General features: G+C 42.9%; 1 protein-coding gene and 1 pseudogene across 2 annotated transcripts; one reads left to right on the top strand and one right to left on the bottom strand.

Annotated features, from left to right (window-relative positions):
• Positions 1 to 75,934: 75,934 nt before the first annotated feature.
• Positions 75,935 to 131,152, top strand: FSTL1 (follistatin like 1). Of its 2 annotated transcripts, none has more exons than XM_069472679.1 (11): positions 75,935 to 76,030; positions 76,199 to 76,255; positions 109,299 to 109,403; positions 110,656 to 110,785; positions 111,644 to 111,676; positions 112,962 to 113,092; positions 117,825 to 117,943; positions 120,599 to 120,711; positions 121,030 to 121,140; positions 123,418 to 123,494; positions 126,397 to 131,152. In XM_069472679.1, exons 1-11 carry the CDS (start codon positions 76,028 to 76,030, stop codon positions 126,439 to 126,441), a joined length of 924 nt encoding a protein of 307 aa, XP_069328780.1. In that variant the 5' UTR covers positions 75,935 to 76,027; the 3' UTR covers positions 126,442 to 131,152. The 2 variants fall into 2 exon arrangements, with proteins under 2 accessions (XP_069328780.1, XP_069328781.1); XM_069472680.1 differs by having other exon boundaries at positions 75,956 to 76,030; positions 76,199 to 76,259; positions 109,303 to 109,403; positions 126,397 to 129,073.
• On the bottom strand, positions 118,741 to 120,349 carry LOC138387732 (epithelial cell adhesion molecule pseudogene; annotated as a pseudogene).
• Positions 131,153 to 144,179: the final 13,027 nt, after the last annotated feature.

Raw genomic sequence — 144,179 nt, 5'->3', positions numbered from 1 at the left:
GAGGCTTAGTCCAGGACCGCCTGGTCTCCATCCTGGGGGACCCACTAGCATCTCGCAGAACTCAGTCTTAACAGGCTGTCCTGGATTATTTCTATGTGTTCCTCTGCATCTAGAAATGGCTTTTCTCAAGCTCACCCAGTAGCTCTTTGTGTGTTATCTTGATGTCATCCTGTTGTCTCTGCATCTGTGTCTCTTTCTTGTTGTTCCCTGTACCATCCTAGGCCCACTTGTAAATGTTAATGAAAATATATGGAGTTGAACTCACCCATAGGCTGAGCTCTGAACATTTTAAGATCTGGCAAAAGCTAATACTTTGAATAAAATGTAAAGTATGCTGTACAGCAAAAGTGGCTAATTCTGCCATCACTTGGCTTTGTAGTCTCATCTTTCATGTATATTCCCCCCTTCTCTGTCCTCCGGGTGGGCTGACCTTGTCACCCTGCTAGCTGGCTGCCTGCTGCCCACTTCCCCAAATTACTGACCTCCCATGGGCATCACCCTCCCTGACCGGCAGGGCAAGGTCTTCCAGGTCTTCAGAGAAGACACTTACTCCAGAATGGTTGTCCTTCTAGTGACATAGGTTTTTGTTTGTTTGTTTGTTTGTTTGTTTTTGTTTTCTAAGTAAGGTACCCATAACTTCCAGAACATACTGGAACTCTTTGGATAGGGGGTTGAGAGACTCCAGATAGAAAATGGAGAGACTCAGCCTCACGCTCAGCCTGGAACCTCTTGTCCTCCAGGATTCAGGTGCTCTCGTGGGTCTGACCCATTCTGCCACAGTATGAGAATTCGTTGTGATTTTCTCCTGGAGATCTCTTCACTGTCTTTTTCTCCAAATTGGCTATTGTCTATTACACAGTCTCTATAAATCTCAACCTGTGGGAGGACAAGTTTAAATCCTCTGTGTGGGCATTTGGGCCCTGGGGAATCAAGAATTGTGGCTGAGCATGTGTTTTAAGGTACCAGAAGATTCCATGACAGTTAAGAGGCACCCCAGCAATTGACAGAAGGCAGCTTTGCCTGGAGCCCACAGAGGGCTCTGGGGCAGTGCTGTTTAACAAGAGCTTGTCTTAGTTCCAGTCCCAAATGCCGCCACTGTGGTGGTGGCGATGATGTATTCTCCTAATTTATACGTTTCATGGTCCCTGCCTCCAAATCTATCATGTTCCCATTATTTTTCAGATCCTAGTCATGTGTGTCCCTGAGAGGAAGAGACTAACATTAGATCTGGTAGGACATGATACTCTCCAATCCTGGCCCCTTAACTTTGTCCTGGAGCCAAGGAAGGTAGCAGTGGTATGATCTGATCCCACCTGTCCCTGCCCTGCTCAATGCTTGGTAGCTGTTACTTCCTAGTTCCAGAACCTAATTGGACCAAGTTTAAGACCAAGGTCGGTAGTAGGGGACAGACAGGCAATGCAATGTAATCCAACATTTAAAAACACTTACCACTTGCTTGCCCTCGCCAGGCCCTGGCCATACAGAAAAGCTGGAAAAGACACATGCCCTGTCCTCCAGGGAGTAAATGCTTCTATTGGACTGACCCATTGTGTCTCTGAACAGGAATAAAAATGAAACTGCTGCAGAAAAACCCGGTACTGCAAAGTGCTAACATCATCAGGCAGGCTGCCTCTGCAGTGCAATCCATAATCTCTGTGACTTCCAGAACCCAAAAAAAAAAAAAAAAAAAGATGGTTAAATTACTTTCTAAATTAAGCTTTGCATTACTTTGGAAACTAACAAAGCATTCCTTCCCACACACTGTTCCCAAATTAAATATTTTGTGCTTGTACAGCTGCTCAAATGTTGGTGCATTGAAGATGGAAAAGTTTCGTAGGTAGGGCAGAGAGCGGGGTGCCTAGAAAGGAGAGGGGAGTGCTGGAGGGAGAGGGCAGCTGTGGTCGGGCAGCAGAGATTATAGAACAGTTGGAAAAGATTGCGATCAAGCAAGTGAGTGTGTAAAATGTTTCTAAAATTATTAGGTCTGGGTAAATGCAGGTTAAGGAGTCCTGTTATGGTCAAGTATTTAAAAGCATACTTTCAAGTGGAAACCTTGGTGAGTGGCTATTCCCCGCCTCTAATCAGTAGGAGCCAGAGGAAATAAACATGAACTGCCAGGGGGATGTCTCAAGGCCAGTGCGAAGCCTACTTTTCAAGATTTGACAGTGACACTAGAATGGGTCACAGAGAATGGCTGGGTACTTTCCTCTGGGGGCCTTTATTGAAAGAACAGAAACTTCATGTTCTGAAATGCTGCAGGTGACATCCAGCATAGAGACAGAGGCATGCCCTGGATGAGCTAACATCCCAGGTTCTCTTCTAGATTAGAAAGTCAAAGAACTCATACAGCATTAGAGGCCCTTCGCGGCAACTGGAGAGAAATGGACAGACGAAAGACCCACGGTCCTCACTTGCCCACCTCCCACCCACATGCCAGGGACTCCCATCAAGCTGCCTCTGCATCTTTTGTTTCATGAGCTTGTGCCTAGAAGTTTGCCTTGCAAAGAAGTGAGTCATCTTGGCAAATGGTTTTGTAAGAAAGCCCTTGCTCGCAGAATTCTGTGTGCAATGTTTGGATTGGCGACTAGTACTCTCACTTTTCCACACAAGCTGTCCCCAGCTTATCTCTGGGTCTCTTCCAGAGGTCATCAATTATTTGGTGGTGATGTAACTTGAAACCCGGTCCCTTTGGAAACCATTTTCACAAGGATTGGCTGCGTGGTAAAGAACGGAAATGGTCGCTGGAACAGAGTCAGGTGAGGAGGTAGATAAATTCAAGTTTAGCCAGATACTATTTTCCATGAGACTGAGGGAACAAGGGGCCCTGCCTGCAGCAGACAGGGCCCTCGGGGCTCACAGAGGCAGAGCCTGTCCTGGTCGCTGTGGCCGTCTGCCCCCTGCAGCTCCAGGGCACAGCCCTGAGGAGGCTGTTTCCTGGTCCTGGCTCTGCCCCAGGTTAGCTGTTTGTTCCTGGGCTACGTCTGAGTCTCAATTTCATTGTCTGCAAGAGGAAAATATTGAAGTAGACATCTCTCGAATAAGTTTTCCAACCAAAAAAAAAAAAAAAGAAGAAAAGAAAAGAAGTAGACATCTCTAAAGTTCCTAGAAGCCCTATATTTTGTCATCCTTTATGGCCTTGTGTTTTGGTTTTAAATTATTGATACCTTTTACCTGATGGTGCTTCATGTTTTATAGAATACTTTCACATACTTATCTCATTTCATCCTCACAACCACCCAACAAGATAAGCAGGACTAAAATTATTCCCCCCATTTTGAAGATTAAAAACCTAAAGGCAGGCATGGTGGCTCACACCTGTAATCCCAGCACTTTCAGAGGCCAAGATGGGAGTATTGCTTGACATCAGGAGATTGAAACTAGCCTGGGCAACATAGTGAGACCCCATCTCTCCAAAAGTCTTTTAAAAAATTAGTTGGGTGTGTGTGACATCACACCTGGCTACTCGGGAGGCTGAGGCAGGAAGATCACCTGAGCCCAGGAGTTTGAGGCTGCAGTGAGCTGTATTCATGCCACTGCACTCCAGCCTGGGCAACAGAGTGAGACCCTGTCTCAAAACAAACAAACAAACAAAAAAAACCCCTGCAGATCAGGGAGATTAAGCAATTTGTTATCACACAGACAGTACGTGGAAGAAGTCTAGGGCTCCAGCCCTCAGGTCTTCCAACTTGAGCTCAGTTCTGCATCCTCTTCAAGAAAGGGGGGTCCATTGTGCCTTTAAAATCAGATAATTATGGATCCTCTGTCCAGAAAAAATACACTTGGGGTTTTCAGATTCCTTAAGCTCAAAATAGACCCCTAGGTAAAATACCCCTACCCTCTGCAGCCCTTATGAACTCTTGCAAGTCCGTATAGGCCTTGCTTCTCTGATCAGACTACAAGGTCCTTGGAGGTTCAGGCCATGTGTTTTCTCTTCTCTCTCACTCCCCTCCAGCAAGTGGCACAGAGCCAAGTGCCTAGCAGGGGCTGTTGCATTGCCAGGGAGAGAGAAAGCAAAGTAGGAATGTGCAAAGAGTAAGGGGGACAGGTATCCATTTCCACGTTTGGCCATTTGATCTATGAGAACTGCTGTCCTTGTACATGTTCTGCCCTAGGGGGACATCTGCCTGCCATGCTATTCCCTGACTCCTAGAACACAGCAGTTTCCCATGGCAGCAGCAGCAGCAGCAGCAACATCCTCCTCCTCAGCATGCTTTTCCAGGCACAAGATGGGCTCACAGACACAAAGAGACATGAGGCCATGGCCTCACAGACCTCACATCCTAGGAGTCTGATGTACGTAAAGAAGGCAGACCTGCCACCTTGGCTGGGGGAGTAGAGGAGAATTAGTGGGAGGGCTGCTATGGGTGTAAGCTGAGAGGGAGAGTCATGCTGGAGCACCTGAGGAGGGCTGCCAAGGACACTGGGGTGACCAGAAGGAAAGGACGCCTTCTGGCACTGGGAGGGGGGTGGGCCCGGGGAATGCACCAATACAGCCAAGCCCAAGGCCTGGATGGGTTCTCTGTCCACTTGTATACACTTGGCACCAAGCCTCAGTGCAATCTTGCTTCATCTCCCTTAACCTCTCCCGTCGTTAACAACTGTGACTTTAGTTCAGAACTGCTGGGAGGAAACACTCAGAGATCAGGACAATTGACCAAGTAAACAGTTACGGTTCCAGTTTAAGTCCTTTGCCCCCTTATTACCCTGCTTTCTCTCCATTATTCTACATGCCAAGTCCTCACTTTCCCAGCTGTAGTAGAGAAGGAAAAGGATCCCAAGACTATGGCAAGCAGGGCCACTTCCCATAAAATGAGACCATCCCATACCCTAGGGGCTGACTCAATTGAACTCCACTGGCCAGAGAACTTACTGGATTTCACAAATCAGAAGAATATGAATTCCAGCAAAAGGAGGTCTGTGTCTCCTCCCATGTATATACATCGATGACTCCACTATGAAAAGAATCCTAGGATGATAGAATATTAGAGGCAGCAGGGACCCTAGAGATTATGTATCAATCCAACACCCTCATTGACATATGAGGGAACTGAAGATTAAGATGATGACATAAGTGTCTAAGGCCACCCAGGAAGTTAGTGCAAAAATCTGGACTAGAACCCAGAAGTCTTGACCCAATACCACACCAGTTCTTCTCCTATCCTAGTGGACTCTGACCCTTTTAGATGGCAAAGGTTTCCTCCCAGGCACAAATCTGAGCAGTCAAGGAAAGAAGGTCTGGATTTGCAAAACTTCCTTGTGGAAGCAGCTGCTTTCTACGAGACCTCTGTGTTATGTGTTATAGCCAGCCCTGGGGACTCTGTCCCTGCCTCCCTGTATCTGGCTAAATTGCTGGGTTGTTTTGTGTTGTTTTGTTTTGTCTTTGAGACTGGACTGCAGTGGCATCACCATAGCTCACAGCAACCTCAAACTCCTGGCTCAAGTGATCCTCCTGCCTTAGCCCTCCAGGTAGCTAGGACTATTGGCACATGCCACCATGCTAATTTAAAAACAAATTTTTTTGTACAGATAGGGTTTCATTATGTTGCCCAGGCTGGTCTTGAACTCCTGGTTTCAAGTGATCTTCCCACTTTTGTCTCTCAAAGTGCTAGGATTACAGGTGTGAGCCACCATGCCTGCCAATTGCTGTTCTAGGAACCTTTCTGCTGCCAAGTCTGCCCCCTCTGGCCAAAAACAGCACCGGACCTCATCCTAGTGTATCTCCACCAATCAGACAGTACTGGTGCCTCCAAGGTGGAAGTGGAGCATCTTTTACAGACAAGTCATAAATATTCTACAAGCAAATATTAATAACAAAGGTTCTAACTCTTCTATCCTCCCTTTAGCTCACCACTTCCTAAAGCATCCAGCAAACTTACATTCAACCTATGAATCAAATCAAGTCAATAAATAGATATTTAGTGAGCTCCTATTGGAAAGTACCAGGTGCTGAACTCTATACAAAGATAAGCCTGAGTCCCTGCCTTCAAAGAATTCACAGGCAAATTGGGGGAGATGAGGCAAAATTACATAAGAAATTAATATATAAGATGGTGATACAAAAAGTTCCATGGTACAACAAATGACTATTTGCAAAATTATTGGAATAGATTGCTGTAAATTGAACCATCTAGGGAAGTTTATGGAAGAAGAATTTAGAGGAGTAGAGAGAAGGGAAGAACATTTCAGAAATTGGTAACTGTGAGAAAAAGTTCAAAGACAGAAAAATGCAAATGTGTTGAGGGTAGTGAGTAATAATAATCATAATAATAGATGGGTGGTACATCATGCTTCAGGCACTGTTCTCAGCACTCAACACTTATTAATTCCCTTGATTCTCAACTCGAATTATTATTATACTATTATTATCACCCCATTTTTACAATTGAGGAAACTGAGGCATAGGAAGGTTTAAGTAACTTACCTGAGGACACAGCTCACAAGTGACTGAACTAGGATTGGATCCCAGAGGCTACACATTCAGCCCCTGTTTTATACAGCTCTCCTCACTTTATCTAGCGGAGTTGGTTTGTTGGAAATGGATGTTGGGGCAAATCACAGAGGATCTTGAATACTATGTAAACAAACTTGTACTTGACTTGTGGGCAATAGGGAAACATTAAGGGTTTCTGAGCAGGGAAGCAGATCTGGATTAAGCTGAGATACACACAAGAAGAAAATCCAAAGGACACATTTACATAGAAAACAGCCTAGAGAAATATATTAGCACATATATTTAGATGCCCTTCCTTTTCATAGAGTGCCTTGTCCAGAGCAACTTCCCGTGACCTCCCAGATCTTAAACTACCAGGGGATCAAATCCTTGGTCTGTGGCAGTGAAGAACGGTGGCCTCAAATCTACCCAGATATGAGACCTCAGGAGAGAGTGGGAAAGAGTGGAGGGCCAGGAGACGTCAGAGAGCAGGTGAAAGGCCAGCAAAATGACTGGGGGCCTCAGGTGTGTATCTCAGTAATGTCTTAAGCGTGATTGATTCAAAGCTTCTGGGGAAAAAGCTGTCTCCTTGATTGTTCTGTAATTGCAGACAATTTCTTCTTTAGTTCCTTCCTTCTTTTTATATGCTAAAATGGAAAATATTTTTCAGGCAGAGAATGCTTCTCTTTCCCTTTCTTTCTTTTTTTTGTAAGGCTCAATTTTGCTAATACAGTCAATTAAGGACTATAAAGCTGAACTTGTTCTTCTCATGACCATCTACTACAATGAACATGGGACAGATGAAGTAATAGGATCTCTGAAAGAGTTGTAATTGAGATAAGAGCATTTTGTTGTTGTTTTTCAGGGACTGTCTGCACAAAGGAGCCTGCTCAATCCAACTGAGTAAAAACATTAAGTAATTTGAATCCTGAGCAGAGATTAGATAGTTGTCTTGGATATGGCTTTGGGATCAGAATCACAGGAGATGAGGCATCATCCTGTTCAGATGGTCTTCAGGGAATATCAGGTTTATGTAAGTGTTGTTCAGCTTCTGAGTCACAAAGCACAGAATGTGGGGCTGAACTCAGCCTGGGCGCTCAGCAAAATTATGTACTTACCCTTGTAAATTGTGGTATTCAGTATAAGCATTGCCTCAATTTATGGCCACACCTTCATGACCCCACTTTTGGAAAGGGACTCCAAATCTGAGTTCTAAGCAGCTATTTTGTGTCCACCCAGAGGAAACCAACAGATAATTGGTGTAAGGGCGGAGTGAGGGATGGTTGCTAACAGCATTCAACTCTTGTTTTCTTGAACATGTATTTTTGTTTGAATAATGAGTTGATTAGTCTGTGTTAAAATGAGGGCAAAAGATACTCTAATGTAAGAAAATCAAATGGTGTATAGACATCCCCTCTTCAGTCACATGCTTAGCACTGATTAATTAGGGGGTTGGTCTCTTCTGCCTGTGCTTTTTTCTCAGCTGCTACTACTTGAGAAGACTTAAGTTCATGCTTGACATTGAGTCATTTCTGGGGCACACTGGAGCTGTGCGTAAGGAGTTTGGAAATAAGTCACATTTCCAAACTGAAGTTCTAGGAACAAAGCCAATGTTTCCACACTCCTGTGATGACCCCTAATGCTTCCCTTCCAGCCAGATCTGGGGTTTGAGGCACCAAGAACAAACCTGGGTATCCATGTGGTCCCCCCCAGAGCCTCAGTCCTTTCTATATTGGCCCAAGTCCCAGAGGTGAACTGTTATCCTGGTTTCCCCTCCTCAGTTCTGACTTATTGTCCCCCTTGTACTTCTTCTTTTCCTTCTAGACCTCATATTTGACCCAACTCTCATCTGGCCTTGTATCTTCTTACTGCTAGCCAGGGTTTTCTGTTATGCCTGGCCGTGGAATGATTGTGCAGTAGGACAGGACACATTTACCTCATGGACCCTCAGATTGCTTCCTGCTCACTAAATTCAGTGTCTCTCAACAGCAATGCTACCACCCCCTAGGGGATGTATGAGACACTTGAAGGGGCATTTTTGGTTGGCACAATGATTGGGAGTGGCACTGGTGGCATTTGCTGAGAGGGAACCAAAGATGCTGTCCAATCATGTGCAGCACGGGCACTGCAGCCGAGAAATGTTGTGTGTCCTGTGTAACCTTCATAAGCCACACTGAACATCTGTATGAAAAACCTGTTTGTCAGAACTGCATCTCATTTTACTCAGAAACACAAGTTACTTTTGCAAATTTTTAATGTACACTGAATTTTCTATAAATGCTCTCTAAGCATTTTTAAAGCAAGAGGATATTATTCTTTGTTTGGTTAAGAACTTTACTGATAGTAGTTACAATTTCAGAAAAGCACTTCACTGACAAAAACACAGTGTCATTTGAGTTGCCAGCACACCTGTCTCCATCTACATTTGTCTCTGTCATATTCACTGTGATCTTGAAGGATCTGCTTCATTATGCCTTCTAATTCGTCATCCCCAAGCATTAGCATACTCCAACACATATTGTTTTATTACAAATTATTTCTTTTTATCAGTATTTTTTTCATTTTTATAGTTTGAACATGATACTGACTTTTTAAAAATATATGAATAGGAAATGGTATTGTGAATTTCTTCTCAGAATAGTGAAGGAGACATAACAAAACATTCATTTAAAAATAGGCCACTGTGTCCGATAGGGTTGTGAGTCATTGACCTAAGCAGATACTGTGGTACTGTTACTGACAGTTCAGCACTTGTCCCTGAGGCCACATCAGAAGAATGAGGACAAGTGGTTTGAGGAGAAGGAAAGAGAAGTTTTTTAATTTGCTGGCAAATGAGGAGGTTGGTAGACTCCTGTCTCAAAGTACCAACATCCTCCTTCTACACAGAAGTCCAGAGGTTTTAAAGGTTCTGATCAATCCATCTTTGGCTAAAACAATCTCATTACCTCCGCCTGGATTAATCCCATCTTCAGCTAAGATGATCTCATGACCTCCGTGCAGACAACTCCCTTGAGCCATCTCCTGTGCACAGAGAACAAAAGACATTCCCCTGCCTGTCCTGACCACTGGCCTGAGACAGGGATGCAGGTCCTAGTTCTCCAAAAGGAGTGGGGGATGTTTTAAAGAGACATAAAACATTTTTGCCATTTTCTTCAAGTCATTTCTTCTGTTACATATTCCCCCCTCCCCACCAGTCAATATTACCCTTCCATATCTATGGGAGGAAGAGTTCCATGGTAGGCAGGTCTGTGCAAACCTACCCCCAAAGTCTGAAGAAGCTGAGAAGTCAAAGAAAGAGGCTGACATATCCAGTTTCTCAGAAAGAAACATTTAATAGGGACTTACGAACAGAAGCCATGTCTGAAGTGGCAGTAAGATGAGACAAACTGGTGGGTTCCTGTCCGTTACCCCCTGGAGCCAGGGCTCATATACCATAAGGAAGAAACATGTAGGACAATTGAAGTCAACCTTCCAGGGAAAGGCAAGAATGCTACATGAATCTATCTGAGGACAGAATTTATGGTAACAATAGATAAAATAGAAATCTACAGGCATTCCTGGAACAGGAATTAATCCAATGTTAACATAGCAGATTAGCATCCAAGATGGAGTTGCTTTAGCCTCCACACTCCACCCCCCAATCTGCCTCTTACAATCTCATGTGCCCTCTTCTTCCAGAATGGTCCCTGAGCCTTTAGGGGAAGGATGCTTGATATTATATAACTTTAGCAGCAGTGCACTGGCAATGGGAGACATATCAGGCCCAGGTGGAATTCCAAATGAGGGGGATGCACAAGCTTTGTTGAATCATCTCTAGTCTTTGGAATACCATGATTTTGGTTTTCTCAGAAGAAGTAAAACAATGAGAGATACATAATATTAGAAATATGATGTACACAAGGATTACCATCAGAAGAGAATTTGTATACCACCACCACAACAACAAAAGAACCTATTCCATTAGTGAGCCAACTAAACATATCACAAAGAAAGTTAAAAACCTGTTTTTTCTTTAGAGACTTGTTGAAGCAGGAAATAATTCAGGATCTAATCGAATTATAAGCAAATAATAAAAACTCAAAAGCAATGGTTAGGGCTAGAATCTAATAATGAGGTACTATAGTTTTGTTCTGAAAAATAATTTCTATCACTCCAGTTTCCCCATATCTAACAAGGATAAATCAAGTCATGAACAATTTATTTGCAAAACAAATTTTACTCTCATTATAATTGGCCTGATTATTTGCATAAAATGCAGCAAGAATAGTTATTGGCCATATGGGCTCCTTTTAAGTTGGCTTTGCTGAAACTTTCATAAGGAATTTTGGATTTGACTTTTGTAAAGCCTTGAGCCCAGAAGCCAGGCCAAGGATTCACCATCAGACTATGCTTGTAACATCAGTATGAATTGGGTGAATGCCCTTCTTCTCCAGATTCTAGAATATCTTGAGGTTCCTGGACCTGTCAGAAAGTGACATTCTTTACTTATCACAGGTAAGGAACCTTATAAAGAAACCATAGACAAGGTACCAGGTCAGTCTTTCCAAGGGGCTTTTTATTGGCTCTGTATGTCAATCTCAATTTCTCTAAGCAATCTGGTCATATCAGAAAATACGTCATTCTAATCAAAGCCTTGGTAAAATAACTAGTGTCTCTTATGTGTCCTATTACAAAAGAAAACATATTCTTATTGAATTTATGCAAATAACTATATTGCTATAAAATAAGGATACTCATGAATAGTTTCCAAATTTTGGAGAAATCAAGTAGAGAGAAAGGTAAATTTTGCTCATAAAATTATAACTTTACCCAATTTCTCTAAGCTATAAATAGCTGAAAAGAAAAAGGTTTTCTTGACTCTTCTGCAGAATAGGAGCCTTCCAAACTGGGTGCTGTTCATTCGCTGTGGAACTGCCATCCACAAACCAAGCTGCAATTTGTTGGTCAGGTAGGAGCTGTTTGTCTGGCATTGTAGAATCCAGCAGCTCCTCACACAGTTCCAGAGTTAGTCCTAGGGGAAAAAGAGGCTCCCTGCTTGTGAGTATCTCCTCCTTGCACTTCCCAGGTAGCCTGATCCTATGTAAACCATATCTCTTTTATTATGGAATGCACTGTTATCGCCATTAGAGTGTTTCTCTGAGATCACCCAAAACAGCATGCTTATTTCAGGAGTCAAGGTTATTTTATATCCTTCAGTCATAGAGGTAGCTTCAGTTAACGTCCTATTAGCAAGGCAATGAATGCCTCTCAAGTAGAAATTCTCTACTCCAAAGTCCCAGTAGTCATCACTGAGAGGTGCTCATAGGCTTTTGTCGTCAACCCCAGTAACATTATACATAGGGCTATCAAGTGGAGAATTTGTCCCTACAGAGACTACAGCTTCTACTCTACACTGTGGGAGTCAGCCATTTTACTGGTTTTCCTTTGGCATGTCCAACTAATATTTCTCAAAGGGTGTATTTACATGCTTTCTGGTTAAGGTACTAGGTAGGGAAAACATCCTCCAGTTAGACACAGTGTCCATACCATAAAACTTTTAGGTAAAGGGGACACAACTACTTTACATAAAGCCTATTTCAACATTTCAACTTTCATACTCATATCAATCTGTATATTTTTATATTCTAGTTCCAGGAACTTCTCTTCTCCACCCCTAGACCATTTTACCCTCTTGTGAAAAAGCATTTGAGTTTCCAGCAGGGAGAGGTAAAACCAGTTCCACATGGCTTGCATATGGAGCACGTCAGCTGCTACAACTGGGGTGCTCCATTTGGCATTTATAGGGGGAATTGGGTAGTCTCAGGGCAAACAAACCTTGCAGTGGCTTTTATCCAGTCCACCAGGCTCACTGTTCCCTCAGGAATAAGCTCTTGCATGTCTGTGGAAGTGCACCCCAAGGGCCATCCAGACTATAACACTAGGCCAGCTAGAGGGAAGCCATTTTGCTTCCAGTATGCTTTTGGCTTGCTCTGTCTTAAAAGTTTAGAAGTAACTGCTGCTTGTTTATACATCTGCTGGGCACAAGATTAGAACACGACCTTGAGGAAAAACAGATCAAGAGTCCTGAATAGGCTAATCACTGATAAGAAGATGCACCAGATGACCTATTGTTTGCAGATAACCATCAAGCAAGTCATGATGACTTGCATAAAGCTTGCTTTCTGCCACCAACAAAGGCAATGACATGGTCTTTGATACAATAGTCCCCCATCTCCTCAAGCTGCCAGCACTTGAATAGACTACCTTTCCTTCACCAACACTGGCCTCTCGTATTCGGTTCTCGATGGTGGTGGCGGACAGCTGAACCTGTGTTCAGCAACATCTGGATCATGTTACAGCCATCTGCAATTGTTCAGTAGTGAGCTGTGGATCCCGCATCCACCCAAACATTCTTCCACTCTGCAGCACTTAAAATCAAAGATACTGCCCCTAAATGAGTTACACTCATAATCCATTTTAGTCAAATAGAAAATGGAACAATTTACAAAATGAAGCAATTGCTTCGCATTATACCCTCTGGTTTCAATAGTTACTTGATTTTGCCCTCCCCCCACATTGATTACCTTGTTGGTGACCAAAGGTCGTAGAGGTACTTTCTGTTGCTCTGGCATACGTTTCCCCTTTGTGGGTGGCTTTGAAGCTACTGGGCTGAGCTCAGAAAGATCCACATCTGAGCTTAGTCCAGCCTCAAACCAGACCCAACATTCTCTCACTGTCATTTTAGCTATTGTAGAAAACAATAATCAACAGACTGAATATTTTACTTTTCTCTTATTGATTTGCATTTTCTTATGTATGTAGTTCCATCTCTAAATTCCACTGGTAACTTACCTCTAGTGACTCAGCACAGCATGGCTGCAGCTTCATGCCAGGGGTGACCACATGGCCACCCAGGAATCAAAGATTCCTCACATTCTTTATAATCTTTTTCACCAAAACACAATTTACTCTCTTTATACACTCTATATAGAATTGTTTCTCTTCGAACCTTATGAAGAAAGACTTAAGGAACAGAAAAAGAAAAAAAAAAAGGAATTGTTTCTCTTATGTTTAGTAGTTTTAATTACATATATAAATTATAATGTTAATTCTTAATAATTATTTTTAGTGAAAAATATAGCATTACCTAATTTAGCATAATATGACTGTAATATTTTAAATTACTGAAAAGAATTTTGAAACTATGACATAGGTACCCTTCCTAATGTCTTCCCCAGTCATGCTGGGTCCCAACAGCCATGTGACACCCAAGGATGGCTATGAAATGCAGGGCCCCCATCTGGGTCCTGAATTTACTTAGCAAGTGTGGAGCTCAGGACAGAGGACAAAGCTGTGAAGATAGAGTCTGACCCTTCTCAGCATAGCCAGGAGGCACAGTGGGCTGGGGAGAATTTCACATATGTCCCCAGGTCTTACCATGGCCATTTGTTTAGAGCCTAGAACCTAATGGCTCTAAGATATAAGCTCACAGACAAATCAAAAATTTATCACAAATATCACAGAAGCAATAGTTTTATGACGCTAAAACATCTAGCAAAGATAGCCTAAATTGTCTGACCAGCAGACCCAAGTGAAAATGTCTGAGTTATATTTAATTCAATTCTGAAGACATTCGATTTTATTTTACCAACAAATTTAAAACTAGTTTTGTTTTGTTTTTTACCAAAGATACTAAAGTCACATGAACTAAAAGGCCTTTGAGTTAGTTTCAATTTTCTGATAAAACATTTGATGTAACCACTTACTTCACAGAAAAAGTATTTGAAGGGCTAAAAAATCCCCAGATCTGGTGAAAGACAAACATACAGACTAAAGAAGCTCAGCAAACATCAATAGGATAAACACAAAGAAATTCATCATGCCCAGACACATTCTAATTGAATATATAAATCAATGACCAAAAAAAAAAAAAAAAAACCACTTGAAGGTGACCACAAGAAAATGACACATTATGTATAGGCAAGCAACAATTCAAATGACAACAGAATTCTCATCAAAAACTATGGAATATAGAAGGAAGTGAAACAACATTTTTATAGTTCAGAAAGGAAAAAGATTGTGTCAAACCACAATTTTATATCCAGCAAAAATATCTTTCACGGATATCTAGAACAGAACAAGAATGAAAATACAACATATCAAAATTTGTGGATACAATAAAAGCATTGCTTAGAGAGAGATCTATATCATTAAATGCTTATATTATCTAAGAAGAAAGGTCTTAAATTAATCACCTAAACTTCCATCTTGCAAAACTAAAAAAAGGTGAGCAAAATAAACCCAAAACTAGTACAAGGAAGCAAAAAATAAAGATAAGAGCAAAATCAATGAAGTTGAAAACAGAAAACAAATAGAAAAAAATCAATGAAATCAAAAGCTCAAGAAAACTGATAAATCTTTAGCCAGATGACAGAAGAGGAAGAGAAAGGAAGGAAGGAAGGAAGGAAGGTAGATTACCAATATCAGAAATGAAAAGACAGGCTATGACTACAGACCTTGCAGACATTAAAAGGATAATAAAGGAACACTCAAACAAAAACTCTATATACAAAAATTCAACAACTTAGATAAAATGAACTAATTTCTCAAAAATCACAAACCTCAAAACTCATTCAAGATGAAATAGATAACCTGGATAGTACTACAACTACTAAAGACATTCATAGTTCAAACCTTCAAAAAAGAAAGGCCCAAGCCCAGATGGTTTCACTGGTGAATTTGCCTAATGTTTAAGAAGAAAAAACATCACTTCTATACAGTTTCTTCCAAAAAATATAAGATGAGACAACACTTTCCCAACTTACTTTATGATTTTGTATCCTGATACAAAAATCAGACCAAGATAGTACTAAAAAGAAAACTTGAGACCAATATAGCTCAGAAACAAAAATCATAAGATGTTAGAAAATTGAATTCAGCAATATACAAAAAGAATAATGCACTACAATCAAGGAAGTTTATCCTGGTAATGCAATGTTTGTTCAATATTTGAAAATCATTTGATATAATCCACCATATTAATATCAAAAGACAGCATTAAGAAAATGAAAAGGTAAACCAACCATAAACAGAAAGAAAACATTTGTAACACAAAACATATATCTGACAAGAAAAACACTTGTATTCAGAATATATAAAGAACTCTCAAGACTTGACAAAGTTAAATCGGATGAAAGATTTGACCAGACATTTTACCAAAGAAGATATTTTACCATGGCCCACAAGCACAAGAAAATATGCCCTAAATCCTTAGTCATTAGGGAAGTGCAAATTATAACTATGATTTACCCACTAGAGAAGCTAAAATTAAAAAGACTAACAATACTCAGCCTTGGTGAATGTGGAGCAACTGGAATCCTCATATATTGTCAGCAAGGATGCAAAATGGTACAGCTACTTTGCAAATCAGTTTGGCAGTTTTTTAAAAAGCTAAACATACACTTACCATATGGGCTACCAATTCCACTCCCAGATATTTACCAAAGAAAAATGAAAACATATCTATACAAAACTTCTATACAAATATTTGTGGCATAAGCATTCATTATAGTCAAAAATGTTAATGCAAATATTGATCATCTATTGAAGGATAATCTACATATGTTAATATTTAATAGTTATAGTAAATCAAAGTAGACATTGAGGTAAGTATTGCTGGAGATTAAAAGGGGCATTTCATAATGATAGAAAGATATTTAAAATATTACCTGTTTGTATCTTCCTTTCTTGGCTTAACTACTATTAATATAATTATCTTAACAATAGGATAACTACCTCCAGGTAAGATGATGATTTCAAAATGCCTTGTCATTCAAATACAAAAATATGATGAAACCAATTTTTAAAAAAATTATTACCCATCCCTGCATGACATTAGACTTTTAACAGTTACACCTTTGAAAATGTTAGGACTATTATATTTGCTGATCATCAAAGCTTTTAATTGTGCCTATAAAATTAACGAGTAAAAACATTCCTTGTGTCTATCCTGCTTAATAGTCTGCTTCTATTTCTTCCTCATCCTTCTGAAATCATGGGTAACGAATTCACTCAGAAAACACGAGCTCAGTAGCACTGCCAAAATAAACCAGTTTCGTTAGTTTAATGAAATAGTCCAGGGGCGAAACCTTCATCAGCTACTATGCGTCTTGAGAGGAGTTCATTATTGTAGCTTCATGTTCAACTATTTGTTTTTCTGGACCCACAACTAGCTTCTGATACATCTTTAAATAGAAAGTAATGAAAATGTAAAACTATAGAATTTCATATAAATGTCAGGTTCTGTTATTATTTTTTGCCGAGCTCTGAATGTCATCATTCAGAAACCACATAGGGCTCAGTGAGATGCTTTTACTCATAAAAACCCTTTTGTTTCTCTCAGTGAGCAGGAGCTCGAAGTAGAGACATTCACTAAACACTGAACCAAGTGTTAATTCAGGTAGAACACTGTGAAAGGTAAGCGGAAAGTGTCCATTGTTCAGCAACTTCATTGGAATCAGAACTAATAACAGCCACAACAAAATGGAGGAGCAGTCCTTGCTAAGCTTTGGTGTCTTGCAAGCTGGGCAAGCTAAAATGTACTGTAGCCGTGTGGCACACTGAACTGGGTGATTTGAGGAGATGTGGGCAGGGTGTAGGGCCTCAGAGGACAGGCTGATAGGAGCCCAGACTTCTGGTGGATGGAGCAGGAGGGGCCAGAGAGGGAGCATTAACACCCTGGCCTCACCCTCCCCACCCCCTTCTCAGCTCCTGCCAAGTCTCCATTGGTCAAACACAACTGGAAACCAGAAGGCAAGTTGGGCCAGCTTCTGTGGGCACAGAGAAAGATGTAGAAGGGTATAGAGGGGATCTGGGGTGGATAGAGGCATTATCTATCACAAGACACTGCTGCAACTGTTTAGGACAGAAACCACCATCTGAGTTTAAATCCCAGTTCTGCCGTAAACTGTGTGCTGTGTGACTTTGTGGAAGCCACTTAACTTCTCTGAGCCACGGTGTCCTGTTCTATTAAAAAGGAGGGGAATGATATCTATCTCACAGAGTTATTGTGAGGATAAGGTTAATATATATAACATTTAGCCCAGTGCCTGGCACACAGTAAGTGCTAGGTAAACCATAAGTTACCTTCCCTCCTCCGTAAAACTTCCTCCCTGCCTACCTCTTTTAAACCAAGCCTAGATATCTACTTTCTTTTTTAATGTTAGCATGCATTAGAAAAATCCTCTTATTCCTGCAAGCCCTGGGGAAGTGTCAGGATCATTCCAATGTCAGATGTATCACGGTAATAATTGCCTTGAGTCAAGATATTATTTAAGCAGAAAACATTTTTTATTCTTCAGAAATGCTGCACACACTTCAGGGACTAATTTGGCCCTTAGCAGATAATTCAGCATAAATTACCACCTATTTACCAGAAGCAGCAGTTTATTTCCTAGGACCTCTAGACATTTGACACCAGCTGCAGCCTCTCTGTTTCCTTCAGGTAATGGGATACCCGGAATGCAGAACACTTTCACCGCCTCGCCATTTGGAGAAGCTCAGATTTGCCATAAGCCAATTGCTTATTCCCAGGATTAGAGTATTTTTTTTTTATTATGAAACCGCACACCAATTTGCAATGTCATTTCCAAGTTCTGATGGAAAGTCTATCTCATATTCCTGTAATCATCTAATGTGTTTATCCATCATCCCCTAGACTGGAATATTTTCTGTTATTCCATGTGCCCACAGTAATTCCCAACAATGATGGCTGCCCTGCACCTCCAAAGGAATCTGGACCCCACCCAGGCTGCAGGTTTCCCTGGGGTGCTCCGATGGCAATGGGAAAAATTGAGGGTATTAAAGGCTCACAAAATTATAATAATGCTTAAATATGTATCCACTTTCCACTACTGAGTAACTTTACAGTCATTATGTTGACTGAGGTAAGGTCGGGATAACTACCTCCTTGCTCTTCACGGAGGAGTAAACGGACTCCATGAAATGTTCAGGAGCTTGCCCAAGGCCTCCCAACGATTTGGGTTGGCACAGTCTTAGAATATAGGTCTTCCAATTATTCTAAAGTGCTTATCGAGGGATGACAAAGTAAATTTACTAAATTGACATCCTAGAGTCACCTACTGACTGCCTGCTGTCTGTGAAAGAAGAAAACAAAGACTACCAGAGCTTTAACATCAAAAAACAAAGCAGAGTTTAGAGTTTATTTCTTTGCCTGACAAGAAAACACTCATCAGTTAAAAAAAACAAAATTCACTGACTAGTTTGTTGAGGGGGGAAAAGTCAGAATTTTGTAAATGCTTCATCATTGGAGGGGATTCAAGGTGGTTACGCTAAATAAGCATTGAATGGAGAAGACAGACCAAGGCCATAAATTTTACACGACTGGTTAAAAAAACAAGTTCAGTTGCTCATTGGAGGAGAGTCTTCAGTTAGGCCCAGTGAGGGTCTCAGGGAGGGGGACGGTCGCTAAAAGTTGACATTTCTTTGTCAGCTTCATCGGCTTACAATAATAGTTAATCACAGCATTGAGTTTTACATCACAAACTTGCAAACTTCTCAAACTTTTGTCAGAATCCCCTGGAGAGCTGCTAAAACACAGATTGCTGAGCCCAATGCCAGAGTTTCTGATTCAGCAGGACTAGCGTAAAGCCTCAGAACTGCTTTTCTAACAAGTTCCCCAGTGATGCTCTCCAGCTGGTCCAGGGTCCATGCTTCGAAAACCACTATTTTAGACACATGATGCTCTAAGTAGAGAGTTTTAATTTTATACCTTTTTGTTACGAACCTCTTCTTTAGGATCTAACTACTAGAAGACTCTCTCACACCCAGGAAGGACAGAGGTCTCTCTGGATAATAACCTTTGTCTTCTCATAGAAAATCTGCCTTTTTTTGCAAAAGTAGTTCTCAGAGCAGGAAACTATTTTTATGGGGGTTGGGGAAGGCATAAAGAAATTGCTAATGGAATCTAAAGTCAACACAACTTCATACCCTTTATCCGTTCATTTCTCTTCCTTGGGAGGAATCAGTACTGAATTACTTGACTTGCCTTTTTAAAAATAGCATCACATCCATTGATTTAATCTTATCACATTGAGAGTTTGCTTTTATTGCCTTACCTTCTCAGGTCAATAACCACATTTTTCCATGTTCACAACTTTCTCCCACCTTATTTCTGGTCAGCTCACAATCTGCTTTATTTCTACTATGACTCAGCCTTACAGTTCTCCAAGCTTACAATTCTCCTTATAAGAATCCAAGTGTTCTTCACTTATACCTTCTTTGCTCTTCTTTTGAGCTCTGTCCCTCACTGCCTCATACTAGCTACTTGTGTACTTGTGGGATCTTCCAGTGGATTGGTGTCTGTTGGGTGAAGGCGCTTGCTATGAAGCTTTCTTTTCCTCACATCACCAGTCCAGGTCCTGCTAATAATAGGTGCTCAGTAAATACTGATTTTGCTCTGTTGGCAGTTTTGAATCAGATACAGCTCAGCTGATTAAAAAAAAATTTTTAATTCACATAAGTAAAATTCATATTTTTTGACATATAGTTCTGAATCATGACAAACACATGGAGTGATGTAACCACATCCACAATTAAGATTTGGAACATTCCATTAATCTGAACAACTCCTTCATACATGCTTCTCCTTTGTAGTCAAAAACTGCCCTTTCTCTGAGTTCCTATCCAACTGCTGATCAATTCTTTGTCCCTGTAGTTTAGCCTTTCCCTAAATGTCATAGAATGGGAATTATGCAGTATGTAGCCTTTGGCTTGTTTCACTTAGAAAAATGCATTTCAGAGTCATTTGCTTTGGTGCATGTATAAAAGTTCATTCTTTATTGCTGAGTAGTATTCCACTGGGTGGATATACCACAGTTTGTTTATTCATTCACCAGTCAAAAGACATTTGAGTTGTTTCCAGTTTGGGGCAATTATGAAAAAAGCTGTTGTAAATATTCACATGCAGGTTTCTGTGTGAACATAAATTTTTATTTCTCTTGGATAAATACCTGAGAGTGGGATTGCTGGGTGATATGATAAGTGCCTGTTTAACTTTATAAGAAACTGACAAGGTGTTGTAAGACTACAATATGGCCATACCATTTGGTATTCTCATTAGCAATATATGAGTTCCAGTGAGTCCACATCATCCTCATCAGTTTGTTTTGTTTGTTTTGTTTTAGTCATTCTAATAGGTGCATAGTGTTATCTCATTGTAGTTGTAATTTGCATTTTCCTGATAAATAATTATGTTGAGCATCTTTCCGTATATTTATTTGCCATCTATATATTATTTTCTTTGAGAAAGTATCTGTTTAAAACTTTTGCTCATTTTTTTATTGACTTGTTTGTTTTCTTCCTGTTGAGTTTTGAGAGTTCTTTATATATTTTGGATAAAAGACCTTTGTCATTTATGTGATGTGCAAATATTTTCTCCCAATCTTATCTTTCATTCTCTTAATAATTTCTATGCAAAATAAAACTTTAAATTTTGATCAAGTCCCATTTATCAATTTTTTTTTTCTTTTAGAGATCATGCTTTTGCTGTTCTTAGAACTCTTTGCTTAACTCAAGCTCACAAAGATTTTCTTCTGTTTTCTTCTAAAAGTTTTATTGTTTTAGATTTTATATTTAGGTCCATGACCCATTTGGAGTTAGTTTTTTTATTTTATTTCAGCATATTATGGGGGTACAAAAGTTTAGGTTACGTATACTGCCGTTGCGGGGGGGGGGGGGCCCGCCCCCGCCCAGTCAGAGCTTCAAGTATGTCCATCCCCCAGATAGTGCACATCGCACTCATTATGTATGTATATACCCATCCTGTCTCCCCCATCTGCCCGACACCTGATTAATGTTATTCCTATATGTGCTCTTAGGTGTTGATCTGTGGAAGTAATTTGATGGTGAGTACATGTGGTGCTTGTTTTTCCATTCTTGGAATACTTCACTTAGCAGAATGGGTTCCAGCTCTTTCCGGGAAAATACAAGAGGTGCTATATCACCATTGTTTCTTATAGCTGAGTAGTACTCAATGGTATACGTATACCACATTTTATTAATCCACTCATGTATTGATGGGCACTTGGATTGTTTCCACATCTTTGCAATTGTGAATTGTGCTGCTATAAACATTCAGGTGCAGATATCTTTGTTATAGAATGTCTTTTGTTCTTTTGGGTAGATTCCTAGTAATGGGATTGCTGGATCAAATGGTAGGTCTACTTGTATCTGTTTAAGGTATCTCCATCTTGCTTTCCACAGAAGTTGCACTAGTTTGCAGTCCCACCAGCAGTGTATGAGTGTTCCTATCTCTCGGCATTCACGCCAACATTTGTTATTTTGGGACTTTTTGATAAAAGCCATTCTCACTGGAGATAAGTGATATCTCATTGTAGTTTTGATTTGCATTTCCCTGATGATTAGAGATGTTGAGCATTTTTTCATATGTTTATTGGCCATTGTTCTGTCTTCTTTTGAAAAATTTCTGTTCATGTCCTTTGCCCACTTTTTGATAGGGTTGTTTGATTTTTTCTTGCTGATTTTACTGAGTTCTAAATAGATTCTAGTTATCAGCCTTTTATCGGATGTGTAGCATGCAAAAATTTTTTCCCATTCTGTAGGCTGTCTGCTCTTGTGACAGTTTCTTTGGCTGTGCAGAAGCTTTTTAATTTGATCAGGTCCCATTTATTTTTGTTGTTGCTGTGATTGCCTTTGGGGTCTTCTTCATAAATTCTTTGCCTAGGCCAATGTCCATAAGAGTCTTTCCCACATTTTCTTCTAGAATTCTAATAGTTTCACACCTAAGGTTTAAGTCTGTTATCCACCGTGATTTGATTTTTGTGAGAGGTGAAAGGTGTGGGTCCTGTTTCAGTCTTTTACATGTGGCTATTCAGTTTTCCCAGCACCATTTATTGAATAAGTTTTCTTTTCCCCAGTGTATGTTTTTGTCTGCTTTGAGTTAGTTTTTATATAAAGTTTAGGGTATAGTTTGAAGTTCATTTTTATGCATATGGACATCCAATTGTGCCTGTACCATTCATTGAAAAGACTGTCCTTTCTCTTTTGAATTGCATTTGCACTTTTGTACAAACACAATTGGCCATATTTGTGTGGGTCTATTTCTGGATTCTCATTCTGTCCCACTAATCTATGTGCTTATCTTTTTGTCAATACCACACAGTCTTGATTATTGTAGCTTTTTAGTAAGCCTTGAAACCAAGTAATATGACTCTTCCAAACTTGCTATTCTTTATCAAAATTGTTTTGACTTTCTTACCACTGAGTTTTAAAAAGAAAAAACTAATAAAAAATTATTTTGACAATTCTAGTCCCTTTAATTTTCTGCATAAATTATAGAATCTGCTTGTGAATACCTACAAAAAACTCTACCCTCAGGTGATTATTGTACTATTTACTGTGTCTAGCTCATTGTCCTTAAACTTCAGTGTGCTAAGAATTTTTAAAATGTATATTCCTGGGCCAGACTATGAATATTCTGATTGACTACTTCCGCCAGGGGCCCTTGGTGTTTCCATTTTTAACACTGTCCATAAGGTGATCAGATGTAGGTGGTCATGGAGTATGATTTGAGAAACATGACCCTCACTTCCCTGGAACCTAGATAATGCTCCACAGACTTTAACAAATCTAATAAATACTATTATACATCCACAAATTTGGTAAAACAACATGGCATTGGGTTCACCATTAATTCTAAAAGCTGGCAACATACATCATACAATATTATGGCCAATCACTGTTGTCCAGCCTGTGCTGAAACACAAACCACACCCTCACAGATGTCTAACTGCCCCACTTTAAGTGACAACAAAAATTATGTGAATTTCCAAGTCCCATGAGTAGCTCTGTGATATTTATTCCATGGACCAATTCCATGCACAGTTTTTTAAACTAAGGGCAGAATTCTTAAACCATTCCCAAACAAGGAAAAATTAGATTGGAGAGATTCACAAAGTAAGTGATAGAGTTACAGAGGAAAACATTAATCAAATGAATAGGTTCTCTAGAGAAAAATCAGGTTAATGGCCATAAATATTAACTTTGTTTTACATTGAAATGTAGATTAACCAACTTGCTCAGGGAATTGGACATTCTTCTTAATTTAATTTTCTCAGTAATGGGAGAAGGAAAGTTAACTAGAAAAACACTTCCAGTAGAAAATCTTTCTAAAATGGATTAGTCTACTTTCCATCTTAATTTACTACGAAGGATTCATTGCTCTGCTTGTTTCCTAAAGGTAGAAAATCACAATTTATAAAAGATCAAAGTGAATTTAAGAGGCTTCTCACAGGTCCCTAAACCAAGAGGCTCACAGAATAGTCTTGGCAAACTGGTGGGAAGAAATCAATTAACCATTGTAGATTGCTGCTGGGCAGGTGATCTCCCTTCCAGGTGTTAATTGCTTTGGTTTTAGGCTAAGACAGCTTAGAAAGGGGGCGGAGAGAGTAAGAATTTAGGGGGAGACCAACCTTCAGACTTAAAAGAGCCTTCTCAGAAGCCCCAGAATCAGCAATGAAGTAAATCAGGCTCCGAGTTAAGAGGTCTTGCACATGCCAACGTTGGCTCCCAGTGAGAGAAACAAGGAGGAGATTCCACTCAGACAAAGACCTTTCTTTAGCTTAAATTTTATCAAGTAACTGCCTATTCTTAAATCTTGCTGTAAGATTTCTTGAGGCGCCATAGGGAGGCTTGATGAATCTTTTAACGGTCAGTGTAGTCTAGAGGTTCCTAGGTGGACCTAGAGCCAGGCTGCTTTGACCTACACACTGGTTGCACTGCCTGCTGCTGTATAACCTTGGGAAAGTCACTGCATGTCTCTATTCCTCAGTTTTACCATCTACACAATGAAGGAAATAGCAGCACCTTTCTCATAGAGTAAAAATCAAATGAATGAATGTGTAATTATAAGATGCTCAAAACAGTCCCTGAATAGTAATTACTACTGAAGTGTTAGCCATTAGAAATAATAACATTATTTCTTTATGAAGGAGGATTTAAGAAAGTATACTCTCTGAGGAGGATGTTGTAGGACTTGGAGGGTGGGTGCTGTTTCTCTTTTTGCCTGTGTTTTAAACCAAATATTTATTGTGTATAGGCAAGGTGGTCACCCTCTTAGAAGAGAGAATGCTAAGGTTTGATGAGCACCCCTGTGGGAAATGTGCCGTTCTTAAGGTTGACCAAAGAGAACATCCTGGTGAGATTCACCTTATCTTTAGGGTCCGCCCCTTTAATACTGAGCACCTCCTTTTTTTTCCTTATTTCAGCATATTGTGGGGGTACAAAAGTTTAGGTTACGTATATTGCCCTTGCCCCCCCGCCACGCCCCGAGTCAGAGCTTCAAACGTGTCCATTCCCTAGACAGTGCGCAACGCGCTCATTATGTATATATGCACCCATCCACTCCCCCACCCACATCTGCCCGACACTTGATCAATGTTATTCCTAAATGTGCTCTTAGGTGATGATCAGTGAAACCAATTTCATGGTGAGTACATGTGGTGCTTATTTTTCCATTCTTGGGATACTAAGCAGCACAATTCACAATTGCAAAGATGTGGAAACAATCCAAGTGCCCATCAATACATGAGTGGATTAATAAAATGTGGTATATGTATACCATGGAGTACTACTCAGCTATAAGAAACAATGGTGATATAGCACCTCTTGTATTTTCCTGGAAAGAGTTGGAACCCATTCTACTAAGTGAGCACCTCCTTTTTAAAAGCTCTGATCAGAGCATAGACAAATGGTCCTTCCCTGAAAACTATAGCACAGCCTCTATGAGGCTGGGTTGTTCAGAGAAGGCTGAACTACAAACTGGGGGAATAACAAATGGGAAAATAAACTCAGAGAATGCCACTAATGAAGCCAATCTAAGCATAAGCATGGTTTGTTCTCCAGGCATTTCAATCTGTCTTATTCCCTTGGACCTGTTGTAAATGAGGTCTTGCCTAGGTCCCTTACTCAGGGAATGAAATGTTTAACCCCATGCAACCTGCAGTCTGCTCACGGACAGAGAGGCCCCTGAGCACCTAACCGAGGACAAGCTCCGTCCCCCCTGGCCTCCTAAGGCCCTCCCTCTCAATGAAGCCTACCATGCCTGATGCCCTTCCACTTCTTTGGAAATGAATAGCTGCCTTCAGCTATCTCAGAATCCAACACAATATCCCCTAACTTCATGTGGCAGCAGAGTTATTTCCTTTCAATCTCTCTGGGGCTGCAATTTACCATTTGAAAGCAAGAGGATCCCCAGATAGTCGTAAAGAAATTATACTGGAAAGAAACCAGAAATACAAAAGATTCTTTTGTATGTCCTTATTTATGAGAAAAAGAAAAAAAAAACATTAAAAAAAATTCTATGGAAGCGGAGATGATTCCAAATAATTCTCAAGAGGTTGAGAAGTGGAAGGAGCGCCTACTGGAACCAGAGTGCCCACGGGCTTCCCCGTGGAGGGAGCTCCAGGAACACAGCAGCGGCAGCAGCACGTCCTGCTCCACTGGGCACTGAGAAGCACATGTTCTCGAAGCATCCCAGAAAGACTGCTTCACTGTAGGATGAAATAAATGCTTTATTTTACAGACAAGGGCTTCCTTCCTCCACCTCAAACTAGACTGCTAGGCCCCCTGATAAGTCACCTTGTAAGCCATGGTCAAGCAAAGATATGGGATGTGCCATGAAAGGGGATGAAATTTAGTCCCCTAGTGGCATTGAGTCAGAGCTGGCCTGCCTGAGCAACGTGTGGTGGCAGAGAGGTGCCCCGCCCAGGTCTCCCTTCTTGACAGAGCTTGCCGCTCAGCTGCAAAGATCCAGTTTAGCTGACAGCCTGAAGCTGCAATGTCAAGGCCATGCTCTTCCCAGGCAGCCTCTCAGTCTGGCGCTAAGCATGGCGGAGACAATTTCTACACAGTGCAGGACTCCTCTAACAGACCATCTTTAACCGAGACTTCCCCGCTGGGTTGACCAAGGCTGTGAGATCGGCACTGCGTGCGGTCTGATGAGCTCCCCTCCCAATGCTACTTTCTCTCCCCTTTCTTTTCACAGGTGTCAGATCTGCATCATGGTCTAAAGCTTTCTCTACTCTGTCCTGCTTCCTTCCCTTTATCTTTCTTGGGTGTCATCCACACCCCCCACTCCAACCCTCCATAAACCTCTCGCACTCCCAGCTGTGTCTCAGCGTCTGCTTCCTGGAGGACTCAGCTGACATAGCTGATAGAGACAATGGTTCAAGAAAGCCAGTGATTAGGTGAGATGCTGGGCCTGGCTCACTGACTGCCAGCCTAGCAGTGAGGACCTCACTCTGGAGGGTACTGTGAGTGGTGGGGGATGTGGCTCATCCCACTAACCTTCCTCTTCTAATGTCCCCCTGTGGAACCGTAGAGGAGCTGCTCCCTGACCGTGTAGAGAGAAGGAGCCCCACATGGCACACGGGAGGACTGTGGTAGCCACCAAGGTCTACCACTTAGATCTCTCTTCAGAGAAAGGACTTGGCACTTGGCTGTCAGGAGTGTCTGCCTCAACTTTCAAGCCCAGGCCATGCTTTTCCCAGGCAGCCCCCAGTCAATGACTGAGCACAGCAGGGGTGCTAGGGCCTGGCCATTTCTGCTCCTTGTAGGACACCTCTAACAAGATATCTCTGCTCCAAATCTCTTCATTGGTTTGGCCAAGACTTTGTTAGATCTGCAGCATGCTCTGAAGTTGTCCCTGCCCAATTCTGCTTCCTCCTCACTTTCCTCTCACCGGTGTCTGATCCACATCACAGTCTGAAATCTTCCCCTGCTCTAGCTTGCCTACTCCTCCTTTATCTTTTTTTTTTTTTTTTTTTTTTTTGAGACAGGATCTTGCTCTGTCACCAGGCTGGAGCGCAGTGGCATCATCATAACTCACTGCAACCTCAAACTTCTAGGCTCAAGCAATCCTCTTGCCTCAGCCTCCCGAGTAGCTGGAACTACAGGCTTGCACCACCACACCTGGCTAAGTTTTCTATTTTTAGTAGTAACGGGGTCTCTCTCTTGCTCAGGCTGGTCATAAAGTCCTGAGCTCAAGCAATCTTCCTGCCTTGGCCTCCCAGAGTGCTAGCATTACAGGTGTGAGCCACCGCATCCAATGCCCTCCTCCTTTATCTTGACTCTTCTTGACTTGGTCCCATCATACTCCCAAACTAATGCACAGAGCTCATTGGCCCCCGAGGACTCCTCCAAGAATGTGAGCCCACTGGGCCCTTCCTGGGGAAGCAGTGCCTGAATCCTCACTTTGAGAGACACTCAGACAGAGGGCCCGAGATGCTGGTTAGAGAGGGTTAGGCCTTACTGCACCAGCACTATCTTGGCTCTTCTGGTTGAAAGTTGTGCCTTTGGAGGATTAAGAAGATTGCTGGTCAGCATAGGTGTCCATCAACAGAGAACTGGATAAAGAAAATGTGGAATACTCTTCATCCATAAAAAAGAATGAAATTATGTCTTTTGCAGCAACATGGAAGGAACTGGAGGCCATTATCTTAAGTGAAACAACTCAGACACAGACAGACAAATACCACATGTTCTCACTTATAAGAGGGAGCTAAATAATCTGTACACATGGAAGCAGAGTGTGGGACGATGGACAAGGGAGACTCAGAGGGGTGTCCCGTTGGGGGAGTGGATGGCGGGAGGCTGCTTGGTGGGTACAGTGTGTGCTGCTCCAGTGATGGATGCACTGAAGGCCCTGACTTCACCGCAGTGCAATATATGAATGTAGCAAAATTGCACTTGTACCCCATGAATATGTACAAACAAACAACAAATGGGGGAAAAAAAGATTATTGAAAGTGAAAAGCTGTCTCAGAACATAGTGTCAATACTTTTTCTTCTCAACTCTGACTTTCAATACCAAAATAACAGTGTCCTGGCAAAGCAAGGAATGCATGTTAGGAAGATTAGGAAAAATGTTTTGGGGATAAAGCTTCCTAGTCAAAGGGCTTTGCCTGAAGTTTGGAGGGAAAGGGAAAAAAAATTCTGAATCACATAAATAGAAGTTACCATGAATGACACAGAAAGAAGATTCACAGAGGAAGATAGAGAAGCTCAGTAATTCTGAGAAAATAGCAGAGAATCAGATTGAGAATAATACTTAAGGCTTAATTATTCAGATTTCCATGCATAAGATAATACAGTATAACTGAAACTTTAAAACAAGCAGATTGTCCCAAGTTGGGTTTCCCAGGAAGCAAACCCTGCTATGGAGATTGGCATGTAGGGAGTTTACTGGGGAGTGGTTTGGGAATTAATACCTGTGGGAGGGAAGAGAAGAAGCAGAAATGAGCAGAGGGAGAAGTAGAGCTCCAAAGCAGTCTCAACGGACTGCCTTAGCCAACCCTGCTGAGGAGGTCTGAGGATGAGATGACCCTCAGAGCTGTCCTGAATTGGGCATGGGGGCCCTTCACCCCAACATCAATTAGTTAACGGATGCAGGCTACCCTGGAAGGGGCATGGCCACAGGGAGTGGGGCAGTCCCCAAAGGGGGTGACAGGTAAAGACCAGCTTCAGTGGCACTCCCAGTAGTGGAAATAATAAATCCTTTATTCCTGAAGGGGAACAAGTGTTGCATGATAGCATCCATACTCATAAATAGGATTACCTGGGTGTTACTGAGACTTGGGGAAACGGAACTGGTTTAAGCAATGGAATGGTATATGTTTTTCAATACAAACAGATCTGATAGCTGGGTGTGGAGGCTCATGCCTGTAATCCTAGCGCTCTGGGAGGTAGAAGCAGGAGGATTGCTTGAGGTCAGGAGTTTGAGACCAGCCTGGGCAAGAGCAAGACCCCATCTCTGCTAAAAAAAGAAAAATTATCTGGGCATCGTGGTATGCACCTGTAGTCCCACCTACTCAAGAGGCGGAGGAGGGAGGATCTCTTGAGCCCAGGAGTCTGAGGTTGCAGTGAACTATGATGACACCACTGCACTCTACCGGAGTGAGAGTCTGATTAAAGAAAAACAAAAAACAAGGCAAAAAAAAAAAAAAAAAAAAAAAAAACCACCCAGATCTGATAAACATGGATATCACCATGTGTCAAATCTGCAAATATGTGGACCCCCCCCCAAGTACGGCATGCAGTAGTATATAGAAGAAAATTAAATGAGAGGCAGAGAATATTATTATGTGTGGGAGCATGCTAACATGCCAGGCTAAATGGAAGAGTTGGAGGATGCTTTCCTAAATCAAATGATAAAAGTGTCACAGAGGTAAGATGTAATATTGATGGGTTACTTGAACTATTTAGACACCTGTTCTAAATCTCTATAACAATCTTAGAATCTAATACATTCTTGACTTGCCTTCCTGATAATTTCATCTTTCAAAGGGTACAAGAAAGAATGACAGGAACTGCTACTCTACACCCAATTCTGACCAGCAAGGAAGAATTTGCTGGTGACATTTATATGATAGAAATCTTTATTTCAACAAACATGTGAAATAAAATGCAGTCCTTGCCTTCCTGAAGACCGATGAAAGGGATCATGTCATCCCAGATTCTGTAATTAATACGGAAAAAAAAAGAACCTCTGGTCATAGTAGACAGGTACTTGAGGCTTTAGGAAAACAAACTTTGAAAAGTTCACAGAAATAGAATTATAACTCCAAGACCAGAGGCAATAGAAAGGAGTACATTTTATAAATTGTGAAACTGTGAAAAATTGAACTTTGTACTATAATATTACCTGCAGAAACCAATATGACTCAACAGGGGGTTCTCTGATGAGTCTGTATTTTGAAATGATGTGCAAAAAATGATAGAAAGGACACAAACTAAGGTAAGAAGATGATCCAACTCCTGTAAGAAAATGACAAAAGGAAAACTCTGAAATGAGTAGAGTAATGCTAAATGAGAATGAGCCCAGAAAGGGCTTTAAAAACACACCCCGTTTGAAGCAGGCAGATGGAGGAAAGGCTAAGCTGTCTGCTGAGGGAAGATCCTGTTAAATGATAACAGAGAAAAGGCAGAGCCACTCAATGGGTTCTTTCTTCTCCAGCAAGGAACATGATCTCCAAACTGAGAAGAGCAGGACAGATATCAGAGAGTAAATTGAAGCACAACCTAAATGAGGAGGAGAGAGTCAGAGAAAACCTGGTGTACAGGCTTTGCAGACTGAATGAAAGATTACAGGTCTCAGAACTACTGTCTCTCATCTCAGGGACATAGGAAATGGACTGGATGCCAGAAATCTAAGTGAGGAAAAATATCGATTTTCTAAAAGGAGAAAAAATGAATTAGGGAAGCTATAGAGTGAGCTTAGCATTACTTTCTGCGATATTCTAGAATGCGTATTACATAAGCATTTGTAAGCTAATCATTAAGACAGGCTAAACTACCTTCATATTATTTTTTGGTAGAGCAACAAGATAGATAGAATATAGGAATACTAGGCATAATGAATCTTTTTGTCAGCACAACGCTTTGCAGAGATGCTTGTAATATTCATTTGAACAAGATGGAGGGATATTGCCTAGTTTGGGGACTGGTTAGGGGAATCGTTGCTGGTCAAACAATTGCGTTCTAATGTTTGTTAGTAGATTCGTGTCCATCACAGAGGAAGGTCCATAAGGCTGCTTATAGCTCTACACATGGTTCCTATTTTATTCAACACTTTTTTTTAAGATCTATATGAAGACAATATAAGGTATAATAGAATATTGTAAGAATAAGTAATTAATGGAAAAGGCTATATAAGATACTCAAACTCAATAGTAATTGGAGAAATTCAGATTAGTAAAAATTATAGCAATTAATACTAATCAATGTTACTGAAAGTGTGAGAAATACTCTCCCCATATGCATTGGTGGGAATATAGTAATATATTGATACAGCCTCTTTGGAAGACAATTTTCACATTCGTTATCAAGATTTCAAATGCATATACCTTGCAAGCATCAATCTACTTCCAGGTGTCCAGCCTAGAAGAATTCCTACACGTGTGCCCAATGAGTCATGTACAATATATCATTCCAACTTTTTTTAGAAATAAAACTAAAAACAATCTTAATGTCTATAAACAGGAGAAAAGTTAAATAATACACATCTCTACAATGGAACCCTGTGGATCAGATAAGATAAATAATATATGTAAATGCTGACATGGAAAGAGCTCTAAAATAGTTCATGAAGTGAAAAAGGCAAGTTTCAGAAAAAAAAAAATACAAAATGATATCCTACAAAATGAACTATTTCCAGAAGTGAAGAAATGGTGGAAAAGGGTCATGAAGAATATGCTCCCAGTTGAGTTGGTGAAACCTTTGGAGAAGAATGTGAGTTTGCAGGAAGGGCCAAAGGGGATGTTCATTATCTACAGTGTTTGGTTTTATGCAATGTTAACATACTTAACATGTTGCCTGTAAATTTAAAAATAAATGAAAAGATTCTCTTTAAAAAATATAATATTTTCAAGAAAGACTGGCACCAACGCACCAGTCTGAAGACATGTATCCTTGTCCCTGCTCTGCACTTGCTAATAAGTCACCTCAGTGCCCTGAGCTTCAGTGGCCCCACCTGTAAAAAGGGGAGTAATCACTGCCCTGAGAATTTGATGAAAAATGAGATAATATGTATGACAATGTTTCACAAACTTCACAGTGCACTGAACTTCCTTACTATTGAGAAATATCCAAGTTGAAGTTTCAGGTGACCAAAGTTGGGATAGAAAGCTAATAATAAATTGAATGATACAACCAGGGTCCAAATTATTTAAATAAATTGTAACAATGGTCCTCAAACAACCATAGAATAGTGATGAATATGAAGTTGTACTTGTAAGTTCAAACAATGAATTGCACAAGGGCAGGATATAAGAAATCTAGCATTATAATCATTATTGTGAAACAGTTTTAGAAGCCAATTATGATGTTGATGCTAAAAATAGAACACAATTTCAAGCCATATGAAGAGGTTTGGGAAGAGAAGTGTGCTCACAATTCCCACTGGGTCATCCACCAAGAGTCACTGGTCCAAGCTGCTTGACCAGTTAGAAACACTGAAATATGTATCATACAGAAACATGCCAGACTTCTCCAAACTTCTCTCCATTAAGGCCAATTTAGCACTTAATATGGTTTAAATAATTTTCCCTGTTGTTTCTTATATTGTAAGGTGCTTGAAGGTAGGCATCATGTATCATATTTTTTCATTCCCTATAAAACTTGGAAGAGAGCTAGGCACATAAAAGGTATTTAGCAGATATTAAACATAATAAGACAATTTTTTAAGGCTGATGGCAATGCAGTTCTCATCCATCATTCCGAAGATCACTGATTATATATATATGAGTCCAAGAGCTATAGGGGAGTTGAACCTATACTGCCAGTTGATTTTTTTTACTGTTACCCCATTATGACTTTGTTTTCTTCAGATGTTCTTTTCTTTAAAGCAGCATGCAGTAAAATTTCAATTGATTCATTACTGTATTATATTAGTAAAAGTTTCATGTGCAGAGGATTTTATGCTATAGGTGGCAGAAATGGCTAAGACATCTGTTAGGATGTGAGAGGATATTATCCATCAATCAAAAGCAACTAGGAAAAACAGCTATTTAAGCAAGGAAGCCTTTTATAGAGTTTTCTGAGAATTCAGATACATACAATTTTCCTTTGTGTTAAATAAAAAAATCCACTTATGGTACTGAGTTTAGCCCTCTCTGAGGTGTGTTATTGAGAAAGCAATATGTGCATTAGAATATGTGCAAAGTTGAGAGCAGTATCTATTATTTTGTGTTGTTTCTGTGAGTTCTTTGTCCTTGACAGCTATCTGTGGTTTGCCCCAGAACGAGTCAGAGCACTTTTTTAAATGAAGATATATGTGCTCTAGTCTCCCCTGGTCTGAAATGAAGCCCCAACTTCGTGATTTTTTTAGAGCTTTTTATGATATGCATGGCCAGGACTGAAAAAAATTGGCTAGAGCTACAGAAAATAAATTTTAAAACTTTAAGGATGAATTTCTCCTACTGTTTTTTTTTTTTTTTTTGTTGAGACAGAGTCTCACTTTGTTGCCCAGGCTAGAGTGAGTGCCGTGGCGTCAGCTTAGCTCACAGCAACCTCAGACTCCTCGGCTTAAGCGATCCTACTGCCTCAGCCTCCCGAGTAGCTGGGACTACAGGCATGCGCCACTATGCCCGGCTAATTTTTTCTATATAGATTTTTAGTTGTCCATATAATGTCTTTCTATTTTTAGTAGAGACGGGGTCTCGCTCAGGCTGGTCTCGAACTCCTGACCTTGAGCAATCCACCCGCCTCGGCCTCCCAGAGTGCTAGGATTACAGGCGTGAGCCACCGCGCCCGGCCTCTCCTACTGTTATATTTAAAATATTGTCTTTGTCTAATTCAATTAACCAGTGATTTGCGTTTGAGAAGAAAACAAAAGGAAATATATTACAGCGCTTTGGTGAAAGGAGAAAATGAGAGCCGAGCATGTGTCATAGTGGAGACGGATGTATTACTCAAGATCCTGGCGGGGAACTGCAAGATCCCATGCAGATGGGACAATGGAGAGAGTTTAAAAGAAACTATTTACCAGAGAGGTGAGGGGTAGGGGAAACCACAGGGATGGGTGAGTGTCCCAGGTTCCCTAGTGGGAACCACTAGGCCTGCAGGGCAGGGGGAGGAGGAGTGTCCAGAATCCCAGGAGAGGACCACCAAACAGGGGCGGTCAGGAGGGAAACAACCTGCAAGCCAGCCAAGAGGAAATTGGGGACGAAGTGCCCAAACCTCACCCTTCTGCTACCTTCCCAACTGCCAGCCTCTCGCCCTGGCAAAACCCTGCTAGAGGCAGAGAGCAAGAAAGCTGGTTGATTCAGTCCATACAGGTCAGCCTCCGGGGCACGTGCAGGATACAGAAGGGTGGAAAGTGGATTCAGAGGGGTAAATGGACAATATCGAGCACAACGGACAATCTTACTCCACATGCAAGCCCATGGGCACCTCTACTCCTTTGCTTGTTTGCCAATTTTAATTTATTAAATGTAGTAAACACTGGCAAACTTGCTAGTTGCCTGGTTCCTGAACATTGTTGCTATGTTTGGAGAAGTTTCCACATTAAAAACCTTGTTTTTCCCAGATAGAAGACAGAAAGCTTGCTTCAGCAGCCCTTCGTCTGCAGCTAGCTTGTTAGCATGTGAAGCAGAGTCCACTGACGAGATAGATCCAAGCACAGCAGAGTCTTGATTGAAGAAGGAAGCTCTGCACAGAATCCACTATGCTGCTGAGGATGGCGAGAGAGCTGACGGGCTCAGCAGGGCTAACAACTGGAGCGCCCATGACTGAAGCAGCACCTACACGCGGCAGAGGGTGCTATTCACAGCAGAAATGGCGGTGACACTGGTGGCAGCTGTGGCTTCAGTAAAGCCGAGCTCCTGTAAGCATCTAGTTCACTATGGCATTTGGTGGTCTGTGTTTGCAGCAAGTGTTTTTTCTCAGCAGGCTAGTTCTAAAGTTTTAGGCTGTTTCTGGAAGCTTATCCTCAGGTCTGGCCCTCTGGTCTTCTCAAGTAGTTTGCGAGCTACACAAAATCCTTGTATTAACTTTTCTGACTAATCAGCCAGAATCAGCTTTTGATACTTATAACCTGAAATACACAGAACTTCTGGTTTTGTATCTGCTCTTACTTCTGATTCTCTTATATTTATCTAAATTAGACACTTAATAGGGTTTTGCCATGTGACAGATGGACTAATGAGCATACTGGCTAACTCAGCTTTCTGTCTGGAGTAAGAAATGCTGGTGTTCACGTATTTGTATTTAAAAAACACACAGCAGATTGAAATTGAGACTTACAGAAACCTGGGTGTAATTTGTTTTCCACTTTGTAAATAATTAAGCACCACAGTAGAAATCACTTATCAGGCTCCAAGTTCTGTCACTTCTGATATATGCTATGGACAACTTAGTTGGAAAAGTACAAATGTATGAGAACCCAATTATTCAAGCTCTAGCTTTGCTATCAGTATAGTATGTAGCCTTGAGCAAGACCTTTAATTCCTCTAAGCCTCCTCTTCCAGATTCAGAAATGAGGGGAATAATATACGATCTTTGATGTTCCTTTGAGCTCTAAAATCCTGTGATTACATATCTTTTTAAAAATCTTTAGAGAATATACTTAGTTTTTTCTGGATTTAAGTCTTGAGGGACCACATAATTTGCAAATCAATTTAGACAATTCTTTTCTAGTGAGAACAGCTTGACCCTTAGCAGGGAAAACCATGCCCTATTATTTTTATAGTCAGCAAATCATCCTAATTTTGCTAAATACAAAATTATCATTCAGTTTTGGGATTTTTTGGTCCTGTTTTGCTTTTTTTTTTGAGACAGGGTCTCACTCTGTTGCCCAGGTTGGAGTACAGTAGCATGATCACAGCTTCCTGCAGCCTCGAACTCCTGGGCTCAAGTGATTCTCCTGCCTCAGCCTCCTGATTACCTGGGACTACAGGCATATGACACCATGGCTAGATAATTGTTCTTATTTTTTGTAGAGACAGGGTCTTGCTAAACTCCTGGCTTCCAAGCGATCCTCCCACCTTGGCCTCCCAAAGTTCTGGAATTACCGGTGTGAGCCACTGTGCCCAGGCATTCAGTTTTTAAGCATGACAACCCATGGCCTTTGTACTAATTTATGGTCATTTGTCTGTCACAGAAAAGTGAAAGCATGACAAGGTAGATTTTTAAAAACAGTTGCTGAGCTTTTAATAAGATAACACTGGAGGTTCACACTTTGGCATTGCTGTTCTTCCCCAAACACATAGCAAAGATGGATAAACTATAAAAAGGAAAACAAAAATGACATTGTAGAGTTCAAGAAAAAAGAAATGACTATCTCCATGAATGAGAACAAGCAACCGAATACAAAAGAGTGTGAGTTGGGTCAAAGCTACAACCTGCTGATCTCCAGTCCACAGTCAGGCGGTAGCAGCTGGGTGACTGGGAATCTACTCAACCGGAGACAGGGACCTGAATTCAAATCATTGCTCTTAGCCAAAGGCTGACCAAGCTTTGACCAAGGGAATCTGTGGGCCCAGGAAGGTGAAAGGACACAGATATAGCCTTAAAACCAGGAAAAGATCCAAGATCCAAGCCATATGTTGGCTTGGTGACTGGACCTGAGCTATCTGTGACATCACCATAACCAAGAGCCCTGAGCTGTCTTTATAGCACTTGGGTTTGAAATGGAATTCCAAGAGGCCAGGTTAAAAAAAGTCACAAAACCAATAGATTTGGAGAAGTACAAATAGGGAGCAGGGGGGAAGGAGAGATAAAAAGTAGATTGAAAACAAACAACAAAAAACCTTCAAAATAAGCCTGCAAATCAAAATTTCAACATCCATGAAATCTAATCCTAAAAGAAGTTAGTAAAATATGAAATCAGAGCATGAATTAACTCAGAAGGAAATGAATTTTAAAGAACAGGTGACAAATTGGTTAAAATAAGAAAGCTCAAATAGATAAATAAGAGAATAATAGTTATGAAAAGAACTAGCCTTTATGGAACAAAAATAGACATAAATGAAGCGAGAACAGATAAATATGCAAAATAGCCAAATAGAACTCTGGGAAATGTAGCCCTTGATATTTTAAAAATATTTAATAGATGGAATGAACTCAAGATCCCTGGAGGAAGTTCTGGTGACTGGGAAGATCACAAGGAGTTCACACCAAATTCAATGCAGAAAGACCTTTTGCAGAAAGTTCAAATATATGCACATGATATATGGTTACATGCACATGATATGAGTCCAGAAAACAAGAATGAAAAGAATGTCAGGGAAGCAAAATAAGATCCTTAACATAAAAGCAATGGCTAAGCATTCTCCAAAGCAAAAGACATAAATCCTCAAATTGAAAATTCACTCTTGATACCAAAAGAATAAATAAAAATAAATCCCGACCTAGGAACACTGTAATGAGACTTAGAATATAAAGAATAAAAGGAAATCTTAAATGTGCCAAGAAGAAAACACAGATTATCAAAGAGAATAACACTGTTAGACTTTTCAGCAACACTAAATGCTACATAACAGCAGCGAAAGCAGTCTTCAAAGTGCTGAAGGAACAAAACCCTCAATTTAGACTGTTATATTGAGCTAAACCCCAATTTAAGTGACAGAGAAAACAAAAAATATTTTCAGACACACAAGACTAAGACTATTTATAATGCATAGACCTCTGTTGAAAGATCCAACCATGGCTTTGCCAATCGTGCCTCCTCCCTGACCCTTTGTCACCAGTTCTCCTGACTGCTCCTACCTCATTCTCCTCCCTGTCTGTGCCCTGCTTTGCTGCCCTTACCTTGCTCACGTTTTTAACCCTTTCTCTCTCATCTCTACTCTTCCTCACTTCACTGGTCCCCCACTGACTGAGTGCTCCTTATCCCCATCGTGTGTGCACCACGCAACTACATTCTCCTGCACGTCACCACCTCGGCCAGCCAGCCACACCTCTGTGACCTAGAGTTTCTGCTACCTGCATCCCTATAGCGTGCAACCTGGGCAACCCCGGAGTGGAAGCGTGCAGAAATGCTGCCCCATTATCTTTCATGCAGTCGGGTTTGTGTAGGAGGTGGGGGAGAAGTAAGAAATATGAGTGCCTGGGAGAAAAGGAGGAGCTCCAGGTCATGGGCAGAGAATTGTGACAGGAGAAAATGCTGAGAATTCCAGTTATTGCCATAATGATTCACGATCTTAAAATGTCTCCCTTTCCCCTACGTGCGCGTGTGTGTGTGTGTGTGTGTGTGTGTTTGTGCTCTCATGAAAAAGAGAGAGAGAGAGAGAGAGAGAGATGAGATCACTGGGATTTTGTAGTTTTTAAAATGTGGTTTCCCTCAACACGTGTCTCAAATCAGGAGCCGCTAGTACGATGACACTGTTTCCTGACACTCTTGGATAATAGGGTTTATTGGAATTTCCCATCTAACCAAGAGTCATTCTCATTTGTGCGGTGAAATTGCAGGGGCAGGGCTCCTCCCGCACAAGAGTGTACTGACCTGAGGCCCGATCCTTCCCCACAGCACAGTCCTGCAGGTAGAAGCCTCTGTTCCCCATATCGGTCAAGGAGCCTGATCTGCGCTCTGCAAGCAGGAGCACCCTGGCTTAGCTCCTGTGTCATCTTTTCAGTTTCTGGGTTCTCTGTGTTCCTTTGAGGATGGTTTGTCCACGGAGATTTTTGCATTAATAAACAGTTGTTTCATTGCAGGCCTTGTGGACTCTTGACCAATTTAACAGCCTATTAACACCACCTAACAACTTTTAAAGAGACTTCGCAGAAACCAAATTAAGGCCATTTCTGATGACTTTGACACAATCAAATTTAATTTTCCCCAAGTACTGCCTGAGTAGAAAGCAGAACACTTCCAAATGTGATAGGAAGTGATAAGTATTTTTTTAAAAAATGATGACAAATATAAAAATTAGACACATCTCTGGAAAGCCAAGTAACTTGCAAGTTCTAGGCAAAAATAAGGCATTAAAATATGCACCATCCCTCAGCAGATGTGCAAATGAAGTGCCTTTTTATGACATTTGTTGCTCTTTCTTTGATTACAAAGAAAATATTAAAAAGGGCAGAGAAGAAAAATAAGTCAAGTTTTTTGGTGCTGCCCCAGAGATGGTTACTCTTAACTTTTAGAGTCTGCTTTTTTATAGTCTGCTTTTTTTCTCTGAATATATATATATATAATAATTGGCTTAATATATTATAAAATTTTCGTATGAACTTTAACATTACTATAGCACAACATTGTTTTATGACTCCATAGTATTCCATTGTGTAAATGTATCGTAATTTGTTTAACCAGTCCTCTGCTTTCTGGCTACTTGATTGTTTCCAATTTTTCACTATGATAAATAATGTTGCAAAAAACTCCCTTCTACAAAAATCTTTTTTGCACATCTTGGATTATCTTTTAAAGTGACTTCCAAAACATTTCTTTTTTCATCCTGAAGGCTGGAGTAACTACCGCGAGGGCTCACTTGTAAGTGCCAGTTTTCCTGCAGCACAGGCTCTCCCAGGACTGCTGGCTTTCTGGTGCCAGTTACTGGAAGGTTTGATGTCATTATGTTGCTGAGATGGCTGCATCATTCTTAATGGACAGGCTCATGATTAGTAAACTCTTCATTTCCTTTTTGAAACTCTAGAATTATTTTTGCCATTCCATTCAAACCAATTAAAAAAAAAAAAAACAGACCCTGAAATGACTTTCATGTCAACTTTTTGATGCAGCTGAAATTAATTTTGATGTGTTTAATTTGAGATTGAGACCTGTTCTCCGAGAATTGTTATTTTTGGAGTTTTAGTAGCTGTTCCCATACCTTCCCAATGCCAATTCATTAAGTTTATCAGATCCGGAGTGTATGTTTTAATTAACCCCATGGTTGGCCAAGTAGGGTTCTACAATACTTAACTGAAATTTTGGAGAAACTTGATGGGCATCTTAATACACAGTTCACTCCTATTTAACACGAGTCAGAAAAAAAAAAAAAGATATCTTTGGCTCACAAAACCGCCGTCCTTACATTAACAGTCTCTCTTAAATCCCAGCAGGCAGAAAATGAAGTCACTTTGGACCAAAGCCTAAGAACACAATGACTTCAGACCACAAAATCTTCAGTTAGGGAGGGGTTCCTAATAGTCATTCTAACAGAAGTGGAATTTAAACTCTCCTGGACAATAGTGAAACTGCTCACCCCCCAAAAAGGGGGAGGGTGGGCGGCAGGGTAGAACAGAGTTTTCTCCTATTTATCTGTTTTCTTTCATTGTTTTTCATTAAATGGTGTTTTTTTGATAGTATAATATCTGAGTGCATAATTTTGAGACACAATAGCTCTTATAATTTCATCACCACTAAAAAAGAGTAGAGAAAGTGCAGGCTTGTCCCAGCTGACCTAATTACTGCTAAAGTAAACCTGATTGATTAAAATAAAATCTTTTTTTTTTCTGAATATAAATAACAATGTTCTGAGTGTCTTGGGTTTCCAGAGTACAACAGCTAAAAATTAAGTTTATGGCCCATGGCAAAAGCAACATATCTTAAGCTATATCAGATTTTCTGGCTGAAAACAAATAACTGGGGGAAATAGGCATAATGAAAGCATAGAATTTCCAAGCCAGTTACTAATATTTTTAGCAGTCCTGACTCTGGAAGAATTATAATCAGTTTTTAATAAAGGCCAATTCAAAAGCAGCAGTATAGAACTTGATATTCCTGGCACTTTTCATAATCATGGCTTGTTTTCTTATAAACCTGTATCATTCAATTTATAAAAATCGGATAATACTGCATGGTTCATTAAATAGCTCGCTTGAGTTCAGAATAACAGGATGTCAGGGACAGAAAGAGGAGCCTTCAGAAAGACTGGGAGAGGAGCCTGGAGGAGAAACAGAGGCTGTGCTGAGGGCTTGGGGCACAATTGTAACCACACCCTCCTCTCCCACACTTGAGCCAAAGCAATATTTGGTGAGCACAGAGTGACTGCAAGGATAAAAGCTCCCCTATTCTCTCTCTTTATGATAAAAGGAAAAAGTTATGTGACCTTCCATCATCCATTTGTAGCTCCAGGTGAATTAGAGCTGGGAGACCAGGGGAAATGCCTGGGGCTGACATGCCTGGGTGTTGCTGTGACCACAGGGAGGAAGAGCAGAATCAGGCCCTCAGAAGATGAGTCTGGGCTTATTGCCAAGATGGGCCAGGCCAGAAGGATGGGGGTGGGCTTTGCCCTGGGGAATATGAGCATGTAAGTCACCAGATGACAGGGCCCTGTTTCCTGACTGGGCACAGAGGAGATAGGAACCACTGGGAAGGCTGTATGGGATTTTAGATAACAACAATAATAAACAACACATGCTAGTGTTTACAAAGCACTTTAATCTTCTTTCTCTCATCTCTATTCCATGGACTCCCTCATGTTCCTAATCATGAGTAAGCTCAAGAGGAATGATGCCTGAAATAGTGTGCCATTCCCAAGTTGCCTGGGAAAGATGCAGTAAAGGGTTTTAAATAAAATCGGATTCTGAAGGCATAGCTAGCACACGACAGTGGGTAGCACTGTGGACTTTGCTGCACTAGAGGGCTCACTCAAGAGGCTCTAGAGGGGTATGCAGAGAGATAGAATGTCCCTCTGCTTATGGAGAAGAGAAATTTGAGGGATGCTGTGAGGCTTTGCAGAATCACCTATGTGCAGGCAAGTCACACCCAGGGTGTGGTAAACAGCCCCCAGAGGGGCTGGGAAGACTCTTCAGCCTACAAGCCCTTATTGCTCTCTCGGGTGGACACATGACATTTCCAGAGGAAGAGAACACTATTCATCCATTTTCTAATCTAGTAAGGCTGGTGTTCCCCAATGCATGAGTCAACGGCCAAGACTGAACTCTCTTCCACGCTTCAGATTGCTAGTGCGTAATTCAGCCCTGCAAAAGAGAGTTCCACATTGATATGGTAACCTTTATGAAGTTTACAAACAACCTGTAAATTTCAATATCTAGTCTTGCCTTCACTATCATAGCTTTTGCTTGTTTGCTTGAGATAAGGTCTCACTCAGTCACCCTGGCTAGTGTACAATGGTGTCATCATAGCTCATTGCAACATCAAACTCTTGGGCTCAAGTGATTCTCCTGCCTCAGCCTCCTGAGGAGCTGGAACTACAGGCACATGCCACCCTGCCCAGCTAACTTTTCTAGTTTTTTTGTAGAGACGGAGTCTCACTCTTGCTCAGGCTGATCCTGAACTCCTGGCCTCAAGCAATTCTCCTGCCTTGGCCTCCCAAAGTGCTAGAATTACAGGTGTGAGCCACTATGCCCAGCAAGCTCTTTGTATTGCTAACACAAATCTACTCCATCTATGGGAAGCATTAACTCTGAAAGAACCATTGCAGCCAAAGCCAATAACTTTTCCTTCAAAGTTAACATTTGCAGCAGGGCTCCAGCATTTGCTAGAGCCAGCTTTGGCCTTTGCTGATTATGATAGTCTGTGATCCTGAAGGCGTGAACCATGGATGCAGCAGCACCAGCAGTGGGTCCAGCAGTCTGAGCCATCTCAAGCACTAATCCATTCATGGAGGCACAGGAGAATCCCTAGCTTTGGGGAATGAGGAAGACATTCAATGGAGGTGCCTCATGCTTCTCTCTGCTCAAGCATAAGTCAGTCCACGTTCAGCCCCGTAGCCATGGGGGTCAGTGAGGAAGTTCCTGGGGCTGCTAGAGTGAGTCAGGTATTCCCCAGGCCTTGCGGTTAGGCCTGCAAGTTAGTCGGTTGAATGCTAACTTGAGGTTTGCTGGTGAGGGACCAACAACTGTTGGGGACCCTATAAAGGCAAGTGGGTGGCAAGCAGAGCATCAGATGGCTCCCTCTCGGGGCCTGCTAAGCAGCTAAGTCACAGAACAGAACTTCTCTGGAGCTTTTCACTGTTTAGTCTGCCACTTTGGACATCCATGAGCTTTGGTAAAGGGAAGACTCAGTGAAGGTGATGCAGCAGGACAGAAGTAGCAAGAGAGGAGAAATAAAGGTAAAGAGAAAGTTGGAGAATGAACAATTTAAGAGAATGCAGGAAAGAGCAGGAGGGAGGGTTGAGAAAGAGCAGTTACTGAAGCTGCACCCCATCTGTGGCCCTCGGTGTCTGATACACACTATTTGCACCCCACTTTTTTTTTTTTAGAGATAGGGTCTCGGTATGTTGCTTGGGCTGGAGTGCAGTGGCTGTTCATGGGTATGGTCATAATGGATTATAGCTTCAAATTTCTGGGCTCAAGCAATCTTCCTGCCTCAGCCTCCCAAGTAGCTGGGTTTATAAGCCTGCACCACCCCACTGAGTTTGCACCCTACTTTTGACAAAACCTCTTAACAGATTTTGTGTTAACAGGAGGTGTTCTTATTTGCATTTTATAGATGGAGACATGAAGAGTAGGGACTGAAGTATCCTTGCCCAAGAACACACAGTGAAGCAGGCAGAGATTTTCCCAGCCCCGCATTTGTCCTCTGGTCTTTTCAGACTAAAATGTCTTATTATTTAAGCCGAGATCAGGTTATTTTCTTTGACACCTCTCCCTCATTTGATTCCAAGACACAATTTGCCATTACCATTCTATACACTTTTTTTTTCTCTCTGAGACACAATCTTGTTCCATTGTCCTGGCTTGAGTGCAGTGACATCATCATAGTTCACTGCAACCTCAAACTCCTGTACTCAAGCCATCCTCCTGCCTCAGCCTCTTGAGTAGCTGGGAGTACAGGTACACACAACTACTCCTCGTTGATTTTTTGCCATTTTTAGTAGAGACAGGGTCTCACTCTTGCTCAGGCTGGTCTCAAACTCCTGACCCCAAGCAATTTTCCATCCTCTACCTCCCAGAGTGCTAGGATTACAGGTGTGAGCCACCGCACCTGGCCCTCTACACACTTCTTAACAAGAGAGGATGATATCGTTGTTTTTACAAAATTGTACTGAAGCATCAGAAGAACAAAAATCAATTATAGAATGTAAGAGATGAAAGCCACTTTTGAGTTCACTGACCTCAATATCCTCATTTTCTAGATTACAAACCTGAGTGCAATCTAGAGAGGCGAAAAGGTTTACCCAAAATCACATGGCTGTGCAGGGAAAGCTGGAACTGCAACATAGATATCTTGATTGCTAGACAGCTATCTATCCAAGAGGCTTAGTAGACATAGGTTTGTTTCTTTTTTTGTATATACACCCAATCTAAAGTATTTAGCATTCCCAGAGCATTCCAAATGGGTGAGCAATAGCAAAAAATTCAGTGTGATCCAAAGCACTGATTTCTGGTGTTTTCTTCAAGGGTGTTTTTGGCTTTCAATATGTTAACCATAAGGAATATTGAATTTAGCAAAGTACGTTGAAGTTTTCTATGCAACATGTTAAGAACAGCTGAAACCAATTAAATGCTAATCAATTTTACTCTGATGCAGAGTGGAAAAAATGTTTCAGAGGTCTCTCCACCCTGAGATGTTCTTGGCGATTGGTCTCTGTGCTGTGGGCCCCCTCCCATCAGGGTTAGTCATGTACCCTCAGGAAGAGGAGACCTGGCCAACTTCCTTCATATCTGAGAGGAGAGCAGAACCCAGCCCAGCTTCTTCCCTTGAAATAAAAGTTCACCCTTCCAAAAGCACAGGCAACAAAAGCAAAAATAGACAAATGGGATTGGGAGAAAATATTTGCAAACCACACATCTTATAAGGGGCTAATGTCAAAATATATAGGGAACTCAAATAACTCAATAGCAAGAAAACAAATAACCTGATTTAAAAATGGGCAAAAGTCTGAACAGACATTTCTCAAAAGAACAGATATGAATGGCCAACAGATATATTTAAAAAGTCAAACATCTTTAATCATCAGGGAAGTGAAAATTAAAACTCCAATGAGATATTATCACATACCTGTTAAAATGGCTATTATCAAAAAAACAATAATAACAAGTGTTAGCAAGGCTGTGAAGAAAACAGAACTCCTGTGCACTGTTGGTGGGAATGTAAATTAGTATTAATACAAGCATTTTGGAAAACAATGTGGAGCTTCCTCAAAAAAATAAAAATGGAAGAACTATACAATCCTGTAATCCCCCTTCTGGGTTTATATCCAAAGGAATTGAAATTAGCACGTCAAAGAGATATCTGCACTTCTGTATAATGTAATATCTGTTTTGCTTAAGCATTTGAATCACTATTAGTGCTTTGAAATCAATTTTAAAATGCACAAGTTAAAAATACAAAAGAAAGAGCAACGAACCAAACCTAACAATTTTTATACCAAGACTGCACATAGATTTCAGTTCTGTGTTTATTGTAAATTGATCAAAACATACAGAAAAGTGACTAAAACTGTTTGCATCTTTATATGTATTCTTCCATGTAATAAAGTTTATATTCATTAACATAAATAAAGAAAAAGAATATAAAATGGAAGACTTAGACCCTAACATATTAATAATTACATTAAATACAAATGGACTAAATTCATCAATTAAAAGACAGAGATTGACAGATTGGTTTTAAAAATATGATCCAACTATATGCTTTCTACAAGAAGCTCACTTCAAATATAATGATATAGGCAGGTTGAAAGTAAAAGGGTGGGCCAGTCATGGTGGCTCAAACCTGTAATCCTAGCACTTTGGAAGGCTGAGGTAAGAGAATCACTTTAGCCCAGAAGTTTGAGACCAGCCTGAACAACACAGTGAGACCCTGTCTCTACAAAAAAAAAAAAAAAACTTTTAATTAGCTGGGCTGGGCATGGTGGCACACACCTGTAGTCCCAGCTACTTGGGAGGCTGAGGTGGGAGGATCACTTGAGCCCAGGAGTTCAAGGCTGCAGTGAGCTGTGATCTGGCCACCACACTCCAGCCTTGGTGGCAGAGCAAGACCCTGTCTCTCAAAAAGAAAAAAAGAAAAAAAAGAAAAGGATGGGAAAAGATGCATCATGCAAACAATCAAAGGAAAGCAGAATTTGTTATTAACAACAAATGAAGTAGACTTCAGAGCAAAGAAAATAACCAGAGACAAAGAGGGACATTACAAAACAAAGAAAGAATTAATCTACCAAGAAGATATAACAATCCTAAATGTGCTTCCACCAAACAACAGAGCTGCAAAATATGTGAAGCAAAAATTGATAAAACTGAATGGAAAAATAGAGAATCCCTGAAGGAAGGGCAGATTTGCATCTGTTCAGAGCATTGGAAGATTGGAGCCCAGAGAACATGACAGAAATGGAACACAGCAAAGAGGCTTTACTCTGCACCGACAGGCTGCACTGGGCTCAGTGAGAAACAGCATCTGCTAAGTAAGATGGGGCCTGAGGATTCTGGCAGAGTGTGGTATGCAGCATGATGTCAGAAGGCATATCACTGAAGTTTTTTGTTTTTTTAACTTAATAATTATTTTAAAGTGTATTACAGGAAAAAATACACTGGGTGCCATAGGTAGAAACATGGTTACACAAACCATATAAACTAACAGACTCTGTCATGAATGTTTCAGACTTTCATGTACTAAATATTTCAACACAACTTCTTAGAGGTAGGGGTAGTAAGTATGACTGCTCCCATCACCTCTCCCATGGTGGTCTAGGTGGGTTATCATTCCCACTTTAAGACTGCATCCAAATGGGAGTGGACTCTCAAGGTCCCCAACTGTGTCACATCACCAAGCTGTATCACTCTGAATCAAGGAAACATCCAGGTTTAGTGGCAACATCAGTCACTCAATCGGCCAATCTTGAACCTGGATCAAGGAGTTCTTCCCATGTTTAAATCATGTAGCTATTTTTTGGTGTGCATTTAAAAAACAAACTATATTTACTACTTGATTTTCATTTTTTTAATTTTAACTTTTAAAAGTATAACTTTTTTGTTTTCATGATTTTTATGGAAGCAGTACACTGAATAAGCAGGACTGTGACACAATCAAAATCCAACTTTATATTTTGTTTCTTGTGTCCCCTTTAAACTTTATCCAACGGGGAAAGTTTTTTTCTCCACCACCGGATAATAACTCTGCAACCCCAGTGTCTTTTTTTGCTAACTCCTAGGTAAAAGATAGTCTTACAGACTTTGATAGGCAAACTCAGTCTTAATTTGGTATTTTGAATGTCAAGTCCCAGATATTAGTCAATCCTTCAATTTCCTCCCTCTTCCTAGGCAAGGCCTCTACTTGATGCCTGCCTGTTTTCCAGAAAAGGAGTGTGGTTGGCTTCTGCTGTCTCCACTCACTTCCTCCTTCACTTGTTAGCTGCAGTACTATTTCTTTCCAGGGCTAGAAAAGGGGAGGTTGGAGGGAGGAGAGGTAAAGGCATAAGGACAGTACTTGCTGGCTAGCAGCTGAGAGCTTTCAGGGCCAAGCAGGTGGTCAGACCTGACTCCTTGCCTGGGCACTTTCATGAAGATTTCTATCATTCTCTGGTACAGGGCACTTAACTCAAGCATTTCTTGTCCAAGTGGTCACTAATGACTTCTTTCACATCCCCTAAAAAGCCAGCATTCTCCTTTGGCTTCTTCTTGCTAGAATTCCTCCAGGCCATTAACACAGCCCCTTCTACCCTTTCTTAGGTGGGGGTCAGGCACCATTGCTCTATATCCCCTAAATGCAGAGAATACCTTTGATAGTTCTCCATGTGATCCCAAGGAAGCTTCTTGAACTAGGTTTGAGGAGAAGGTAGCACCCCCTCCCTGGGGTCTCTGGCACAGCCCTAGGTCCCTCCTAAGAGATCTCCTACAAATCCTCCTCTCTCTCCACACTCCGACTAATTTTAAATAGCTTTGATTTGGCTAAGGGGTCCAAAAATTATGGAACCACTTCTTCACAATTTCCTTTGTAAACTTGCACACGAGGAGTTTGTCTCACACTGACTTTGGTAATATGCCTATTGTATTGGAGCCTCTGTCAATCCACATTCTAACATCCTGCTATATTTATTTATTTGGTTACTTTCTATTTAAGGAAAGTGATATTTGTTTTCCATTCACAGTAGAGAGAGTTTATTTTTTAAATTAATATACTTAATTATAGAGTGAGTTGATTTAAAGAAAAATATTAAGCAATAAAATACAGGAGAGACATAGGACTAAAAACACAGAGATGGTATATGAGTAATAGTCATCATAAATTGTAAATCAAAGGTATTTTATAAAGATTAATGTGGTAGAAGCAAGAAGACTACATCAAAGGGAGGAGAAACCATAGTTTTAAGTTATAGTTTTATGAATCCTAAAGACACACACAAATATGCAATCATGAAGATTTAGATAGTATAGGTGACATTTGGAACTAGAATGTCTTCCGAGAGTTAAATTACAATACACACTGCAATGGAACATTATTTCATTCATTGTCATATTCCCCAACTTTTAAGGCAACTGACCTATCCCTCCCAAATGAATATAAAATAAAAGCAGTACATTCAAAGGAGCTTCATTTCCCAGCCATAGTTGATTATTCCAGGGTGGGGAATGGACTCAAGTTTGGCCCATTCGACTCCTTCATTAGGAAATTAGAATCATGTCCAAGAGATTAAAACTCAATTTGACTGCACCCATTCAGGGAAAAATTCACTATTGATATGCTGGCACATTATATTTCTGAACATGTAGGATTGGACAGTCCTCGTCTCAGAGCCTGTTTTGTGTTACCCAAACTGATAGAAACTAATAAACAAAAAAGCAGAATTCTGGTTTTTATATTTACAATGAAAAATATAATGAGCTAACACAGTAGATACTTTGGTGTAGAGATCAGCATATGTTGTCATTGTAAATTAATCTACGTAAACTCCCAAATTATCAGAAATTTCCTTGCAATCAGAACTTTGTGTCTGGATGCCTTTCGTTTGTTTGACCCACTCATTGGTTTTACCTTTCTTTACCCTTCCATTGACAGCTAACCCACTTTTTAATTAGAACTTTGTTTTTTAAATATCCCAATTGTGGTAAGCTGAGTAATGCCCCTCCGCCAAAAAAATATATCTACATCCGAATCCCTGGAACCTGTGAATGTTACTGTTTGGCAAAAGGGCATCTTTGCAGGCATGATTACATGAAAGATCTTGAGATGGATGAGGAGAGTCCCCTGGATTATTCACGTGGTCCTAAATGCAGTCACAAGTGTCCTAAGAGAGGGGGAGAGGGAAGTTTGATACACAGACAGAAGATAAGAAAGCAACACGACACAAAGGCAGAGATGAGAGTGAGCAAAGGAATGACAGCAGCCAGAGGCTGTAGGAGGCGAGGTACGGATTCCCTCCTAGGGCCTCTGGAAGGAGTGTGGCCTCTAGTGAGCATGGCCCTGCTGACACCCTGATTTGGGCCCGGTGATACTGATTTCAGACTTCTGGCCTCCAGAATTGTGAGAAAATAAATTTCCATTGTTTCAGCCACCGAGTTTGTGGCAATTTTCTGCAGCGGCTGTGGGAATCTAGTATACAAATACTCTTAGCTTCCATTTGAGAGCCACTCTTTTTCTTAGAGATGACTTTACATGCCTGAATCCTGGTTCACCATGTCTGTTAAGTAACAGATACACAAGTAACTGAAACTGACTTGAGCTGCCATTAGCAAAACGGGGAATTTGTAAATAGGGTGGGGGGGGGGGAGTGGTGGAGGTCAGAGCCTGAGGGCAGGGATGCAGCTGGACGCCAAGAATAGATGGATCCAGGCAACCAGGAAGTCTGCTTTCGCGAGCTCTCTTCTCTGTTCCTTTCGGAGCATCTCTCTGCTTCATGGCTCTCTTGCTGCCGCCGGGCTTTCTCTGTTACTCAGCCTGTATAGCAGATAATGGCCTCTACCCACAGCTCACAGGTGTAAATTGTGTTTCCTCAGCTGTTAAATGAAGAAGTTGGATAATGTGCTCTGCAAGCTCCCTCTGGCTCTGAAATTTGATGGAATTGCATCAGGAGTCCTGAGTAGCTGCTGACGTGAGGGATCTTGAAGAGCGGAGAGCAGACCACGGCAGGTGTGAGGAAGCAGAACCGCCACGGCAGAGGTGCCACAGACCTGTGAGCAGGGATCCTGGGCTTGGACAAGCTGGAGAAGAGCTGTTGTTGACACCTGGCATGAAGAAGGGGCCACCGTGACTCTGCACCTTTGGGCTGCTCCCACCACTGATCCCCTGATGGCCGACAGAAACTCCAGCTTTGTTGTTGCCTACCTCTTTTTTTTTTTTTTTTTTTGTTGAGACAGAGTCTCACTTTGTTACCCAGGCTAGAGTGAGTGCCGTGGCGTCAGCTTAGCTCACAGCAACCTCAGACTCCTCGGCTTAAGCGATCCTACTGCCTCAGCCTCCCGAGTAGCTGGGACTACAGGCATGCACCACTATGCCCGGCTAATTTTTTTCTATATAGATTTTTAGTTGTCCATATAATTTCTTTCTATTTTTAGTAGAGACGGGGTCTCGCTCTTGCTCAGGCTGGTCTCGAACTCCTGACCTCAAGCGATCCACCCGCCTCGGCCTCCCAGAGAGCTAGGATTACAGGCGTGAGCCACCGCGCCCGGCCTTGTTGCCTACCTCTTTAGCATCAATAATGTGCTCATTCCTTCCCCTGTCTGGGTAAGAAGAAACTTCTTTTTTTAATGAAAATGAGCTATACTGCCCACTCCACATATCTGTTCCCTCAGAGTATCTCCTTGAAGTCAGTTCAGTTGAGCCCTCAAACCACAGTGTGACTAATACTCCTGTGCCCATGCAGAGTTCAAGAAATTCAGCTCCACCACCTGCCAAGACACAAAAGCTCACTCTAGGCCTCTTAGCATCTTACTGACCCTGATCCCTGGGTTTGGAGCTGGAAGGAAGCCTGAGGACCTTCTTGCTGAGGCTAGAGTGGGCTTCAATGGTGCGGATATCTGTGTCTCCACACCCAGTCTCAAGCTGGCTCTGGCTCCTGATGAAACAAAGTAGCCGAGTTCCTTACATGGATTCGGCCATGCACATCCTACTGTGACCTTGTCCGATCCAGCCAGACAAGACTACTTCCAGTCCACGGTTTCCCTCTCCCCTCCAAGCCTCTAAACTGGCCCTGGCCTGGAATTCCCATCCCCACCCCTCCCACCATCCATATACTTCACCTGGATAGCTTCCATCTGCTTATAAGACACCCACTTTGGGACACTTTCCCTGGCCCCAAGGCACTTAGGGTGCCCCTATGTGTGCCCACACCACCCCCTGCTCATCATTAAGCTTACCACCCGGGCTGGCAGTCAGCTATTTAACTCCTTTGTTAAATAGCTGACCACCAACCAAGAATTCCAGACTTTTCCACCTACATCTCCTGTGCTTACTTAGCACAGAGCCTGGAACATGGAGAAGCCTCTAAGTGTTAAATGATGAGAGGGTCAAGTGCTCATTTACCCACTTTCGACACCTTACCATAGAGACCACTCCACTGGCACCTTCCATGTTTCCTGCCTTCATGTTACGATGATATTTCATCATGAGGCATAGTGAAAAACAAAATGCTTAGTACTTTAAGCAAAAAATAGGCAATATTTTCTTAGATGAGCTGGCTTCCTCATACACAATAACCTAAACAAGGATTTTCCAAGCATGGCAGATGTTCTGGGAGATACAGGGATATGGGGAGGGAAACCAACCCTTCCTGCATCCCAACTTGGACTCTGAAGGGAGGATCTCTAAATATTCTCCCAGCAAGGTTATGGGATAACATATATTCATCCCAAGTTCCTCTTGTGGCCTTATTTCTCTTGCTCCTATAGACTGGAAAGCAGAGCAGATTCATTTTGAGACTTCAGCTGATATGCTGCATTCTGGTGATTAAATCTATTGTGAGAAAAATCACTCATTGGCCTGCCTGGAGCTACTGTTGTGTGCTTAGCTTAACATGTATTTTCCAATCACAAAAGAGAAGGGTTAATGTGTGGAGCCCCAGAAGGAGACCTGTGTCATCAACTTCCTCATAAACACCCCACTCCCAGGCAGACTTGCCCTCTCTGAAGGATCTCAGCTACTCTCCAGGGCCCTAAGAGCTTAGAGGAGCTATGGGGCACCTCAGGGAGGGGCTCCTACTCAAGAAGGAGGCATTCTTCTCGTATGGAATAAGGCCAGAGAAAGAGTCCCAGTTTTATAGGACTGAAAGTTTAATTTTTTTTTTTAATAGAGCTAAAGTCTTGCTCTGTTGCCCAGGCTAGAACACAGTGGTCTGATCATAGCTCACTGCAGCCTCAAACTCCTGGGCTCAAGGGATCCTTGCCTCAGCCCCCTGAGTAGCTAAGACTACAGGTGCATGCCAAAGCACCTGGCTAATGACTTTTTCTTTTTCACTGAGCAGCATAGAGGTAATTACTGCTTCTGCAAAAGTCACATTGCTACTTCCAACACCCAAGTGAGTGTCTGGGTTGGAGAAAGAGGATGAAGGGAAGGTGAGGTGGTGAGGCAATGAGGTGTCTGATGTGCACGCATTCACTGTGGCTCTGCCAGTGCTTCTCATTCCTCAAGGCCAGTAGTGACCTTGTCCCCAGGGAATATCTGACAAAGTCTGGAGTCACTTTTGGTTGACACAACTTGGGGAATGCTACTGGCATCTAGTGAGCTGAGTTCAGGCTATTTAAAAGGCTTCAAAGGGAGAATCTAACTCAAGCTTGGGGGTTAGGGAAGGCTTCCTGAAAGAAGTATCTCTAAGATATGACATAAAATGCCAGTGAAAGTTAAATCAGATGAAGGCTATTGTAGCTCATGGCTTTCTGGGCACTTTCTCTTTTTTCCTTGATATTGACTTCAGTCCAGCACAAATATGAATTCCCCAAATTTTTCTGGATGCCATGATTTAGATAAGTAGCCTCACCCTAGTCCTGGCCTCCAATATTCCCAGCTTTCTTCTCTTCCCCATTTCCCTGCCCTGCTGCTGAGGTCACCACTGCCTTGTGGTTGGACCCCTCTACGCACAACCCAGTCGAGCCCTCATCCTTACTCCACCAGTTGTTTCCCACCGGCATCATTCCCTGCAAGAAAGTAGCCACCTCAAAGTGCCAAAGGACTGTCATTCCAGAAACAAGTTAGAGTTCAATTCATTTATTGGTCTGTCCCTTGCCTGTTCACCTTCAACAGCACTGGTTCGCAAACGTGGCTTCACATGGGAATAACATGAAGTTTTAAAAATTACTCATATCTCCAGAGATTCTGACTGAATTTGTATGGGTGTAACCTGGGCAGCAAGATTTTAAAAAAATATTCCCAGGTGATTCTAATACACAGCAAACTTTGAGGACCACAGAGCCCTGTCCAAGCATGCTGGGCCCTCAACACAGAAGCAGTGAGCTGATGCTCTCTGGCTCACACAAGCACCCAACACTGTCCTCCCTAACATGCCAGGTGCCTGCCTTGCCCATCTGCTCCCACTAGCCCTGCCTTGCTCCAGGCAGAATTGTCCATTCATTACTCTTAACTTGGAACAACATTATTAGTTCTTCTCAACTCAGGGTCTGTTCAGTGTCCTCAATCACCTTCCCATCCACTCCATTCCACCCAAATGCATCCTTACTTCTGCTCACCCCACAACAAAGGACTGTTTATCAGCTTATCTTGTTCTTCTGTGTATTAGTTTATTGCTTTTGTAGCAAATAACCACAAACTTTTTGGCTTAAAACAACACACAAATTTATTCTTGTACAGTTCTCTTACAGAAGGTCAGAAATCTAAAATGTGTTCCACTGGGCTGTAATCAAGGGGTTGGCAAGGCTGTGCTCCTTCTAGAGACTCTAGGGAGGAGCCATTCCCTGGCCTTTTTCAACTTTTAGACACTGCCTGCATTCCTTGGCTTGTGGCCCCTTGCTTCATCTTCAAAACCAACAGCATAGCATCTTCTACTCTCTCTTTCTTTCTGACTTTGGCTTTCATTGTCACATCTCCTCCTCTAATTCTGACAGTTCTGCTTCCTTCTTCTGAGGACCCTTGGGCCAACCTGGATAATCCAGAATAATCTCCTCCCACTCAAAATCCTTAACTTAGTCATATCTGCAAAACCTCTTTTGCCATGCAAGGTAATATATTCACAGGTTTTGGAAATTAGTATTTTGACATCTTTATTATTGGGGGGACATTATTCTACTTATCCCACCCTGTAAAAGCAGCTGTCAGCTTTGTAATCTGTCAGACTAGAGGTTCTGAGATCTTTAGAAGAAGAGGACATTGTAATGTGGGACTTTTGGGACCTTAGTTTCCAATAAAATGAGAAGGTTGGATTAGGCCAACATGGTAGGTGATGATGGTGGTGATAGTGATGATTTTGTGCCCCTCACCCCAGGGATATTTGACAATGTCTGGGGACACATGTGATTGTCACAAGTGGTGGTGGTGGTAGGAGGTGCTACCGGCATCTAGTGGGTAGAGGCAGGGGATGCTGTTGAGCATCTTGCAATACATGGGACAGCTCCCACCACAAAGTATTGATAGTGCCAAGGTTGAGAAACACTGGATTAGCCCATTCCCACTCAAAGTGTGGTCCGCTGACCAGCAGCCTTAGTTTAGCATGACCTAGAAGAATTTTAGAAATGCAGAATCTTGGGCTCCCGCCCAGAGCTATTAAATTAGAAAATGCATTTTAGCAAGATCCCCAGGCAATTCGTATATACGTATTAAAGTTTAAAAAGCAATGGACCAGACCAGTGATTCTCAATCTAGGCTGCACATTAGATTCACCTGGGATGCTTTAAAAAAGACACTAATGCTTGAGTCCTACCATAGACCAATTAAATCAGAACCTCTGGATGTTGGAACCAGGCATCCATATTTGTTAAAAGGACTCCAGAGGATTCTACCATGCAGCCAGCATAAGGAACCTCTGCCCTGTGATCACATGTGGTTGGTGGACAGACATATCAGCATCATCTGGGAACTTTTTAAAAGTGCAGACCAATCTCATGCCCTACCCCAGACTTCTTGAATCAGAATCTGCATTTAACAAGATTCCCAGGTGATTCCTTTCCACATTGAAGTTTGAGAAACACTGCTGCTGGCAGTTTCCTTCCTGCTCTAAAAATCCCATTTATTTTCAAACTGTAATACAGTTTTTGCTGAGGCCATTCACTGTATCCTTACATGAAGGAACTATTCAAAATTGTGTTTAAACAATGCTCTTCTGTTCCCAAATACTACATATTGCATGACTATATTTCACGGTGCTGTTCGTAGGTAAACCATTACACTAAGCAACTTGCAGCTTGTCAGCTTCCAGGAACAAGGCTTCCCAAACAAAGTAATGTGTGGAAAAGCACTCTCCCCTGAGAGGCAGGGGTGCGGTTAGCAGAGAGAAACTTGGCCCGAGACTTGCTTGGGAAACTGGGGTCTCTAACAGAGACACACCCAGGTCGTGCCAAAGAGAGGGGAGAAGTGAGTTGCAGAACAAAGGCAGGGGGGAGGACTGAGCAGGAAGCAGTTGCCCTGGGGGGGGCGGGCAGAGGGAAGAGGCAATCAGGATCTAGAGGCTTAGAAGGGAGGCCGTTCTGAGCTGTGGCTGAGGCTGAGGCTGCCTGTCAGTGCTGAGGACGGCTACACCACTGGAGTGAGAATGAAAGATTGCAGAGCGGGGAGTGGACGTCTGGGTTCCAAGTGATCAGTGCAGCCCTTGGCAGCAAGTCTCAAGGTGAGTTATGAGCAAACAAACCTCATCTTTCCATCTAAACACAGTGAAAAAATAGAGTGAGCAGGGCAAGAGAAGAAGCAAACTATTCTACCTTCTGGAAAATAAAAAGAGAGAGGAAGAAGATTTTTTTAAATATCTAATTTAATCTTTGAGGTAGGAATTATTACTATATCTATTTTATATAGAAGACACAAAATGCTGCTAATGTAATCTCAACTATTGATATAGAGGATAAAAATCGAGGCTTTAAGAGATTAAACTATTGCCCAAGGATACAGACCTAGATGTAAGTTGACAGATTGAAACAAGTTTTCTCTCATTTCTGTTCAACCCCCATTATGGGTTGAATTGTGCCCTGCTCCCCCCACCCCCCGTATTTGTATGTTGAAATCCTAACCTCCAGTGCCTCAGAACGTGACCTTATTTGGAGATCGGATCTTTACAGAGGTAATCAAGTTGAAATGAGGTCTTTAGGGTGAGCAGTAATCCAATATGACTGGTGTCCTTATGAAAAGAGGGAATTTGAATTTTTTTTTTCTTTTGGTAGAGACAGGATCTCACTGTGTTACCCAGGTTGATCTTGAATTCCCAGACTCAAACAATCCTCCTGTCTTGGCCTCCCAAAGTGCTGGGATTACAGGTGTGAGCCACCACACCGGCAAAAGGGGAAATTTAGAGACAGACAGGTATAAAGGAAAGACAATGTGAAGAGACAAGGGGAGAAGACAGCCACTTACAAGGCAGAGATAGAGGCCTGAAACAGATCCTCCCTCACAGCCCTCAGAAGGAACCTGCTCCGGAACTGTGAGGCAGTATATTTCTACTGTTTAAGCCACCAATTCATGATACTTTGTTATAGCAGTGCTAGCAAACTCAGGGGCTCTATGACAAGGGTTTAGTCAAGAAAACAAAGGCCATACCAGTTATTTTTTTCAGAAAAAATTTAAATTTAGAAATTGGTCAAACAGGTGTTGGAGGACTATCCAGGTAAAGAGGAAGGACTAAGGTAACCCACAACTGCAGGAAGCAGCTGCTCTCCAGGGGTCGGGGAGCAGAGGGAAGAGGCAGGGTGATCAGGATCTAGAAGCTTAGAAGGGAGGCCCAGGCCGGGGCTGCCTGTCAGTGCTGGTGACTCTGAGCTCAGAGGCATCCACTAGGCTGGAGCTCAGGCCTCTGAGAAGAGGGACCAGCTGGCTGGCGCTGGTGTTTCCAAGGGGACACTATGAGGTTAGCTCAGAAGTGTGGGAGAAATGGACACCAAAACCAGTTATCATCACCAGGCTGGAGAACCTTTCCTAGGCCACATGGACAGGATCAGAAAGCAAAACAGTCCCAACATTCGCCCGCAGCCTTCCAGTCCCCTCCTCATCCCCTACTGTGAGAGAGTCGCAGGGAGCCAGCTGGCCTCGGAGAAGCATGGTTTGGTGGCATCTCCCTCACTGTAAAGGCCTCAGTGGTCTTCCTTTAAGAGGACCCTGCTGGGCATCCCTTCCTTGACCCCCTGCCAGTTGCCCTACAATTGGAGAAAACTTACTTGCACCATCTGGTAAAGCACCGCTTTTTAAAATTTCCTAAAATACCTTTGTCATCACACTCCTCCTCCCCTCAGAATCCTTGAGTAACTCACAGCTGTCTCCATGTCCCTGTTTCCTCTCAACCTTGGCCAGGTCCTCAGTCCTGAGCAGCAGCAGTGTTTTCGCCGGTCCCTGTTGAATGCTCTTTCTCATTCTCCATGCTGGCGGCTCCACACACACTCCTTAATCCCTTTCTCCAGCCTGTCCCCCTCAATCTCAGCAGTTGAGATCATTTTTCCCAAAGAAAATAGGCTTTCAGACAGGAGCTCCTCAGCTTCTCCCGCTTCTTCCTCTGAAGTTACCTATCGTGATGCTAACTTTCCTCCTTCCTGCCTGTCCCAGAGGAAGAGCTTGCAGTCCTCCTGTCCCAGGCGCAGCCCTCACCTGTGTGTGCCTCAAGCCTGGTCCCTCCCGCCTCCTCCCAGGCCTTGCCTTCTTATCTCTATTTTTAAGCTAACCCTCTCCAGGAGCTACTTCCTCCCCACCTATAAATATACCCACACCTTCCCTCATCCTAAAAAAGGCTTCCGCACATCCAGCTCCCTTTTCATACTCTCATCCACACACAGCTTCACCCCCTCACTTTCCGGCTACTCCTCCACCATGCCGTCTGGCATCTGTCACTGTCACTCAGGGTCACTCAGCACTGACCAAATGGCCAAATTCATCATGCACTTCTCTTACCCAACCTCTTGGTAGATTTTATGATTTTTTTCTTTGTTTAAGAGTAGTAATACACATTCATTATTCATTATAGACATCTTGGAAAATACAGAAAAGAAAACAATATAATAAAAAAAAATCATTGTGTGGGGCTCTGAAGCCACGAGGCATCTATGAGAAAACTGGGGTCCTTGGAGTGAAAAACTGAAAAAGGACAATAGAAATTGAAAACAGTTCAAAGGACACAAAATGTTGACACTGTATTCTAAACTATTGACCATCTTTGGAGAATAGTTCTGGATAAGCCAACATTCAGAATACCTAACGCTTATCCCTCTAACCACCAAGATATTTGACTCTCATCACATAAAGCTAAAAATCTATTTTAAAAATAATATACTTCCCTGTCTTCTTTAAAAGAGGATATCAAACAAAATTTAACCTTTTACTCATGGCTTAAGGTTATAATATAGTGTAGTAGACATAATAACAGAACTGTATGTGTCACCTACCTACTTTGTGCCAGGCCTGCACTAGGTATTTTACATATGTCACCTGAATGTAACCTCATGTAATTTGCACAGCTCATCTGCATTTTGTAAACAAGTAAACTGAGGCTCAGAGAAGTTAGGACATTTACAAACTGCAGCCCATCTAATGCAAGGCGTAGATATGAACCTGAAGGTTTATGTTCTTTCTACTATACCAAGCTGCTTGCCCAGGAGCAAGGGTGCTGGGTTCCATTTTGTGTCTTCCTAGAGACCTTGGAAAAACAACTGGACTGCTCTGTGACTAAATTACAAAGCCTCAGGTAGGCTTTTACAGCAGATAACAAAGAAGTCAGTTCTTAACACCTGGGTTTCAAAATAGTCTTTGTGTTAGTGTGCTAGGGCTGCCATGACAAAGTATCACAGACTGGGTGGCTTAAATAATAGAAATCTACTTTCTCACTGTTCTGGAGGCTGAAAGTCCAAAAGCAAGGGTGTTGGCAGATTTAATTTCTTCTGAAGCCTCTCTCTTTGGCTTGCAGATGGCCTTTTTTCTGTGGACACACATTCCTGGTGTCTTTTTGTGTGTCCAAATTTCCTCTACAAATAGGACAGAAGTTAAATTGCGTTAGAGTCCTCTAATGGCCTCGTTTTAACTTAATCACCTCTTTAAAGGCCCTATCTCCAAATATAGTCACATTCTAAGGTACTGGGGGCTAGGGCAGTATGAGTTTGGGGGACACAATTCAATTACAGTCTACACCAAAAAAGGGGGCAATTTGAGATCCAAAAGCTTAGCTCTTAATTATCGAAAGCTAATGCCCAAAAATACTCGGGGTATAAAGTCATGTCATACTATTATGATTATGTCATATTATTAAATTACAAATCCCATATTTCATAATCAGATTCCTTTGCATTCTCACTGAGACTTAGGACACTATGATTAATTACAGTACTAGAGACAGGAACAAATGAGAAATTTGAGACACATTATATTTACACTAAAGTCCCATGACAACACTGATTTTTTAAATGTTTGCACCTGATTTTTGTTGTACTTCTGACTCCTCTGTTGCTCTCATGCTTTCATCAGTTTTTCTTACTGTTTGCAATATACAACCAGTTCCTTCTCCCACTTACCAACCCCACTCTAGCCCAGAAACTTGATAACTGAGGTGTTCAATATGTAAATAAAAATAAATAGGCTTTATTTGAAGGTTTAAGGGGCTTGCCTGTGAAAGAACGCTTTGCTGTATAGCTTCTGTGAAACCTGTTTTCGTGACATGGAGACTTTTCTTGCTACGTCCCATCCCCAGCTGCATTTGGATTGTTGAAGTTGCTTCATCCAATCCAAGTTTCAGGGGGAGGAGATGTTACCATCTCACGGAATCCTGGCAAGCGAAAATCTCTTACATCCCCATAGAGAAAAACCTTGACATTGGCAAAGGAAACTCTAGGACCTATTTTGAATCCTCAAATTCATGAATACCACATTGGCACGTAAAGTGGTATAACATAATCCTATGTGTTCTCCCCTCTCTTCACCCCCTACACCCCTACACTTCTTTGTATCACTCGTTCAGTCTGCATTTGACCCAGACCTGAGAGTAGGTTTGCTACAACAAAAAGCAGATTACAAAGAAGCCAGCTTTTTGCTTTTGGGTTTCAAAATGGACTTTGTAAGCAAAAAGGGGTTTGAGATCTGTCAATGGAAAAGAAGCCAAACTCCGTAAAATAATTTAAACAGGTTTTATTCTGAGCCAAATTTGAGGACAATGGCCCAGGGCCACACCCAAGAACCCTTGAACAAGTGGACTTGCTGTGCTTTGGTTACAGTTTGGTTTCATACACTTCAGGGAGACAGGAATTACATGTAATGTCATAAATCAATACCTGGAAGGAGTACTTTGGCTTGGCCTGAAAAGGTGGAACATCTCAAAGCGGGGGCTTACAGGTTATAGGTGAGTGTGAAGACTCTTTGATTTATGATTGGTTAAATACATGAAGCTTTGTCTAAAGGCTTGGAATGGGTCTCATCTCTTCCTCCTCCAGTCTTGTCCTGTCGGGTCTCCTCTTCCTCGTCTGGTCTGGTCTCCTATTCCAGTCTCCTCTGGTCTCTTCTTCCTTGTCCACTCTCTTCTGGTCTGACTTCTTCTTCATCTGTCTTCTTCCTCATCCGCTCTGGTCTCCTCTGGTCTCCTCTTCCTCGTCTGGTCTCGTCTGCTCTGGTCTCTTCTTCATCTGGCCTCTTCCTCATCAGGTCTGGTCTCCTCTTCCAGTCTCCTCTGGTCTTCTCTTCCTCATCTGGTCTCTTCTCGTCTCCTCTTCCTCCCCTGCTCCCCCTTTCCTTAGGGTCTTGCTCTGTTGCCCCAGCTAGAAATGCAGTGGTGTCACTATAGCTCCATAGCTCACTGCAACTTCACACTCCTGGGGTCAAGCAATCCTCCAGCCTCAGCTTCCTGAGTAGCTGGGACTATAGGCCTGTGCCATGATGCCCGGCTAATTATTTTTAGTAGGGATGGGGTCTCACTCTTACTCAGGCTGCCCTAGAACTCCTCATCTCAAGCAATCCCCCTGCCTTAGCTTCCCAAAGTGCTAGGATTACAGGCACAAGTCACCTTGCCCGGCTGAATTTCCTTTTTAAATAAAGGAAAGTTTGCCACTGTTGAGCCTTTAAAAAAATAAATAAATAAAGGCTTGGAATGTTTTAAGTTAAGATAAGGACGTCTGTTAATCAGAGACAAGCCACCAAACGGTATACCCAGACTCAAGTGCTATGTATGGAGGACCTGCAGGTTTGTCTTGCATAGCCTTAGGCCTCTTAAATAAGTTACAATGCATATCATTTCCAAGAAGGGAGGGGGCATGATGAGGCATGTCTGATCTCCCTTTTCATGGCTAGCAGCTCAGTTTCAGGGTATCCCCTTGGCCAAGAGGGGGTCCATTCAGTCAGTTGGTGGGAGGGCCTTAAGATTTTACTTTAGTTCACAGATCCAAAAACTTGGCTTTTAGACATCAAAAGTTAATTCCCAAAAAGACTCAGGGCATGAAATCATGCCATACTATATATTATTAAATTATGAATCCCACATTTCTGATCCGGTCCCCCATTCCCAGCAGCACGGGAGGGAAGGAAGAGAAAGTCACATTGGTGCCCTTCTCCCTGCAAGCTAAGTCCAAGGAGGAAGGTGGGTAGAAGAACTTTCAGAATCTGTTGGGGAAATCTGAGCCCAGAGATAGGTGAGACTCCATGCCTATGGATAATTGAATGGCCTGGACAGGTGTGGGCAGAGAGGCCAGAGGCTGCCTCAGAGAGTCCCTGTGTGCCTAGGCAGCCGGTCAGGAACCTCAGAGCAGATGGGCCAAGAGAAGCCACACATGGAGGGCAAGGACTGGGGCCAGGGGTGGGGGGATGAGTCGAGGCAGGGAGTGGGGTAAGGGAATGGCCCAGGGTTATAGCCCATCCTCCCCCAGGGGAAAAGAGGGGAAGCGCTGAACCCAGTGAGCAAACCCAGATTCTGCTACCGCATAGAAGGAAGGCTGTAGATAGGACTTAAGTTTAGTTAATGTTATTTTTTTCTGCACACTTGAGTTTATGGCCTGAGGAATATATTTCTACTACACATATGATTTACCCCTTCCAAAGCTGTAAAGTGCAATCGAGAGTGATTCTTTCAGCTAACGCCTGTACCCCATGAGCCATAGAAGCTAGCAGTCTCCAAGGCACACACTTCACCAACTCAGGGGGAGAGTCCCATGGGTGCCTCAGTGCACCCTTTACCACAGACCTGCCCGGGGTCTAATCAGAGCCCATTTGTTCACAGGGACCAGAGCCACTCAAGCTATCTTAAGCAAATTTTGAAAAGAATTTATTGGAAGGATGCCAGGGTGTCCGGTAGAACTCAGAGGCAGAAAGATGATCTAGGCCTCGCACCAGAACCAGGCCTCTGGAGCCAGAACTAAGAGATCAAGAATCAAGTCTACACTGTCCCTTTCCCAGGGATCCCAGGCTCTCTCCCCTCACTTGTTTCTGCCTTTTGTTTCTCTGTCTCTCTCTGAAGTCCTTGGGCTTCCCCTTCTGTGTGTACCTGGCCCCTGCTACCCAAGACTGACATGCAGTTTCTCAGCTCAATGCTCAGGAGAGATGACTAGAGGCTCTGCAGTGAATTTCTAACTTGAGGATTTTTTAAAGAAAATCTTTTTAAAGGGGCATTTTATTTCCCATTAAAAATTTTTTCCAACTTTTAAAATTTTAAACCAAAGAAAAGTTGAAAGAATGGTACAATGAACACTTGTACACCCTTTAGTTAGATTTACCAATTGTTGGCACTCCAGGATGTTTGTGCTCTCTCTCTCTCTGTATAATATATACAGACATATACACTTTTTTCCCTGAACCATTTGAAAGTAAATTGCAGACATCATGAGATGTTATCGCCAATTTCTTCTTCCTGTATCTCTTGAAAACAAGAACAATCCAGGAGAGAACATTGGATTGACTCAAACACCACATTGGCGCTCCCTGGGTCAGCTGTCTCAGCCCCTGGTCCACTCAGCTGTGGTGAAGGGTCACAAGGCACAGTCTCAGCTCTGAGTTCATCTCTCTGAGTGGGGACAGTTCTCAGAGAAGCATGTGGTTGCTGGGCACATATTCAAGATGATTCTACCGTATCCTGACTACTTTTTGTCCATTTTAGATTAAGGTTTTAGATAAAATACACCATGTCATGGATCCTTGAGGTTGTCTATGAATAGCTGAAACTGCAAAACCTAAATCCACAAGTGCGAAAAGTCTGCATTTTACAAACAGCCCAAATCTATCCCTGCTAAATGACCATAAAATTTTCTATTGTTGATCACTTTCACTGATGGAATTCTGATCTTGGGAAGTTCAGGAATAAAATAATCCTATGGAAGATTCAGAACCTATGAATGAATAGAATAGACAGCTAATAGTAATTGAGTGCTTACTCTGTGCTGGCACTATGCTAAGTATTTTACATACATTATCCAATTCTATCTCACAAAAACCTTGTGTGATATTATTATGTACATTTTATAAAAGAAGAAACTAAGGAGCAAAGAGCTTCAGTAACTGGCACAAGCAGCTAGCAAGTGGCAGGTCTCTGTTACTCCATAAGCTATATTCTTAACCGCTACCTCACATTCAAAAGCATAACCATACTCTGAGTGCTTAAGGAAGCTACTCATCTTCCCTTGACCCTGCAGGGAAAAAAAACTTGAGCTCATTTTTAATAACAAGGAATGGACGTGGCTCCAATACTATACCAGATATTTTCAAACAACCCTTATCACTTTTACTGCAGGAAGCTCACTAGGGAACAATCATCACAGAATAAGTATTCTTGAGCCAGTTAGCACTATCTCTGAACAGCCCCCAAATAGTCCAAGTTTAACTGAAAGGACACATGCCAGATAAAGAAAGGTTATCCTTTCCTTAAGAAGGTTATGGTGTTGGAATGAAACCATTCTGCTTACATTCCTTCCTCAGCCAACAACGTGTTAGTGGCAGTCTCTGTAAGTGCTTAGTTGGAAGGCAGGCGGTGTGTTCCCACACACCAACTGCATGTCGTGAGGGTCCTTCCACAACAGTATCCTGGGCTAAGCAGGATCCGTCAGATACACTTTTAATTGCCTTCAAAATGTTGACTCTTGAGAGCCATCTAACCCACAAATTGATAAATACACTACACTCCTGCCTCAGAGCCTGACTTGGAGGCAAGAGTCGAATATTGGCTCTCGGCGATCCCCTCAGGATGCTTAACTCACTATTTGAGTCCAGTTTGGGGCTTCTGGGGCTCAGATCCTCAGAGGGGATTCTCAACTTTATAGCCCCTGCTCTAAAGGGTGAAGAGGAACTTTTGTTCCAGCTCCAGACCATCCTTAGTTCATCCTTTTTGTGATTTTATGTGACAAGGATGACAAAGCTGTGTGGTAGAAGAGCATCACTCTCTTTCCTGACATATACCTCAAAGGAGAGAAAGGAAATAGTCCAAACATATTGAGTTTTTCCCAATAACTCCTTATGATTCAACAACATAGATAATTTTTAAAGCTTTTCTTAAGCCTCTTATGTTTTCTATTTTTGAGAGGCTGGAATGTGTTCCAAAACTTCCTTTTTTGCAGTGTAAGGGACCACTTTCTGTTATTGACCTCAACCAAACTCTTTCAAGTTTCCTTGGATGCCCTCTAGTACAGCTATACCCATTTGGTTGCGGAATCCCTTTGTAAAGGGGTGTATCTACCCCAATGTTACTAGGCTCTTTCAGGCTACTTGGAAAAGACACACCCATATTGGTGAAGAAAGTGTGTTCCTGGCAGGGAAACATGAGAATGTGAGCCAGGAGGCATCGTCTCTGTCTTAACCATAGACTTCCAAGATTGAGGAACACAATGGGCTTCACAAATAACAATAACTGAACCATGTTCTCACTCAGTTTGAGTTCTAGTCACCCACTTTCACTTTCTCAATCTGGTATTTACTCTTCCAAAGACAGTGAACTGAACCAGTTTGTCACCATCCCTTATTGGTGGAGCTCCGCTTATTGGTCAGACTGTGTGACTCTTGGTCCCCATCATGTCCAGCCTACACTTATTAGACTTTGACTCCAGGAGAAATCCCTTGTTCCATCATTTATGGCTAGGATAGCAAGATAAGCACATGGCATATGAGGACCATTCAGAAGAAAGCTGGGGGCAAGAAAGAAATTTGAAGCTTCATAGTCCATCTTCTAATTCATATTTAGTAAGTTCTATTTTATAACTTCAGAATTTCCTTAATGTAGGCAATGCTATGGCCACTGGCAAATTGTGGAGAGGAGACTAAAAAATTGAAAAGTTGCATTGTCACTGTGTACAGAAAAGAGTTAACATAGCAGGCCTGAGATTGCTGTGCATAGCAAGCCCTGATTGCAAGGTTGGTCCGTGGCTAGGAACCTGGGATTTAAGGAGGGCTCCCACCATCCCCAGAACTGTTTGTACAAACACAATAGTTTATGTCAAATTCTTACTTTCCTTCAAGGAGTCTGGAATTCTGGTACATGGTAAACAGAAAGTGCCTATGTGATCAGCTCCTCAAAAAAGCCTTGGGCACTGACTCTGATGAACTTCCCTGGTAGACATCACTTCACATGTGTTGCCCCAATTTGTTGCTGGAGAAATTAAGTGCATCCTGTGTGACTCCACCATAAAGGACTCTTGGAAACTTGCACCTGGTTTCCTCTGGTCTTTGCCCCACATGCCTTTTCCCCTTGCTGATTTTGCTTTGTACACTTTCACTATAGCAAATCAGAGCCACGAGCACAAGTATATGCTGAGTCCTGTGAGTCCTCGTAGTGAACCATTGAACCTGGGCATGGTTCACACACAGCCAATCGGATCCATAGATGTTCATAGATTAGAGGAGCACATTAAAAAAATAAACTGTAAGTCTCTCCCCTGCAGAGATGTTACATCGCCCTCTCATACATTCATCACAGCTACACATTCATTACAGCTATTTAAGTCGGTAGCTTGAAAGAGTCAGCTTTCTTTGGATGTAGCCACAGGCAGCTAAAAATTTAATGAGGGCAAAGAGGAACCTCAAGGAGGCAGAGCCAGCAGAGGAGGTGCCATCTGATAGGCTCACTCTGCATGGTTATTCAGTCCTTAGTGGCAGCGTTTGTATTTACCACAGAAAGCCAGTAAAAAGGAGCATTTCCTGCCACATTTGCACATTGTTAATGAGCCAAATTCTTCTACTGCATGACCTTTTTGTGCAGGTCAGTTCCTTTGAGCAGCTGCATTTATTCTCTTCCATTTTTAGGTTTTGCTGGTGCATTAAAAATAATACCTAAGGGTCTGAAAGAAGCCCTGTCATTGCTCAAAAGTGCCCGATTAACTCCCAAGGAGTAGCTCAGACCCTGAGAGAATCTCAGTCAGTGAGGTTTTGTGATAAATGTCAGTGATTATGCTGATAATAGAGTAGTCACCAAAGCTAGGCAAGGGAAGGCATTTTCTTTTCAGTGGGAGGAGAAGAAAAGCATGAACTACTTTCTGTAAAGCCCATGGCTGGTACATTAGCATCTTGCTGCTTCTTCCAAGAGTGGGAATGAGAGAGAAGAAGAGAGAAAGAAGGTATTGGAGGGAAAGAGACTAAAAGGAGAGAAAGAGAGGGAAATGAAGTGTTCAGGGAACGAGGCAAAGGCTGTCTCCAGCTTTGGGCCTTTCGCCATGAAAAACCCTATTCCCAGGGGTCCTCTCAGGAGAGCTCAACCCTACCCATAGCCTGAAGCTGCCAGTGATACTTCATGGTGCCACTGAGGCCACCCTCTCCTCTGGCCTAGACCAGTCTGGCTCTGACTGGAACTTATAGGAGGGTGTGCCCAAACAAGCAGCTTTTCCAGTGTCCACATGAATTCTAAAGGTAGTTGTTTACTCCACTGTCTGGACCTAGAGTCAGGAATATCCAATGTCTCAGGAACAAGTCTGTTGTTCTTCTGTCCACAATTCTACATGTCTTCATAGTGTCCCGAGCTGGGAAAGAGCCCAGGGATCTGGCCTACTGCCTTTCACTGGGTAGTGGTTGTTTTAGACTCCCCAGTGTCCCTTCTTTAGACAAACCTCCTCCATACCATGTGGTTTGTGAAGCTATCAGTAACAGTGTGTAGCCTGCTATAGGGATGGTGTCACTGTGTCTGTAGCGAGGGATTCCAGGTCTCCTAGGGACGAAAGTGAGTGCCTTGCCTTTATGCTGCCTTGAGCAATCTCCCCACGTGAGAAGAAGAACAAGGATGAGCCCCAGACCCCCATCTTGGTGCTGCCCTACCTTAATCCTGTCCCGAGTGACTGCTATACCTGGGGGAAGAGGGAACACCCTACCGATCTCCCAATCAGAACTTAGCATGCCAACTGCAAAAGAATGCAGAGAACTCTCTAGCTCATGGGCCAAGTGGAATAAGTACAATAGAGTCTGGAAGGTGACTTAGGACAACCTAGGGCTAATTATCATGTCATTAGCTTAAATCTATGTTGCAGTTCACCCCACAAATGGGCTTTCAGAGAGGTTCATGGGAGATCTGCATGCACAAGAAGACTCAGGTCATATAACTCTTATGTGTCCACAAAGTGGTTTCATGATGATGTCTGAACCACGGGGAGATCCCTATCCAGACACTATAAAACAAGACCCAGACCATAACCAAGGTCTCTCTTGCTACAACAAAGGGTCTAGTCATCATCTGTGTGCATGTATCTTGCTTTGTAAACCTATATCTTGCTCTTGCTCTATAATCCTATCTTGCTCCCCCTCAATAAATTTCACCTCATGCTTGCCTTACTTTGGTGTGTCTGGTCATTCTTTGGCCAAGAGCACACCAAGAACCAAGAATACAGGATGAGGCTGCCAAACCTGACATTATGACCCAAACACAGCCAACAACAGGACTTCCCCCTTGGCAATGGGCTTCGTCCAAGGGGTGGGCACATGATGCAAGCAGGACCAATCAGAACCCTTCCCTGGGCTGGCTATATGGACCTCAGGAAAATAGACTCTCTCCTTGGTGGGATTGCAAAGCTGAGAGGATGTAATTTTGGGACTTGCACCAACCATCTTCTCAGTCAGATGGAGAAACTAAAACAGCAGAATAAGTTGAGAGTCTGGTGTGTGTGTGTTGGTGTGTGTGTGTGTGCATGTGTGTTTGTGATTGAGAGAGAGAGACAGAGAGGGAAACTTACAGCACTAAGTTCTGCATTAGTTGCATTAGTTTGCTAGGGCTACCACAACCTTGATGGCTTGAAACAACAGAAATTTATTCTCTTACCTTTGTGGAGGCAAGGAGCCTGAAATCAAGGTATTGGCAAGGCAGCACTCCCTCTGGAGGCTCAGGAGGAGAATTCATTCCTTGCCTCTTCCAGCTTCTGGCGGCTGCCAGCATTTCCTGGCATCCCTTGGCTTGTGACCACATCACTCCAATCTCTGCTCCATCTTCACATCACCTTCTTTTCTGTGCATGTGTATTCTCCTCTTCTGTCTGCATCTAATCTTCCTCTGCCTCTCTTTGATAAGGATGTATATGATTGCCTTTAGAGCCCACTGGATAATCCAGGATAAGCTCCTCCTCGCAAGATCCTTAACTTAATCACATCTTTGCCATATAGTATTCACTCTTTTGCCATATAAGCCAACATTTGCAATTTCCAGGAAGTGAATATATCCATTTTTTTAGCCTACCACAAGTCTCATTAAGTCCCTGAGACCTAAGTGTCTGCAGTTCTTCCTTCAGCCCCACGAGCCACCCCAGTCTCCTCACCAGCCAACAAGTTCCCTCTTGGCTTAGGCTGGTATGAGTTGGGTTCAGTCACTTGCATTAAAAGCCTCGTAAATAATACACATCCCCAAGTCTGCAGCAGGCTGGGTAGTGGAGGAAATAACATAGCGAAGTGGACATACCATCTGTTCCTCTGCAAGTGTTTGGGAAGACATGTCTCTTTTCCAGCTCTGCTGTTTTATAATCCTTGCAAATATTAGTCTTAAGGGACTGTTGCATTTTTAAATGCTATCTCATTGTTTTAAACACTCTGTAATTATATTTATGGCCTGATAATCAGTTGGGATTTTCTTCAATTGTGACCCAAAATAACCCAACCTAACAGGCTTGAGCAAAAGCAGGCAGACAATAAACCTACGAAGTCTAGAGCTCGACCAGGTACAGCTCAATTTGAGGCTCTGATGATGTTACTAGACTCCATCTCCTGGCTCTGCCTCTTCAGCAGTATCTTAGCCCCCAGAAGCTGGCCCCTGCAGTTTCAGACTCAACACTGTCTAGCACCCAGGAGAAAGCTTCCCTGATGAGTAGAACAAAAATCTTGGAATTGGATTTCATTGGCTATATTGGTCTGACTTCTGCCAAACTAATCATTGTGGCCAAGGGGATAAAATGCAGTGACTGGCTTATCCTATGCCATTTCATGGTTGAAGAATGGAAGAATTGTATTCTAGAAAGAAACTAGGTATTTTTACCTGAAGTGTGGTGAAAGCATACTGGATACAAAAGGAATCAATGTGTACTGAATATCATGACATTAAAAAATTCTATAAAGTTTTCTTATTTATCCACATTAATAGGCCTGCCAAGCTTGTGATGAGTGATGGGTTATCATAAATCATAGTTTTATGAATATAACATGGACATTTATACCACCAATTTACAGAAATTTCCAAAGTTAATTTGCAGAACATTGTGTGGATTTAGTGCCTTTAGACAGGGCAGAATAGGTGTACATTTAAATTATGCATTGCTCTGGATACATCAATAAACACATAAATATTTAATAAATACTTTATTTTCCCAAGTTGCTGATGAAAACATCTTGTCACAGGTGCACTCAATGATTATACAAGATGTTACAATAAATGTGATTAGGTAAAACATTTCCAAGTGTCTGATTTCAAAATATTTTCTCCATAGCACATTTCTTTCAAAAAGTAATTACCATCTCACCCATTATTAGCATCACATTTTACCTTAAAGAGATAGATTGGATTGTGTGTGGATTTTAAAAAATCAAATAGGTAGCATTCTACTTGTTATCACATAAAAAGGCAACAAATTTATTATCCTGGATAGAGCTGGAACCCATTCTACTAAGTGAAGTATCCCAAGAATGGAAAAACAAGCACCACATGTACTCACCATCAAATTGGTATTAACTGATCAACACTTAAGTGCACATATAGGAATAACATTCATGAGGTATTGGGGCAGATGGGGGGGAGGGGATGGGTATATACACACCTAATGGGTGTCGTGCACACCATCTGGGGTATGGACACACTTGAAGCTCTGCCTCGGGTGGGGTAAGGGCAATATACATAACCTAAACATTTGTATACCCTTAATATGCTGAAATTTAAAAAATTTTAAATATTAAATTAAGTTAAAATAAAATAATTAAAAAAAGGCAACAAATTGAGAACAGCTGCCTTTGTGTCCAACAAAGATGTGTGTTTTCAGGTTTAGCAACATTTAACAGTTCTGTCCCAAGAACATCTGTGAGCCACAGTGGGGTATAAAATATTTTCAGAGTCACCTCTCATGTCATTATTGTTACAAATACTCTACTATATATTAATTTATAAAAATTTAGAAATTAACCACATGAGTGACTTTCTATAACATGTAGCTCAGCTCTGGCCTCAGTGTCTTTGCCGCAGTAGCTTATCCATAAATGGTGTAGTGAAGGATTTCAGGTGCGAGCATAGCTGTGGAATCGCATCCCCATCCCTCCACTCCATTCAAAACTGCCATTTCTCTTTGGCTTTACTTGCGCTGTTCTTCCAAAAAATATTGTTTTCATTAAAGGAGTCATTTATTATTAAGAATGTATCTTTTCTGGTATAGCTTTCCTTAGTTGCTCACACAAAAAAAGCAGTTCTTTGTATATTTCATATTGAAACAGAATCTAGCCAATGTAATAACCCGAGAAGCATTTGAGACATCTATATTTTTATTCACTGTATAGCAGATCTCCCACATTGTATAATTGCTCTAATACTTGTTTTTCTTGCTAATCTTCAGAATTAATTTGGTTAATCAATTTTCAGGATATAGTTGGTCAATCTCAGCATTCTTTGTGCTGACCAAGGAATGTACTTTAGCTTGTCATCATATTGTTTTCCATGAACTATTTCTACTATTCCTGATTAAGCAGAAAGACAATTGTTTTTCCCAAAGATATGTCTTTTGCCATTAAGTAAGAAATCTAGAAGGAAGTCAAATCTCTAAACATTTAATATTAAATTGAGTGAAATTTTCTAAAGTACTAAATTGAGTATCGTATGTCTTTAAAGATCACCAAAAAAAGAAAAAAGGTAGGGTTTGTCTTTATGTCCAGATACCTGGTTTCTAAATATTTTGCAAATCCGAAGTACTTTAACCAATACCTCAAAGCATACTTAGGTTCAGAATATCATTAATAATAATAAATGTGAATCTGTATTTCAAATAGCCTTATTGCTACTGTCAAATTTTTTGATTGACTTGTCCTGCAATCTGATTAAGTCATTGTTTTTACCTTGTTAATGTGGCAGACAGCAAGCTCTTTTCAGAAGTAAGAAACATGTCAGCTCTGCCCTTTTCTTATTAATAAGAAAAAGCTTAATCCTCAATTTATGGTTCTGTAGCTGAAATGTTTTTAACCTAGTTTAGTTAAAACTGGATAGTATAATATGTAAATCCACTTAAATGGGCACACTGCAGTACATCCCAATAGTTAAAGGGGACTATCTGTCGTGAGTCCCTTTGTGTGGGAGAACGCCCACTCTCTCCTCTCAGTTCTTGGCAAATGGGGTTTAACTCATGACTGTCTGACATGCGAACCAAACATGAGTGCCGAAGTCAATCTAAATATTTTCAAAGTCAATTTCTATTTTTAAATGGAAAGTAAACAAAAGTATTTTCTAATATTCCTTCTCATGCCCTCTGATAAGCCTGCACCCCACTTTGGAGAGCACTGATTTCAGTGTAAGTTGGCTGTTTCACTACCATAGTGGACATTGGTGACTACCAGAATCCATTCCCTGCTTCTCCTGCCAACATTAGTCTGATTTTCTTTTGGGTGATTCCAAGTGTAGGTCCTCATTGGCCAATCAGCCCAGCCTATCCCCCCAGACATAATGATCTGTTTGAGAATGTCAAGAAACTCAATTTGGGCTCTTAAAAAAGTATATCCTAGAACTTCTGTAGCAGCTCCGAAAGAGGTTATTTTCCTTGCCCAGATGGTGTAGTCCAAGAGTGTGATGGGGCTGGCTCTGGAGCCAGTGTACCAACCACCCTGAGAGCACAGACCAGAGCCCCCAAGAGCCACCTGTGGGACCCAGGGAATGAGACAGAGGAAAGTAGAAGCAAGAGATGGCAAGAAATAGAGTTGTTGGTGACCTCATTTGACCTCCCCAATGAAGGTTTACCTAAATCCAGTCCTATTCACAGACCTCTCAGCTATATGGGTCAATATATTCCATTTAATTGCATAAGCCACTTATTTAAGTTGGCTTCTCTGTCACTGCAACTAAAAAATCCCTCCCTGGTATAACTGTCAACTCCTTCATGCAGTTTGTTTTGTTGTTATTTTTATTTGTTTGTTTCTTTTGTTTTGTTTATTTATTGTAGTATTAACCATACTCACTCTGTAGCACAGAATTATTATCAGTACCTGCTAGATCCCTTGACTGAATTAATTCCATACTAGTGCATCTTAATTATAGGCTTACTATGTACCAGGCAGTGCTCTAAGTATTAATACTTTACATATTAAACATTTAATCTGCACAATAACCCTAGGAAGTCAGTACTATTATTAATATTATCCACACTTTACAGATAAGGAAACAGATGCAGAGAGCTTAAGTAACTTTCCCAAGATTACATAGTAAGCAGTAAAGCCAAGATTTATTACCAAGCCAGTTTTGAATCAAGCAGTCTATCTCATAAAGCCGTGTTGCTACAGTACACTAGAAAGACACACTACTCACATACTAACATTTTACATTGTCCAACTGTCTAATTTTTGCCACTATGATGAATGTAAAGTGATATTTATCAATTATTGTATAATCTTGGGAAAATTACATAAACTCTCTGTGTCTGTTTCCTTATCTATAAATGAGAGGTAATAAAATAATACTGATTTCAAAGGGTTGTTATTGCAGTTTAAATAATACCAGTGACTTTGAGTATCTGTTCTATACTTATTGTCCATCTAGGGTTTCCCTTTCGCGAATTGCTTGTTCATACCCTTTGCCTATTTTTTAATTGGGTTTCCTGTCTTCTTCTTATTGATTTGCAGGGTGTGTGTGTATGTGTGTGTGTAGCACCTATGGGTTACACATCAGTTTTAGGTATTTATATCTCTTTCTATTGTTTTGTCTATGGTGCCCTTAATTGAACAGGAGCCTTTCATTTTGATATAATAAAATCCATTAATTGTGCTCCAAATTTAGAGGATAAAGAGATGAAAAACAGTGTTTATGCCCTAAGCAACTTAAAGTCTAGCTGGAGAATCAAGAACAACTATGTGAAAAAATTTTAAACACTGTAGAACAGTCTGCAATATAATGCCAAGTGGTAAGGCTATGTAACCAACTGTATAACCTTGGGAAAGTAACTAAATTTTTCTGAGCTTCAGTTTTCTTATTTGGAAAAGGGAAGCAATAAAAAATACCTTTCAGTTTTTTGTGATAATTAAATAAGAGATGTGGAATGGCTCTCATTGTACCTGGTATATAGGAGCAACTGCAATATAGATGCAAAGCAGATCAATGAAATAATAACAGCTACCATGTATAAAACTACCTGCCAGGCTCTTTTTATACTGTATCTGTTTAAATTTCACAACCCCCTGCAAGGCACTATCACTGCCATTTGTCAGATGCAGAAACCTAGGTTCAGAGAGCTTCAGTTATTTGATGAAGGTCACGAAGCTAGTAAATGGCTGTGACAGGATTGAAAACCAAGTTGGTTTGACCTCAAACCTCATGTGTCTTCTACTATGCCAAGTTGTCAGAAAAAGTGCTAGAGAAGCAATGAGACCTGATTTGAGTCCTGAAAACAAAATGAACCACAGAATCTCAATAGACAGAAGGAGGAAGGGAGGAAGGAGATCATGCCAGATTCTGAGGGGTGCAGTGCATATGCGGGATGCAAAGTAGTATGAGTTATTAGAGGGCAGACACAAAACTTTGTACATCACAGTCCCCTTCAATCCTAACACAGTGACTGCGACAGAGTATCTGGTGCAGGGACATCTATTCCCTAATTCTCACATTAGCAGAAGGAGTAAGCTGCCTGACTGGTAAGTCTGAAAGAAGAACTAGGCACGTGTCCCTCTCCCTCCTTGAATTTGGAGAGCAGGCATGCCCCAGGAAGCATGTGTTTTCTGCTTTTCCAAGCAGTCACATTTACACAGGCAAGTTTTGGAATTCTGCTTGTGACTGAGCGGGTCTCTTCAATTCTGGGCCCACTGTCCCTGCAGATCTAAAGCCATGGCTGCTATTCCAGCTTTAAGGTAGGGGGTGGGGTGTCGCGGGGGAAGGTGACATTTTGCCGTCCATTGGTCTGACTCCTGCTGCTATCTCAATGGATTCTTTGCATGGGGAACATGGGTATTATTTTGAAGCCTGGTAAAACCACTACAGTAGGCACTTGACAGACCTTGGCAGAAGCGTGAATATGACAAGTTCAGAGAACAGTGAGAAGACTGGCCTGCTTGAGCAGGGAGAGTATATTGACGTAGTTGAAGAGAACTTAAAAAGTGGACCCAGTTAATGGAGGGCTTACAAGAAAGGCAGACACTTTGGATTTGATGTGGGAGGTAGGGAGCTGAAATTGTCTGAGTAGAACAGGGACATGAGGAAGACAATGTTTAAATCAGGCAGTGAAAGAATATGGCGATGGGCTGCACGGAAGACTAGAGGGGAGAGCCTGGAGCTAGAGGGCAACTAAAGGTGGTTTCCAGATTTCGGAGTGAGGTCCGGCCTAGGAAAGGGGAGGTGAAAGTGAATGGAGGTGAGGGATGAATATGAGATAGCAAAGCGAAAACTGCCAGGCTATGGGGACAACCCGGCTCTGGGAAAAGGAGACAGGTTTTGAAGGCAATCACTCTGAAAGGGGTAGGTGAGCAGGCAGCGGAGCTCGGGGAAGTGGGGCTCATCCTTGGGTATGCTCAATCTGAGGTGCCGAGTGGATTCATTCTCGCCACCAGTGACATGGGACTCAAGGCAAGAAAGAGGCCTTAATTCGGAGCATGTCAGAGTCAACACCATCAAAGAAGTAGCACACATTTGAAGGCCGCTGGGAAGAAGTTGGAATTGGGAGGTATGAACATGACAGGGGTGGGGGCAGGGACACCGGTGAGGAGTGGGCAGAGTAGAGGAGGGGGACACTGCTCCTAGACCCGAGGGAAGCATAGGTTGAGGCTGCAGGCAAACGGTGGACCCAGGGTCTTCTCAGCAGGGCTGGGTGGCCGCCACCTCTCCCCTGGAAATTCAATTGAACCCAAAACAGCCTTACCCCGCGCCGGCCGGTTTTCTGGCCCCTGTACCCACTTCCCTGTGCTCTGGCTGCAGTGACACCCTCGACCCCAGGCTGCCGGGGCCCCTCTGCCTCCCCGGTCCTCTCTCTTTCAGCTGCGGGGGGCGGCTCTCGCTACCCAGGCCGCCGGGCGCCTTTTCCTCCGGGTTCCAGTCCCAGTCCCGGCCCGGGCCCCCCGCGGCACCGCCCACCTGGCCACAGCCGCAGCCCGAGCCCGCGGCCTGCCCGGGCTGGCTGGCGCGAGCCAACCTCCCATCCTGGGGGTGGGGTTTTGGCTCCCCCTGTTCTCCCTCTGCCTTTGTTGCAGCGCCCTAGGGGACAACCCCCTCTGCCTCCGGCCCACATCCAGGGGGTCGAAGGGGCGCTCGGCCAGGGGCCGTGCCGAGAGAGGGGTGCCGGCGGCGCCAGGACGCACGCGGACTACCCGGAGCAGGGGGCGGGAGGAGGGGGGAGCCGGAGCCGCGGGGGCCGCTGCTGCAGAAGGGGGAGGAGAATGGGGAGGAGCTGGGGGGCAGGCGATCGGGGAAGGAGGGGTCTTAAGGGGCGGCGAGCCCAGGTCGGATTTCCTCCGAGGCTGGCGATCGGCGCAGCTCCCACCTTCGCCTAGAGCTCCCTGTGGCCGCCCTGCTCCGCGCCCTCCGGAGACCCGGACCGGACCATGGTGAGCTCAGACGCGCGGCGCGGAGCAGGGCGCGGAGGCCGGACCCCTGCGGGCGGCCGGGGGTGCTCTGGCAGGGCGGGGTGGCGGGGAGCCGAGCCTGCGGGACCCGAAGAAGTTTCCCGGGTCGGTGTGGGCGCCTTCAGTCTCGCTCTCTTCTCTCTTCCGCAGATGTGGAAACGCTGGCTCGCGCTCGCGCTGGTGGCCGTCGCCTGGGTCCACGCCGAGGTAGGTGAGGGGCTGAGGAGGTCCGAACTCGGGTCCCGGGGCCATCGGGTCTGCGCGCCGGGCGGGCCGGGCGTGCGTCCTGGGGATGCTCTCCCGGGCTGGCACCGGGACTTTCCGTACTTGGGTGGGGTGGGGTGGAGCTGGGGGAGCGCTCCAAGCAGAAATGATACTTAGAAACTTAAATCTCAAAATCGGGGAAAGTAGTCAGGGCCGTAAGCGGGAGCCCCACCGGGACTAATATGGAGGGAGAGTGGGGAGGGGGAGAGAGGACGGGCAGGGCCGATTGGGACGAGGCGGCGACCAGAACAGCAGCGAGTTCAAAAAGGCGCCTTGAGTTCTTTCCTTCACTTTAGAGGAGATTGAGAAGTTAGGGACTTTTCCTTTCCAAGTCTGTCTCTTCGCTGGGGACGGGGCAGAATCTTGTACTTCTTCTTTGGGGGCAAAGTAAATTTTCCTTTCTCTTTTATAAAGTGAGGTCATGATTTCCTGAAATTTGTTTTCTTCTTTGTAAAGTATCCTCGGGTTTTGTGTTATTATCTGGGCCATACATATAACGGCCTTTTTCTAAACTTTCCTTTAAACTAACATTGCGCAAGTGTGAGAGGTCCGTTGCTCAGCTCTTGGGGGCTCTGCGTTTCCAGTTAAAGCATTTCAGCGCTTTTTTAAAAATGTTTTTTTCAACTCCAGTGACCTTCCTGAGACACTACAAACAAACCAACAAACCCTTCACTCACAAGCCCGTCCATTAACTCAAAGGTTTATGGACAGAAAATAAACAATTCTAAATTCCCTGGGCTCTAGTCTCCAGAAAAGTGAGGTCAGAAACTAAACATTTGATAATTATGGCAGGAAATGTGGAAGGAATTAAAAAGCATGAGAGAGAAGAAATGGAATGCACATTACAAAAGAAATAGCTCCCTGGTGGGTGGTTTATACTGCCTCTTAGAATTTTTTTCTACATATTACAGTGTAGCCACACCCTTAGCATCGCTGCTTGACTCTGCCCTCAAAAATAATAAACGCATACAAAGTCTTCACGATTTTTTAAATATACATATTATACTGAGCTATCTTTTAATTCACTACTACATTGTTGCCTGAGGTGGAAACTCAACTGTTTTTACTCCCAATGAAATTAAAATGGCTAATATTTACTAGATATCTACAACGTGTTGTAATAAAATTCCATTTTAGTGATAGATAAATTGAGTCAGGGAAGGTTACATAACTACTGCCTATAATGCCCTCAGCTACTAAATCCTAGGGGTGGCATTTGAACCCAAGCATTCTGGCGCCAGACCCAAGGCTCTTCATCACCAGCTCGTAGCACTTCCAAGCACAAAACTTTAGCATTTACCAAGTACTTTTTGTATATCAGACATTGGGCTATGTGGATTATCTGCACCATTTCTTTTAAAGCTCCCTAAGCCCTGTATTGTTGGTTTTGTTATCCCCATTTTACAGAGGAGGAAACAGGTTTAAGGAGATTAGGTAACTTGCCCAAGGTCATACAACTAGTTCTGCAGAAGGGTCTGAATCCAGCTCCTTCTGCCTTTGGAGCCCATCTAAAACTCCAGGTCTGCTTCTCATCCATTTTGTTTTCCAGGGCTTGAAGCTGAGGGAGTATCCCCCTTCACTGGCTGATTTAGTCCTGGTTAAGGAACATTCCTCCATGCCCCGCTGTGGCCCTCAAAAGGCAGCCACAGTCCAGTGAAGATGAGGTGAATCCCGGTATGGTTTTCCAGCAGGCTTAGGAATTGCCAGCCAGGGTGTGAAATCACTCTGTGAATTGGAATGCAAATATGAGGTGTGAGAAGGCTGTTGGTTCACTCACCAGGGTGTGTGGGCCAAGCTCTGGGATCTGTTCTGGGCAGCCCGTGCTCCACACCCTCCTCCCCACCCCCCACATTGCAGGGAAAAGCCTAGCCCTGGTAGGAAGTTCCCTCAGCAGCAATTTCCTGCTGGAGGTAGAAGAGCATCCAGTACTCTCACAGAATTCCCAGGCAAAATCTCCAAGGAAAGAGGCAAGATGGAGAAGTGCGGAGGCATGAAAACAGAGTTGATGGAGAAGGGAGGCCGTGAACTCACGGTGTGTGGAAACAGTTATAGTGAAAAGCTTGAGGGGTAGGTATGATCTAGGTCACATTTCATGACTCCAGATTGTTAAGGATTATTCACTTTTAATCAATCCAACCTCTTGCTGTCTAGCCCAAGTAACATTTGGCAAGTTTTAAAATCTATGTGTTAATAATAATAGACCTTTAGTTATTAATAAAAAAATAACTTCTCCGTATTTGGATATTATTTTAAGCATTTTATCTTGTAGTTAATGGTGCTTGCCGTGGAAACTTTTTCCCTTGTTAACTGTAAGGACATTGAGCAAACACAGTCAAATAATGATATTTACAGTATTTATTGACATGAATCTATTTTGGTAAACTTTAGATCAGCTAAAATGGTACAAATATTGTTGCACTTTTTAGAAATGAAATTTAGGAAATAAAGTGAGATTTCTTGGTGCTTTTTGCTTTAATACGAGCATAAATACTTAATCCAGCATATGTTTTTAATAATGTAATTGCCTTACAAATCATGTTAATATTTGAAGAAGCCAAAGCCTCTGTAGTAAACCTCCAGAATCAGAGGTGTTCCAAAAAAGGTGGTTGTCATCATCATTAATGCCAGTCTGTGTAAATCCCTCAGGTTAGGTTCACGGAACTATTAACAAAGCTCATTAAGGAAAGTGTTATATTGTTTTGAATGTTGTCCATGATCTCCTACTTGGCACCTCAAGGTTGCTGCCTCTCTTTCTTTCTTACTCATTCTCCTGCTACTCTGTCACCAGCATATTTCTTCAGCCAGCCTCCCTCTAAATTCTGCCGCATCCACCTGAGCCCACACCGCTGCACTCTTTAGAGTCGGCTTGAAAGAGAGTTTGGGATGTGGCACATGTCTCCAGATGTGCGGATATAAACATCTGGATGGGACTAGGCATGGGGGTGGCAGCAGAGGGAGTGCTGCAACTAACAATTATACAGCTACCCCTTTTCTAGATCCTCTTGGGATGGGCTGCGTGGGCTGGCTCATTCTCCCTCTGCCATCCCTCTCCCCTTGGGAATTACTGCACTTCATTGAGACGTGTTGATGGGGGAGGCATGGTACGGAGGTTGGGAGAAGTCTGAGAACCCAGGCCTTAGCATGTGTGTCCCTGGAGTCTCAGTTGGTGGATCTCTGTCATGCTAGCATGCCAGGCTGGAGGGGCTCTATGGCCCAACTGCCTGCTTCAGGAAGGCAGCCTTGGCAAGTACCCAAGCACACCCCCCTCCCCCTTGTTGGTTGTCACTGCTGGAACTCTGAGTCCCAGCATTCCAGGTCCAGAAATTCATTATTATAAATAACGTGTACAGGTGACTGATTTACAATTCAGAACACATATTCCAGTAAGTGATCCATACTTGACTGGGAGGGTGTCACCTAAGAGAATAGTAAGGGGAACAATAACAGTTCTACAGATACATATACTTCACTTAGCTCTAGGCATGCAGTACTCTTTATTAGGGCTTTGTCCCTCTTACCTCATTCACACCCAATTGTCAGCATATGGTTAACCACTAGGGGTTTTCCTGGCTGATTTCGGAGCTCCTCTACATTCTTTAGAATTGTTCTAATGGTAGATTCGAGTCGGCCCTCAGTCTAGCCCACATCTGCAGCTGCATCTTAGAGCTACAGCTTGTATATTAACCACTAAAATGATCTCTTGTTTGTTTATCCTTTGGCAAATAAACTACTTTCTGATTCTAAAGACTATTGTTGGAAATTGGGATGTTAAAACAGCAGGGATTCTGCTGAGTAGCCACAACAGATGGGCAAGCACCCAGCAAACCAAGGCCCTGGCCATTGAAAACATCCTTAGAAGGTGGGCATGTTACAGTTCCTGTAGAAGTCATGACAGAAAGCAGGAGTGTGTTCCCAGGCTCACAGGAGCGAGTTGGGGAGGAGCCATGAGGTGGAGAAGCTCAGGGGTCGTGGGCAGAGGTGGATGTAATGACCCTAGAGGAAATGGCCCAGAGAAGAAAGTCTTCAAAGTCAGTGAGGCGGAAAGACACATGCTTCCCACAGAAAAGTAAGGATGAGCTGTAAATACCAGTGATCACACATGAGAATTGAAAATGTCATGGTCTCTTTGTTCCAGTTCTCTTCAAATAACTGGACATTGGCAGAATGTTGCTAGCAGACATAAATTTTCTAAGCTTAATGGTACCAGATGTTATACAATTGGAAAAAAATTTACACTTACATAGTTTCATTTGTGGGCTAGATGATTAATGTCCTTGGAGGTCAAATGGGTACTTTTCTCCAGTGTGCCCTATTCTGACTCTGGTGACTTTGGCGAGGGGTACTTTCTCCAAGAGTGAGCCTTTGATGGCACAGACTTTCCTGTTGCAGGCAGAGCATGCCCTGCATGCAGGACAGAGTCACGAAGGAAGCACAGGAAGTGCTCTCTGCCCTCAGGTTGCTTACAATCTAGTGGAGAGCTTGGTGCTTTAAATTGTGGCAGCTACAATGTACATGATTGTAACTGGACAGTAAACAAGTATCTTTGCACTTGTTGTTTTTTTACAGTTTTTTTTTACATTAATGTAGGGCCTCCCTTGATTTGTAAAATTCTTTTACATTAGTAAAATGCACAAGTCTTTCATATGTAGCTTGATGAACTTTTATATCTGGATGTGCCCACATAAGCACCACCCTATCAAGGCTGAGGGAGTTGGTGCAGAAAGGATGTTGTGAACTCAGTGTGTGGAGAGAGTTACAGTGAGAAAAGTGAGGATGATCTAGGGTAGTTTCATGACTCCTTGCCCAAAGATTATCTTTTAATCAATCCACTCTCTTGGTGTCTGGCCCTAGTAACATTTGGCAAGTTTCAATCCATATTTTCACAATAATAAACCTTTAATAATTATCAAAAGGTAAATTGACGCTCTCTATTTGAGGTTCTATAGCTAGCCACGATTGCTTAATCCCCTCTTTCAGAGAAATTATCAATCAAACAACAGATGTATGTGATGTGGCTACTAGACGCTGGTAGGCAATAAAAATAAGTGCATCCCAATGTGAGAATCATGGCCTGCTGGGATGGCACAAACATGGCATTCAGGTCACCTCTATCCTTTCCCTTACCCATGACAAACATTGCTAATCAGTCCTAGAATTCTTTTACTGAACCTGGAGGAGGTTTGAAAACCCTACTCAGCAATATTCCAGGTAGCCGTTAGCAATCGTTCGAAGTCTGATTGTGAGATGAAAGTTCTTTGCTATTCCTGCTGGAAGAAAATCAGTCCAATCTGACAAACATTGACACACATCTTTAGCCAAAATTAAGGTAATTAGAAGGAGTTTGGGACTGTGTGGAACTGACAAAAACAGCATGGGGTAATAGGTGATAGAACTGGGATAGCAAAAGGATGAAAATGTCAGGAAAACAGCACTTACCAGTTTCTGGCCCAAGCTTCTACGTTCTTTGGATGAATCTGAACACCTTAAAGTAAGCCAAACCCTCTAATGTTGGCCATCAACAAAATATAACAAGAATTTTCTTGGCTGTTCTGATGAAGTAAGCAGTTGCTCTTGCTAAGGCTCTAAGAGCTGCTGCTGTCATAGATAACAGTGTCTGCATTAGCAGCAGTCTGGCAATAACTTGCTAATAGGATGCTCTTTGGGTAGTTGGAGTACAAAATGTATCCTATAAATCTGCATTTTCTGCTGGGGTTGGAGAATTTCCATTTAATCCCTTCACAGACTTTATGTGCTCTTCTGGAAGCCACCACCAATAAACTATTCCCAGGATTAAGTCTGAATTTGTGACTCTTACTATGTCCTCTGAATAATCTCAGACACTATTTGTGACCAACCAAGCTGTTGCCAAACAAGTCACGTGATTCTTGGCAAAAGCCATGACATGTTGCAGACCCAGATTTATATGTGTGTCATGGGATATTGGCTTGAATTGGCGTAGGGAAAGTATCTCTCTGTCTTTCTCTACTTTTTATTGTTTTCAAGATTTAAAATACTGTGTCTGAGGCAAAATTTTTTTACCCCAGTCTTTCCTCCTATCCTTCAATGATAATTAGTAAGTGTAATGTATTGATCTCCTATAGAAATGTCAGGCATTATGCTAGTCACTTTGCACATGTGCTACTGTTAGGAACAGTGTGGGACTAAAAGGCAGTACCTTACAGATACCTGTTCTGGAGGAGCTGCTACCACCGTTGCTACTGTATAGCTCAGATCTGGCCATTAGGGATCAGATCTAAGGCTTTAGCAGGAATTTCCCTTCTTCATCTGCTGCCACTGGTTCAGAAAATCCTGAAATGTGGCGATGGGAGGGATGGCCCCTGCCTTTTCAGAATTTGAGAGGCTCCACTTGGGCAGCTGGGACCATTTTCCACCTTGGGTCCGCCTTGGCCACCTGATCAGTATGTCCAGTAGATGGCAGTTTTTTCTGTGGAACTTTATCTGAAATTGTGTCTATTCCTGGGGCTCTGGTGTTTTTCTCTTACTTCCCATTTTCATATCACTCCAGCCCTCCACGGAGTTCCTTCCTTCATTGTCTTCTCCTGTTCTCATATCTGGGTGTCTCCAAGTCTATCTTTTACATGGACCCTGTTACAGAACCCTTTCATTATTAAGAGCAACACGTGGGATAATGAAAGCATACTTGACACAGAAGTCCTGCTCTGCCCCTTCCTAACTGATGTCACCTTTTAAAAGTCACCTCTTATCTCCGGCTTGCAGCTTCAGTTAAGAGTGAGGGCTTTGGGGTAGTGGACCCAGTTTGAATTCTGGCCTTGTCTAGTTGTGAAACTTTGGTCAAGCTACTTAACTTTCTTGAACTGACTTTCCTTATCTGTAAAATGGGGATAATGCCTATCTCTTTGCCTATCTATTCAATTCGGTAATGGAAAAGGTTTCCTCTCTCTATTCATGGTGTATAGTCAACGCCAAAAACAAATATCTGCAGGAGTCGAAGTGCTTCCTACCAGACCCTACTAGACACTGATAAAGAATGTTTTTGACTCTGTAATGATGATGTGAACAAGGGAATTCTCAATTTACACATAAACATCCACTATGCATTTCTATATTTGTACAGCCTGTGTGCTGGCTCAGCTTGTTGCTCCATTCGCTGATTGATCCTTGAGAGGAACTATAGCATAATGGTCCAGCACTCTGGCCTTGAAGCCAGATTGCTTGAGTTTAAATACTAGCACTGTCCGTACTGGCTGTATAATCTTGGGGAAATTACTTAAAACCCCTCTTGGCCAGTTTCCCCATCTATAAAATTGGCTTAATCCAGAGTATCTACCCCATAGGTTAGTTGTGAGACTCAAATAAGCTCCTACATAATAAAGCAGTTAGAAGAGTGTTTTTGCACATAGTGTGCAGTTAGCTATTATCATTCTTGTGGCATCTCTGTGGGAGGAACTCCAAAGCCATGGGATGTGTGTGTGTGTACACATGCACATGTATGTTCATGGCATGCAGAACTCTCCTTGCTTCTATTCCTTTCTCTTTTAAAAAGAGAATGAGTATATTTATTTCAGTGACTGCTGTAACACCCAGGATTTATATCAAAACTCTTCATTCTACTGAGCTAATCTTGCCCTTAAACTTCTGTGTAGTGTTTCCCTGCAAAGCCACAATGCTTATCGGTGCTCCAGGAAAAGAATTAAGTACTCGTGGAGCACCTCCTATGCATAGGCAGTGGGGTGGGCAAGCTGGCATGGATTCTCCCAAAAGGCAGAGTGAATGAAGGGAAAGAACTGGCAAGAGAACAGTAAGAAAAGGCAAAAGAATAGGTACTATAACTCCTCTGGAATTTTTCCACATTGTTTTCCTCTCTCCTGTGTCCCTATTTCTTACTTAGGGAGGTGGCCAACATCATATCTTGGATGGTCATTTTCATATATTCTTGCTATAGTCTCCATAGCATAGCCTGTTACTGGGCAATAAATTCTGAATTTTGGATTTCAAAAATATAATCATGCAGAAGAATAGGGCCCTTTGCTTTCATTGTTTCAAAAACATATACCAACTACTCTCAAAAACAAGGCAGGAAGTATTCCTGGGGCAGGCTGGGATTTGTCCCTTTGAGAGCCAAGGTTGTAACTCCTGGTGCTTTGCACACAAACCTTGAGTCCTGCTAGGAAGACACTGCTCTGTCTGCAGCCAGTCCTCACGCAGCCTCACTTGCCTACCCCTTCCCAGGCCTTGGAGCTGGATCTTGTTCTTGCTCCCTGTGTTGCTCTTTGATCTTCTCTTCATCTTTCTCCTCTACCTTCTTGTTTAGCCTTTTCTTTCTCATCTTCCTCCTCCCACCATTACAGAGGTCATCCCAAAGTGTTTTAGCTGCATTAGGAGCTGCCTAAATATCCACAAACCATCATGCTCACATTTTATGCAGAGGTAAAACTACACAAAGTCTTGATACACTATTTTGCATCATCTGGAACAAAGTAATTTCTCAAAGTCAACTCAAAGAGGAAAGTAAAAGATATCACAAATCTATTCTCTGTCAGGCACTGATTTAGTGCTGGTCAATAAGGCACAGACTCTGTCCCCAAAGAGCTTGCAGTCCACTGGAGGAGGCAGACAGGAACACAGGCTCAGAGGGATCCAATGTGGGAAGTGCTAGGGCAGGGCTAAGAATCTGACCCAGCACTGGGGGTCCTTCAAGGGAAGTGACCCACCAACTGTGCTCTGAAAAATGACCAGTAGTTAGCCAGACAACAGGCAGGAAGGGAAAGAACCTTGTCTTATTCAATTCTCACCACCTACGTAGTTATTATAATCTTCATTTTATCAGTGAAGAAACTGTGGCTCAGAGAATTCAGTTAGTTACGCCAAAATCAGCCCACCTGGTAAGTAGTAAAACCAGGATGCAAACCCAGGACTTAAAATCAATCCCAAGATAAATGCTCAGTTTTCTAGGCTGACTGTGTCTTATTTCTGAAAGTAACTGAAAACAAACCAAAGACACTTTTGCTGGTCATTGAATTCTCCCAGTTACATCAGTTGTTAAACAGCTTAAGTGCCTAGATTGATGCTTCAGGCCTTGTCATTCTGGCCACATAGACATGGATTGGCATGGTCTCCACTTGGATTCAGGTCCAGCTGCTTCTCTGACCCACGTTGGCATGTAGTTGTTACACTGGTCATTTGCAACATAATGGTTAGTGACTCAGATGTTTTAAGGCGATTTCTCTTTCAGATGTATTCACAACTGTTCCGCATTTAATAAGGCCAAATTGCAAGATAAGTAAAACTCCAGCTGAGTTGATGGGTGTGGTTGTACAGATTGTTCACTGCACAAGTGTGTCATGTGCGTGGCACAGGGCTTATCTGCCCACCCATAGGAAGGGGCACCTTTTTTCTAACTGATGTGCAAAGCTCTCCAACCCCACCATTATCTCTGAGTCATGTGATACTTATTGGACTATGATGGTCATTTCTACATCTGTACATTTTTTTTTTTTTTTTTTTTGAGACAGAATCTCACTCTGTTGCCCAGGCTAGAGTGAGTGCCGTGGCGTCAGTCTAGCTCACAGCAACCTCAAACTCCTGGGCTCAAGCGATCCTACTGCCTCAGCCTCCTGAGTAGCTGGGACTACAGGCATGCGCCACCATGCCCGGCTAATTTTTTGTATATATATATTTTAGTTGTCCATATAATTTCTTTCTATTTTTAGTAGAGACGGGGTCTCACTCTTGCTCAGGCTGGTCTTGAACTCCTGACCTTGAGCGATCCACCCGCCTCGGCCTCCCAGAGTGCTAGGATTACAGGCGTGAGCCACCGCGCCCGGCCTCCATCTGTACATTTTATAAATTGATTTCATTCAGAGTCTTAGAAAATTTTCATTATCAGGCCTTTATCAAAAGCCAGCTCTGTGTTTTTATGGATTTTCGTCATGGATAAGCAAAGATGATACAAATGGAAATTTTAAAAAGCTGTTCTTTTGTACCCACAGTGTGCTACTTTTGGCTGTTGCCCAACTCAATCTAGTTTGGGAACTGTGATTCCCCAGGAATTAAGAAAAGCATTCCCAGCATCCCTCTGATTGCTGAATTAGCAGCACTTCCTCAGCCTACAGCTGAATTCCAACCCCTGGGAAGAAATGTCTTAGACAGAGTGAACCCCAGCCTGGAGCCTGTCAGAGGTTGTGTCATGTGTTTGCATTAGCTGAACAAAAACCGAGCAGGCTTTCCGGCCTTGCTCCCCCCTCCTCCCCACACGCCCCTCCACTGGGAGAGGCCAGTTAAAGTCTAGACACTGTCTGCTTGGCTCCATGCCTTTTCAGCACAATCTACACGGTTCTGCAGCTCTGACTTTGGTTGCCTGTCTTCGCTCGTTTCCCCAGTTTTCTTAGTCAGCCTTAAACGGTTTCAGGGGGACTGGCGTGAGCCGCACACGCAGGAAGCAGGTGAGTGGATTTATGAGACTGTCAGGATTCAGCCGCCTGGAGAGGTTCTGAGCGGAGAAGATAGCAGCAGTGCTGGCTGACGCTGTGGCTGAGTTTGTAGCCATCCCTGGTGTAAGCTGGCTTCAAACAAACCTCCATTTTTTGGCCACTGGTGGGCTGGGGCAAATAGCCCAGGACAGACAGTAGCACCCCAGGTAATGAACCTCATGCCATGTGGACTTGGGCAAGTCACCTGCCCCATCATCTGCAAAATATGGGGGTTAGATTAGGTGAGCTCTAAAACACAGCCCTGAAATCCTATCCATATTAAAGAAGACAGATATTCTAGATTGGATTATCAAAATATTCTAATTAATGGAATTAGGATATTTGATTAGCTCTTATCTTAATTTATGGCCTGGGGAGGAACAATTTGAAAGAGAGGCTGGCCCAGGAATGAGAAAACAGAATGAATAAACACAGGAGGCGTTCTGTGTCCTTTACTTCCTCCTGTGTGTATTGAGTGCAATATAAACAGTACAGCATGTGGCACCTGAACAGTCTTCATGCCCAGGAATCCCAAATGCTGTTTACTGTACAAAAAGGAATCACTTGATTTTCTACTTCAGAAACCAGCTGCTCAACAACATGGGGCAAGAAATGAGGATGCTCGGTCCCCTTGTGGTTGAGCAAGGAATCTTAAAAGACAACATCAAATCCAAAGCGTGCAATTTGAGATTTATTGAACTTATTTAAAAAACAAAAAACCAAGGCTTTCTTCTAGCTTTTGTAAATTATGATGCAGTATTGCAGATGGTTTACAAAAACAGTTGTCTGGACCTTAATTTTGTTTTCTGGAATCCTTCTTGCCTTCTCACCATGTCGCCTGGCCCGGGTTCAGGATTCAGCATCCCCTGAACAAGTATTAATGAAGTTCCTGCCTGGCTCCCCTGGCCTTGATCTCTGAATCAACTCAGGGCTGCTATTACCGCCTGTGGGCACTGGTCTTTGACTTTGACCTCAGTGGTTAAATCAAGTCACTTGTGAGGGTGAACTTAGTAGGAAGCACAAGCCAAGGCAGATGATTTAGTCGTGCTGAAATGCTTGGTACCTTGCCTGTATTCCAGTTCCCAAATAATCCCAGTGTGCTAAATTATGCTGACAGTTGGTCCTGAATGTGTGTACATATATACACACACATAGACACTGACATAAATTTCACCACTTGGAGAACATGGATATTTACAAACCTCTAGCTCAAATAGTGAGACTCCTCTAACAAAAACAAATCCCTATGGAAACTAATGAAGAGAAGCAAATATGTTATTAAATTTCCTTTAATTTGACAGTTTTTTTATTTAGTTTGGCATTTGACTTCTGTTTTGCAGCCCTGATTTCTTTCTGATCCTAGGCACATGGACATGTGCTTATTTTTATGGTTGTGAAGTTTGTTAATGAATTTAATAAATGTATGTTCATTCATTCATTCTCTACCTCATTCTGAAAATAAGAGAGATGTTTTCCTTCCCAAATCCCATGATCAACATGTCCTATTAGGTTCTGTAAGGGTTAGGCTAATCACATATATTTTTCGTTATGGAGAGGACCCAAGTTTGTGGCTTAACATTTGTGACAGAGAGAAAGAAAATGGATGGGGAGCTCAAAGACAGGCCAGAGAGATTTCTGATCACTTCTACAAGGATACCTAGTTTATCTAAATTTAGTGTAAAATTGACACATGTGGAATTTCTATCAGACAAGCTAAAAACTACTAAAACAAATACAGCTGCCTAACCTGAGCACCGACTCAGACATACCTGAGTTCCCTTTATTGTCAGGGTCCCTATCCGGAGGGCCCAGTGTGGCTTCCCAGTGGCCCAGCCCAGCTCACAGGAGCTGCCTTGGGATGGAGGCAGATGTGCCAGTCATTCACCAAGGCTCGGAACACCTTGCCTCACTTCTCCAAGGGCATCACTATCTTGGCTCTGCATCCTGTGCCATAAATACGATGCTGTGTTTAATAGGAGCAGGCTGAGGCCTACAATGGAAGCAGAAAATTTACCTGACTTCCCCTTGGAGTCTCACGGATGTTTTAGGAATGTGTCCATTTGTGTTTTGGTCCTTCTCCTCTAGTCTTTCCGCCTTGGCATTTTCTATTTTCTTTCTTTCTCTTCCTGTGTGGCCTTGGCCTTGCTGACAGCCACACGCAGAGAAGCAGATTTCCTGGTTTAACTATTTATTTTAAGGGTAAAGCCTTTCGCTTTATGCACTAATTGGTGTCCGAGTCATGTTCAACAGAAGAGTAATTTTCTGCATGGCACCAAGGGCTTGATAATGATCAAAGAAAACCCCAGTTCCCTGTAGGAACACCCACTTCAGGTGTGAGTCCACTTTGGGTTTCCTTTCTTGGGAGATGGGATCAGAAGGGAGAATGGGACTGAGAAGTGTTTTAAGTAGAGGCCAAACATTCAAGCCTGTGATTTATTTCTTAGTAAAATTCCCCAAGGTACTTGTGGACCAGATTGCTTAGAGGACAGTTACAAAGTTAATAGGTTTCTTTTAGAGGTACAATTGGAAAAGAATCTTTGTGTTTCTTTATTTCCTACAAAAGAGCATGTATGATAAAACCTGGGTGATGATAAGAACCTATAAAGGTTGGGGTTTTTTTGGTTTATAACATGCCCTATTTTTAGGCACTCTCTTTTTTTAGACAAAAATAAAGAAACTATGGTGGCAATATGAAATCCTATAAGAACAACCAATGCCTGAGTATTATTAAGCCCACTGTGTTGGTCATTTTACAGCTTAGGTAATTGAATTTTCCCTCGAAATTCCCTTACACATTTGATCAACTAGATGGCTCTTTGTTTCCTGCTTAAGTTGCTCCCTGGAGTTGCTGTATGGATTAGAGCACACACTGGGTTCCTCCCCAGTGGCTGTGTTTCCGTTGGCTGATTGGGTTATTTTTCCAGGTAATGCTGTCATTATTTTGCCCAGTATAAATGTCATTGTCATTTGGTGACTCTAATTACTCACGTTACAGTGACCTGGAATGTAAAGACCTCCTCATTTCCCAGTGATTTGTTGCTTAACTCCAGGAAAAAGCCTTCTCTCCGCCTAGGCTGGTGAAGTGAGTGAGTGAGTGTGTGTGTTTTGGTCTCAGATAGCTGAGGACTATTCTGAGCTCTAGACTGCCGGTCTGTGGGCTCAGATGTGACAGTAGCCACATTCAGAAAGTCATGACATTCTCTTTGAGGGAGAGACAAAAGTTAAGGGTTCTAAGCCTCGGTTGTTCAAAGCATGTGATGAACTGTTCCAAAATGGTTCTTGTCCTAAAAATGGGTGGAGCAAATAGGAAGAAGGAAAATAGCGATGAGGAAGACTGGTAGAAAAGCAGGGAGTGATGCAGGTCACGCAGACACTGTTAATCGTGGTGGGTTTAGCCAGTGAAGACAAGGTGATAAAGTGAAGAATTTGTGGTCTTTATCTTAAGTGCTCATGAGGACATAGTGTGAATGAACACTGCCATTATGATCAGAAAAGATATATGACTGCTTTTGCTAAGTGAATGTATGGTCTGTAAGCAAAACTCACAAGAGAAATGATAATATAAAGCTACAAATTAAAATAGCATCTGTATATAGTGTGTAGCAAAGGGGATGATGTATATAAAGTGCCTAACACAAGGTAGGTATTCAATAAATAGTAGTGGCTATTATTCTTCTTGTTATTATTGCTTGAATTCCAGGGAACAGTGGAACTGCAAGGGGAGACATAAAGAGCCGGGACCCATGCTCCTCACATTGTTCATTGTGTAGTGTTAAGAAATGTGCTAGGTAAAATGGTTTTTTAGCTGCAGGACTTTTTAGAGTTTTCCAAAGTTTGTGTGCATTATTTATGACTCTAGGAAGAAAGTATAGTAAGCAGTGTTCCCCAAACATTTTGTCACAGAACACCATTTCAAAAAAGATCATAAATATTTCAAGGTTAGTTGTTCCATGGAACAGTCAGGACAGGCTTCCAGAAGAGTCTGTTTACCTCTGACCCCAGGTCTTAGTGGACTTGCCAAACTCACATCCTAAACTAATTCAGTTTCACCAAGAAGGCATGGAACTCATCTGGATCCCAGGGCCTGTGTGAGGGTAGGTACAGCATGACCATGTCTGTACCTACCTAGAACTGGCTGAGTTTTGGGATATCAACTGAAACTACCCTTGAAGTACTTCTTTTTGATTTTTCACATTTCGTATCCATACCCAGTCTATCAGCAAGTCCTGTAGCCTGTACTGTCAGAGCATATCACCTCTGCATTGACTGTTCTCTGTCTCTACCACTACCCTAGTCCAAGCCACCATCATGTGTCTGGACTATTGCAGTAGCACCTAGTTGCTCTCTCCTTTCTGCCTATTGCCACCCTGTTATCTATTTCTCTACAAGCAGCTTGAGTAATCTTTGTAAAACACATATCTGATCATTCCCTGGGCAAAACCCTCTAGTGGCTTCCATTGCATTAAGAATAAAATACATTGTGGTTTTGATTTGCATTTCCCTGATGATTAGAGATGTTGAACATTTTTTCATATGTTTGTTAGCCATTTTTATATCTTCTTTTGAAAAATTTCTATTCATGTCCTTTGCCCACTTTTTGATAGGGTTGTTCAATTTTTTCTTACTGATTTTCCTGAGTTCTAAATAGATTCTTGTTATCGGTCCTTTATCTGATGTGTAGTATGCAAAAATTTTTTCCCATTCTGTAGGTTGTCTGTTTACTCTTGTGACCACTGCTGGTGGGACTGTAAACTAGTGTAACACCTGTGGAAAGCAATGTGGAGATACCTTAAACAGATACAAGTAGACCTACCATTCGATCCAGCAATCCCATTATTGGGCATCTACCCAGAAGAACAAAAGTCATTCTGTAAAAAAGACACCTGCACCCGAATGTTTATAGCAGCACAATTCACAATTGCAAAGATGTGGAAACAACCCAAATGCCCATCAATTCATGAATGGATTAGCAAAATGTGGTATATGTATACCATGGAATATTACTCAGCTATTAGAAATAATGGTAATATGGCATCTCTTTGGTTCTCCTGGAGAGAGTTGGAACCCATTCTATTAAGTGAAGTATCCCAAGAATGGAAAAACAAGCACCACATGTACTCACCAGCAAACTGGTTTCCCTGAGTGCACATTTGGGAATAACACCAATTGGGTATCGGACAGAGGTGGGGGCTGGGGGGAAGGGATGGGTGTATACCTACTTGATGAGTGCAATGCGCACTGCCTGGGGAATGGACACGCTTGAAGTTCTGACTGGGAGGGATAAGGGTGGGAGGAGAGGATGGGTGTATACCTACATGATGAGTGCGATGTGCACTGTCTAGGGAATGGACACGCTTGAAGCTCAGACTCAGGGGGGTGGGGGGGCATGGGCAATATATATAACCTGAACTTTTGTACCCCCATAATGAGCTGAAATTAAAAAAAAAAAAAAGAATAAAATACAAACTTCTTATCAGGCCTACAAGGCTCTACATGGGTCTAACCCTTGCCTGCTTTCCCAGCTCACCTCTTGCTGCTCTCCCTGTTGGATACTGTGTTGTAGCTACACTGACCTTTTTTCTGTTCCAGGAACAGAATTCCACCCTGCTTCAGAACCTTTGCACTTTTCTCTCTGTCTGAACTGCTCCCATCCTTCAGGTCTTAGCTCAAGAAGGCATTCCCTGACCACTCATCTAAGTGGTGTCCTCTCTCCCAGATTTCTGTCATACATACTCTATTTTCCCCCAAACTTATATGTCACAATCTGAAATGAACTTATTTGTGTTTATTTATTCACTGTCTCCCCTCTTACAGGACAGAGCCCTTGACTGTCTCATTCTCCAGTGCATCCCCAACACCTAGAACAAACTTAGCATATAGTAGGTGCTTACTTAGTAAATATTTGCTGGATCAATCCACTGGCCAAATGGATTAATGAGGCCCAGTATCTCATACGTAATATGAGGAGGTGCATAGTTTCATACCTGTAATCTTTGTATCCTAATTATAATCATCTCTGTGCCAGATTCTGCAAGTGTATTGTGCACCTGGGAACATGGTGGACAACACTTGCTCATCAACACTTTGTTTAACCTTGGACATGGTAGTAATGCTAGGCTTGCTTAATCAGACACCTGGATTCGAATTCTGTCAGCTTTAGTGAAGCTGTAATTTAAGCAGAGGCTAGCTGAATAGTACATATTTTTGTTCTTTTTCCATGATCAGCAATTCTGATATAACTGGGCAGTGTTCCCAGAGGAAACTAATGTCTCAAGGAATATAAAATAAAGCATTAAATTCTGTTGTTGATGATTCTTTGCCCAAAGCCACTAGTCACCTTTGTCTTCTGACTTCACCTTTTTCTGTGACCCTTACTTCTTGGAATCCTTCCTGCTCTTGCTCTCTCTCCTGTTTCATTTGAACGGCAACTGTGATGACCCAGTGTGGGTAAAACAAAGAAAAAGAAAAGGGCATTCAATGTCACTGGATTTGCACATTAAGATCTCAGAGGAGAAGTCTTTTATTCTGGGGAAAGTTCCACCAATAGCACAGTGATCAGCATTGGAGTCCCAGGAAGCAGATCACCCCCACTTACTTACCTGCAGTCTTAACTCTAAACTCTCTTACTTGACTCAAACGTTGAGTTTCCTGACTTACCATAGCATATTGATCCACTTTTCAGTGGAGTTGGGGGTCCCTTATGGTAACCACAAACAGTTAAATATGTGGCATTTCTCCAGTATTTAATCAGTTAGAAATGAAGGATAACAGAGCTTTGAGAACTCTACTGTTACGTGATACTTGGAAGTGTTTCTACCACAAATGGATAATCTGTTCATAGCAACTAAGCTAGTAGGTTTTTATGTAGGGTTTCTAGCTCAGTCCTTGGGGAAAAACAAAATGAACAGAAAAGGAGGTCTTTGTGTATTATTGGTACAGCCCGAGGGTCTCACAGGGGTTTAATCTCTGCAAAAATAGTGGGCTTTGCTGCAGTGGAACAGAAGACCTGGCAGTCGCTCCCTGGCAGGCCTCCTGTCAGCTAAGGCCCGATTGGCCTGTGCAAGTAGGTTTTACAGCTTCCCCCCAGCTGTGACTTCCCAACTGCTCCAAAGAAAGAATGCAAGGCAGGAATGTTTCAAGAAGAATAGAATGTGCATGTTTTCATTGACTTTAATCTCAAGCCACTAAAATTGTGTGTGTGTGTGTGTGTGTGTGTGTGTGTGTGTAATATTGAAAGCTGGCTGCAAGAGAGTGTAGCAATCAAACCAAGAAAATGAGAAAAAAAAAGTTTTGGGAAAATGTAAACACCTCATTGCCAAATTTGTCCATGGATTTTTATGCCAAAAAAGTATGTTTAGTTAAGAGAAGGCTCAAGATATGTACAGTTTAATTAGCCCTTTTATCATTGTTTCTGAACTAAGCCATACAAAGTCCTAAAGACAGGAAATGGCAAACATTTTTATCTTATAGAGGAGACCAGAAAGGTGAAGTGACTTGTCCACAGGCATTGAAAGCTGAGTCAGAGTTAGGCATAAGTGCCCGTGTCACCTGGACTTTACAAAGGACTTAGGTATGCATTACTTCAGAATCCTGATTCCAGATGCAGCCCAGAATGCTGCCTTGCTCACATGTTCAGATAATAGAGCAAGGCACTTCTAAAACATTCCAAGTTAAAGAAAGTCTTACTCTTTCTACCCAAACTCTCCTTTGATACAGTAAAGTCAGAACTCAGAACTTACTGTTCAGAACTGGGCTTTTCATTATGAGTGACTACTAGCCACAAGTGGCTATTGAACATTTGAAATGTGGCCAGTCCGATTTAGATGTGCTGTAAGTGTAAATAAAATACATACTAGATTCCAAAGATTTAGTAGGAAAAAGCATATAATATCTCAATAATTGATTACATGTTGAAATGATAATATTTCAGATATATTATCTTAAAATAAATTATTAAAATTAATTTTACCTGTTTCTTTTGACTTTTAAAAATGTGACTACTAGCAGACTTTTAATTATATATGAGACAGGTATTCTATTTCTATTGGACAGCACTTCTCTAGACAGTTGTCACTTTACCCATACATTGCAGGTAGCCACACATTGTCTTGAGTTGTCCCTTATTAGATTGTCATTCTTTTATTTAAAATTACATGGATTTATGCCCCGCCTTCTCACCTAAACTATAAGCTCCATGGACTGTGCTTTCTTCTTCCCTGAGCCCCCAGCACTCAGCACAATGTTTGGTTATTTTGTTGCTGATTATCCCATATATTGCCAACTGACCTGGAAGTAGCGTTCATCCATTTTCATGTTGGACAATGATAAGGAAACACAGATTAATTTGTGTTTGGATTGTTGCTTTTTTACAAAGGAACTGATTTTATGTAGTTCTTAATTTGTTCCAGAAAGATTAACATTCCTCTAAACCGGACTATTAAAATCCAGAGGACCTGCAGGAGGTGCCAGAACTTCCTGTCACACACGCTCAGCAGAGAACAGTGGTGTTAAAATTGATGCTCACGGGTTTTAAGGAGCCTCTCCTTAGCCACCCACCCACCCACCCTCACCCCCGCAACTTTGGGGAAGTTCCAAATACAGTTCAGAAATTTGTGCCCCACTTTCCAGGACCAGTCTGGGTATGGGTGCAGGTAATAAGGCCTGTTGGCCCAGTGGCTCTCCACCGTAAGCCAGAGTTGAGAAGAGAGCCCCCACCAGCCACAGCTGCGAATTAACTGTCAGGAATGCATACCTGAAGGCTGTGATTCCCAGAGTCTCTGAGGAGACTTTCGTAGGAGATGCATCTGGGTGGGCCTTACCCTTTAAACATCCTACAATTTTGTAACTGAGCTTTTGGCTGAACCACATGCTCATAATATCTAGGCTGGCTATATGATGTCTAAAATACAGTGATTTCTGCTGGTCCCCTGGGAGAGTCTGACCTTTCCCTGGGTTTCATGACCACAGGATCCCTGAGCCACTGTTTTTGGTTCAGTTGCTAAGGAATGTGTAAGAATGCACCCCTGGAAACCGCCCCTGTTTAGGGGCAGATTTATTAGGTCTCACATCTGTGGAATGATCCCACTCTGCTGACCACTTTGTTCCCATAAACAATTGATAGGGAACCACTGCTTTTGGTGGCAATGTGTGAAACGAATGATTCTCTCTTTAGAGGAGCAGTTGGAAGGATTTGTAATGACCAAGATTTAGAAGCAAAGACAGTCCCATCTGCCCGGGTTTCCCAGCTTCCCAGCAACACAACCCCCTGAAAGTCCTCATGTGGCTGTTGAATCAGGGGAGATTAAGGTTACAAGAAGCAGTCTATCCCCAGGGTAGTACCTTCTTTGGGTTTTTCGTCTTTCCTAGGTTGTTGTGTTTGTGGGGATTGAACCATATATGCCTCCTTGAAAATCCAGTACCCAAATCTATACCTGGGTTTTGGGGGGCCCATAGGTACCAGGTTAGAATGCCCACTTTATAAAATAAAAATAACGTTTTTCCCATAGCAGCTTAATAATGAAGGTGACCATGTGTGACAGTTTATGCCTGTTGTTCAAGTGTATCTATTTAAAAGGTCCCCTTTTATTCTCAAATGTCCCAGTTTGGAGGATAAAATATATGGCTGAGAGCCATATTCATGTACCCCTACCTGTCCTGGGGCACCCATCCTCACAGAGGATCTGGGCTCCATAGTGATACAGAAATTAAGCTCGCAGCCTCCCTGACCAATCTTCAGACTCAGATCCAGAAAGCCCCTGGGACCAGCAACTACCCAAAGAACAATATCATCTGCACAGACTCCTCCAGGAATTCCTTGTGGCTTCCTTTGGATGCCATCTGAAGGGAGCCCTTGATTTGCACCTGGAATGGCTCAGGGTGTAGAACTGGGCAGTGGCAACGGGCAGTGAGGAGGAACTGAAGGGAAAGGGCCTTTGAGAGCCTGGACTTGGGCAGCTGGAGGAGCCAGCCATGAAGCCTGACCGTGATGAACACCACCTGCCGCTGGCATTTCCTTGGAAGACTGTATTCCTTGGACTCCAGGTTTCCCCCCACTTTTCTCCTGGCCAGCAGTTGCCATGGCAACACAGTGTCTGAGAACTTCTAATTACCTCTGTCTGCTTCTCCTAGAACCCTACTGAGCCACACATATGGAGACTTCATTTAGCTTGGAGTTTCTTGCTGAGTTTTAACTGTTTCTGCACCCTTGGGCTAGAGAGTAATTGCCAGGGTGCTGAAAACGTGACAGCTGCTCTGCAGCCACGTTGCCCCCAAAGATTCCAAGGGCTTTGTCCCTGTTTTTAAAGTGGAGACTCACGCTGCTCTGCTCTGCCTGTTCTCCCTGCTGCACTGCATTTTGTTCCAGTCAGCCCTGACCTCCCTGCTACGCCTCCCAGCCCCTGCCATTCTGTCAAACAGTCCAAGCTTTTGCTTGGGCATCACAGTTCTTTTTAATGTGTCCATCCCCAGGAGAAATCAACCACCTGGGCATAGTTAAGGCCTCGCCCTTCCCTGGCAACCCTTGTTTCAGTGTGTTTCAGCCCACTGCAAGGTCAGCTGAGCGCATGAACCTGAGGGCAGTGGTTGGAGATCCCCCAGAATGTTCTGGGAGTGGAGGAGAGATAGAGCAAGGCAGGAAGCTTCGTTTTCTGGTCTAGGAATACTGACCAACCTGCTTTTGTCTACATCAGAGGATGATGCAGGGGCTGGGATGCTGAGAAGAATTAATTCAAAATAGTGGCCTTGGATAAGCCCATTTTCACAATTTCTCTTGGCCTCTTCTCACTTGCTCCTCCTCATCTCTACCACCAAGGTGTCAGACTGCTCTCTGGCTGTCTGACCCTGTACTCTGGAGTCTCACCCGGTTTTGCCTTGCTCCCAGGTACCTCACATTCCCACATTACCTCATCTTCCTCCTTCTTCCACCAAATTTTCATTCCCTCAGCATGTCTCAGCTAGGTTATACCCTAGCAGTGGACAAAGGAAAGAACTGAAAGCCATTTCAGTCCCCCATTGCTCTCATGTCTACCTCATCAACATACACACGCGTACGTGCTCACACCCCAGTGTCTTTCTGTGGATCTAAGACAATCTCTAATTATTGAAATTCCAGTCTAAATGTTTATGGCCTGGTGGAGGAGGGTGGGATCTTTAGGCAATTTCCCCCAAAAGACCAGCCCTGGAGGGAACAGCCCAAGGAGAGGCATTGGGACAGGTGCTGTTCCTTTCTGCCCCTACTCCAAGTCCCCAGGGCAGTGTGGTCCAGTCTGCCCTTTTATGCTCTCAGCAAAGGTTGATCGAGTGGCACAGGGTGCTATGCTAGAACCTAAGAAAGGACTCTGAAACATAATCATTGTCCTCTAGGAACCTATAGGTTAGCTGGAAAGACAAAATCTGCACAGTCAATTAAATTAAAAAAAATAAATGATCAAATGAATTCATACAAGGAGGAATTGAAGTTCGAAGAAAGAAGGAGGAATTCATACCAATCAAAAGTAAAAGGTCACTGAGGATGGAGTGGTGTGACTTGAGGTAAGCCTTGAAGGACAGGAAGAATTTGGGCAAGCCAGACAATAAATCAGACTTCCCAGATGGTGACATTATTTTTCTAGCTGGTCTTGTGGGACATCCTCTGCCCATCTGAAGGTTAAAGAAGCATCTAACAATACCTCATAGTGTTGACATTTTGAAAGGGTAATGAGTTCTCATTTCAAAACGTAGAGCCTCGGGAGCCCTGTGCCCTTTACTTTAGTCTGCTTGTGACTGAAACCCGCTGTGGCTACCTGCTCTACACACAGACACCTCCCGAAGCTCTCTGTAGCCAGGGCCCCCCAGAAGTGGAGGCTTTCCTGAGGTGAGGGGCCAAGGATCTTGAGGCCACATAAACAATAAAGTCACCAAGGAGAGAGGAAAAAGACTCTGAGCCCCGTAGCAAAGACTTTATTAAATATGGCCAAGTAGATGGCAGTAGGTGACAGTGTTGGACATCCAGCTCAGCACCAGGTCATGTGAACCACCTTGGAGAACAGGTGGCTTTGTCTTCAAGTTTAGGGGATCCATGTGCAAATTGGGGTAATGGAAAGGAGGCACAGAGCCGGTGGTGGGACTATTTCCCAGCTCAGGGAAGTTACCCAATTTCTCTGCCACAGTGGATTCCATTCCTAGTGGGTATGTGGTATGAGAACCACCTCGGGACTACTTAAATTCAGTGGCACCCAGGGCAAAAAGGGAGGAGAGGAGAACTAGATACCTCTTAGGCTATATCCATCACTCATCTGCCTTCTACCAAATCGGGAAATAAATCCTGCATTCCACTTAGAATTCCAGAGCATGTGAATCCTAGTGGGTCCAGGATTGGGAAGCCTGGGGAGGTGTGGGGGTGGCTTGCTCGGGATGGAGTGATGGGACAGGGCAGGGATGTATGTTGGTCCGGAGGCAGCAGGCACTGCAGCAGATGCTTCTAAAACTGGCTGTCTTGGAACTCTGGCACAGCTGCCCTAGAGCTTTCTCTCCCCTCTTTGAGTTGAGGGTATTGGGATTTAGGTGTGTGGGATTATTTAAAAACTTTTGATCAACCATTTTCCTTGAACTACATGTGGAAATAATTAGAGCATGAATGCTGAGTAAATGTGAGCCCTGGCAGCCCCAGACATACTTCAGTGACAGGTTCTTGGCAGGAATGAAGAATTGTGAATCTCATGTGAATTTCCTTTAGCCATTCTCTCCTTTCTTTTCTTCCCTTTTTTCCTTGCAAGGCAAACACAAGTAGAATAAAAACTTTATTAATAGCATTCTAGGGGAGTAGAAGATTCCAGCTAGTTCACTGAGAGTGAAATCAGCCCACTCAAGTGGGGTCCCATTACTGCTTCCTGATTTCCTCTGCCATGGTGCAGGAGGGAATGAGAAGGCGTTGCTTATGAAAATCCGTTGACTGTGAGAGCCAACTTCAATTCCCCCACCCAAACCCAGCAAAAACTCTGAAACGCACTCAAGCGGCTCTACACAGAACCAGCCTCTATAGTCTGGGCATTTAGGTTAGCTTCCTTGGGAGATTAAAGTATGATATTCAGGAACATCTGAAATGCTAAATTCCTGAGTTTTCTAGTTAATGGAATTCTAGTAATTTAAGGGACTGAGGCATCATGTATAACCCCTGCATTTTACAGATGAGGAAATGGAGGCCCTCAGTGGTCAGGCGCTTTGCCCTACGTCATACAGTGCATTAGAGACAGAGACGTACCCATTTCTTTCCTCTTGCATCAGTTCTCCTGACACAGGACCTCACTGCCTCTGCATGGTCTACCCTTTAGGTTACTGGTTCAGGTTTCAGCAAAGATTTAAAAGCTTTTCTTTCTTCTTCCTTTTTTTTTTTTTTTTTTTTTTTTTTTTTGCTGTTTCATCCCAATGTTTGCCAAATCATTTCTTGTACAGTGGCATTCATCATCCTTTCTTGGAGCTCTCTAGGCTTCCTGGTATTCCTCCCAGTTTTCTGAATGCTCCTACTCTGCTTTCTTGGCTGCTTTGCCTTCATAGCCCTCATACCGTTGAGCGGGCTGTTGACTGTGCAAGGGGATGAGGGGGGCTGAAACCCCAGCTGCGCTCTGCTTGCCAAGCGCTGTACCCTGGCCTGGTGCTGCATCTGGCACAGAGGGGAAGGTGCCTTTTCTGATTTGCACAGAGACCCCATGTGGGCTGTTCTTCCTACTCTTCCAGTGTTCCCCGTGCTCAGCCTTTTCCTTCCCCTTCCCAGCTGCCCTCAGCTTTCTACTCCCACACTTTCCTCCTGAGCATATTTGTTCCCCTGCCCCTATTTCTCACTCCTACACAGATGACGTCCAGATGTGCATTGCTGGCCTTTATTGTCAACTGTCAGTGGGATATTTTACTGTCCCTTTAGACACACGTCCATAACCTACTCACCATCTCCTGCCCTGTCCTCACTCAGCTCCCTCCCAGGCCTCCATCTCCAATAGAGACATAGCACCGACCCCCTAGGTCTCAACAGCCAAAGATCCTGGCAGCTCCCTGCATTCTCTCCTTCCTCTCCTCTGTCTAGTGTGTTGCCAGGCCTTGTTATTCTTTAGAGATTTCTCTTGGATTCCTTCTGTACTCATGCCACCACCACCTTGCATGAGACTCTCACCACCCCAGGCCCTGTCTAGAGCTCTTCCTTCTCCTCTCAATTCCACCCCACCCATTTTGTGCCATGTACCACCGTTCAACTATTCTTTAAACCCTCCTGCTCAAAACCCTACAAATTTTCCATCCAGATCCTACCATTCTTCAGGGCTCCGCTCAAGTCCCATATCGTCCATGCAGCCCTGTCCCCTGAAATTGGCCCCATTGTTTCAGGACCACATTGGTCTGTGTCAGTTTCATCACCACTGCTGGTTAGAAACGCCTGTGAAGGCGGGTGCCACATCTTCCACTCCTTTTGGAGTCATGCCTCGGAGCTTGCACCATGCTGGTCATAGACCGTTATCATTTTTATTTTGTTGTTATAGGCATTCATCAAATATGTTTTTTGATAGGTTTAAATTATTTGCCTTGGCCTTTACTGAAGAAGACTGGAGGACTGATACCCCCTATGTTGGCCTCTAAAGTGAACAAGCCTTAGGCAGATGATTGGAGAGGAAAATGAATACCATACTCAAACCTAACGGGCTAATTTGGGGCAGATAAGTAGTCTGTATTACAAGGTTCCACCCAGGCATTCTGAAGAAACTGAAGGATGAAATTGTAAAATAGGGGCCTTGCAAAAACACTCTTTAGGAAGACAGACAGGATATCTTGGGAACTTCCAGGGATCACACCGAGGACTCAGACAGATGCGTCTTGCTTTCACACTGGGGAGCCCAGTAGACACTGTCAGTATGAGTGGAGTCACTGGATGTTCCTGTGTCGAGGAGGCAGCGTGGCACTTCATGTGAGAGACACCCCAGCTCATCACTGTGGACCATGACCTGAGACACGAGAGCGGAAACGCCTTCCTCGGGGGCTGGAGTCAGAGCCGCCTATGTTTGACTCTTCCCTCTGTCACAGCGCAGCTCTTGGAGTCACAGTCTCCTCTGTACAAACAGGGATGAATCCTCCAGCTCCTAGATCTCTATGAGTTTATGTTTAGTTCTATATGAAAGCGCCTAACATGTTTCTAACTCTGGAAGTGCTCTCTAAAGGCTGCTATACGTCTGCTATGACTGGACAAGACCATTATGGAAAACCAGAACTTAGCACTATATGGAAACCAAGCACCTGGTGTGCTGTGCCCTGTCTGGGCCACCCCTAGGAAGCCCTAAGTGTATGGGGCAGGAGGCAGCCCGGAGAGGGCACCTGTGCAGCCACAGCCCTGAAAGGGCTTCCATGTGACCGTGGCCTCAGCCAACTTAGGTTCTTCAGTCTGAAAAGGCAGACACGTAGAGAATGTGATAGAATAGATAAAATAATTTTTAAAATCGTTAAGGTAAACAGCATTGTCCCATTTGAAATCTGAATGTAGTAATTTCCAGGCACACAATATGTTGTCACCACAATGAGTGGTAAAAGTCAGGAATGTGTTATATCCCATAAGCTGTGATAGAGGCTGAACACAGAAATTAATACAAAGGAGAATTAAATAATTCTTGATTGACAGGTCCATAATAGTTTTTTTTTAATCTTAAAGCTAATTCTCTTGGGGTAATTCATTTCTTATTTTGATGTCATGGAGCCCAGCCATACCTTCCCAAAAACATCCTGAGTGCAGCTGTCACTGGCCACTGATACTAACCTGAACCCCCAAGACTTTTTAAAATAATTTTTATTTATTTTTAAGCAGTTTTATTGAGATATCATTGACATATAAAAATTTCATATATTTAAGGTATACAAATGGTTTGATGTTTTGATATTAGTATACATTATGAAATGGTCACCATTATCAGGATAATTAACATATCCATTACCTCTACCTAGTTACTATTTTGTGTGTGTGTGTGTGTGTGTATGTATGTGTTGACAGGATTTAATTTACTATTTATCCCCTTAGCACATTAAAAATATATAAAACAGGGCCTGATGGGGTGGCTTATACTTGTAATCCCAGCACTTTGGGAGACTGAGGCTGGAGAATCGCTTGAGGTCAGGAGTTCTAGACCAGCCTGGGTGACATAGCAAGACCTTGTCTCTACAAAAAAAAAAATACATACATATATATAAGTGCATATATACAAAAAAAAGCAGTACTGTTGACTATCATTGCTGTTGTCATGCTACACATTAGATCTCCAAAAATTACTCGTCTTACATAACTGAAACTTTGTACTCCATACCCCCCAATAACTTCTTGAGCATTTTCTCAGGCAAGACCCTGTGGTGGGTCTGTGGGAAGCTGAAATGTGCAAGGCACTAAGAGTCTACTTGAGATAAGCCATATGTGCATAAAATATGAAATAGGGCTCTCACTAACAGACCGAAGGCCCAGAAGCCGTTATTGGAAAGATCTGGTTTATGAAGAAAGTAACAGGGCAAATGGAGAGTTGGATTTACCATGAAGCTAATTAAGCTTCAGTTTCAGACCTTTTATTTGCAAGGCCCCCTCCAAGGCACTGTGCCAAAGTTGGCATCCATAGTTGTGTGTCTTTTTCTTATGGAGGGCTCCCCAAATTGTTTATGCTTCAGGCCCCACAAAACCTGGGTCTGGCCCTGGTGCACTGAAATGAGGAATTGGTGGTGAGCATGTGTCAGGGAGGGACACTTTTACAGCAGGGACTGAACAAATGCAGTACCGACTGCCAAGTGCATCAGAACCATGGCTAGAAATCCTCCTTCCTCCTCCTTCCCTAGAGTATATGGGAAGCACTAACGCATTTTTTTTCAGAGAAAAAGAATCAGAGAGATTTGAACAAAGTCACGTGGTACTCCAGCTAGATTTCAAGGTCCTGAAGCCGTTTTGCTCTTTCTCCTCCCTGGCTTTCCCAGGCCTGTGCTACTGGATTCCACACCACGACAGCTGCCTGGGAGCAGCCAGCATCCCACTCTATACGCCCCACCCCAGACCTCCCCTTGCTCTCCCCAGCTCTGTGAATTCCTTTGTCCCCAGCTCTGTGATACTCTGTGTATATCTGAAGGGCCCTGGTGTTCCTGTGAAGTTTCCATGACTAATTCTGGCAAAGCAGGGGGAGCCTTTCTCACGTCAACAAAGCCACTCTGTCACAGAATAGTGGCAAATGGAGCCAAAATTCCACCTTGGCATAAGTAGGGCTTTTCATTTTTTTTTTTTTTTTTTTAAAAAAAAAGAAAGTTGGGAAGGAGGAAAAGAATGGAGGGGACAGAGTCAGCCCAGTTCACATTAGTGAAATGATGGTATATTAAGCTGACAGTTTTATGGCTTTGCCTATAAGCTTCCTCCCCTGCCAAAGCAGGCTGTTCTTCCAGAATTTGTTTTACTTCAGAAAACGTTTTTTTAAACATTCAAAGTGTATTTTATGTTCAGAGTTAATGCTAGTCGGCCCAGAGACTCAGACACACGATCACCTCTACTGGTGGTTTTGCAAATAACTTGCTTTTCCATTTGCTTGCAAAGGATCTTTTTTGATTGCAAAAATAATTGCAATGTTTTAAGACCTTGGATTCAAGACAACACCTTTCCTGGCTTTGATTTGTCAAGAGTCAGAATGGTTTAGAGGAACAAGGCTGAAATTAAAGTCCGGAAACCTGGGGCCAGCCCTTAGCTCTACAACTGTGAGATCTTGGAACAGTCACATGTAGCTATGAGCCTTAGTTTCATCTTCATTATGGGATTGTAAATCTGGAAGGGCCTTAGCAGTCACCCTACCTGCCTATCTTAAAAGATTTTGAGAATCAAAAATGATAGTAGAAATTACACATTAATCAAAATTACTGTCCAAGTATAAGGTATCATTATTGCCATGCAATGGCTGACAGTTGCTCAGAGAGAAGGTTTCTACCTGGTAGAAGTTGGGAATATTCCTGGTCAGTCTTTTTTCAAGGGAGTTTGCAACGTGAAATTAACCATGAGACCAAACTTCCAGAGCTCGGCTTGCAACACACATAATGAAATGACATAGAGGCATGTCAGGGAGATGATGTGGAAGGATAAATCTAGAAACCTAATGTTTCTTCATTTGGAGGCAGATATTTTGTTGGTTTTTATCAGTATATCTGGGTGTCCACACTTCCAGAACACAGCTCCTACTCCACTCAATCAATTACATTCTCACAGGTACATTCAGACTTATGGGTACAAACTTTCATAATAATGGACCTGCCTGTAACCTCGTACTCACAGAGAATAGGCACTTGCCAATGTGGCTATCTCTGCGTAGGTGAAATTCTCATACAGCTTTGGAACCTAATTCTTAAAATCATTACAGTGGTAAAGGAAACAATTCTATTTCATTTGCAGAACTACATTGTACCTTGTGACCTTGCCCTGGGTCAGCCCTTGGAGCTGTCCCCTGTCCCTGCAGCTTACTGCGTTAATTCCACCCGGCAAGGGAACCTCGAAGCTTTGATGTTAGGCCAACCGGTGTTCCGTTCCTGGCTCAGCTCTCACTAGTTATGTGGCCTCCATGTGTCACAGAGCTTTTCTGACTCTCAAATGCCTCTGCATCTGTTACATGAGGCTAAAAATACAGGAATCTGCACAGAGGTTGAAATGACAGATACCTGTGCAGGTTCTTACACAGTTGCAGGTGCTGTAATTAATATTAGCTGTGGGCCCTAAGCCCTTGTCACCCCTGACTAGATTGCAGCCTTAGACCTGCCGGGTTTCCCTGCTTCCAGCCTCTCTCCATCCAGGCTGCCTTGCACTTTGAATCAGAATTTCAGAATTGGAAGGGACCTGGCACAAATTAACATTCCAAAGCAACACATTCTTCATGTCACCTGTCTAATCCCAACCCTCCAGGGTCCTCACTGCCCATGGATTGATGGAGAGCCCCCTCCAACCCCCACCCCCTGCTGCCCTGCTTCCATCCCTCTCTCTCTCTCTCTCCACGACCCCCACCCCCACCAGGCAGCCATCACTCTGACCCAGGAGCATGCCCATGCCATGTTCATCCTCTTTCAAGGTGTTCTTTTCCTTCACCAGCAGATGGATAAGACCATCTACCACCCTAAGGAACTTTCTAGGCACCTCAGGGATGCACTTGATACTCCGACTCCCAGAGAAGATGGGGCTTGGAGAAGGGCATTCAATGGCACAAAAGTCACCTCTCTAGAGAAATTGTCTTCATTGTTAGTTTCTGCATTAAAGCATGCCTGTGGATGGGGAGAACTGGGGAGGGCTGTGAAGCTGCAGGTGAGACCTTTCCCAAGGTGCCTGTGTCTGCGGGGCGCCCGCCCTGCCCTCCCGCACCACCTCTCCCTGGGAGGACAGCTGGGCTGGAGCTGTAAGCAGCAAGACTGTACTTTGTACTTCTGCATTGCGGCTCTGGGCTGTGCGACACAAAGAGAGAGATTGCCACCTATTGACAGACATGTCACCTGCAAAGAGGAATGATTGTGTAAGTGGTGGCTCCCCACCTCTCTCTGTGCTCTTCAAACAGGCTCTCAGTATTTTCATTCCAGTGTAAGGGAGGACAAGGGAAAATGAGGACAGGATAGCCCAAGGTGGTGATGACAGTGTGTCAGTGGGAAAATTGTCAGAAAATAAATTGCGCACTGTAATATTAGCCACTTTCTGTTGTGCGGCAAGCACTGTGCTGCATTCAGTACATCTCATTCGGTCCCCACAATAGCCCTCTAAGGATCATTTCTCACTTCACACATGACAAAACTGAGGTTTAAAGAGAGTACCTTGCCCATGAACAAGGCAAGCAAGCAATAGAGGTGGGATATGGGTAATTCAAATCTAAACTTCTGATGCACTTTCTCCCGATACTTGCTTATTATGCAATTCACATCCCCATCATAATTTCCTTAACTTAAGAATATGAAAATAAATCAAATATAAACTGCTTTCCTTTTGGTTGGGCAGAATCCTAGCTCTGCCACTTTCTAGTTATTTACGTCTCAGTTCCCTCTGGGGATAGTAATGATGTCTAACTTAGGGCGTTATTGTAGAACTTAAATAACATACAATAAAAATTACTTAGCAGGATGCCAGGTATTTACAAATGGGAGCTTACCTACCTGTGGTCTGAAGATATGGGTTGGAATTCTCGCTCCTGTCATTTCTAGCTTTGGGACCTTGAGCAAGTTATTTGACCTTTCTGATCTTTAATTTCCTCATCTACAAAATGGGGTTAATAATAATAATAATATACATGTTCTTGCCGGGTTGTCCATGCAATAAGATAAAATGTGTATGAAAATACTTAATAAATTTTAATTGTATCATTAAAATATTAGTTGTTATAACTTAAATAAAAGGCATCTATTTCTTTAAATGGATTTTTGAGAACCTTTTTTGAAAAGTGACTTGGGTTGAATTCAACCTGTAAGTAAGTAAAAGCTCTTATTTTTAATACTCATTAAAACCAGCAGTATAAGATACAGGGAGGCTCCATAAATGCCGCAGGCTTTTCTGCAAGCAGCTCTATAGTGCATTCCCATCAATAACGCTTTTCACAGGCAGCTGGCTTTACGGTTTATCATGTGCTTCCAAATACATTCTCTCATTTAGTCTTCTCAGGGCAGGGCAGGTATTTACTCCTATTTTACAGATGAGAAACGTGAGGCTCAAAGAATGAAAATCACTGGTTAAGGACCCGTGGCCAGTTAGTGGAGGTTTGTGGGTGTTTGCCTGTGGAGCTGTGTGCGGGTGTGTCTGAGAGCAGGCCGATTCTGCACGTGTTTTTTGTGCATCTGTGTGTCTGTAGCTCATGTGACACACCCACAGGGGGTGCATATTTCTCTTTATCCCTTGGCTGGAGTGGAGGGAGGAGGAGAACGTAATCTCATCTGAGATTTTTTTTACACTGGTCAGCAGTAGCCCTTTCCTCCTCCTTTTTAGTGTTGCCTTACATTTCCCAGGCACAGTTTCCACAAGGGGGCCCTGCCTGGAGAATATGCTTGATTTGATCTCCACTCCCTGTTTAGGAAACAACAGCTCTCCCGTCCTGCCAGCTTTCTGGGAATTACTTTTTCTTTTCTTTCCTTTCTGCCAGCTTTATTGAATTCTCCTTAGCAACATCCAGAAAAGAATTGGTTTAGCAACAGCATGGGAACCAATGAAACGTGAGCATGGGAACAATTTCTAGACCAATGGGAGCCCTGCACTGCAGCAAGCGGCTTAGCACAGAAAACAATACTGTGGAGTTTGCAGAGCAGCCTTCGGGTGGCAGCAGACCAGCTGTATTGAACACAGCCCCTCAGCTGCAAAGCATCTACCTTGTTTTTTGCCTTTTTTTGACCTAATCTTGCATATGAAACATTTACCAACTATAAGAATTTTACTGTTGCAAGCCTGGTGGGTGTGAGTTCTCTGTACGACATGGTAGACGTGGCCTGGAGGGTGGACTCTTGGTTCCATCCCCACCTTTACCACAGCCGGTCCCATGACCTCATCACGTCTCCTGCCATCTTTGTTGGTTTGGTCACAGCCAACGCTGGCCTAGTGAGCTTGGGCCTGGAGGTCTCTGGTGACTCTGCCTGCCCAGCCAGTCCGGGAAAGAGGCTGGGGAAATCACAGTCTCCTTTATTTAACCACCACTACTTCTGAGCTGAGTAGTGAATGAAATGGGGCTGGCTTTCTGCCACCAGTAAATAGGAGGGAAGAGATGTGCCCCCAACAGGTTAGTGCTTGTCCACACCCACATTTGCAGGTGGCAGACACTGAGACCATTCCCTGCTTCGTCAGTTCTGCACATATCTGGACAGGAATGCCTGACCAGCAAATGGTTTGAGGATAGTTCTACTGTCTATCAGGTGGTTTGGCCTCTGAATCTTGAAGCCATCAGCAGAAGTGAACAAAGGCTGAATAGATCCAGAAAGAATACAGCAATTCCTTGTTTCCAGTGGTTTACCTATCCTTCTTTTGTCTTTGAGATGACATTGCCTTGAACATCACTCAGTAAGGTTTGGGTCCTTCAGATATTCATATTTCTCTCCAATGTTTCCGTTTCCACCTGGCTTACTCTTCTCATCTTTAGGAGTCACTTAGGCATCGTATTCTCAGACAGTCTCATTTGATATCGCCCCCCAGCCTGCTGGTGCTTCTGTTACTGCACTTCCATATTGCTTCCTAAGTGTCTCTTTCTTTATGAGTTTCCTCTGTGAGTCATGGGGCTTCTTAAGGACAGGGACTACTGTCCTTTGTATCTCCAGCCCTCAGTGCAGCATTGGCATAAAATAGGTGTGCTCAATAAACATTTTTAGAAGAAAGGAAGCATGCGAGAAAGGAGCTCTTGCTCTTCGAGAGACAGTCTTAGAGATAGCAGTGCCTGGGAATGTGGCACTGGCTGTTAGAGGCGACTTCTGGCTATTCAGGACCCTTCTCCTGGAGCCACGACCCCAGACCAAAGCCCAAGCCTGACAGGTAATCACCACCATGGGCTCATCTCAGTCACATGGTTTCCTTTATGATTATGTTTCAGGAAGAACTAAGGAGCAAATCCAAGATCTGTGCCAATGTGTTCTGTGGGGCCGGCCGGGAATGTGCAGTCACAGAGAAAGGAGAGCCCACCTGCCTCTGCATTGAGGTGAGTCCTGCTATCGGGAGCCAGACGACAGTGTCCGAGGCCAGCGTGGCTGCTGTGAGGGAGCCGCCAGTCAGCAGGGCAGCGCCAGTGATTTCATCCTCTTTGTAAAAGCATCCCTTGTCCATCTGAAAGACAGGTGGAATTTTTATCCCAAGAATTAAAAAGCAGATGCCTGATTTTTAATGCAGAGATGTTTTTCTTTTTTTAAAAAAAATGTTATAATTTTTTAAGTTAAAAGATTGACAGTTGCTTTACATAAGTCAAATAGTACAGATATTTTTATAGACATAAAATTAATAATCTTCCCCCATAACCCTCCATAACCTTGTTAGTCTGAGGTAACCGGTGTTAACAGTTTGGCATATATCGTTCCACGTGGTTTTATTTCTATGTTACTATAAACGTAGGGTTCTCCCCTATTTTATACGTGTGCCTTTTTTTCTCTTTTCTGTCAAGCCAACCCACAACCTGGAATCACTGATCTTTCTCTAATTAAATATACCCAACTTAGCCTCCTGGTTAAGGATCCTGACCCTCAGAAAGGAGGCATGCCCTGTCTGCTAATTTGATAGGGCAAGGGAGGTGTCTTAGTCTGTTATGCTGCTGTAATAAAATATCTGAGACTGGGTGATTTGTAAACAATAAAGATTTAATTCTCACAGCTCTGGAGGCTGGGAAGTCCAAGATCAAAGTGATGTCTGGCGAGGGCCTAGAGGAAGCATCTATATCTAAGATGGCGCCTTGAACGCTATATCCTCACGTGGCAGGAGGCAGAAGGGCAAAAGGACCAAATGCCGTGTGAAGCCTCTTTTGTACAGGCCTTAATCACATTCACAAGGGAGAAGCCCTCATGACCCAATCACCTCCTGAAGGCCTCACCTCTTATTACTATTGTGTTGGGGATTAAGTTTCAACATGAATTTTGGAAAGGACACAAACATTCAAACCATAGCAGGGGGTCTATTTCTTCACTGAATAGAAGAGATGACCATGGACTAGATTGGCACAGAGGGCTGTGGGTGACTGGGAGCCAATGGAGTGCCTCCAACATCAAGTGGGGTAGGGCCCAGGGCTTGCTAGGTCAAGCCAGAGCCGAGGCTCCCTGTGCCTGGTGGGCTAGAGGCTCCACCTCTGCTGGTGGGGAGTCCTCTCACAAGATGGCTCTGTGTATGTGTGCCTGTGTGTCTGTGTGCATGCATGTGTGTGTCAGTACCCGTGACTACACAAACATCCCCCTGTGGGTCTGTTTCAGCAATGCAAACCTCACAAGAGGCCTGTGTGTGGCAGTAACGGCAAGACCTACCTCAACCACTGTGAACTGCATCGAGATGCCTGCCTCACTGGATCCAAAATCCAAGTAGATTATGATGGACACTGCAAAGGTAAGGCCGCTGTCACCACTCTGTGGCCACTGTGGGGAGCCAGGAAACAGATCAACGTGGCCTGGCTGACCACATGGCCTCTCCACCATGACCACAGCTGCCCAAAGCTGTGGCGACCACTCACTTGGTTGGAGATGCTTCCTCTCGGCACTCCTGAGCCTGCTGGGTTTGCCCAGGCCTGTGCCCTGGGCTTCCTGCATCAGACCCCCAGAAGGGCTTCCAGCACTGTCTGCAGCTGGATGGTAGATAAGGCGACCATATCAATAATCAGCAACAATAGGAAGTCCTTCAGTGAATTCCATACCTTTTTAGAAAGTAGCTAAACTGTACTTTTCTCATGCTTTCTAATTTGGGTACCTCTCAGCCCTGGTAGAGTTATGTGTCCTCCATTTTGTGCTGAAACCATTGCCATTGGAATAAGAGGGAAGGAGTCCCAAGCTTGTTGCTAATTAGACATCAGCCCCCTGCCAAGCTGCAGCCTGCCCAGCCCCTCTCAGCCTGGTCTTCCTTGGAGAAACAAGAAGCTTTAAGCAGGTGATGGTTTCCACTCCATTCCCTGTCCATAATGTTTCTCTATATGAGTTTTCAAAGTCCCCGTGACCCCTCAACCCAACAGGAGGAGGTATGAGACCAGGAGGGCAACTCAGTGGCCCCAGAATGGTCAAAAAAAGCAGGGGAAAAAAAAAAAAAAGATCACCACACGGGCCCTGGAGGAAGGAAAGGAAGTAAAGATTCAAGACAAAATGATGAAAAGCTTACAAATAGCCCCCTAAGAATGGGGCAATTTTAGTCCTAGAAATACACAGAAATTTTTTTTTCTTTACTTTGGATTACACATTTTCTCCTTTTATCTTGCAGAGAAGAAATCTGTAAGTCCATCTGCCAGCCCAGGTAAGTGCCTATTTTTCCTACAGTGTGCAGCTTAGGGAGGAAATTCTCATAACGGAAATTTTGTGTTCCGCAATCCCTGCCAAGCTCACAAGATTTTCTGTGTGTCGGAACTTGTGACCCAGAACTGATCACTCTTCACAGCTCAGAAAAGCTGCAAAACTACATTTTTTTGGTGCTTGCCAGCTGAAGCGGCTGGTTGGGTCAGAATGTTGGCTGTGTCCTCCCATTTTCGCTGAGCAGTGATTGAACCGCAAGAACAGGAAAGCCACTGAGTCCTTCTTTCACTGCCCTGCATGTCGCGTGACTAGCAGAATCAGAAGACACAACTCTCTTTGAAAGGGGATAATGGGAAATGCCAATAAGACTTCTTATGGGGTTTTCTATTAAGAAGAATTAAAATTTCTTCATGATTTTTAGTTGCAGAACTCTTTAGCATATACTTTGCTTAGATTCATACAATAACCTTGTAAGGTAGAACTTACTGTAATTACCTTATAGATGAGGAAAATGAAGCTCAGAAAAGCTAAGTGCATTTCCACAGATCACACAGCTAGGAGGTGGCAGAGTGGGAGGAATACCCAGATTTTCATTCCCCTGGCCCAGTGCCCAGCATGTGTTGTCTTCCAGGGGTTCCCTTCTGCCAAGCCTTTCTGTCCTCTGCTTCCCCATTCACAGACTCTCAGTCCCCCTGCTGTTTCCACGAGGCTTACAACAGCCGTCCAGAGCAGGGCTTCCACGTGGTCATTCCGTGGCCTCATGTTCTGTTGTTTATAATAAAGGATAATGCAGGTAATGAAATATTTTAAGTAGGAGAGTTTTGATAGACCCAGTTGGTGAGAAAGAGAGAAACTGTAAATGGAGAATCAGAAATCCAGTGACATAAACGATTGTACTGTTTTCATTTATTCATGGATTATTTCAGCTCATCCTTCAGCCAAGAGAGCTGCTCTATTGATTGACTTCTTTCCCCCCTCAGCTTCCTAAAGCTAATGAAAATGTCCTTTATTTTTCTACTCTACTTATCTCTCACCTAAGCAACCAAATCTCTCTGTTTAAATATTCTCAATCTTGATAAATGTTTTAGAGGCGTGACCTTGAGTCCCGAGCTAGACACTTTCCAGCTGCGTACCCTGGACGTGGTAACCCTGTCTCCGTGGGTGCTGAAGATCCAGTGCGATGACATGTGCAGAGCCCCAGGCACTGAGCCCCCGTGAAGTACATGCCAGACGACACGCACCTGCACCTGCTCCCTGCACCTCAGCTGACATTCTCCCCTTTCCCGCAGTCGTTTGCTATCAGTCCAACCGCGATGAGCTCCGGCGTCGCATCATCCAGTGGCTGGAAGCCGAGATCATCCCAGATGGCTGGTTCTCTAAAGGCAGCAACTACAGTGAAATCCTAGACAAGTACTTTAAGGTAATCCAGAGAAAAGGAAGCTTGCTCCTCCTAGAGCCTGGTCACATCTTTCCAGGCTACCTGCTTGGAGTCCCTGAGTGTCTCCTTATAGATTGTTCCAGGAAGCTATGAAAGTTGCCTTCTGACCAGCTTGATTGGTGGGAGTCAGTGGCTTTGGGATCCAACACACATGTGCTGCTCCCTCTGGGAAATTAAAGGCACGAAGGTCTTAGAGAGCCTGTCAGTAAAGTAAGGCCTGGCCCTTGCCCTGTCCCACAGGACACCTTTTGGAGCTGGCTGCTGATGCGGGATGCCTTCTGGTCTCACCCAGACCCGGACCACTTCAGCCCTCTTTCCCCCACAGTGTGACATTCCTCTCAGTCGGTAACTTGGCTATCCACAGCCTAGACAGCTCCTTCACCTGAGAAAGATCACTGAACTGGCATTCCTTTGGTCCAGAGAGTCTTCATGAACCTAGATATTATTTTTCTCTTCAAAATTAGCTGAAGAGACAGAGCAGGAGAGGTGCTACTAAAGGAAAATGAAGGAGGAAATGGTGTTTAGCAATGAGTACGGCTGCCATGGCATGTAGATCTTTCAGAGAGCTTGAGAGGTGTTAGAAGCAGCAGTTCAGGGCACTCTTCCAGCTGATTGACAAGAACACAGACACACATAGGTACATCACGCTCAAATAAACATACACTCAGAAGCCCAGAGAAAGAAGACACACACCCACAACATGCCAGACACACATACACCACATACAGAGATGCACACCCTACACTGAGGCGTGTCCTACATGCAGACACACGTTCAGGTACCCACATTCCCACAGAAGCCCCTTCACTGGCACACACAGATCTCTAGGTGGATGCTGCAGAAATGTTTTTCTCTGGACATACACTCCCTCCCGTGTTTCCAGGGCCTGCGGTCCCAGGGCCTAGCCAGCCAGGACTCGGGAGTAACTCCAGGCACCTGAGGGACTTCTTGGCAGCTCTGAGGCCACCCAGTGTGGTCAACACCAGTCTAGTCTGTGGATTCCTCTTTCTGACGTTATAGACCCCACAGATGAAGAAAAACTGCATTGGGTTCCAATGGATATTTGGTCATTTAAGACTTCATTTGTCTTGTTTTTATATAGAGGTTTCTCTCCTCTATGGCAGAGATGAAATCTCTCTGGATTCCAGGTTTTCAAGGTCATACCCAGATGAAAAACCATAGCCCTCTTCACTCTGTCCTCTGTCTCAACCACTCCCACGGTGCAGAGCCCTTGGCCAAAGTGGTTCCTCTTCTACAGAAAAACACATGGTAGTGCTGAGCTAGGAGAGCTGGACAGGAGCAAAACAAAACTGAAAGAAAATGATTGTTCAAAAGCTGAGTGAGAGGCTGGGCGCGGTGGTTCACCCCTGTAATCCTAGCACTCTGGGAGGCTGAGGCGGGAGGATCGTTTGAGCTCAGGAGTTCGAGAACAGCCTGAGCAAGAGCGAGACCCCGTCTCTACTAAAAATAGAAAGAAATTAGCTGGACAACTGAAAAATCTATAGAAAAAATTAGTGGGGCATGGTGGCGCATGCCTGTAGTCCCAGCTACTCAGGAGGCTGAGGCAGTAGGATCGCTTGAGCCCGGGAGTTTGAGGTTGCTGTGAGCTAGGCTGGCACCACGGCACTCTAGCCCGGGCAACATAGTGAGACTCTGTCTCAAAAAAAAAAAAAAAAACGGCTGAGTGAGCAGTACCTGCAGGGCTTGTTGTGAGCGGGGACTTTGCCCTGTGATTACAGCATGGGAGCTGTGGGGCCCAGGACACTTCTTCCAAGGGGCCACTTGGGACCTTGTATCCATTTTTAGGAGCCCTTTGGGGACACCCTGCCTCAGGCATCGCTGACATCTGCTGTTGGATCTGATTCCCGAGTACCTGGGCCACACTCCCCCCAACCCATCTCCACCTCCTCCAGCAGTAACCCGCTCTCGCTGGCTCCCTTCTGAACATTGCAAGGCCCCTTGAGAAAGTAGCTTTTCTCTGGGGCCTGCTCACTCCCAGCTCAGCGAGCTTGATCGTGACTGACAAACACAAGGCTCGCTCTTCCCAGATGCTCTGGCACTGTCTTCCAGGAGAAAACGGGTTTAACTTTCTACTTGTCAATGATTATCAGAGTCCTACATGGCACTCTCTTCAAAGGGAGACTTCCTCCCTTTAGGTCAGCAGCTGCCTGTTGGTGAGAGATGTGATATCTCAAAGAGACTGTTTCTGAACCAGTGAGTCACTATCCAGCTCAGCCAGCATTTCTTACATCAAAATTAGTCAAAAACTAAATTTAATCAGAATTTAGATACAGCCAAAATCTGACTTTCACCTACTGAGTCAGTCACCATTTCTTAATTGAAAGCATAACAGAATGAAGAGGGGAAGACCCAGGTAGAAAGAGCCTTCCGGGACTGTGTTGCGCACACACACATGGCTACAGGTGGCAGATACCTGGTGGCCAGGACTGACCCTGGAACCAGCCTTGGCATCATGTCCCCTGTCGCCCCTGCTGCTGTACAGACATCTTCCTGCCTTTCCTCAACCCTACAGTTATATAGAAGAAAAGTGTTGTTATCTCAAATACAGGTTGTACATCCTTAACCCAAAAATTCAAAATCCAAAATACTCTAACATCTGAAATTTTTTGAGTGCCAGTGAGATGCCACAAGTGAAAGATTCCACACCTGACCTCATGTGACAGGTCACAGTCAAAGTCATAACTTTGTTTCATGCACAAAATCATTAAAAATATTGTATAAAATTACCTTCAAGCTAGGTATGTAAGGTATGTATGAAACATAAATGAATTTTGTGTTTAGACTTGGGTCCTATTCCAAAGGTATTTCATTATGCATTTGCAAATATTTCAAAATCCAAAATCTGACACGCTCCTGATCCCAAGCATTTCAGATCAGTGACACTCAGCCTGTATAGAGACAGGAAATGCAGGCATTAAGAGACACTGTGCCAGTGTAACTGGTTGGCTGAACAGAGGCTGAATGAGTTAGGCTGGTTTGTGATGCCAGATCATGACCCCACAGGGAGACACTCCACCCTACCCCAGACACTCCAAGCTGTTTCTGGGTACCTGAATTCTGTGGATTCCACATACAAATCTGGCTGGGGGAGACCCAACTGGGCCCTAATGAGATGAGAATGCAGGTAGGGTGGACCTCTCTGCAGCTTCAGGCCTGGATTGTGGTCCCACTGAATTTGAAGTGTGTGCACAGCATTGCCTTTTGAGAGCTACCTGGAATGTAGTTTCCAGGTTCGGGGTGCCCACTGGGACCCTCCAGCACTGGGTCTGCAGCCAGTGCTGGACCATTCCCCTCTCTGCACTCACTCTGTTCTCGGGCCCTCATGATGTTGGGGTCTCTGAGTGTTGCTCCTGTCTGCCCAGTTCATGGAACATTTGGACTCAGAAAGTCTTGTGCTACTAAGAATAGCCCCTGGCCAAGCATATTTAATTATTTTCTATTAATTAATCAAGACCTCACTAGGTCAACACTTAGGGAAGTTTCCTCTGAGTGAATGTTCAGTGAATAAAGAACATCTGAGACCTGTTCCTAGGAATTAGGACAAGAATAAATAGGTACTGAGCAAGGGCCTAATAGTTGCCATATATATACCTGTCATTATACATGCCATGGAAAGATTTACAACTTTGGAGTCCAACACATGTGACACGTGGTTGTCATGAAAGGAAAGTGTAGCTACATCCTTCCCTTCTACCCGGAAACCTGGAGAGACTTTTCTTCCAGAATCCTTTGCACCATCTGGGGAGCCCCTTGAAAGTAACGTGGGGATGCTGATCATTTCCCAGGGCGGCAGTATGAGGCAGCCCAGGGAAAGAATTTGGGGAGGAAAATTGCCCTTGGAACTCGTTAGGAAATATCCAACTTGGAATTTGCCTCCTGCAGCTGGGGCCTGGGCATCTTGAATGGTCCCCAGTGGCTGAGGTCTCGGTTTAGCATCTTTCCGTAGAGATAACAATGCCCGAGCTCACCACATCATCGCCTCGTGCTGGCGGGATGTCAGCTGGGTCATCACAGCCTGTGCTGGGCAGTCTGTGTCCTGTGCACATGTCTGCAGTGGGGCCCACAGCGCAGGGCAGAGAGGTGGGGGGCTCTGCCCCACCCCTGCCTGCAGCTTGGTTTGGGGCCTTTGCCTGTGAGTTCTCACTGATGTGGTCAGTTACAGGCACCAATGTGAAAGTTAAGCACTGAGAACAGGGCTGAGAGGCAGGAAATCAAGCAGCAACCTATGATCTTGTGACCCCAAAGTGAGCTTGAAGGTTGCCTGCATTGCTGTTCCCGAGCAGCTTATGAGAAACACACATTCTGGGCCCCACTGCAGAGATTCTGATTTGTAGCTTGCAACTCTAGACTCGTTACCTGTTCATCAGGGTTTGAGAACATGGTGTGGTGGCTGTTATGAACCCAAGAGTAAAGTCAAAAATGTCTGCAGGACACTGTCAGAGATGGGGCTACTCTTAGGCACCCCAGGCTGCTGGGGCAGCTCAGGCCTCTATTCAGGCTGCCCTCCTGAGCAGAATCTGGATATGAAAGGCTCTTGGTGGCCTTTGTTGCTGTAGCTGTCTGAGGCCAGGCCCGGAAAGGGTTGAAACTTGCAAGAACAAGATGAACCAGAGATGAGTCAGGCCAAGGGGAGCAATGATGGAACTGGGGTTCTACAAAACATTCCTAAAAGATCTCTTTATGCTCTTTCTAGAACTTTGATAATGGTGACTCTCGCTTGGACTCCAGTGAATTCCTGAAATTTGTGGAGCAGAATGAAACTGCCATCAACATCACCACCTATGCAGACCAGGAGAACAACAAGCTGCTTAGGTGAGGGGAGTGAGGGGTCAGGGAGTGGTCCACGAGGGGAACGCTGCCTAGGAGAGGGGGTCTGAACCCCTTCCTACCTGCAGAAGAGCCACCAATGCCAATGTGACGTAAACAAGCAAGATGGGAATTCTGCCCTATTCTATAAACATTATGAATATATTGAGTCCCACTGATATCTGATCAAACAGTTATTGTTTTGGGTCAGAGCTTGCAAGGAATAGAGGAACATAATTTTAAAATAAGTGTCAAGGTCATATCAGAGCAAGGTTATTTCTGAATGTTGTGAGTCATATTTTACTAATTAATTTTCTGAAGGAATTACATTAATCTATTATTTTACTGTAGTTTTAAAATAGCTTTAGTTCTGATTTTTTTTCAGTTTAAAATGTTTTATTTCATAGTTCATAAAAAAAGTTTATATGTACAAGACTCAAAGTAAATAGAAAAGGCAGCTTTCAATCACAAAGGAGACAGCAGTCATTCAAACTCTACTGTGGAAGCGTATTTAATGTACACTCTTCAATGTTACACATTAAGTAATTTTAACTATGCAGTCCAAGTTCTGGGTTTTCCATTAGATCTGCATATTTAAGACACTTGTGGTCAAATTTTAAGATTGGTAAAGCCAATTTGTGCTGCTTATGTTTTGAGTACAGATGTCACTATTACAAATATATGATGCTAACTAACAAAACAGTAATCCTCAAAGATCTTCTCGTTGTCCTATGCTCATACCTTTGTAATCTGAGTCCGTTTGCTAATTTCCCTTCTTGTAGTTAGTCTTCAAATTACAGTAGTTATGCATTGAGTCCTCTATACATCTTACCCACCTCCTTTGTCTCAGCCTCTTCATACTTTGCCATTCTCTTCTTTCTGGAAATAACCAGCACAACAATTCCAGCAATAATTGCTATTGTCACAACCACTAGGGCAACAATAACACCAGCCTTTAGATCCTGCATTGAGACTTCAAGTGCCTTTTCATCAACGTAGTAAATTAAAGTTTGACCAGGATCCAGATCTAGTTGTTCCCCATTTACTCTCAGGCCCATTTTCTTAGAAGAATGGAACAAGGATTAAACCTTGAACACCTTTTTCAAGATGATAAGCCACATCAGCTACATCCACATCATTCTGAGTTTTCTGAGAAGAATTGTGTATCAAATCAATAGTGATAATATTATTCTCATACAGAATATTTGTGATAAATTTTGGATCCAGCTGACAACGAGTTGTGATCACTTCCTGAAGCTCAGTCTGCAAACTTGGAACATCATCAGGTTTTTCTCTTGCTTTGTGTTTTAGTTCAGTGATGACCCAGAAGGTCCTCACTCGTTCGGAGCAGGTGATTTCGGTGTCTTTGTTGGTTCTTCTGACCCCAGCAGTGTTCACACACCAGCATGTGGCAGCGCCTTTGCACTGCTTGGCTTTAAGGAGCCACCTGCTCATCACGGCCGAGGTCATAAAGCCCATCATTGTTCTGCAGAGCCCCCTCAGGTTTGGCTCTTCTCCCAGACTCTGAGCCAGTCACCTCTGCCTTCATCACCAAACATTTGGTAGCCAGTTTTGAGCAAATGACGGTATTTTGTGAACCAATTGAAGTACACTGGCACTGACCATTTTCATTCACAGAGCAGTCTGGCCAGCTTGTAGTTTTCACAGAGACATTCTCTGCCTGCCGGAGCTTGGAAATTAGTTCTGATTTTAAAATAATCAGTGCTATTTCATGTAGATTATCCTAATTGTTACAAATGTATGTCCCTCTCCTTTTCTGGTATTGTTCCAGAATAAATATTAATAAAAAATATTTTGGTGTGGTTCCGGTACACCAGTAAGAATTAAAAATAGGAAAAGCACCTCTTGTATTCAAAATAAGTACAAAGCACAGCTTCTAGAAAGATTCTTCCTTAATAATAGTCCATGGCCTTAAAGTATAGTATCTGTAATTCCTTCATATTTTGATAACCTGAAATTAGATAATATTTTACAATTTCAACATTTGATCCTCATAATATGCCAGTGGAGGAAGGCTTCTTGTCCTTTTATGGATGGGAAAACAGGCTCAGAAAGGTTGACTAACTAACTCAAGCCCATGTGGACAGTAAGTGATTGAGCCAGGGCTCAAATCCAGACCACGGGGAGAGTGATGGACCTGAGGTTCTATAAAGCTTTTCTCAAAATCTCTTTCTAGGATGGTGATAGTGGCGATTCTTGTCTGAACACCATATTCTTTCAAAGCCCATATTCCTTTCATATCATCTGTCATATCTCTTCTGTTTTGATTTTCCTTATTTGGTTGACTTGACACTTATACCATAGGGAAAGGCAATTGCTAGTGAAAGGTGTGCAGGTACGAAAACATTTGTCAATCAAGGTAGACAAAACCATTCCTGAAACATCAGTCATCTTACGAGGAACATTTGAACAACTTGAGTGATCTGATGTCCAGGGTAACAAACTAAAGGTTGGATGCTTATGTAAGTCAGGGTGGATAATGGTTGTAGCAGGTCAGTGTAGAGAGAAACTTTTTTATTAATACCCATCTTCTTGGCGGCCTGTGGAGGCCCCAAGTATATGTGATCCTGATGCCTACTTCCTTTCTTCCGGAGTGAAGCTGAGGTCTTGCTGACACATTTCTCCTGCGTTTTGTTTCAGAGGACTCTGTGTTGATGCTCTCATTGAATTGTCTGATGAAAATGCTGACTGGAAACTCAGCTTCCAAGAGTTTCTCAAGTGCCTCAACCCATCTTTCAACCCTCCTGAGAAGAGTATGCCTTACCTAAGAACTAGAGCGTTGTATGGGATGGAGGCATTTGGTGGGGAGAGAGAGAAGATTGGTGGAACTCTCTAGAGCTAGCTGAGAAAATCCCCTTCCATGATTCTAGATTGGGCCCCAGCCCATCATCCCCTTGGTGAAGTTGGAGCCCCAAAGTCTTTAAGTTGATGGTGGCGTTTTTCTCAGATTCAGTGCCTCCAAGGGACAGGCAGGTCTTGTCTGGGAAAAGGGTAACGTGTGCAGAGTGTAGCAAAGACGGCCTGTTCTCTCCACACAACTAAACTGTTGCCCTTCATTTCTGGCCCAACAGAGTGTGCCCTGGAGGACGAAACGTACGCAGATGGGGCTGAGACCGAGGTGGACTGTAATCGCTGTGTCTGTGCCTGTGGAAACTGGGTCTGTACAGCCATGACCTGTGACGGTGAGCTGTGCCCCAGGTGGAAAGAAGGAACAGCAAAGAGACAGCTTCATGAGATGAGCATGAGAGAAATCGGGGTGGGGATGATGGAGAAGAGGGCAGTGGCTGGGAGCAAGGAACCCGGGGAGCAAGTGACAGACCCAAGCTTGTAAGGTCGAGCTCCTAGTAGGCAGCTTTGGGGGCAAAGCACTTACCCCATATGCATTAAATTTGGACATCACTCCAGAGGCTTTGAATAAGACAGTACCAAACCTAGGGCAAGAGTAAATGCTGATGTGAGATTGGAATAACAATAATGAAAGCAAATACTTATTCAGTGAAAACCATGTGCCAGGTATTTTTCTAAGTACTTTACAGATTAACCCATTTAATCCTATGACATCTTAGGAAATACTATAAGTAAAAGACTCTGGTGGTTGGAAGACAAAATGACTCTTCTTGCCCTACCCAGCAGAAAAAGAAAAAAATGTTTGTAGACCCTCCTTTCAACTAAAAGAATTGGGCAATCATTAAAAAAAAAGAGAGAGAAAGAGCAAGAAAGTTGAGGAAGTTGAGATATGGGCAGGGTGGGCTGGAGAGACGGAAATGTCAGAGAGTTTGGGGGCCTATGCGAGGCTACAGGGTGTGTTGGAACCACGAGCTTCCCATCAGGGTCCGCGGCTACGGTGATGCCAAAGATCAAGAGGGACTCAAATCAAAGCCAAGTGCTAGCAAATAGCCAGGGACCCTTCAGATTGGAGGCAAGACAGAGAAGGGTGTTGAAGCCAGGTCTGGAATGGTGTGTCACATTGGGTTTGGGAAGAAAGGTCAGTTGGAACTAAACCCAAAATTATGCCAGATGGGGTGAACCTACAGTTATATTTTAAGAAGTTTACTGAGTCAAGAAAGAGCAGGCTGGTACCTAGGATCATGTTCAGGATGATCAGGTAAAATAGTAACCAGGAGACAGAGGTCAAAGACCTAGGAAAAGGTTCTTCTAGACAAGGAGCCCAGGAGTATAAATGGAACCCAGCACTATCCAAGGGATCACTGGTCTCCCACTGTCCAGGGCCAAGTCTGTTTTCAGTGTGGGAAGGCAGGAAGGCATCCTAACTCTAGGGACAGGTGAAAGAGGCTGTCTTGTTCTGGCTCTGAAAAGGTAGCCCTCCATTTGTAAGACACAGGCAGTCAGTGTGCACCGGCTTACAGAACCATAGCGTGATCATCTGGATAATAATCCCCATCACATGCATCAGACAAAACTCAAGTTATCACCCCTATGGGATGTTGCCTGTTTCCACAGCCACACAGCTATGGACTGCTGGTCTTCCCTACCTGGCTGGCCAGGTCCAAAGCTCTGTGTGGGTATAAAGAGCAATCCAGATGGCGGTGCCCCAGGGGCTGAGCACATCTCAGTATATAGGCCACGGATCTGAGAGGATATAGTAAAAACAGCATTCCAAGGCATTTTCAGGTTAGAACCTGAAAGTTAGTAGTCTGGTCTTAGATCACAAATCTCAATGGGACAAACAAGAATGGGGCATCAAGATGTGAAGCCAGGGGGAGCCAGAGCCAAGGGAAACTGCCGTGAGGGGCAGGTTAATGCCAGGGTCTAGAAGACATGTCCTAGCAGTGTTTCCTAATGGTAAATGTTATGCTCAGCAAACGAGAGATTCCTGGGCTTCATCCCAAACCTACTGAATCAGAACTTGCAAAAGAGCAGCTTGGGAACCTGTGTAGTTTTTGCTTTTGTTTTGGTTTACCACTGTGCAAGTCCGGGAAACATTGCTAGATGCAGTGGTTGTCAACCCAGGCTGCACATTAGAATCACCTAGAGATACTTTAAAAAAATTACTGGTGTCCAGGTCCCACATCACATTGATTACATTGGAATCTCTGCAGGTGGCACCTAGGCAGTTATATCTTCAAATGTTGTCCAGGACATTTTGAGGCTGAGAACATTGCCTCAGAGGAATTTCCTGAGTCAGGATCCAGGTGTTCACCCCAGCTTTTCCTGCAAGGCCAGCCCCTGGCAGGGATGTGCTGAGCAGTTGAAGGGAACAGCAGGAACAGAAGCCAGGGAAGAGTGGAGCTACAGTGCTGTGTTTACGGTGTTATCTTGGAGGTGTCAGTTACACGGGGACCCCTCATGGCTTCACGCTCAGAGAAGTGTGGGTAATTCACCTCCCCTTCTGTGTGTTAAATGGGAGATGACTTGAGAACCCATAAGGTTGATCTTGGTGGGGTCCCTCACTGGTTTACCATAGCCACCACTGCTCTGATCTTTAGTTCTTCTTGCAGGAAAGAATCAGAAGGGCCCCCAGACCCAGACAGAGGAGGAGATGACCAGATATGTCCAGGAGCTCCAAAAGCACCAGGTGAGTGGCAGCCTCCATGCTGGTTCAGGTACTGCTGCTCCCACCAGGTCCTATACCACTCAAACAGTGCCTCCTGCCCAAGGAGACACACTCTGTTCAATACAGTGGTTTCTGAATGACACCACATCACCTGTACTGTCAAACCATGGTGCCAACAATTCCCTGTGGAGCCTTCACAGCGTCCAATAGGTCCCAGCAGATATAGGTTAAAACTTGGTGAGTGGCTGCATAGGAACCAGCCAGGTGGTGATTTGCAAATGAGGTGGAAGTGGTTAGCAAATGAGCATGCTTTAAAGAAACAGGAGTGTTTAATGCCATGACCAGGGCCCAGACGTAAAGACTATGAGCTCCTTGAGAGCAGGCTCTAAAACTTGCTCACCATGTACCCTCGCATCTAGCAGAGGGCCTGCCTGGTACATAGTCACACTCAGGGAGTGTGAAATTAGTGAATTTGAACCACAGCAGAAAGGATTGAAGTTAAATACCAGTCTGGCTAGAAAATAGCCTGTGATTGACAAAGAGTCTCTTTTCTGGAGACTCAAGAAGATAATAAATAAGCATTCTGTTCAGGTTCCAGTTATTAAGTTGAAGGCCTCCTTGCGGAAGGTGTTCTTAGCAGAATAGTGATCCACTGACATATTATGGAAATGTTGGACTCCTGGGCTTGTCTTCCCACGGGGTTATTGTGTAGTCTTAACAGAAGATATTGCATCTTAACTACCTATCTATAGACCATGCCTAGTAGTGCAAGCCTTTTTTCTGACATGGAAGTTTTTAAGGAATATAATGATCATAAGAACTGCTGAACTATTGAGATGAAATGTTTGACATGAGTAAAAAGAATGATTAATATTAATAGAAAATGCTCATATTTATCGATTGTTCTTTATGTGCACTTTGTTATCGTCACTGATAGTATAGAAATCTCATGTCAATTGTTTAAGCAAAAACAGAAACTTCTAGTCTTTTGCTTTTCCAGATTTCACCAGTTCTGAGTCCTCAAATGAGTTCAACTCCATAAACCAGGGGGAAAAAACTTCATAAGAATTACTGTGATCTAGGATAGAGAAGTTATCCTATAATGGGAAATGAGTTATAATTGGTAACATTTTTAAATGTTTCTTTTATGTGAGTCCTCTCAGAAGCAGATGCTGAGGCACGGACTCGAGTGCAAATAGTTTATTTGGGAGACAACCCTAGGAAACACCGAAAGGGGATTTGGGAAACGAGTCCCGGAAGGGAGGAAGCAGTAAGTGTGTATTCAGGCGTGGTACCACCATGAGCAAGTGGAACTTAATCCTTTTAGGGGACTCTGGGAACAGATGAGCAGGGAGGGAGCTGGGAGTATTTCTACAAAAACTCCCATCACCCAATGCCTGAGCCTGCTACCAGGAAACATTAATTCCCGGCATTTGTGGCCTGCCAGCATTGGACAGAGTGGGCTCTGGCAGCCAGAGTAAGCTCTCAGGCAAAGAGATGCAGGCACTGGCAGTGAGACATCAGTCCAGTGTACATCGAAACATTAAACCCAAGGTGGGGTAAGGATGGAGACCGAGAGTATCTGCAAACAACAGTGCTGTTGTCAGATTTTTTCTATTTTTTTTAATTGAGATATAATTTGTATACCATAAAATTCATGCATTTAAAATGTACAATTCAGTGGTTTTTAGTATATGCATAAGATTTTCAACCATCGCGACTGTCTAATTCTAGAACATTTTCATCATCCTCAAAAGAAATCCCAAACCCGTTAGAAGTCGCTCCCCATTCTCCTCTTTCTCCAGTCCCTGGCAACCTCTGATCTGCTTTCTGACTATGTATTTGCCTATTCTGGACATTTCACATAAACAGAATCATACAACATATGGTCTTTTCTGTCTGACTTCTTCACTTTGCATAATGTTTTCAAGATTCATCCTTGCAGCATGAACTGGGACTTCATTCCTCTTTATGGCTGAACAACATTCCATGATATGGATATACCGTACTTTGGGTATCCATTCATCAGCTGATGGATATTAATATTCAGATTGTTTCAGTTCTTTGGCTCTGATGAATAATGCTGCTATGAACATTCTTGCACAAGTGTTTGTGTGAACATATATTTTCATTTCTCTTGGGTACATACCTACGGGTGGAATTACTGGGTCATATCGTAACTCCACATTTAACCTGTTGCGGTTTCCAAAGTGGCTGCAACCACAGTACATCCTCATCAGCAGAGTTCCAATTTCTTCACATCCTCGCCAACATTTGTTATTATTACTTTTTGTTTTAGCTGTCCTAGTTGGTATGAAGTGCTAGCTCATTGTGGTTTTGATTTGCATTTCCCTAATGATTAATGATGTTGTGTATTTTCTTATGTCCTTATGGGCCATTTGTATATCTTCTTTGGAGAAATGTGCTCAGGAACGGTTGTAAGATGTGGTACTTTATTCCCCTCATTTTGCAGTTGAAGACATTGGGACACAGAAATTTTCATAATGTGCCCAAGGTCCCAGAAAGTCATACAGCCATGATTGAAGCTCAGGCAATCTGCCTGTAGAGCCTGTTGCTCTGAACACTTTTTTGGACTTGTTGGATTCAGAACAGTTTGTAGCACTTCCATTTAGTATCCTTTTCTTCATCCTTATAGTGGGAGTAATAATTTCTGATTTGCTTGTTTCATAGGAGTTCAAATGGAGTCAGTTCTTAATTCAGTAAATAGCTCCTGCATGACCATGTTATGAGTAGGACATGGCTCTTGCTCTCTAGTTGTTCATCCGTCATGGAGGAGCCACACAAATAAACTAAAATTCCACATAAGCATGTGTCTGTCAATGCTGTCAAAGTCTTGAGGACTAGATAAATGCCCATGATTTTGTAATATTTCCATGATGTTATTTTCTCCTGCATCTCAAAGGAAACAGCTGAAAAGACCAAGAGGGTGAGCACCAAAGAGATCTAATGAAGAGGCACGTAAGAACGGTGTCTGGAGTCCAGCACCTTCTCTTCCACTTCAGCGCTGAGTCCAGTATACACGAGTGTCTAATACAATCGCCAAATCACCAGTATTTGCTTGTATAGCAATGAGTTTTATTTTGTTTATTTGTTTTGCAATAAAGGATATGGGGGTGGCTGGCTAGGAGGGGAAGGGCCATAGCCTTCATTCCTAGGAGTGCTTTGAGAGAAACTCTAAACGGTGCTCTGGGGCTGGAGGCAGGTAAGGAAACTGCATCAAGGTTGGAAGAGGAGCAGACCCAGATTTGAACCCCTTTGGAGTCCACTGCAGCTGTCGGCAGGCTGCAGGGAGTGCACACAGTGCCAGAGAGAACTTAGCAGGCTGTCCCTGGATGAGGGGTTTGGGAAGCTCAATGCAAAGGAACACGTTCTGCTTCTGGCCCCTTCCTGTTGCTGTCAGCATGACAGACCTGCAGCATCTGCTTCTCCTCTTGGTCCCAACCACTGCCTCTAAATACACAGCCATCCTACTAGTTACCCAGTGTCCCTCAGACTTGGATGGAGTTTCTGGGAGGGTGCGCCCAAATGATGCAGATACTTGTATACTTTGAGCCCCTTAGAGACCTAACCAAATTTTTAAAATACTTTTTACCAAAGGTGCTATTTCTCTGTAAAACACGTTTTTTTTTTTTTTTGCAAGTTGACTTTATTCTTCAATTATTATCATTATGTTATTGTTGTTTTTTAATATTTTTTCTTGACTAGATATTAAGCTTTTGTAATTATTTTCCAGTAGTCCTACCATTTCAGAGATGGAAGGAGTTTGGGGTTCTTCCTGGTACAGGGACCTATATAACCCAGATGCCCCCCACCCTGCCATACTAGATGCAGCCCAGAGTTGGCCCCCCCAGCTTCCGCAGGGCAGCTGTCTGCCAGCGGAGCAGGGGGTGCCTCAGAAGCAAGGAGAAGTATCTTCATACAAAGCTTTCAAGATCCAAAAGTTAATTTGCTTTTATTTATTCTGAGAAGTTCAGGCAAGTCAGTATTCCAAAGGATGGAGACAAGTGTAGCTAAGCAGGGCTTAAGATATCCCAGCCTACCAATACGTTCATTGATCTACCGCTAACTAGAAGAGTGGCTTTGGCCCTGCCTCCTCCTATTTCTGGGCCTCAGTTTCCTCAGTGAGCTCGTAAGAATGCATTAACCTTTTGATTTGATAAATTATATATTCTGTGGTTCTGGTCATTGGTCCAGAGGGAGACAGATTCCTGTGATTTTCCTTTCTCAGAATAAAGGAAACCTTGTTGTTACAAGAAGAAGACAGCCAAAAACAAAATGACCAAATCCGACCTCAGCCTGAATGACCCTGCAGGTTGTGCTGTGGTATAGAGCCCTCTGGGTAAAGCCTGCCCAGGAAGAGAGTGGAAAGAGCCATCCCACTTTGTCTTCACGTTGGCATTTCATGTTTAATCTCTGGTTGGAAACAGAAAGAGCTTTCCCTTTAGAGATGAGGACAAAAGAAATTTTCAAATTCAAGAGGAGGAAAAATGGGGATTGAATCTTAAAACTGTGATGGGGAGAAGTCAGTTGTTCACAGCCCTGTGTCTTTTGACCTCTGTAATTATTAACCATGCTCAAGATGCATTTGGAATAACAAAGATTAAAATTTTGACATAAGATCTCATTTGCAGAAAGCAGATTAAAGACCATCAGAAGGAAATTATTTAGGTTTTACTGCACAGGCAACTGGGAGAAACATGTGCCCAAAATGGAATGCCTTCTAAATAGTTCTTGTTCTCATTTGAAAGGAGAAAATTCCACTTTGCTTAGCATTTCAAGCTTTTATGTATCATCCCATTTAAAAACTCTCTTTGAACCCCACTTGTGCAGTCTGAAATGCAGCTCCCTGTCCAAGTGCCTTGGAGAACTCACAGCAGCATGCCTTAATCAAAAGTTTTGCCAGCTCTTGGACACTATGGGAGAGGGCAGGAGTACAAGTTTATTTAAAGCAAGAAACCACAGTGTCTCTTCACTAGTCACATTTAGAATAGTGGTTACTATCCAAGACTACTCTACCCTGCAACATTGAATTCCCAAGAGCAAATCCACATTCTTGAGTTCTGCTGCTTCTGTGTAAATAGGGCAGCTGTTGTCTGCACCATAGAATCACATGATCTGAGGACCATTCATGGAAAGCTGCTAAATAGCCTTGTCTGGGGAGTCTTGCGTAGAGCTTTGCATGGAGCAAGAAAACATTAAATCAGGTTCAGTTCCTTCAGCCCTCTAAAAGCATAGGGCTTAGACTGCAAGCTTCCTTGGGCTTTCTGTGTGTGTGAGTGTGTGTGTGTGTGTCTGCTTTTATAAACATTACAGCATCTGTTAAGATCCAGTGTCCATGGAAACCTTCCCACATGCCATGACTTTGGACTCTATCACTGTTTTTAGAAAGCAGGACTCCTCCACCTGCAAATAAGCCCATGTGGACAAGTCTGAATGTCTTTCCTTTACACCTATGTTTTTAAATAGTCAAATTTCAAGAAACACTTTGAACAGGTTTCTGTTGCCTATGTGTTTGTGAAAATGTATTTGTATTTAGTAGGCTTCCATATTGCATTTAACTTGTTTTTGTTACTCTTGATTCTTTTTTTTCCCAGATACTATTGACAAATAAAGAAATTAAAGTAATAGTTTTTGTTGGTTTCCTTTGTCCTAATTGAGGCCAAGTAATATGTTGTGAGAACATTAACTATTTACTTCATAAAAGTGGATTTGAGTTTCAGGAGTCTGAAAAGGGGCTGAAGAGTTTCTCCTAAAAAGTTTTGGGGACTGCAGCTGGGAGGGAAAGTTTCCCCGGGGGCTGGTAGAACAAGCTTCTTTAAAAGGATTGTGGATGGTGGGTCTGGGATAGAGGGTGATGAGAAGCCAGGGAGTGTCTATGTCCATTCAGGCTGCTATAACAAAATACCTTAGATTGGGTAATTATAAACAACAGAAATGTGTTGCCCATAGTTCTGGAAGCTGGGAAGTCTAAGATCAAGGCACCGGCAAATTCCGTGTCTGATGAGGGCTTGCTCTCTGCTTCAAAGATGGAACCTTCTTGCTGTGTCCTCACATGGCAGAAGGGATGAACAAGCGCCCTCCGGCCTCTTCTATAAGGGCACTAGTCCCATTCATGAGGAAGGGTTAAGCTCTCATGACCTAATCATCTCCCAAGTGCCTCACCTCTTAATACCATTGCATTGGGGCTTAGGTTTCAACCTATGAATTGGAGTATGGGGGGACCAAACATTCAGACCATAGCAGGGTGTGTTCCTGTATCGGGAGGAGGTTAAACTAAATACCTCCTAAAGCCTCCATGAGTCTTGAGAGACTGGAATGGCATCCAGTGAGGCTGGCTGCAGGTAAACTTGTGAGAAGCCAAATAAACATAGGAAGGTGGAATAGGGAACATGGAATCTTTGCCAGGGACGGGTTGGATAACCTTAATGGCTTTTCCTCAATACACATTCCATGGAAATAAACATTTCCAAATGGACTGAATTAAGACTCTGTTCTGCTCATCTTGGAGACACATGACAAATACTTGCTTTCCAACTTGCCATTTTTATACCTATCATGCACTCCCTACCTCCTATAATTCTGTTTTCCAAAAGAGCACATTATAATTGATGAAGTTTAAGGTTTCTTCATTTCAGTCATGTGGAAGTCTTGTTTTCCTAAAATAATAGCCAGATCACCTTGACTGGATTTGGGATATTATCCAAATGCTAATCAAATATTAAAAGGCAATCTCTTTGGTGATGTTATTGCTGCAGATTACTGATGTCATATATCACAATTTGAGTCTTCAGATTTTCATTCTCAAAAGGGAATCATTAACCCACATTGAATAGTACCTTGTTAATAACCACTTTTAAATCCTAGCTGCCTTCTCCCAACCTTCCACCATATTCTGGGAGCACTTTTCCTGCTGTTATAGTACATACATATTCAGGAAATGAAACATTAAAATAGCCTAAACAAAGCACAATTTTAGAAGGTAAGTTTCCTTTCATCAAAATTTAATATTATGGATGGTGCAAATAAATATAAATTACTTTGATGAGCTTTATTTTTTAAAACACCTCTATCAAGTTCCCATCAATCCTCTTGAATTATTTCTGAAATAAGGAGAAGGAAGGAGGGCAGAAAAGGAATATGAATGAGTAGGTAGATCTGAGCAGATGCCCTCAGAGCCTTGGAGTAAACCTAGCATGGATGTGGGACATGAAGACAACACACTCAGCTACCGCTGCTGGGGGCTGTTTCATGGTGTGACACACGAAGCAAAATGTTGCTGTCTGAATGGGAGGGTCTTCCTGTCAATAGGAGTTAATTTGTTTCTAATTATTTAACTTTTTCATTGAAAAGGATAATATGTGCACATGGTTGCAAAAATCCAAATTTATCAAAGAAAATACAATGAAAAAATCATCCTCTTAAAGGGTGTGTACACTGATAAATTTATGATTGCCCATAATGCCCTTCAAAGAGGTTGCACCCATATACATTCCCACCAAAAAGACATATGCTGAACATATCTGTTTCCCTACATTTTTGCAAAACACATTGTCTTCAAACTTTCTGAGCTCTGATCAAGGACATATGGTAAGTCCTTGTTGTTTTATTTTTAATTTATTTATTATTCCTTTTGTGAAATTGAGCATCTTACCATGAATTATTGGTTTTTGTCCTTTTCTTTCCTTTGCTCATTTTTTTAATGGTCACTGGCCTTTTTCTTATTGATTTGCAATAGTTCATAAGTATGTCATAAGCCTTTTGCCATGAGTGTGGCAAATATTTTCTCCCAATTTGTTTTCCTCCTTTTGACTTTATCTATGGTATTCTTTTCCTTGTTGAAACTTCACTATTTATATAACCCAAGTTATTCATATTTTCCTTTTTGTCTTTAAGATGAAAGAACTTTTAAATCTGTGCCATTGTTGAAGCTTAAGGACAGAAAACAGCCACAGCAGAACTTTGAGGCCCTCAAGAAAATGCAGGAAAATGTCCACTCAAAGTGAGGACAGAGCATGGTACAATGCAGTCATTGCCAGGGTCAAGGAGCATATAAGATAAATCTAATTTCTAATCAAGGGAATATTCCAGTTGGAATAAGAACAGTACAGAAGAGCATCCAAACTGGACCATGACTGTTTTATGACCCATTCTATTCTATGACTGGCTAAGGGTAATTTCCAGTTCTTTTGCAAGGGAAAAGTGGAGATTAGATCCACACCATTTATGTCCATTTAGCAAACATTCTTTGTGTCTATACTATGTTCTAGGCATTTTCTAAATGCTTGTTTTAAGTGCTTGGACTCATTAGTGACCAGTGAAAAGAGAAAATGATCTCTGCCTTTGTGGAGCTTACATTCAAGCAGGGAGAGATAGACAGCAGACATAATAAGTAAAGCTCACAGTGTGTTGTGTGTTAGAAGGTGGTAAAGACTACATATAGCAAGATGAGGGGGATTGGAAGTGCAAAGGCGAGAGAGCATCTCAGTTTCTCAGATTCAGTTTTAAATAGGGCGGTCAGGATAGGCTGCCTTGAGAAAGTGGACAAAGCCTGGAAGCTGAGGGAGTTAGATTTGTGATGCCCATAAAAGAGCATTCCCGATGAGAAAGCCAGTGCAAGAGTGTCAGGTTGGCTGGGCTGAAGTGAATGAAGGAGAGAGCAGAACATGAAGACAGAGAAGGGACAGGGCAGGGTAAGGGATTGAGGAGTGGGGAAGGTAGATCTTGTGATCCTAGCAGGCCATGTAAGGAATCTGGCTTTTACTCTGAGTCAAAAAGAAGCCTTTATAGATTGTTATTTGAAAATAAGTAGGGTAAACCATAGGTGATCCTTGTTTCTGCATGTGTGCCCAATTAGTCTTAAAAACTCCTTTGATACCCTTTATGACAGCCTGAATTATACCATCCTTCATGCATTGGTGTATATAGCTACCCACCAGGTAGGTCCTTTCAAGATTCTGATACAGAATGAGCAAAACCGGAGGTTGTTTACGATAATTCATGTTTGAAAGAGCTTTAGGTGTGTAAAACAATCTGTTAAAAAGAAATATGGATACATGCTCTGTTAACAGATGAGACCTGGGAAGTCCAAATAGATGAAGTGAACAGGTAGAATTGAACAGGCTTTTATTGGGTACTGCATGTCAGACACTGGAAAGCAAACTAGGATTACAAGTATAATCAAACTCAGGGAGACAGGCCAGCAATCTGTGTGATATCCTGGGATCATACTGTAACAAAGATAAGAAACAAGCACACATTTTTATGATCAGGCACGGTGGCTCACGCCTGTAATCCTAGCACTTTGGGAGGCTGAGGCAGGAGGATTGCTTGAGGCCAGGAGTTTGAGACCGGCCTGAGCAAGAACAAGATCCCATCTCTACAAAAAAATAGAAAAATCAGCCTAGCATGGTGGCGCACACCTATAGGCCCAGCTACTGGGGAGGCTGAGAGGCAGGAGGATCACTTGAGCCCAGGAGTTTGTGGATGCAGTGAACTCTAATGGTGCCACCACTGCACTCTAGCCTGGGAGACAGAGCAAGATCCCGTCACAAAAAAAAAAAAAAAGAAAAGAAAAAAAGAAACAAGCACACATGGAAATAAGAAGATCAATATTGTGGAGTCAGCAATCATGGAAGATGTTTCTAAGCGGAAATCTGAACAAGCAGAATTAGCCTAGTCAAAGTCCATTCAGAAGGAGTAGCATATGCAGAGATTCAGGCATGTGAAAGAATCAATAAGAGCTTTAAGATTCAGATCTGGGTCTGAATCCTACTCCCGTACTTACTGATGTAAAACCTTGAGCAAATTAGATTCTCTGTGCTTAAGTTTCTTCATCTGTAAAATGGAAATAATAATTTATATTTCATAACATTGTTATGAGGATTAAATGAATCAAAAGATACAAAAAGTTTAGAAAGTGCCTAACGTGTGCTAAGTCTATTAGCCTTTGTTGTTGCTATCGTATTCTACAAAATCAAGGTAATAACAACGCTTCATAATGTTGCTATGCTGATTAATTGAAATAAACATGTAAAGGCCCTGGCATATACATGACTGCTCAGTAAAAAGTAGTTGCTGTTGGCCTTGTAATATATATCGATGATATTTATACAGACTTTATCTTGAGGACAAGAGAGATCTAATGAAGGTTTAAGGGCAGGAGAAAGGCATGGTCAGATTCAGTTTAAGAAAGAACCCTTTACCTCAGATGCAACATAGACAGGAAGGAGTGAGGCCTAGCAGTAGTAGATCAGTGAGGAGGCTATATCAGGAATGAGGTGAGAAATCATGGTGATTTAAATTAAGGTGATGGCAATGGCGATTAACAGAAAGTTAAGAAGGTAGCATTGACAGTAGCTAGCTATTGACCAACTATGGGAGTTGAAGTGCAAGTAATGGTCAAGAATGACTTCAAGGTTCTGGCTTGGACAATTTGGGGGCTAGTGGTGCCATTTTCTGAGATTGGGAAGAGAACAGAAGTCACTTGACTGGGGAAGGAAGGAAGGAGTAGAAGATATAAATTCAGTTTTACACAGGTTGAATTTGAGCTGCCAAATGGAGACGTCTTATGAGTTGGATAGAAAGGTTCTAGAAGAGATCTAGGCTGGAGATACAGATTGGGAATAGACAACGTGGAAATGCTATTCCTTGTGGTTACAAGTTGGCCCATGGAAAATGTATCAAATGAGAAAAAAAAAAATGTTGAGTTGGGTGGACCCATCATAAAGAAAGAAAACACTTTTGACAAACTCTGGGTGTGGGTATTTCTCCCACTTCTTCATGGCATCATTAACAAAAAGTATACACAGATAGGAAAATGGTAGTGTGGGTTCAATTCATATATGAGAGCACGGCATGTAGAGAATGCAGTTGAAAAATGATGTTGGATCTACTGAGAGGTCAAAACTGATAAGGGACTACCATCCACATATAGAATGAAGTAACACAACTTGCTGGAAAACAGGTCAAACTAACTAAAAGGAGAAAGGAAGAGAAAAGGCACCCTGCTAGTTATCACTGGAATGCACAGATAAGAAACACAGAAACCTGACAATGGTAGGGCCTGTAAAAAGAATATACTGCTAGGAAAAATAAGAAAGACAAGATTGTTAATGAAATAAGAATAAAATATTTAACCAGGAAGCTGTACAAAATTGTCAAGAGAACGAAATATGTTTGAATGGAAATTTCCTACAAAAGAAAAAGGACCGTATTCTTCTAGTTCCTGGCCTAGTTTTTGTTCGGTTTTCTTTTTGCTGGCTGCTTTGCAGTTTATTTCCCACTTGATGCAAGGTGAATAGTTGTCAGGAAAGCTCACCTGTGGCTTGGACAGTAAAGAACAGGACTCTCTTGACTACCTTTTTGTGTTTGCTGTGTTGATAGGAAAGAACCCAACTGCTTCTCTGCTCGGTGCTGCCTGCTAGTCTTGGGGGTGTGTGGTCCTGACTTCCCAGAGCGTCGGCAAGCCTGGGGCTGGTGGTGGCCGCTCAGGTCAGGATGGCGGCCCTGCGCTGGCTTTGCTGGGCTGGCTGCGGGCTGCTTCCTCTGGGCTTCCAGACCCAGTCCTCACGTGGTCGCGCTATTAGAGGCCTGGGGGGATTCTGAGTGTTTTGGGGACTTCAACACAGAGACCGTGAACAGGAGAGTGAACTTCCAGAAAAAGAAGCTCGCCCATCAGTGACCCAGGTCGGCCTTGGGGAGACCCAGGTGCTGGGAGATAGCTTCGCCAGGGGACGCCGCATGGCACCTCCGCAGGGGCTGCTGCTGGAGATGGAACCCAGGAGGCACCGGTAGTAGTCGTGGGTGTCCAAGAACCAAACGCTCCAAGGGACAGCCGCCACGCTCTTGCTTACCAGCTGGTGGGAACCTAGGCAGGAACCCCTCGCGGGCCTGGGGGCGATCATGAGTGGCGGGGTCAGGAGCCCTAGGCCACCCAGCCCATTTGCAGGTGAGACCAAGAGAGGCTGCTCCTGGACCGAAATGCGCACGCAGAACGCAGGGTCTCCTGGCCTACCTTTAAATTACACAAGTTAGCAGAATTTGTCATTTTCTGACGGGCTGGGACAATGTGTTTGCTCCAGAATTCCTCCACCAGACTTCATGGTCAAAGCTGGTAGCCAGTGATTTTTATACCTTCGCATATTCTTTGTCTTTCATAAATGCCAGTCATTCTTAATTTCATGGCTTAACTTCTTCCTAATTGTCCTGTATCAGCACATCGTTCTTACTGTGATTGATACTTCACTGGGAGATAAGATAATGCTGTGTTTAATTAACAGCCAGGCTTCCTGGGTTTAAATCTTGGCTCTGCTCCTACCTTTTATGCTTCTGGAAATTATTTAACCTCTCTGTGCCTCAGTTTCTTCTTTAAGGTGGCATAGTAGTAGTACCTACCTCATTTTTTGTTTGTTTGTTTGTTTTGGGGGATTAAATGAGCTAATGTATGTAATTGTTTTCCAAACAGTTTCTGGCATATAGAAAGTGCTACGTAAGTATCAGGTATCATTATTATTACCAATTATTAATGCCTATTTGTATTCTCATAATTCTCACAACGCCCCTGTGAAAAAGATATTTCACAGATAAAAACATGTAGATCGTAAAGTTTAAAGAAACTTGTTAAAGACTGTACAACTAGCAAGAAACAGAGTCAGGATTCAAACACAGTTCCCTCTTGTGTTCATTCTACCTTGCCATAGTATTTTCTTTATTTTAAAGATCATGACACTAGTGTGGACCATTAATTCCTAATTAGTGTTCTCTATAATGTAATTGCTGAGGACATATAACTAATTCATATATTCCTTCATGTAGTTCTAATAACTGCACATCTTCTTGCTTTGGCTTCTTTTAAGTAGACATGTGAGTGTAGGCCTCTGAAGTTCCCTGAAAAGTGATCCCCAGTTCAACTTGGTCTGCCCAGAGATGCCATACCCAGGAGTCATGCCAGCCAGTGTGGGTCCCCCAGCAACCTTCAGCACACACCTTCTAGGTTTGGCCTGGCAAAAGCTCACCTTAGGAATGCAGACGTCAGATCTGTACAATTGCACAAATCTGCCTGGTGTGCCTCCTTTTTCCTGCAGAGGCTGTAGAAGCAGAAATAGGTCTTATTCTCATTGTAATTATTTCATCATCTGAATCCAATGATTCAAAAATTTGGGTTTTGAGCCAATTAAAATCTCTGGTGCCTGGACTGTTTTCTCTTCTTTTCCCTCACTGTTCCATACCTTTTCCTCTTATCCTCCATAACTTAAGCTTGAGTCCCACATGGCCCAGCCACCAGGAAAGATATTATCCTTCTTCCCCTCAACCCCAAAAGGAACAAAGGAGGCTGTTTTAGTCCGTTAGGTCTGTTATCACAAAATACCATAGACTGGGTGGCTTTGTATACAACAGAAATTTATTGCTCATAGTTTGGGAGGTTGGGAAGTCCAAGATCAGGGTGCCAACAGATTCAGTGTCTGCTAAGGGCCCCTTTCTGGTTCACAGATGGCACCTCCTTGCTGTGTCCTCACATGGTAGAAAGGACAAGGAACTGCTCTTTTATAAGGGCACTAAGCCCATTCATGGGGGCTCTACCCTCATGATCTAATCACCTTCCAAAGGCCCCACATCCTGATACTACCACTTTGGGAGTTAGGATTCCAACATTTAAATTTAGGGATGACACAGACATTCAGACCATAGCAGAGGAGAACCTATAGAGAAAAACCACAGAGGTAGGAGAGATTTGGAAGGTAGGTTATAAGAATAATAAAGACTGAAATCAATTAGGCAAATCAGAAAAGTGTGAGGGCTAACTTCAACTTCTTTGAATGTCTAAGATTTTCATAGCCTTTGTCCAGTAAGGCCTAGAGAAAGCTTTAACAAATATAATCCCCATCCATAATTATTTTTAAAAAGATATCTCTTTCTCAGCTTCTCCCTTGTGTCAGTAAAGTGCCCATGTAAAACCATGCTATGGTTTGAATGTGTCCCCCAAATTTCATGTGCTGGAAACTTAATCCCTAATTTCATATATTGATGATATTTGGAGGTGGGGCCTTTAGGAGGCAATTAGGATTAGATAAGGTCATCAAAGTGGGACCCTCCATGATGGGACTGGTGGCTTTAAAGAAGAGGAAGAGAGATCTGAGCTGACATGGACACTCTTGCCCTCTTGCCATGTGATGCCCTCTACCATGTTATGACACAGCAAGAAGGCCCTCGCCAGATGCCAGCACTATGCTCTTGGATTTCCCAGTCTCTAGAACTATACAAAATAAATTTCATTTCTTTATAAATTACCCAGTTTTAGGTATTCCGTTATAGCAACAGAAAACAGACTAAGATACATCATTACCAAAAATAAACAAAAAATCTGGTTTAGAGGAAACCTGGAGCAAGTTTTCCCTGCTCTGAATTCTCCAATAAATCATCCATCACTGAAGCACCACACCAAGGAAATATATACAAAGTAGACAGTTCATCAGGCTTTAATCTTCTTTCATTTTACAGTTAAGATTTTTAAATTTTACTCAGAATTTAATACATGAGAGGAATAAGATCAAATAAATCTTATAAATAAAATAGAGATATAGAGATAAAGAAGCAAAACTTCAATATACAGACCCAAGGGAGGCACAATATAAGAACTCCTATAGTTTTAGTCAACATGCAACACATTGGACCTGTTACCTCCTTACTTTCATCTGCTTATGATAGGTAGGTGTCTAGGACAAAAGGAATATCATCCACAGGAGAAAATCAAGAGCACCAGCGGCTAAAGGCAAGACAGTAAGGTTCTTGGGAGGATGTTATTCAGATCTCTTAATAGTAGTCATGGGTATGGGTATACTTTCTCCCTGTAAAAAAAAAAAAGAAAGAAAAGAAATAGAGAAAAACATGGTAGGACAGAGTTTTGTGTTAGGGGCAGCATCTACATTTAGCTACAATGCATTTCCTAAAGTCACACAGGAAGTAACGGTTGCAAAAAATGAATTCTTTGTTCCACCTAAGAGTGGTAGCCTTGAAATAACTCATTCATTACCCCACAGCTCTCCTTCATTTGTTAGATAAAATTCTAATTTACCTGTTCATTGATTCAACAAATATTGTTTGGGGAACAATTAAAAAGAGAAAAGGGGAGTAAATGGGATGATATTTCCTACTAACTTCCTGAGAAAGAAGGAAAACAGAAGCAAAACAGGCCTAAAGCCTTGGCATAGCACTTGTGCGTTTGTTAAGCCTGTGAAGCTGAGACACACGGCAGAGGAGCCGATGTCGTTAGGTCAGCAAATCCCACCACGTTCCAGTATGCTCTGGAAGGAAATCTGGAAGGCCAAGGAAAGATTGCAGAGTCTGCTTGTTAGCTTGTGAGCCTATAGAATTAGAAGGGAGGAGGATGTTCCTGATGTACCCTAAGAAAAGGAATCAAGAAGTCATACATTTCCATTTCAAGGTTCTAAGTTATTTTGCATCTCTAGCGCTATGGTGATAAGACTCAGGAGTTAAGAACTAACACCTGTTCTAAGAGCCTACTATATGTCAGGAGCCAGAAAAGAGAGAACTTCATGCCTGCTCATGAGAGATTCAGTCTTGTGACAAGATAAATAACGAATTTCAGCAATGCAATAAGTTTGCAAATATAATGTGTTTGAGGTACTATGGAGAGTGTGTTTTTTCAGGGCAGTCACACTGCATTCTTCCAGGGGTGCCAGTCACATGACGGTCTGTGTGAATAGAGCACCCTTGAATTGTAATATACACAACCTGAGCTGCTGTATGTGGCTATTCTACTTCCCATTCTCCAACTCCTACACCATCATCAACAAGATCAAAAGGGGGTCCCAGAGTTCTACTTGTTACAGACAAATCAGATCCACCCTTGCCTCTACACCTCCATTACTGAGAGTGAAAATGGAACCTCAGAGCTCTGTGTAATCCTGGCAACACCCACACCCCCTACACACACACACACACACACACACACACACACACTAACACCTTTGCCATGGCCTGTCTTGAGACCACATATCTAATATCATTACCTTTTTTTCCCTATTCATGTTTAACCACAAGAAGCCAAAGTCCTCCAGTTTATCCTTCATCTCATGGACTCTGAGTCCATATAGCTCTGTACCTTCCCTTTTCTTACTCCATCCCAACCCATTCCTGACTTCGGAAACTCTTCTTTAGTGCCCTCTGGAACTTTCGATCAATCATCAGCAAATCCCTTCTATTTTCAACTTCTGTTAACATTTCCCTCCCCTTCTTGTTCTAATTGAAACCTGGCTCTCCTCTAAGGACACCCCCTCCTCTATAGCCCTTTCAAGTGGTGCTGGTTTTGTTTACAACATCTTCATACATGGGGGTAGGTAAATTTCTTGCTTCTCATTATGGCTTCTGGATCATTCTCCCTCCCTTCTCTCTAAAAATCTCAAGTCATCAGACTTTGCCATCCACTACCCTTCCATGTTATAGTTTTCTATTGTTCCTCTCTCCTGCCCCACCATTCCTTGATTTTAGCTGCTGGCTCTGTCAAGCTCTCCATCACTTCTGTTATAATTCTTGGTGTCACTATCTCATATATGATCTATCCCTTGACTTTCTTTGGACCTTGACCTTTTCTCCTCCAAGGATTTTTTTCTCTCTTATTTTAGCCCCCTTCTCCATGTTTAGAACTTAGACCATCTTTATCAATAATCACAACCTCTCCACTATCTCAATTTTAAGCATCCTACTCTTCCACCACAAGCTTCTATCCTTCCAACCCACTCTCTCTACCCCAACTCTAAAAATTCTTTGGCTGCCATCAGGACCTAAAAGCCAATGATCCTAACACTTTTTCACTGCCCTTCTCTCACTTTGCATCCTTTATCCTTCCTAACTCAGCTTAGATTCCATGGTTGATCGTTATAACCACTTTCTAGCATACAACTGTCTTCCTTTGTCACGCTTGCATGGCAGAACTCCAACATTTGGTTAACCCAACTCTCCTCCCATTCTACTTCTGCATTCAAGCAGGTACATGAAACTAGAGAAAAATACAGAACCATGCTGAGTGTTCTCACTTTAAATTCATGTCTGTGAATCTCAAAAGTGCCTTTAGTACTCCCCAGGATGCCGGTTATATTTCTTTAGTTATTCTCTCTTCCTCTCCTAGGCAACTTTCATTCTTTCTCCTCAGCACTGCCACCCCAGCCTCACACTCAGCAGATGACTTGTCCCTATTTCACTAAGAAAATTAAAAGCAAGCAGAAAAGAATTTCCTCAAGCTTTCATTGCCACACTATCCACCTTTCTGCATCTATGCCCACATACCCTCTCTTTCCTCTTTTTACATAATCTTACAGACGGCAGACCTTTTACTTGTGCATTAGACCCCATCTCTCTGCCTACATTACTCCGCACTTCTTCCGTTTCTCCTGCATTGTCAGGTTTGCCCTCTGTCTGTTCATTATCAACACATAGACATGCTGTTATTTCTCCCATCTAAAAGAAAGAGAAAAATGAGCCCTGTAGCTTCTCCTGTTGATACACATTTCTCTGCTGCCCCTCTTTGAAGCCAAACTGTCCTCTGTGTTGGCACTCCAGTGATCTATTCACAGTTCCCAAAAGTTGCCCATATTCCTTCTCTCAATGATCTATTGTCAATCCTCATCTTACTTGACCCATCAGTAACACTCAAAGTAACAAACACTCCTTCCTCCCTGAAAGGCTTTCTTCATTGGCTTCCCAGTCATGACACTCTCCTAGTTTCCCTTCTATTTTACTGTCTACTCCTTCTCATTCTCCTGACTATAAATGTTGGAGGGTCCCGGAGCTCAGTTCCTGGGCCTCTACGCTTCTCCATCTATGCCTACTTCGTTGATAAGCCCATCTTGTCCCGTAATTTGAAATACCATCTATAGGTTGACAACTCCTAGATTTATGTTTCAAGCCTGAACCTCTCCTAAACCCCAGTTTCATATCTAACCACTTATTCAACATTTGCCCTCAAATGGGCATCTCTAACTTATCATGTCCCAAACCAAACTCCAGGACTTCTTAATCAGAATAAATGGTGATTTTACTCTTCTAGTGGCTCAGGGTAAAGGCCTTTGCCATCATTGACTCCTCTCTTTCCCTCACACCTATCATCTAGTCTGTCAGCAAATTCTATTTGCTCTACCTTGAATAACACATATGTAATCCAGTTTGTTCCCAACACTGTCACTCCTAAGACCACAGACCAAGTCACCATCTTCTCTTCCCTGGATTATTCTAATAATCTCTCAACTGGCCATCTTGCTCCCACCCTTGCCTCGCTTACATCTATTCTCAAGAGTACCCAGAAAGATCTTTATAAAATATGACAGATCATTTCACACCTCTGTTCAAAAGCCTCCAATGGCTTCCATCTCTTCCCATAGTAGAGCAAAAACCAAAACTCTTACAATGTCCTGCAAGGCACCATGCAATCTAGCCTCCTGTTATCTTTCTGATCTCAACTCCTATACTCTCTCACACTCTCTCCCTTCCAACCACTGGCCTCCTGGCTGTTCCTCAGACCCACCAGCCCTTGCCTACCTTAAGGCCTGGCTCCCTCACCTCCTTCAAATCTCCGTTAAAGTTTCACCTCTCAATAAGACTTTCTCCGGATAGCCTACTTAAAATTACAACCCTTCCTTCCTCCTCCCCTCTTTCTAATCTGCCTTTTCTGCTTTATTTTTCTGTGTATGACTATTCACCATATGATATACTTCATAAATATGTTTTATGTTTTACTTTATAATGTACATACAGAAAAGTACATGTAATTGTCCAGTCCAACTAATTTTCACAAACTGAATACAACCATGTGACCAGCACTCAGATCAAGAAACAGAATATTGCCAACATCCCACGAGCCTCCTCATGCTCTCTCCTAGTCACTCTCTCCCTCCCACACTCTCAGGGGAACCCTGTCCTGACTTCTAACAGCATAGATTAATTTTTCCTGGTTTGCCATTTCAAGTAAATGGACCCATACAGTGACATACTGTACAGTTTAATGATTTGTTTATTTACTGCCTATTTTTCCTGCTGCTAGCATGTAAGCTTCTCGAGGACAGGAATTTGTTTTGTTCACTGCTGCTTCTCCAATGCATGAAAGGTTATGTGGCACAGAGTTGGGGCCCACAAATATTTGATGAGTGAACAAACGAAATATCGAACAAATGGAAACAACAGAAAAAGAGTTAAGAAGGGCTTAAAGTCTGAGTCAAATCCTGAAGGATGAGCAGGAATGTTTGAGGCAGACCAAGATAAGAAAGGCATTCTGAGAAGAGGCAGAGTCTGTACAAAGGCTTGGCAGTATGAAAAACAAACACAATCTAGAAACCACAAGGAGTCAGGAAGCCCAGAGCAATGAGCAATGGCTGTGTGTTGAGAAACAGTGAGCTGTGAGGCTGGGAAAATAGGCAGATGCCAGATCTCACAGGGCCTTATACAAAAAAGAACTTAAAAAGAGGTGAAGAAAAGTAAAATACAGGGGCCTTCAGGCACTCCTAGGACCTTTTTGTAGGGTATTGAAATTTAAGGTTATAAAAACTAGAGATTTCCTTGAAGCCAGCTAATTAATAATATATCCTAGGGCTCTCAGAAGAGAACCTGAGGCCCACTGTAATGTTCAAAGACCTCTCACTTCTCCTGAATATGTGGGAAAGACTTAAAAGTCTGGGGAATAAGTAAGCACCTCTTTTATGTCCTTTGAAGGAAAGGCCAACTCAAATGGGAAATTTAAATTTGTTAGTCTGTCTGGTTAGTCTTGTTTTACTGGACTAGGGCAAGGAGCCAGGAGTTCTGCTTTCCTCACCTGCCGAACACGGCCTTGAGGAGATGGCATCCCATCCCTACGGGGACGGACGGGACAGAGATGCTCTGGGTGTCTTCACCACCACCAAGGGTTTATGTCCTACCTTAGTGGTTCTCAAACTTGTGTGGGTCAAAATCACCCAGAGGCTTTGTTAAAACATAAATTGTTAGGCCTATTCCTGGAGTTTGTCATTCAGTAGGTCTTAGGTGAGGCCTGAGAATTTGCATTTCCAACAAGCTCCCAGATGGTGTCAGTGGTGAGGAGGCCCTCAGCGTGCTCCTGCTGCACCCAGTTTCTCTCTGCCATAACTGTGCAATGCTCACTTGTTTGATCCGTGCCTTCCTCACTAAACTGTGTGCAGGGACTGTCTGTCTTGTCTGTCTTCAGGATGCAGTGCCAATGTCTGGCACTGACGAAGAATTCTGCTGATACTTGTTGAATGAATAAATGAATGCTTCCACCTAGCTTCCCAAAAGACACAGAACAATAGGAGAGGAAGTAGCCTCCAAGATCGTAATTTTGGGTCTCTTTCTTCTAGGGATAAGCACAGAAAGCATGAAAAAGTTCTTTAGTTTCTACTTTCTGTACTTCCAGAGGTTTGAATGCCCCCTCCTGACCATCTCTGAGCTTCAATTTCCTCATCTCTTAAATATAGGGCTGCCAGATAAAATAGAGGACACTGAATTAAATGTGAATTTCAGATAAATAACAATTTTTTAGTAACCTCTTACAGTTTTGAAAAGCTTTTTCATGATATTTTGAAATTTTCATATTTTAATTTATGGCTATTCCATTTTATTATCTCCTTCACAAATCTCATGAACAGTTAATCAGCATCTAGTTTATAAAGTTCCTTTAAATATCTAAGA

Source organism: Eulemur rufifrons, chromosome 7 (assembly GCF_041146395.1).
Source record: "Eulemur rufifrons isolate Redbay chromosome 7, OSU_ERuf_1, whole genome shotgun sequence".
NCBI lineage: Eukaryota > Metazoa > Chordata > Mammalia > Primates > Lemuridae > Eulemur > Eulemur rufifrons.
Note: the sequence above shows the minus strand (reverse complement) of the source record. Positions and strands in the feature narration are given on the sequence as shown.

Bases quoted from the DNA above. Each gene is read 5' to 3' on its own strand.
- FSTL1 (XM_069472679.1), top strand. The intron at 113,093-117,824 runs GTAATCCAGAGA...TGCTCTTTCTAG, and splicing joins TCCTAGACAAGTACTTTAAG to AACTTTGATAATGGTGACTC. The intron at 123,495-126,396 runs GTGAGTGGCAGC...TGCATCTCAAAG, and splicing joins AGGAGCTCCAAAAGCACCAG to GAAACAGCTGAAAAGACCAA.